The sequence below is a fragment of the Bidens hawaiensis genome, unplaced genomic scaffold, assembly GCF_021521415.1.
Source record: "Bidens hawaiensis isolate Kalapana, Puna unplaced genomic scaffold, B.hawaiensis_p1.1 tig00015384_1, whole genome shotgun sequence".
NCBI classification, from domain to species: Eukaryota; Viridiplantae; Streptophyta; class Magnoliopsida; order Asterales; family Asteraceae; genus Bidens; species Bidens hawaiensis.
In genome coordinates this window covers 234,223-364,678 of record NW_027492372.1, presented here as the reverse complement: position 1 = coordinate 364,678, position 130,456 = coordinate 234,223, and the positions used below count along the sequence as shown (strand labels likewise).

The 130,456-nt window shown below is 37.4% G+C and overlaps 2 protein-coding genes and 1 long non-coding RNA gene across 5 annotated transcripts; all 3 read left to right on the top strand.

The window, feature by feature from the left end:
* Positions 1 to 41,931: 41,931 nt before the first annotated feature.
* On the top strand, positions 41,932 to 43,164 carry LOC143549030 (uncharacterized). Of its 2 annotated transcripts, XM_077040047.1 has the most exons (3): positions 41,932 to 42,113; positions 42,678 to 42,720; positions 42,754 to 43,164. In XM_077040047.1, the coding sequence occupies exons 1-3, from the start codon at positions 42,014 to 42,016 to the stop codon at positions 42,998 to 43,000; spliced, it is 390 nt and encodes a 129-aa protein (XP_076896162.1). In that variant the 5' UTR covers positions 41,932 to 42,013; the 3' UTR covers positions 43,001 to 43,164. The 2 variants fall into 2 exon arrangements, with proteins under 2 accessions (XP_076896162.1, XP_076896160.1); XM_077040045.1 differs by having other exon boundaries at positions 42,678 to 43,164.
* Positions 43,165 to 58,933: 15,769 nt separating this feature from the next.
* Positions 58,934 to 98,786, top strand: LOC143549052 (uncharacterized). The gene is made up of 3 exons (XR_013138068.1): positions 58,934 to 59,723; positions 60,266 to 60,400; positions 98,740 to 98,786. It is a non-coding gene; the product is annotated as an uncharacterized LOC143549052 (long non-coding RNA).
* A 10,672-nt stretch (positions 98,787 to 109,458) lies between these two features.
* Positions 109,459 to 124,618, top strand: LOC143549051 (uncharacterized). 2 transcript variants are annotated; one of them, XM_077040061.1, is made up of 3 exons: positions 109,459 to 109,729; positions 110,268 to 110,459; positions 124,281 to 124,618. In XM_077040061.1, exons 1-3 carry the CDS (start codon positions 109,486 to 109,488, stop codon positions 124,412 to 124,414), a joined length of 570 nt encoding a protein of 189 aa, XP_076896176.1. In that variant the 5' UTR covers positions 109,459 to 109,485; the 3' UTR covers positions 124,415 to 124,618. The 2 variants fall into 2 exon arrangements, with proteins under 2 accessions (XP_076896176.1, XP_076896177.1); XM_077040062.1 differs by lacking the exons at positions 109,459 to 109,729; positions 110,268 to 110,459 and adding an exon at positions 123,224 to 123,384 and having other exon boundaries at positions 124,146 to 124,618.
* Positions 124,619 to 130,456: the final 5,838 nt, after the last annotated feature.

Below are 130,456 nucleotides of genomic sequence, written 5' to 3'. Positions count from 1 at the left end.
ACAGGGTCCGTAACAATAACTTGTCACCCGTTAATTTAAGTTTTGTGGGTTAACTTAGTTAAATAATTTTTAAATTTAAAGAAAAGGTAATAAAATGTAAATAAATGTGTGTGTTTCCACATGATTTTGAGTTTGAAGTGGACCTCACTCATCAAGAAGAGATAGCGCCGCCATAGGAATGACGTGGGGAGGTTATCCACAGGAATGGTGCATGAAAATGTTGTCAAATATATATATATTTTCGAAAATATTCACTTAACTAAATTTTTTTAAACGACTAATTTTATTGATCACTGTAACACTATTCATGAGCTAGAACAGGTACAACACACCCATTACAATTTACATTCATAACCAAGAAAATAGTGTACTGAAAAACACGTACACCAATTCCTGCATTCAAAGTTTCCAAACTCCACTAGATTTTCCCGTTTTTTCACCCAAAGAAAACTATTTCTTTAATTGATTATTGAAGAGGTAGGTTCCAACAGAGCCCAGTTGGACCCGCAAGACTCACCTTGAAGAGGGACGTCTGCGCAGAAACCAACTGGATCTGCAGGACCAACCATGCTCAGAGACGTGACGTCCTTACGCGCAGTACGCAAGCTGGTCCCGCAGGAAATGCCTCCCGATGGTGAAGGACTCCGCCTGTCCCCGCAGCCTCGGATACAAGCCATCAGGGAAGGCCACCCGCGCAGCAAGGCTACACGCACAAGGCACTTAGCTCTCAATCACTGTGTCACCTGAGGGAATGAGCAAAGCCGGGAACAATCTCGCACAAGGGCGGGAGGGGGAATACTCCCGCCCAAATAAGCCAGTCCGTACGATACGGGAAGATCTTCTGTACTGTACCTGACGAGGTATGGGAAAAAGATCTGACTAAAGATACGACAGCTTATTGACACAGTATGGCGAGCAGCATGCTCCTGTACTGTGTCACTATTAGCCGCTGCCTACTCACCAACTACTGCCATACCACGTGCGTAGCCGGCAGTTGGTGGAAAAGGAATAGTACACAGCAGGCCTGGTCACTATCAGCCGCTGCCTACCCACCAACAACCACCAGGGCACGTGCGTAGGCCACTGTTGGTGGAACAGGAACACTGTTGCAGCCGGCCACACCTCCTTGGAAACCTACCTTCGGCTATAAATACCACAAATGGTATGATCATCTCATCTTATCATATCTGAACATATTATCATCATATTATACCTGATATCTGCTCTAGCAATCTCTTAATATACACTTATATTTAAAGAGCAATCTAGTCTGATTCTCACGCCGGAGGGTGGTCACAAGGAGGAACCCCCCCTTCTCAGTGACAAGCTCACGGTGTCTGTTTTGCAGGTTATCAGAAGAACCATCTTCTCAGGGTCTAACCCCTCGTGGGAAACATCTATCTAACCCCCAGGTTACTCGTAATCTGCCCAGGGTTCGGTTAGTGTTTCTTCAATTATGTAAACTATGTGTTAGTTATTTTCAAATTTACAACTGCAAATGTATTAATTAAGCTACAGATGTAGAAATAAATAGACCGTAGACGTATAAATGTAAATAATGCTAGTTGTTGATAATTTTAAAGTCATCGATACACATAATTGTGGACTTGTTTTGATAAGTACACTTATACATATTTACTTAATTGTTTTACTTAACTCACTGGGTTTATAACAGCTTATTTGTATCTTTTTAAACATGTGTGAGGTACATGATTGGTGTAACGTTGGATTATAGTTTATTAGTTTATTTGAGCTCACTAAAGATCAAGGTTGCAAAAATCGTTAGGCGGACCGTAGGCGATCGACTGGGGAGTTAGGAGTACACGGCCTTAGTCGGAGAGTACTCGGGGATGGCTCACCAAGAACTCGGCCTAGGTGGGGATTACTCGTTGAGTACACGACACCTAGGCCTGATTTTTACAACCATGCTCAAGATTCAAGAATAGAAGATCCTTACTAGATAAAAATTTATTTGCCTTATTGCCTAATTGGAAATGTTTTGGACTTGTATTCCCTTTAAAAGTTACATGAAAATTTTATTACAACAATAGCTAAAGGTCATATGCAACTTCTCCGGTAGTAGCAAGCAAGCTCAGTTGTAACTTGTAAGTCACCACTAAAAGATGACACTGGAAACTAACCTGGTCTATGGTAATTATGCTCGGTGGAAACTATTACATAGTAGCAGACTTCCCAGTTCCCATTGATATAGTTAATAATTGCACTTTGATGCACTCTTTCACAAAAGTTTCAATGTTACATTCCAAAAAATAAGGTGGTCTACTGTTATATAAAGCAAGTCATTTAGTTTCTTTAATAATCACAAATCATTTTACATAAAAGAACATTTGTTCATTGTGGAGACTTTCTCTCTTATCGGTTATTGATTTCGTATACCATTAACTAGTTTAATCTGACTGTGATTAAATACACAATTAAGATAGATTTTCAAGTTAAATCAAAATACGGAACCTAAAAAGATTAACGTATTTTGTCATATAAATCCTTTAAACTTGTTCGTGACATGACACAATTCGAAAAATTAGAAAATTCGAAGGGCAAAATTTTGCAGGGCGAGTCACATTTTCTCTTAAGCACCCTAAAGGTGGCATAGGCCGCATAGCACGCCTATGCCCGAACTAATGGACAGATTGTCCATAGGAGTACTCCGGGATATAAGCCAGGGCAATAAAAGTGGAGCATACGACGATGTAGCTCACCATTTCCGGTTAATAAGATGTCAAAGCGTCTTTATCTCTATAAAAATTCTAATAAACCCTAGGAGCCTCTTTTCTGACTGGGAAGTTGAGCTTGAGCTTTCAGACGAGATGCCTTAGTCAAGAAGTATGCTCCTTTCACTCTCCCTCTCCCGCCATGGAACATGCCCGGGTCTACCACAAATGGGGCTTTTAAGTAAATTCCAAAATAAGGTAATATAGAGAAAGGTTAACATAGGAGATAAAGTCGTGAAAAAGATTCTTTCCGGACGTGAGAGATCTTGGCTACACCGTGCTCACACTCTCAGGCTACATCTATGAAGAAAGGGAAAGCACTTTCGAGTTCCATTGTGAAAGACATAATTTTTTATGAAGAATTCATCATGATATATCTGATCCATGCATAATATCATGAACATGATACAAATACATTGCTAACATCAAGAAATGGAATAATCGAGAATCCCGAGTAACAGGCCAGACCGCTAAAGGGAATGAAATTTTGAACATATAAGGAGAAGGTACATGCGGAAGAACGACGACTACATTTGTTGTGGACACATCCTATATGGTATGTCTGATTCCCTCTTTGATATCAGTCAAGATGTTCAATTCCCGAAAGAACTATGAGATTCCCCTTGAATCAACAAATATTTTTACGGAAAAGTACATCTTTGCATAACCTTTTTCTGTCCTGTCTAATTATTGATTTTGAATACCTGCGAAATACTTAATCTAAGGCTATTTGTTATGGATGGTTTAATGTTATGGTGATGTGGCCTCCACTTAATGCTGGCTACACCGCGCGAGCGGTGTTATGTAGGAGGTAGAAATACATTAAAGGCGCAATGACGGTTACATAGTGGCTCCACCCACTAACAAAATCAAAGTTTTTTTATTGGTTCTTTCTTCTTTATTTCTTCCACCATCATAAGTTCATAACTAGCTAGTTAAATTTAGTGAGTTAGTTAAAGCTCAGGTGAGCTAGTTAAAGCCCACTGCTTATGTGATGGTGACGTGACGCTTTAACGTCCTCACTAGTTAAACCAAAACACTTAGCCTAAAAGTGATTAAATACGTGATTATGAGATTTATCAAAATCGGATTAAAATAAGATATGGACTAGGGTCTATTGTTTTTAACACTTATTCCTATACAACTTTCTCGAATTTATTTATGTAAAGGTAAATGTTTTACTTGTAAGTATATCATGGCAATTAAAATCATCTAATTAACCAATATATAACACAATTCAAGTGGGATACAAATTTAGGTTTGCAAAATGTCAAAGAAAATGAAATGTACCCTGACCCATATTCTCACCAGCCAACAACGAAGGGACCACAACAATAATATTAGTTTCCAACCTCATGCATCAAATCCTTCTATAAATACAAACCTCCAACACACTAGTTTCCTCATCTCTTCAAATCTAATTAAAATGGCTTCAAAAACATTCCTTCTTCTTGCCTTGGCTTTTGCAGTCGTTCTTCTCATTACCTCAGAAGTAGTCTCAGCCTCCAACAGTAAGTATAAACTTAATTAACTCCAAACATGTTTTGGGCATGTTCACACACTTAAAGTTTGTAGAACTCTTACGTATGGACGACAAATGTGACGTGACATGAACAAATTAATCGAATAAGCCTTTCATGATGCAACGTTTAGAGAAATTAATTAGCATCTCAAAGTGTTCAATCTATAATACTGTTATACATGCGTATTTATATTGTGAAATTATATAGTACTATCATATAAGGTTTTTTTTCTAATATGTAAAGTTGGTTTTCTCGCATCTCTCTCTTCTATTATATATTTTGTCACGTACATGTATGGTGAAGTATAAAAGTTTATTTCCAATCTCTTTGCTATTAAATAAAGTGATTAATTATATTTAATTTAATAAAAATATGACTACACCATAAGCATATTCTATAACTTATTTTATAAAACGTTTTTGAAAAATATATAATACGTTAGTCAAAATAAATATTTTTGAAAATCATTTAGTTAATCTGTGTAATACACATGTTTCTAACCTAATTATAAATACTATGTAATGATGCAGGTGAGATTGACGGGCGCGGAGGATACAATGAGGGCGGACGTGGAGGATACAATGGTGGACGTGGAGGGTACAATGAGGGTGGACGTGGAGGATACAATGGTGGTGGACGTGGAGGATACAACGGTGGTAGTGGACGTGGAGGGTACAACGGTGGTGGTGGTGGACGTGGAGGGTACAACGAGGGTGGACGTGGAGGATACAATGGTGGTGGTGGTGGACATGGAGGGTACAATGAGGGCGGACGTGGAGGATACAATGCCGGCGGACGTGGAGGACACAAGGGTGGTGGAGGAGGACATGGAAACAAAGAAACTCAAAACTGATGACGTATAAGTGGAGAATAAAATGAAACATATGTAATAATATCAGTCATTAGAAGATGTTTCATCATGCTATAATGTATGTTATTTATGTAATAATAATTGGCATGATTTCTTTGATAAGAAACATCCAATTAATATGTGGGAAATAAAATTGGACTTTCGGATGATCAAATTATGTACAATAATATAATATGGTTATGTATACCTGCATGCATGCTTTGTTATTGACTCATTGTAGGCCAATGATCGGTATGTGAAATTAATCATGCTTGCACAAGGCCAGTCGTGGGCCAACGAAACTAGACGAGAGCTTTAAGCCCACATTTAATTAAGCCCTTAAAATTAAAAATAAAAAAAAAAGTTATATAGATATATTATAATGGGCTAAGTAAATTAAAAATTATGTATTGGTATGATGATACACTTGATTGTTGCTAACTTGTAATAATCATTATTTATTATTTTATTTTAATGAAAGGGTCATAAAATCTTTTAAATTAGGCATTTAAAATCAATGAGTCATCTTACAGAACGAAACTAATACAATACTTATGTAATTGGATAAATAAATACCCATTAACCTACTTAATTAAAAAAATTACAGATATTATTCAAACTATAACTTTGAAATATGTTGAGGATAAATCTAAATTTACACAATATACAATAGTTAACAACTTATTAATTACATATTATTTAATAAGGAAAAAAGATATCCAAGTTTTCTAATTGTTTGAAGCAAGTCATTAAAACATTTTTATAGCAAAAATCAATGCACTTTCAATTTAGGTTTGAATTTGTAAAAGTTTTTATATTATAAAAACTTTTATAACTTTTAAAATTAAATGGCCTAATATTATAAAATAAATATTAAACTCCCTTGCCCCTCTAGTGCCCCTTTTGCGCTACACTCATAGCAACGCTCCTCACCATTGCTACCCACGTAGCCTGGCTAAGCATTCATTTAACATCACTACAACCCATAGTCTTATTTGTTAACTTATTCAGTTTAACAATTAATGAAAAATTTAGAGTACCACATGGATTTTAGATTTAAAACATCATCTTTAAAAGATAAACAAACCGCAAAGTGCTCTTTACTATTCATGATTTATTAGTTTTACTACTTTGTACAATTTGAAGTTCAAACTTCTTTATAGGTAAGTATATTTATTTAATGGGTGATATTATATTGACGTGTTGATATCATATACAACACTGAATGTGGCGGAGGTTATACGACATGGTTGTTGGAGTTGATAGTCTAGATGACAAGTGTCTTGACTTGGTAAACTGAAGATCACATTTGTTGACTCTGGTGTCACAATAAATTCTTTTGTATTTAGTGCTTGACTTTGTGCTCAAACCGGTAAAATGTATTCTATTTCTTTTTAATATTATAGTGTTTATGTGAAGTGTTTTATATTAAAATCAATGTTACATTTGGTTTTTATTTACAAAATTACAGTTTACTAGTTGTGGGTCAAAATCTCTCTAAGGATCCTAAGTCCCGTTATCCTGCTAGAAGGGATCCTAGACAGGTTCGGTATCCTGAACCCTTTATTTAATTCACTAATGAACATATTTTGCAGGTAATTGTTGGTGAGTTAATTAATATTAAGAGCTCTTTATATGTAAAAGTCAAACATCTGGAAAGAGTCATGTAACTGCTAAGAGTGATGATCACATTAAAGACGCAACATTAAACAGGCGGGATCCTCGACGTCGGTTACATTTGTGGAGCATATTTCAAATGAATCACCATGTAAATCACTTTCGGTAGCTAGTAGGTCAAGACTAGATCAACAAGTGCGCGGAAATAAAGCTGTCTAAGTCCAACGACTCTTTTGAAGACTTAGTTAATGACATTGAATGTAAAGATAAATCGACTACTATATTATGAGGCATTAGAAGCAATGAATTAGAAGCATTCGTAGTTTTCAGGTAGTTTGTCATCGCCTTTTCTCCTCATCACTAGCTTGCTTCCAAGAGGTGGAAGAGAAGATCTATCAAGTTGGAGAGCATATGAGATTTATCCATCGCAACATTGCATCTATCGACTAAACAAAGTAACTTTCAAAATGGATTAAGAAGGAATGTGAATAGGTATTTCAGAGTAAACTGCGGTTTTCGTCCCTGTGGTTTGTCCAAATTTGCAATTTTAGTCCAATAGTTTCAAATTTGTAATTTCCGTCCCTGTGGTTTCATTGCACTTGCAATTAAACCCGATCCCATTAACCTCGTTAAGTCTGGTCCTTAAACCCATCAACGTGCCCCTCATGTAAGGGCATGTTTGTCCTTTTTCTCCCCAAATAAACCCAGCCCTAATTCGCAAGCCCTCTTCACGGGAGGGTTGGGGTGTATTTGGGGGAAAAAGGACAAAACTACCCCTTAAGTGAGGGGCACACTGATGAGTTTAATGACCAGACTTAACGGCTTTTGTGTGGTTGGGTTTAATTGCAAGTGAAATGAAACCACATAGACGAAATTTGGAAATTTGAAACTATTGGACTAAAATTGCAGATTTGCAAAAACACATGGACGAAAACTGCAGTTTACTCGTATTTCAGTTTTTGGACTAAATAAATAGGCAAGGAAGCCTAGGCCTTGACTGAAAGGTCCTACCCGACTCATACTTAGGACATACTTAGCTCTTGCAATCTAAAATAAAGAAATTTTAGAAGAGAGCAATCTTATATCACAAAGTAACTTCACAAAACACAAGAAGGGAGAATCGAACCCATGTATCTTCAATTATAAAGCAAAGTCTTAACCACTAGAGTCTTTGCCCTATTTATATATACGTTCAATCTATATTTTATATGTGGATTCACTACAGTTTATTTTTATGGAAGTTCTACTAAAAAATCAAAAACTCGGTGGGTTTTCATAAACCGAGTGAAACCATAGTGGATCCGCCCCTTGGCAGTCACCTCATCATCTTTTTGGTTGTTAAACCAATTTCATCAAGGCGCTAAACAAAAACTTTCCCTACTAGCGCCAATGCGATAACGATGGTGAGAGCTCAATGTGTGGGTCCAACAAAAAAATCCAACAAATTAAATGAACTAATTCATATATTTATATAAAAGTAATAATAATAATTGTTGTTTAAAGCCCCTTCAGTACATATGTTTAACGAGTTAATTAATTACTGTAGTGCTTATATATAGTGATATAACATCAATTTTTCTTTTTAAAATCCATCATTCACAACTAATCTGTTAGTGTAATCTTGCGTAAGTGCGGGGACCTAGTTGTCGCACTTACAAACCTAAAGGGTTTTTGAGTTAGCTGGGCATTTGAATTTCGATGCCATTCGGGGTCTCTCGAAACTCGCGGATGGAGTGCCAAGAATCGAACACCCGATGCAAATTTGTGATGCATGTATGTTAGGCAAACAAACAAGATCGAATATCCCGAAAGAATCTAATTATTGTGCAAAGGTACCGCTCGAGCTCGTTTATGCCGATGTTTGTGGCGTGATTACTCCCGAGACACACGGTGGAAACCGATATTTTTGCTTGTTGTTGACGACTACACCCGCTATATGTGGGTTTTCACGATAAAGACGAAAGACCAAGTTGCGGGCGTACTCATAGATTTCGTGAAAAAGGTGGAAAACGAAACAGGCAAGAAACTCAAAACCATACGCACCGACAATGGGGGTGAGTTTACATCCCATGTGTTGGAAGATTACTTTTCAAGTATAGGTGTGGCACATCAGTTTACGGCCCCGTACAGCCCACATCAAAACGGGGTGGTTGAAAGAAGAAATCGAACCATACTTGGTACGACTCGAAGTTTGTTAAAGGCGATGTCACTACCACAAGATCTATGGGGAGAAGCGGTTCATCACTCGGTTTATTTACTAAACCGGTCACCAAAAAAATCGTTGGAGTATTCGACTCCGTACGAGCGTTTTAAAGGAAGAAAACTGAACCTTTCACACGTTAAAGTGTTCGGATGCACGGGGTATGTAAAAGTCCTTGGTACCGGTCAAAAGAAATTAGACGACCGAAGCATTGTGATGATTCACTTAGGCACTCAACTTGGACCAAAAGCCTACTGTATGTTTGATCTGATCAAAAAGCGAGTACACGTTACGCGGGATGTCAAGTTTGACGAGTGTAAAAGGTACGTGTGGGCTGATCTTGACAAACAAGAGGGCGAAAAGGGTCTGGAATGGACCGAGTTTATTGTTAGGTGCGATATTGAACCCGAATCAGAGCAGGTGGCGACCGGGTTTGACACCGGGTCCGTAGATCGACATGATACCGGTGAGTTGGTTCGTATCAGAAACGAAAGTGATTCATCAAGTTCAGAAGGTGGCAACTCACCTGTAAGCCCGACCAGGCCGAACACTAGCCTAAACGAAGAACCGTTACAAGTTATCTAACCGCGTCGAACTACTCGAAAGACGGTTTTTCCTAAGAAATTTAGCGACTTTCTGGTTGAAGGTATACCGACACCCGCCGAGCAAGACCCGACAACCGACGAGGTAAATCTTCTATTATTATTCGATGATGAGCCGGTTAATTTTCGAGAAGCGAATAATGAAAAACATTGGAGAAAACCAATGGAAGCGGATATCGAGTCGATTGAAAGAAACAAGACATGGCGTTTAGTCGAAGCACCACCCAAAGTAAAACCGATAGGTTTAAAGTGGGTCTATAAAATCAAAAGAGATGAAGTCAGGAAAATAACCAAGTACAAGGCCCGACTCGTAGCTAAGGGGTATGTTCAGAAATATGGGATCGATTTCGAAGAGGTGTTCGCGCCAGTAGCGAGAATCGAAACCGTTCGACTTTTACTCGCTTTAGCAGCAAACGGAGGTTGGGAAGTACATCACTTGGATGTAAAATCCGCGTTTCTTCATGATGATTTGAAAGAAGAGGTGTACGTATTTCAACCGGATGGGTTCATTAAGAAAGGTCAAGAAAGAAAAGTGTACAAGTTGGCTAAAGCGTTATACGGTCTACGCCAAGCTCCAAGGGCGTGGAATACTAAACTAGACGGGTCGTTAAAGGAACTCGGTTTCACTCGATGTAAACAAGAACAAGCGGTTTACAAAAGGTGTTCTGGTCAAAGGCTACTACTCGTTGGAGTTTACGTTGATGATTTGATAGTCACGGGTACAAGTGTGCAAGAAATTGCAAATTTCAAAAGACAAATGGAGTCAAGGTTCGAGATGAGTGACCTCGGGTTGTTGCATTACTATCTCGGGATTGAAGTGAAGCAAAGTGATCGTGGGATAACGTTAAAGCAAAGCGGTTATGCAACGATGATCCTAAAAGAAGAAAGTCTTTGGGAGTGCAACTCGACTCAATTTCCTATGGAACCGGGCTTAAAGTTGTCAAAGGAAGATGAAAATCCGAAGGTAGATCCGACTGGTTATAGAAAGATAATCGGAAGCTTGCGGTATTTAACTCATACGAGACCCGATTTGAGTTACTCAGTTGGTTATGCAAGTTGGTTTATGCAATCACCAACTCAAGCTCATGCTCAAGCGGTTAAATATATTCTCTGATATCTAAGAGGTTCACTAGACTTTGGTATTACTTACTCAAGAGGCGGAAACAGTATGTTGCACGGGTATAGTGATAGTAGTCATGCGGTGGATATGGATGATGGTCGGAGCACCTCAGGTTTGATTTTCTACTATGGTACATCACCAATATCATGGGTTTCTCAGAAACAAGGAACGGTGGCGTTATCATCATGTGAGGCTGAATTTATGGCAGCTACATCGGCTGCATGTCAAGCCTTAAGGCTTCGGGGTTTGTTGTCAGAGATGACCGGAGAAAAGGAGGAGATCGTGACATTGAAGGTGGATAATTCATCGGCTATTGCGTTAATGAAGAACCCTGTTTTTCACGGGAGAAGCAAGCACATCAACACACGGTACCATTTCATTCGGGAGTGCATCGAGAGAGAACAAATCAAGGTGGAGCATGTCAGTGGAGATTTACAAAGAGCAGACATCCTTACAAAAGCGTTGCCACGGTTGAAGTTTAATGAGATGCGAAGCTTCATCGGTGTCACAAGATTAGGGGGGTGATTGTTAGTGTAATCTTGCGTAAGTGCGGGGACCTAGTTGTCACACTTACAAACCTAGGGGTTATTGAGTTAGTTTTCCTTCTATTCTTGTCTAACAAGTAATTGTATGGTTATAAATAGGGGTTATTTGTAATCAAGTAATCACACCAACTTATCAATCAATACAATAAAGGTTTAGACTTGAAATCTTATTGTCTTCATAATCTAATAATAGGTTTGTGCTGTGTTTTTTTTGGTGTAGGATCCCCCGATTGTTTGCCGACATGAATATGTTAATAATACTACACCATTTATTATATGTTAAATATATTATCATCAATATGACAAATCAACTTTGGCTGTATGTACATATGTCAAAATCATCTCACGGGTTGGTACATAAAATTAGTTAACTTAGTAAATACCGTTTTGACTTAAATCCTACATTAAATCTTGTTCATACTCCTTTACATAAAAACAAATTAATATCATTACTATGATCATCATACTCAGTATATCCCACTAATAGTAAAGCTATGGTAAGATTTAAAGAAGTTAAGATGTAGACAGTCTTACCTCTACCATTTAGGAATAGAGAGACTGCTTCCGGTGAGACCCCCAGCTTGATGGTAGTTTTGCATCACGCCTTTGACATAAGGCACATAACACTCAACCATCAGGACACCGCCGATTGGAGCATGTACCCTTGTCAATTGACTATCAACGCCACCACATGATGTCTGATTAACCTTCCGCCACTTTTAACGTTATTTTCACGAGATTAGTAAAATAACGTCAAAATTAGTGCAATTTTACTTTTGCCCACCCGAAGGTTCACACATATATACATTATATGCGCGCACCGCAAGCAGGACGATAGAAACAACAAATTAATATATTTAACTTTAATTGCGTGACATAATTATTTTATATTTAATAACATTATCCTCGCTCCTACGTACTTGTGTACAATTACATTTCTTTTTTCAAATTTTCAATGTTATGAACGAAAAGTTTGTATATTTTTTACTAACATTTTTTTACACAACAGATGAAATAAATATTGTATTGCACTTTTGAGGTGTACACAAATTATACGTCTAGGTTTGATGTAGTTCACTATAAGTCACATGTTTTTCAACGACAAACAAATGTGTCGATAGTTTTGAAATTCGTGAAGGTTATGAACCCAAAGGGTCTTGGACTACGTGCTATGATAGTTAATTGTTATAGAGAAAATGTTTTCACGTAAACTATGTTTTTTCAAACAGATAATTTTATTGATTACTTTAGCACTAGTAATGAGCTAGAATCGGTACGACCATTACAATCACACCCAAGATAATAATGAACTTAAAAAGATTTGAAAACGTTCACTAATTCCCCCATTCCAACTCCATCAGATTTTTCCGGTTTTTCATACAAAGAACACTATTTCTTTTCTTGATCAAATAGACTATGTGTTTTATTTTTAAATTCACAATTAACTGTAAATGTATTAATTAGGCTACAATTTTAGAAATAGATAGTCGTATAAGTGTAAATTACCAAGTTGGTTGTTGATAATTTAAAAGTCATCAATACACACTAGTATTCTTACCCGTGCGTTGCGACGAGACAAGTTAAATGCATTAGATGCATTATCAACAAAAACCAAGTTCAAATTCGACCCAAATCCAGACTCTTTACATCATCAACAAAATGGGAAAAAAGTGTTATCGTCTAGAAAATCTGAAACTTTATATAGAAAATGAAAGCGTACCAAACATACACTCCAATTCAAAATTTACCTCATAAAAAATTTTGACATGACACAAAACGAACCGAATAAAATTATCAACCCGCCTACATTTGCACTTTGTGACCACAAACACTTTCAACCAAAATGCTTGTTTCGTTTAAGAACTTAAACCCGAAATCAAATGTGGTCTTTTCTAATTCTCACCAAACATGCAACCATAAGTTTGATACATTCATATCAGCAAATCAAAACTAAACTGCAAGTTTGACTCAAGGGTAAGCCAAACAGTGAATATGCACTTTTAAATCGGATATAAGTACTCAAATTTTCCAAACTACCCTTAGTTGTAAAGCTGACTCATTACAAATTTGATGTATAGTTGAGTTCCATTCACTAAAAACTCATAATTCTAAACGATAACTAGATTATTGAAGTTCCCTAAATACCCCTGGTCAAACAACGAATGACTTATGGCTTTTAATTTAGTGATTACTTATTGCTAAAAGGTACTTGAAATAGAGAATCAAACACAATTGTGTTTGTCTAATCCATTAAAGTTAGTTCTTAAAAGTACCTTGAATAGAGAAAATGTCAAGGAGATGGAATTAACCTAAAGCTTTGAGCGATTTTTTACATGTAAATCTTGATTATGTATGAGCAACTTTGTCATCGCACACATATCCCTGATAACATAAGAAAATTATACAAAATACACGTTAAACGCCATTTGTAAGTTGAAAATGAATAAAAATGAAGAGCGTTGGGAAAGCTCATCCCTTCTTGCAGCTTGTCTTTCTATTTCTATGATTTGTTTATGAAAAAGTAAATATGAGAAAATACCCGAACCTTTTTTTATCCAAATATAAAAATACATTCCTCATTGTTGCTCTTATGTGCACCAAACTACTCTCTTTTTGCAAACTCAAAGTTGTATATGACTGAAACCAAATAAAAAATCCATACACCTCACAATTTGAAAATATAGAACATGATCAAAATAATGTTGTTAATCATATTATTAAACTTCTTTTGGTGTGTTACCATGGCCTTCATAGGTTACTTCAACCAATAATTTAATACGAAAATGTTACAAAGCGTTCATGTTGTCATGGAAATGAAAGAATTGTAAACGTTAAAAAATACACAAACTGTCCATGCAGTTAAAGTTAGTAAATTTTAGTTTACTTATTTCATTTTTATATATGGGTTGGTAAGTTTAAAAGTATTTTATAAAAAATACTAAAAAGGTTGAACATATGAGCTCTAAATGAGTATGTATAATTCAGCAAACATAGCATCAACATCAATACACAAAACCTAAAGTTGATTAATGATTAAAAATTAGAATTTGGTCTAATTTGTTGCATATCTGTCCATGACTGGATTCAATAATTCTAACTTCCATAGATATGTTTCATACTGATTTCAAAGTTATATCATTTGGTCTCGAATGCAAAACACATACATCATGTTATAAAAGGTTCAAAAGAATTAATCAAATCAATGTTTGAAAGCCAATTCAGCTAACATTAACATCTACAGTTATATTTATCAATTTTTGAAACTTTAAACTACTGTAACCAAAAATAAGCAAACATATGAAATAAATATCGTACCAATTAGACGACGGGCACCACCATGTCAACGCTGCCTAGGTTCCTAAATGGAATCCCGCAACAGTAAATCTTTCCACCTGAGTACTCAACCATCACAGCTAGCAACGATGACGAAGCAAAATTACCAAACAATCCGACCGGTTCCACCACCACGCCAATGACGCCTAGGGTAGTAAATACACCCACCGAACGACTAAACCACCACACCACCGCTACTTAGGGTTTGCCACCGGCCCACGTACAAACAGTATATTCAATTTTTAAAATGCATAAAGTGTTACCCAATTTTTAACGTAGCATAAAAACCTTTCTAGATTCATCTGATTTCTTCCCTAATTTCCTACTCGAAACATCTATATTCTAAAGTGAATTTTGTTATAGACATGGGAAGTTCATGGCATGATATAAAAATCCCAGTCTTTCTACCAGAAGACAAAGAATCCAAGAAACATGATCCACCTTAAAATTGTAATGCCTGGATTAAAAAAAAAAGAAAGTGGGACTTGAAATATAATACTCCCTCCATCCTATTAGAAGTGTCATGGTTTGAAAAACACAAAGTTTTAGGTGGATTGAATGATTACTTTTTTTTCTTATTAAATGATAATAATGCCCTTGGAAAATGGATCAATCAATATTGCTTATTAATGTTAGTTGTGTGTGTTTAAGGGTAAATTTGAAAATTTGCTAATAAATTTTAAAAGTGAACATTTGTGATTAGACAAACAAAAAATGAAATATTGACACTATTAATGAGACAGATGGAGTAATATTTAATTACAATAATATATTCAGACTTGGCTAATAGCAACATAATACAACTTTATTATTTTTTTTGCTGGCTAATAACAAATTTAAATGACTATTTTATGCCAAAGCATACATGACTTGGTTAGAATAATTAAACCTAATAACACTCATCCCATAACATTACAGTAATACGAGTATTGAGAACCTCACCACATAATCATACGGGGTCTAAGATATGAAAATTTATTATAAAAATACTTCTACTATTTCATCATAAAAATATATAAACTGAACAAACCTGAGTCCAATATTTGCAGTTTTCTAGTATTTTACAAAATATGCTTTCGTGGAGCCCGTTGGTAATACCTGTTTATGGTTTGTGTAATGTTAGTAGGTTTTACCCAAATTGTATTGTAGAGCATACATTTACTTTTGGTAGGTGCTTGTTTATGTTCGTGAAATGTTAGGTTAGAATATTAACAAATTAACATTACAACGTTCATTTTCTTATTGAACGAACATGAAGAAAATCTGGTCGTTTAAGCGTTTGTGTTCTTTCTTTTGTTTGGCTCGCTTAATATGAAAAAAATAAATAAATATTAATAAAAGAAACCTCCACGACTCCGTCACCGGTGACCACCTCCGTTCGCCGCTTTCACTGTTCCGTCTACAATGGATTGTTCAAAATTCCCTTGTTTGTTTGTATTTGAACCCGATGTTGTTTGCTTGGATTGTATTTGCTTGTTTGTTATTTGCTTGGATTGAAAATCTTGATGTTATTTTCTTGTTAGGTTGTTGGAACAAAAAAGATTGTGTGTGGTTTCTTTCTCACTTTTGTTTTTTTTATTTCAAGATTTTCTTTCGGATCGATATCCGAATCACTATCCGATCGGATATCTGAAAGTTAGGATTTGGATAATGAAATCTACTTTCGGATATCCGGTTTTGAACACCCATAGTTTTAATAGTATAGTAAAATTTTAAGAAAGTGATAATTGTTTTATTGAGGTAATTAGTATTAAATAATAATAAATGCATTAACTGTTACATCATTTAACATAAAAGTTTATTACATTGAAGGAATGATAATTAAAAAATTAGTTAATTAGGTGGAATATGTATAAATAGAAATCAATTAGTTGGCATCCCATGTGGATGACATAGTTAAAGGTCATGTGGAAACATGTGTTGCTTTAATATAGTAGTTAGATAGGTAGAAGGTAGGGATGGCAATGAAACCCGAACCCGATGGGAAAACCCGAAACCCGACTTAAATGGGACGGGTAATACCCGAACCATTAGGGTTTGGGATTGGTTTTGAAATTTTTCGCGGGTTTGGGACGGGTTTAGGATTTCTAATATACCCGACTACCCAACCCGATTACCCGATAATATAAACCCATTTACCCGATTATATACCCGATGTACCCGATATAGCTTATTATATTATATATATACTATATTCCAAATATATTATTTGTTAAAACTTGTTTATGTCAATTATGGTAATCATCTTTATAATGGATTATTTATATTTTGTCAAAACCCGGTACAAACCTAGCGGGTTTTGAGCCGGGTATACCCAACGGGTATTTATATCAAAACCCGATAAGAGACCCGAAACCCGATGGGAAAACCCGAAACCCGACGGGTAATTACCCGATTAAAACCCGACGGGTTTGGGACGGAATTTCATAACCGGGTATGGGTTTGGGAATACCTAAACCCGACCCAAACCCGACCTATTGCCATCCCTAGTAGAAGGTAGATGTTATAATATAAGTTGTGTGTTATAAAAACTATTTTATTGAAATTATAAAACATACAAGTACATAACATAAAAAATGCTACAAATATGAATATACAATGAGATGTCACGATTATAAATTTTATTAAAACATTTGTTTTATCAAAAGGAACAATAAGATCCAAACCTCGTGACTTAAACCACCATTTCAATACAATTAAACATCTATACATCCAGTCCAACCCAAACATTCATAAATAATTTCCCAAAATCCAAAAAAACTAATATATATATATATATAAAAAACAAAGTCTCATATATAAAAAATAACAATGAAAACATTCATTGCCTTTATTACTCAATAAATGGTGATTATAACCATTTATTTTGAAACTTTCTCCAACTTAGGAGTAAATGTTTAAAATTTAAATGTTTATTGCGTGAATAATTTATTCATAGAAATTTTATTGTCTAACATCCTATGTAGATAACTTAGTTAAAAGACATGTGAAAACATAGTTTGCTTTAATAGTATATATGTAGAAGGTAGATGTTGTTACACAAGTATAACATCATAAGTTGTAGTTATAGATTGCTTTAATAAGTTGTAGTTATAGAAACTATTTTTATTAAAATTATAAACATATAAGTACACAACATAAGAATCCTACAACTATGTATATAACAATAAGATGTCACAATTATAATTTTTATTAAAACATTTAATAAAGCAACAATAAAATCTAAACCTCGTGATTTAAACCACCATTTCAATACAAACATTTATAAATAATTTCCCAAAATCCAAAAAAATAATAAAGTCTTAAAATTTAAAAAAATTAATAATGAAAACAATTAATTGCATTTATTACTCAATTAATCAATAAATGGTGATTATAACCATTTATTTTGAAAACTTCTCTATCTTAGAAGTTAATGCACATGTGAAAATATATTTTTGTTTTAATAGTAAATGTAGATCGGTCCCTACTTATACGTTTTATTATTATTTACTTATTAATAGTTCAATCTCAAACCGACATATCGTCGCGTAAAGACAGTACATGATCTAACTACAGTTAGGTCTAGAAACTAACGCTAATAAATTGAGTTCAGATCAATTATAATTAGATATGATTGTGTTTACAGAGTTGCAGAATCAGAATCACAAGTGAATTTCAATTGTTCTATAAGTTAAATTACTGAGAACCACTAGTAGAAAAACAAGCTTTAGATGCAGTGGAAATGAGCTTTAGACGCGGTTTTTAACCGCGTCAAAAAATAGGGCCTCAAAAGCTATACTTACTTTTAGACGCGGTTTTAGAAACCGCGTCAAATGCTTCAAAAACTGCATCAAATGCTCCACTCTAATTTCCAAAGAATCATTTTTAGCCACCCTTTTAAACCGCATCAAATACCTCCTAAACAACGGCAAATAAACAACTCAACTTTCTAACAAAATATTTTTAGCCATCCGCAAACCGCGTCAAATGAGCATTTATAAATTACTATTATGGCGCCAAATCCAGAATTTAACCTCCCAAATCTATTTAAACCGCTCAATTTTAACAATCAAATTGATCCACCAAAATAACACAATTAACCAAAATGCATTAAATCCAAAATTTACAATATAAACTTCAAAATATAACTAGACCAAAATGCATTAAATCCATAAGTTTACAATAGAGACCGTCAATCTATTACACAAATTATAAATCTAAACTACAAATACTTCTAATCAAGTATACCAAACTTCGTAAGAAAACCCCGGCATCAAGCTCTAAAGTAAGTTGTCGATCTCTGTTTCGGTAATAAACGTCATGTCGTGCACCATCTTAAAAAGAAATAAAATATATTAAGTTAGCGTTTAAGAAAATCAAACAATTATAAAATATAAAAAGAAATACTTACAAGGTTCGAAAATTTATTTTGATAAGTATACACAAAATCAAACATATATTTGAGCACTATGAAACCACATTCCCAATTGGATGGTTGTTGTTGACACTACAATAAATAACAGTTAATTATTTAAAACACATAAATAAATCAAGTAATAAATATAAATCATACCGACACCATTGTCCATGTAAAACTGACTTCCCTAAGAGCAGACCGAATTACTTCTGAAAGAAGATATTTAGATTAATCCTTTTTTCCCGCTATCATTAGAGAATCTAAAATATATACTCGTGCCTTTTTGGGAATAATAACGAATAGAGACCAATAATTCCTACAAATAAAAAAGCTTACAAAATAATTATTTACTAAGAAAATAAGAAAAAACTAATTAAAAAAAGCCATATAACATTTTGATAAACAAATATATTTTTATATCTATAAGCTTTAAACTATATGACTTGTATAATACCTCGATATATAAATACACAATATGTGAGCCACCCAGACCGAAGCCATCAAAAGTCGGTCTTGCGCGCACACTTTGTATCTTCTGGCTCACGTTCACCTCTAGGGTCTTGTCCACCCTTTTCCAACAATCTTTAAAATACCCTCCTTGAACTTGTGTTTTCCCTATAAACTCAACATCAAATATTACATGAATTAATATATACAAATACTTATAAAAAACTTATATTCATATAACGTCAATACCTATACAGTATGAAACCGCCTGTGCTATGAAACCGCCTGTGTTCGGCCCCATTGCTCAGTTCCAAGAGTTTCAATTAATGGATCAGATTGCCCATTACCTTAGTTCCATCACGTTTCATATTATTCTCAACAACAATCTATATATAAAAGTAAGCATATGTAAAATATAAATGTTCAAGCATTCGACAGATTTAATATATAGAAATAAATATATATTTTTACTTACCATTTTCTGACTGTTGCATCCTATTGACCGATGTCATCTTTGTCAGTTTCTGAATCCATATTCCTTCTTGTCGCGACCCACAACTGACAACGAATGTCTCCCATTTCAACAAGTTATGGACAACTTTTCACTAGTGAAAGACAACTAGTCCTTATTCCATCAATAAAGTGATAGAACCTTGCCTGACTTGAATAATTAAACCAACCCGGACGCTTTTATGTCTGGTCCTATGAAATTGGAGTATCTTAAAATAGTGAACCCACTGAAAAAATTCCTCCACTAACAGGACTAGAAACATATGAAAGCAAAGTATAATTACTTCATATCTATTTAAACAAAATCCAAATTGTATATATATATAGATAAAAGTTGGATGTCGGTGCCATAAAGGTTTATTTTGGAATTAGCTATTTTGGCTTTTATCTAAGTATTTTGATGAGTAAACCAATTCTGTCTTGTGGTCTGATGGTTACTTTAGTAGTTGGTAAGGCTTTGTTATTGTGTTTATATGACAGGAATGCATGTTCGAACCCAACTTCTAACAAGATGTTAGATTTTTGCTATTTTTTCTTTCTTTGGTATGTTGGAGATCAGAATTCAATTTTTAAAATCTCGCTTTTTGTTTCTTTTATTTTCATATTATTTATTACTATTATTATTTTCTTTTAATATGTCCATTTTATGAAACTATTATATGAGTTTATAGCGAACCTGTTCAATACCGATCGAATTCGCGTCAACTTGTCGCCACAATGCCCGGTTTTTCTGGTCAAATAAACGTTGTGTTAAATGTTATTTTTGGTATCATAAGCTATACGGGTGCCGTTACTGTAATGAGTATTTACTAATTTATTTTTAGGGTTTATTGTCGATACCATAGTGAACGTAACCAATTCCGATCAAATTCGTGTCGTTTTGATCATAAGTTGTACGCGTGTCAATATTGTATTGGAAGTTTACAGATTTATCCTTTTGATTTAGTGTCGATGTTGTAATGAACTTAAAGATTTAACGAATACCAAACGAATTCGCGTTGCTGCACCGCCGCAACGCGGCCGGTATATACCTAGTTGAATATAAAAGCCAAAAGTGTACCTACACGCTTGATAAAAAAAAGTTATTTATAAATCAACAACAGAGAAATCGTTTCTGAATCGATAAAAAGAAAAACCTCGTCAACAATTTTGAACAAAATTGGAAAACAAAGTAATAATCAGAATGAGCAAAGCAAAAATTGGTACTTTTTTGTAACAGAAAATAATACCAGATGGATGTCCTTCAAAATTGCTACAAAATATAGCTCTAAATGTGATGATTTGGTTGGGGTTTTGTAGGGCTCAAAACAGATCAAGGAAACTGCTTGAATGATAGGGTTTTGGAATTTGGAGTGATAATGTTCAGTGCCACTTTAATTATTCTTTTTTGAAACTTACCGCTTTGTATTTCACGTAGTATTTATTTTATTTTTAGTGCCTTTCCTTTGTTTTCTAAATACAAGGTAAACATACGATGAATACGTCATCAAACAGGGTATATCTTTTATTAATATTAATATCATATTTAATATAGCATAAAGTTTTCAATTTTTAAAATCATTAAACCTCTATCCATAATTATGAATTTTAAACACGAATATCTCAAGGAAGTTTAAATTAGAAAATACGTTAATAGAAACTCGGGTAATTGAGAGTGAGCATAAGTCGGGTAAGATTTGTGAGACCCTAACCGATGAAACACAGTTATTTACAATAAGACCGGTTTTCAAATCCTGAGAATAACACTAAACGGTCTGGCTTGGGCATCACAGGTCTAACATGTTTGCTCACCCCTACATGTAATACAAGATCCATAAAATGCTTATTTGAATAACAATAAAACAAAGTTAGATAAAATTATTAAAGTACAAAGCACGTGAAGAGCACTAAGGAACAATGGAGAGAAAACGACTAGTAAAAAAACCAATGTCGTTAGATAACGGTTATGGAAACCGTGTCCTTGAGTTTATATAGTTAGATAATGCATGTCAAATACCAAAAACGGGTTCGTGTCTTGTAACATTTTTTAGAATTCTCAAATAATTATTTTATAAGAAAAAGAATATGTATATTATTATTATTGTTGTTATTGCTGCTGCTATTATACCAACAATATAAATATCATGTATAAATGTCACCGAAACGTAATGATTACATCGAAACAGTAGGTAAGCTGTCAGCAAGCTGTGGCACTACCCTTTTTTGAATCCCCCCCCCACCACCTAATCGCATGGGGTGGTGTGGTAGCCCAATATCGCCAAAAAAAACCCCAATGTCGCCCACTACACACAGATTTAGGTTGATGGTTATTTTATAGTAGTTAATTCAATTCAGACCCGTTTCGTGTATTCTCATGATTCGAGAATCATTCCTATTGTAAATAACCATTTCTAATCGCTGACATTCCTATGACTCGGGAATCGACCTTATTGTAAGTAACCAGGTCTGAAAACTTTGGTCTATTTACGTGTGAATCGATTGTTTACTGCCCTTTACATTTTTTTCTAACTGTCCACCACCTCTTTATTTCACTTGGTATTTCTATTATCTACTTATTTTATAAAACATATCTTTCTACCAGATGAAGCATCAAATTTTAAGATTTCATTTTTATTGAATTTAGAATGTATAATTCAAAATTTATGTATCTGAAAACATTAAAAGTCTATCCATAATTTTGAATTTTGAAGACGAAAATATAAGTATACAATTTGTTAAACCTTTTAAATTTTTCTTAGTTCCGTCAATTTTATAGTTTTATTTGTTTATTTGGGTATGATTGATATGGGGTATTGGAATGGACGAGATAAAGTAATGGATGAAGGAATGGAATGGACAAAGCAATGGAATGGATCATTACAATTTCATTGTCTTGTTTGTTACCATATAGAAAACTATGAATGGAATGAATAATTAATTAATGTTAGGTAGGCAAAAAAAAAGAAGGAATAAAATAAAATTAGCGGTAAGCGCTGGTAGATGTAGTGGGTGGTGGTGGTGGGCGATGGTGGCGGTGATAGTGGTGAGAGTGGGAGGCGGTCAGTGATGGTGGTTGGCGGTGGTTAGTGACGGTGGTTGGCGGTGGCAGGTGGTGTGGTGACGGCGGCGGTTAGCGGTAATGGCGGGGCGGTGGTGGGTCATAGCGATGTTGGTAGTGGTGGGTGGTGGAGGCGGCGTTGGTGGTGGGTGGCGGTGGTGATCGGTGGTGGATGTTTAATAAATTTAGGGTTTTAGTTATTAGACAATGTAAAACCTTAAACAAAGCAATTTAATAAGTTGTATGCATTTTTGAATACAAGGACGGCTGTGTGGGTGTGGATATGGTTAGTAAATTTAAGGTTTTAATTACTATATAATGTATTTTTTGTTAATTAAAAATGAGAGTTTTAGACGCGGTTTTTGTAAAACCGTGGCTATTATTAATTAAAAAGAAGAGCTTTAGGCGCGGTTCGTATAAAAACCGTGGATAAAAAAAGGCTCAATATTATTTGACGCGGTTATATAGCTTTAGACACGGTTTTTTTACACAACAGATTTTTCTGAATATTAAGAAACCTTTTTAGACGCGGTTTTGGTGGTAAACCGCGTCAAAAAAGAACTATCAACCGCGTCTAATGCTCCTTTTTGTACTAGTGAAAATATCTAATGTTATTAGTGTACTGTTAAAATGAGTAGTCCGCCAGTTGTTATTAATAGACGTTTTTCTAATAATAAATCACACTCTATGTTCTAATATAGACAACTGAACACCTAATATAAATCCGGAGTAAGGAATGTTCCGCCATGTTCAAACTTTTTCTACGTGTGTTGCCATTTACTAGTTAAAAAACAAAGTTAGGTGGAATTTCTCATAGTTAATCATCCCTTAACGGGATTATGCAAAGCAAAGTTAGCGTGACAAGCATACCCACATTGGATATATAGAATGTTTACCTCAATCAGAATCAGATTCTTCCCGTTATCATAGATTCTCTCCTAAATACGAGTATATGTTATATTAACATAAATACGTACACCGCTTTACTAGATTTTCCAATACTTTAAACAAGTACAATGTTAAAAGGATTTTCGAGTTCGAAGTAAATTAAAATCAACTAGATGTTGGTAGTACTATTTAGTTTTCATGTTCACTTGGTAAACCCAAATTGATATGATAACTCATATAATATCTTGTTTTATTATTAAATAATTAAATATATGAAAAGAGAGAGAATTGTAGGGGTTAAAATGAAACTTTTGATGTTTAACCTAGTTTCTTTGCTATATAAAGAGGACGCATCCTCTTGTTATCTTTGTCCATCTCCAAATCATTATATCGCCGCTGTGCCGCAAGTGCCTCTTTAATCTGTTTACTAAGATCAATCGATGAGATATCTGATTCATGTAAGCAACTTTCATCTTTAATCCGTTTTTATATAGTTTTCTTCGAATTTGATAATTGTAATTGTTGTTGTGTTAATTCTGACCATCTTAATTGTTTGTGTTTTGAAGGTTGTTGACAGTCTGTGAGGATATTGAATATAACATGTTGATTGTCCATAGAACTGACTGCAGATTCAGATCCATAACCAGGTACATTCATTTGTTGTTGTAAAATTAATCAAGTAATTGTTGTTAAACTTATTTTTAAGATGATTTATTGATGAATTCATATTTTAATGAAATGTAGGTTTCTTGACCGCACACTTGGGTCGGGTCTGCATGGATGGGTTGGCAAGCTGCTGGGATGAAGATGGGCCTGCCTCACCTACGCGGGTCATACCGGTAGCGTAGCGTGCAGGTTTCTTGATCACTCGCTTGGGTCGGGTCTTGACGGATGGGTTGGCAAGCTGCTGGGACGACGATGGGCCTGCCTCACCTGCAAGGGTCATGTTTCTTTATCACTCGCTTGGGTCGGGTCTGCATGGATGGGTTGGCAAGATAAAAGACCTAATTGTAGGATAGAACACTAGCTACGTATTGTAACAGATTGTTAATTGTTAATCAATTTCTTACTGACTTATTAGTTGTTGATTGGTTGTATCTCATCTCAGAAATTAAATATGTAGTTTGGTTTTATGATGTTTTTACACAAAGCAATGAAGTGTTTTTTTGTTTGGATCTGATAAGTCTATTATAACTCAACTTCTATATTTTTTTTATTTTTCTTTGAACAGCAATTTCTAAAATTTTATTTCATTTGAGTATAAGATTTAAGTAAAGCTTAGTTTTGTTGATTCATGTAACATAAAGCTCACCTTTTGAAAAAGAAAAATGTAACATAAAGCTTGAAATTCAAATGGACACTTGTCAAAGCATTTTTTTCTGGTAGTACTTAACAAATATCCATCATTCATTCAAAAATTATAAAAAGTGCATTGCTTATGTGTTTGTATCTTTTACGATTTGCTTTAGGCCTCTAAAAGTGTTGGGCCGGTATGGGCAAGCTGCTGACGACGATGGGTTGGCAAGCTGCTGGGACAGAAATGTTTTGGGCATGTTCACACACCTAAAGTTTGTAGAACCTTTACAGAAGGACAGAAATGTGACATGAAAATTTAATTGAATATGCCTTACATACTGTAACGTTTAGAGAAATTAATTAACATCTCAAAGTGTTCAATTTAGAATACGATTATGTATGCTTATTTATAGCTTGAAATTATATAGCAATAATGTCATATGCGGTTTTTTCTTACATTTAGAGATTTATGAATTTTTTAACAAGTTTTGATTTTCATATTATGTAATATGCAATTTATTATACCGTATAATATATATTTAAATTTGTTGAACATTGTTTTTTTATTTGACATTATGTTATATATGCATATTTATAGTGTGAAATTATATAATAATGTCATATGCGGTTTTTTCTAATATGTAAAGTTGGTTTTTTCGCATCGCTCTCCTATTCAATATTTTGTCATTTTCTTCATCTCTTTGCTATTAAATAAGAGTGATTAATTTTATTTAAATAATATGACTACGCAATAAGCATATTCTCTAACTTTTTTTATAAAACTTTTCTGAAAAATATATAATACGTTAGTCAAACTAAATATATTTTCAAAACCATTTACAATGAGGGCGGACGTGGAGGATACAATGGCGGTGGACGTGGAGGGTACAACGAGGGCCGACGTGGAGGATACAAAGACGGTGGATGTGGAGGATACAACCAGCGGGGAAGGGTGGACATATGCATCGATGCGGCCGGACTCAGTATGTGTAAAATATCTCATAAGCGAGAGGGGGCCGGACTCAAAATTTCGGCGTAGATTTACACTATGTATAAAAAATGCACTACTGAACAAAAAAACGGAAGGGGTCGGGCCGCTCTAGGACCCAACAAAGCTACTGCAATGGATACTACGGTGGTGGTGGACGTGGATGGTACAAGGAGGGCGGACGCAGTGGCGGAGCCACATAGACGTTACCGGGTTCGGCCGAACCCAGTCCATTTTCGGTTTTATATATAACTTATAGGTACGATTTAACGAACGAACCCATTCTTTTTCGGCGAACGAACCCAGTGTCACGAAATCTCCAAAAACATTTCATCGTTCGCAAGTGAAAATAAACAAAAACTTGAATTTCAAAGAGAGACAACGATGTCATTTTCTTCAGCTAGTCTATCGTTATTTTTGTGACATTTTGAGTATATGTCATTTAATTTTAGGGCAAGGGCACCAATGGAAAAGAAGATGATTTAAGGAGCCTTGTCATTTCTGCGTGCTCACAAAAAAGATGTCCAGACAAATATTGTTTTTGTTATAATAATATGTGTAGCGTCATATTTGTTTAATGGTCATCATCATTCTTCCACATTTATTTTTATTTTTTTGAACGAATTAAATATTAGTAAAAAAACTCATTTATCTAGCAAGAAGCTTGAAATGGGGGAACATACAGCATCAAACTTCAATTTATTTTAGAATGTAAACTTACACAAACTCGACTAATCAAGTTTCTCGTCGCCCCTTTTTTATCCATGAGGATGTACTTCTTTTGATCTCCTCTATCTTCGTTTTAAAAAAGTACTCGAACTAATCAGATGGGTAGTGATTATATAAATACTACTTGCATTTTCTATATTGAAATTAGTTGTTTCTTATAGTCGCGACCGTCAGGGGCGGACCCACATAGTGTGGATCGGGGTCCCGGGACACCAATGTTTTTTAAAAATTTATTAGAAGCGGCATATTAAATTTTTTGAGGACCCCATAAGATTTAATACTTGGAACCCATACTATTAATGTTGATGTGGTCTGGTGGAAAGTCCCTTGTTTTATCTTTGAAAGGTCATGGGTTCAAGTCTTACAAGGCTCAGTTTTTGGTTTTTTGTGTTAATTTTTAGTGTTAATCAATCATTTGATTGCTAATGTTGCAATGATAACTTTGGAAACATTCAAACACCTCTAAAATACATATCAGTGTTTTCAACTTTATGCATGGTTTTCTTTAGAAACATTCAAACACTTTAAAATATCAGTTTTATTTTTCACTAGTTTAAGTTAATGGTTTTCAACACATGCTTATGAAAGGGTGGATCTAGGTTCTATCTCAAAAATGTTTAAGAAAGGGAAAACAAAGTGTTTATGTGTCAACCCGACCCATTTTGACCCGTTCAGGTAGTGATGATTGAAAAGAAAGTTTTATTATGATATTGTTTTTTATTATGTTCTTCGCCTCGACCCGACCTGAACAACGACCGTCCCGAAAAATTTGAACACCGAAAATATGGGACCCCATTGGCAAAAAATCCTGGGTCCGCCACTGGCGACCGTAGATGTTATGATTCTTTTTAAATACATGAAAACGCGTATGGAGAAATTATAATACATAAGCCGTTTTATTTAATATAACTTTATATTTTATTTTAATGTTGATGATATACCTTTGTTATGGTTGTGATATTTTGTTTTATTAATTTGGCTGAATGATGAACCTGACCCGACCCATCCGAACCCGAAAACTTTGACGCCGGAAAAAATCGAACACCAAAAAAATTCGAACTCATAAGAAAAAAAACCTGGCTCCGCCACTGGGCGGGCGTGGAGGAAATAACAGTGATGGAGATGGAGGGCATGGCAAAGGTGGTGGTGGTGGTGGTGGACGTGGAGGGTACAACGAGGGTGGACGTGGAGGACACAATGGCAGCAGACGTGGAGGACACAAGGGTGATGGTGGTGGAGGATACGGAAACAAAGAAACTCAAAACTGATGATGTAGTAGTGAAGAACATGATGAACATGTGTAATTAATATATGAGTCATTAGAAGATGTTTCATCATGCTATCATGTATGTTATGCATGTAATAATAATTGGCATGATTTCTTTGACAAGAAACATCCAATTAATATGTGGGAAATATGAGTGGACTTTCGAACGATCAAATTATTAATAATATAATATGGTTACATATAACTGCATGCATGTTTTGTTATTGACTCATTGTAGGTCAAGGATCGGTATGTGAAATTAATCATGCATGCAAAAGGTTGGACGTGGGCCAACGAAACAAGTTTAAGCTTTAAGCTCATATTTAATTAAGCTCTTTAAATTAAAAATAGAAAAAATGTTATATAGATATATTATAATAGGCTTAGTAAATTAAAAATTATGTATTGTTATGATGAGACACTTGATTGTTGCTAACCTTGTAATAATCATTAATTTATTAATTTTGTTTTTGTTCAAATGAAAGGGTCATAAAATCTTTTAATTTATTTCAATTTTGCCTTTAATCCTCGGTTTTGGGTCTGCCCGTTAGGTGTTCGATAAAATGTCTCAATGAGTTAATCGGTTTTTTTTGGTTTACGGAGGGGAGAGCAACTGGCGGTTGCTCTCCTTTCTCCTCTTAGTTCGGGTTTTTACTCCCAAAACTCAGCTCGAGTTTGTTTGTTGGTCTTTTTGTCGTGAGGGGTCATGACAAGGGCTCGGATTGTCAAAGGAGCCCCATCGGGGGAGGTGGGCACGGGAGGTGGACATGGTTGTCGATTCGACATCATTTCTCGTGGTGGATTAATTGATGAGGGTGCTATGTCTAAGACCCTAGAAAATAGCGTGGGTTCGGTGGGTGTTTGGCCATGTCCTTTTAGGGGGTTCCATTGTTGTCCGGATGGACGGGCGGGGTCAAGGGGGATCTCTCGGTTAATGGCGCATATCAAACGACTTCATTTGTCGTCGGATGAGCGGAAAGGGACCCTACGGGACGCCATTTCCACGGATTGTGATTTATTTATTTCGGTTGGGGAGGATTTTAAGGCCTCGGACCAGTGGCTATGTGGGGTGTGTATGCGTCCAAATGCTCTTAAACGGACGTGTCATCATGCTGATGGAGTCACCAAGTACAACGAGGGTGTGGGAGCTGTGGAGGAGTTTATTGTGGGGATTGATAAATCACATGTTACAAGGGATGTTGCTCCCTTGGGAGGGATAGTGGTGGATGAGGTTCTCCTTGACCGCGTCTTCTCTCTTCCTATCACAACTGTTAAGAGCATCCCTCATAGTTGTCGTATGGCATTTGCTCAAGCGTTAACTGCGGCTCTGGGTAAGGTGGTTGCTATGCCAAACTCTGTTGAGGCATGGGTGAAACTTTTCTTGTTACCGCGGTGCACGCTGCGTGTTTTCAGACCTTCTAAACGTCAGGAGCACAGGTCTGGTAATAGAAAGTCTTTGCAATATCAGAGTATTCAACAAGCACTAGCAAGTTGGGGTGCTAAGGATGGTTTTGATGCGCTTATTTTATCCCTTTTTGTCACACCTATAGGGGTGAACTTGAGTCATGGGGAGCCTCTCGCTAAGCACGATGATGTTGCGGTATGCGCCAATGTGAAACAATGTTTACGAAGTGGCGGATGGGCATTTTACTGCCGCCATTAAAGTATTATGCTCTTCAGGGGTTGCACATTTCGGCAATGACACTTTGAAAGCGTTAGTGGCTAAGCATCCCAATTTGCCCCCGTCGGTTATGCCTGCTTCATTGCTTTCTGAGCCTCCTCTTGTTGTTGATGAAGATTGTGTGCTTGGATGCATTAAATCCTTCCCTAAAGGGACGTCATGCGGACGAGATGGATTAAGGGCACAACATATTTTGGATGCATTTTGTGGAGAGGGGTCGCCGATCGCTGTTGGGTTACTAAATGCTACTACTGCGATGGTTAATTTATGTTTGGGGGGGGGGGGAGATGCCCAAGGGTTTTGGCAGAGTTCATTGCGTCGGCTCCTCTCACACCGTTGCTCAAACCGGACAATGGGATTAGACCCATTCCCGTAGGTTCCATTTGGAGAAGATTGATCTCTAAGGTGGCTATGAGGGGTGTTGGGAAAGACATTACTAAATACCTGTGCGACTTTCAGTTTGGGGTGGGAGTCCCTAGTGGTGCAGAGGGCGTTCTTCATAGCGCGAACATGTTTTTAAGTAAGTTCCATTCTGATGGGTCATTGGCTATGCTTACTATTGATTTTTGTAATGCCTTCAACTTGGTGGATAGGACTGCCCTTCTGAATGAGGTTCGGGCCTGATGTCCATCTATTTCCTTATGGGTGAACTTTTTATATGGGCAACCGGCCAGGCTATATGTTGGGGATGACCACATTTGGTCCACCACTGGGGTTCAGCAGGGGGACCCTTTGGGACCTCTTCTTTTCGCCTTAGTTCTGCACCCACTTATTCATCTAGTCCAGAGTTCCTGTAAGCTTCTCTTTCATGCTTGGTACCTAGATGACGGTACAATTATTGGGGACTCTATAGAGGTTGCCAAAGCTTTAGATATTATCAGGTCGGAGGGTCCCCGCCTGGGCCTTGAACTTAATATTAAGAAAACCGAAGTATTTTGGCCGTCGTGCAATGGGTAACACCCCGACCGATGGCGGATTATACATCGGGGCGCTACGAATTGTTTCATTACTCGTGACACTATTTGGGTGTCAATATTTAATAAATACATTTCATTGCGCATGCGCATAACACGATCATAAAGTAACATAAATCACATATCATAACTCATAATATTCAAATACATAATTTTGTCTTGTTATATTTTAAACTAGATCCAAAGTAAAAGAAAACATCCTACGTGTCCTCGAGTTCCAAAAGCAGCTACAGCAGACCTGAACATGTGTTAAAATAAAACGTCAACACTTGCGTGTCGGTGAGAAATCAAGTTTAATAGATATAAATAGATAATAACAAAGTACTGCGCGCAACATGTGTATAACTGGTGTTCAACATAGTGTGTAAACAGATTGTGATCAAGCCTAAATAGATCATAGCTCATAGTTCATAGCGTGCTCCAAATCGAGCAAAAACAAATAATCATTCGTGTATGTGCAAACAAACCAAGAAAAATGTAAACAATAGGTCTCCCGTGTTCATCTAATGGATCCATGAAAACTTCGGAATAGGCCGATCAAAGCGGTTAATGATCCACACATACAAATATACAACACTAGTAAACGTCCATAACACATGGGTTTTGCGCACATAATTTCATAAACAAGTTTAAGACTCAAGTTGTACGAACACATGAACATCCCAAAACGTTAAAAATAAAAGGGGATTAGGTACGAGATTACTCACCTGTAAAAGGTGCGTTGAAAGATAATGCAAGAACCAACTTTTAAACAAGCAAAAGTTAACCTATAAATAAGAGGTTATTGGTTTAACGATTGGTTTTTATGTCTTGAATATATGCAAGTCACTTAAACAAATTATCTAAAAAAATTATATATTATATATTTACCGAGATTTCTGGGCAGAAAAGAAGAGAAACCGGATTGCAAAGAGGGGAGTGGAGGCGTTGCTGAGGATCTTCGGCTGAGAGTAAGGGAGAAAGATTTTGGGGAGTGTTTAAGTGTAGTGAGTTGTGTTTAATTATCCAAGAAATTAGTTTTATTTATAGGAAAACCCTAGGGAACACATCCCTTGAATTGGGGAAAAAGAGATCTTATCAAATCAAAGCAAAAGATATCAAAAGCAAAAGATATCTCAAGCAAAAGATATGGTGGCAGCTGCAGGGGATGGGGAAGGCTGACAGGTTACTGTTCAAGACCTGGAAAAGAAGATTTTAAAAGATTATGTCAGTTACTTTTTCTGACAACCAAGAGGGTTGGTAAGCAAGCTGCGCCGAAAGTGACTTTTCGGACAGATGTCAGATCTGGCCTACTGTGCCCATACCTTGGCAGGTATAGCACAGAAGATAAGATATTTCAAAAGCATACAGGCTGGCTTAAACTGGAGAAAAGACTTAAGTGTCTAGCGCGAGAAGGCTTGAGTGCGCGAGGGCGAAGGCAGACACAACAATCCTTAGCGCGCCGCGGGAAGAACAACAATCCTTAGCGCGCCGCGGGAAGAACTACAATCCTTAGCGCGCCGCGGGAAGAACTACAATCCTTAGCGCGCCGCGGGAACAGTTCGTCTCGCGTATCGCAGGAACAGCTGGTCTTCACGCAGGCTTCCTTGTAAGGAGTCTGGCGCGTGGAGCTGCGCAGACATCCTTAGGCGGGAAGAACCAAAGGACAAGCAAAGAGTTAAGAGAAAAAAAGGGGTTCAAGGCTTAAGGGTTAAGCAGAGGGGCGGGACAGCGACAAGAGAGAAAGAGGGGCGGGACGGCGACAAGAGAGAAAAAGGGGCGGGACGGCGACAAGAGAGAAAAAGGGGCGGGATGGCGGAAAGGAATTATTATTATTAGTAATATATATATACAGATTATAATCAAATTTTAAATCTTAAAATCGGATCCGAAAACGGGTACCTGGGTCGGGTCGGATTTGGGCAGTTGCCACAGTCTCCCCTACTTTAAGAAATTTCGTCCCGAAATTTATCTCGAAGTAGGATGCGCAGAGAAAAGGTGCGGGTATTTGATCTTCATTTGATCTTCCCTTTCCCAAGTGAACTTGGCTCCGCGCTTGGACTGCCAGCGAACTTTAACAATAGGGATGCGACTGCGCTTGGTTTGCTTCACCTCGCGATCCATAATCTCAACAGGCTTCTCTACGAAATGCATAGACTCATCAACTTGAACTTCATCAAGTGGTATGTGGAGGTTCTCGTCAGCTAAACATTTCTTGAGATTGGATAGATGGAACGTTGGATGCACATTGCTGAGCGCGGGCGGCAGGTCCAGCTTGTAAGCAACTTTTCCCACTCTCGCGAGAATCTTGAACGGACCAACATAACGAGGTGCAAGCTTACCTTTCTTCCCAAAGCGGACAACACCCTTCCAGGGCGACACTTTGAGGAGAACAAGATCACCAACTAGAAATTCGAGAGGCTTCCGCCTGCGATCTGCGTAACTCTTCTGTCGGCTTCTGGCAGTCAGCAGATGATCACGGATCTTGGCGATTTTATCGGTTGTCTCTTGAACTAGTTCGGGTCCTGTGATTTGAACTTCACCCACTTCGTTCCAACAAATCGGTGAGCGGCACTTTCGACCGTAAAGTGCTTCAAATGGGGCCATACCGATGCTAGAATGATAGCTGTTATTATAAGAGAACTCGATCAGAGGTAGGTGTGAATCCCAATTACCTCCAAAATCAAGAACACAAGATCGAAGCATATCCTCAAGGGTTTGGATGGTTCGCTCAGACTGTCCGTCAGTCTGAGGATGATATGCAGTACTCATGTCCAAACGAGTTCCTAACGCAGATTGGAGAGATTTCCAAAAGCGAGATATAAAACGGCCATCGCGATCGGATATGATGCTCAAGGGAGTACCATGACGGCAGACAATTTCCTTGACATAAAGATGCGCAAGTTGTTCAACACGGTAGGTTTCACGAATGGGCAGAAAGTGGGCAGACTTGGTCAATCGATCCACTATTACCCAAATGCTATCATGTTTGCTTGCGGTCGAGGGTAACTTGGTGATAAAGTCCATTGCTATACTTTCCCATTTCCACGTAGGAATTTCTGGTTGTTCGAGCAAACCAGATGGGCGTTGATGTTCAGCTTTTACCTTAGAACAAGTTAGGCATTTAGCCACGAACACAGCAATGTCCTTTTTCATACCGGGCCACCAAAAAGTAAGGCGCAAATCTTTGTACATCTTGTCAGCGCCAGGGTGAATGGAATACCGAGTTTTGTGCGCTTCACTCAGTATGACAGTGCGAAGAATCTCATCATTGGGAATCAAGATGCGATTGAGATAACAGAGAGTTCCATTCAGGTTAGGGACTAGATGCGCTTCCGCACCACACGCTAACTCGGCGCGTAGGTTGCCTTTGCTGATCGATGCGCGCTGCGCGTCGCAAATGCGCGATTCAAGATTGCTTTGGATCGGCGCGAAGTGAAGCTGCGTGCGCGGCAAAATACAGTTGAGTTGACTAGGTTTGCGGCTGAGCGCATCGGCTACCACATTAGCCTTTCCAGGGTGATATCGGATCTCACAATCGTAATCGCTGATGAGTTCGTTCCATCGGCGTTGTCTCATGTTAAGTTCATTTTGATCAAAAATGTGCTGAAGGCTTTTATGGTCGGTGTAAATGATGCACTTAGTACAATAGAGATAGTGTCTCCAGATTTTTAAGGCAAATACAACTGCACCAAGTTCGAGGTCGTGAGTCGTATAATTCTTTTCATGAATTTTGAGTTGCCTTGACGCGTAGGCGATAACCTTGCCTCGTTGCATAAGTACACAACCGAGACCTTGGTTGGAGGCATCACAATAAACGACAAGGTCGTCAGTACCCTCTGGTAACGTTAGAACAGGAGCTTCGCACAACTTTCGCTTGAGCGTTTGAAAGGCTTCTTCTTGCTTCGAGCCCCAAATATACGGTTTGCCTTTGTGCGTTAATGCTGTTAAAGGCAAGGCGATTTTTGAGAAGTTCGAAATGAATCGCCGGTAGTAACCAGCTAAGCCCAAAAAGGAACGGATTTCGGTAGGAGTGGTCGGTGTAATCCAGTGCTTGATTGCTTCAATTTTGGATGGGTCGACATGAATACCCATCTTGTTTACAACATGACCAAGAAACTGTACTTCGTCCGACCAAAACTCACACTTGGAGAGTTTGGCATAGAGTTGTTCGGTTCGAAGCTTTTGCAACACCAACAGAAGATGTTGTTCATGCTCGGCCTTGGTTTTGGAATATACCAGAACGTCATCGATAAACACGATTACGAATTGGTCCAAGAAAGGCCTACACATCCGATTCATTAGATCCACGAATACAGCGGGTGCGTTGGTTAAACCGAAGGGCATGACCAAGAATTCAAAATGACCGTAGCGGGTTCGAAAGGCAGTTTTAGGAATATCTTCTTCGCGGATACGCAACTGGTGATAGCCAGAACGGAGATCGATTTTGGAGAAACAAGAGGCACCTTGGAGTTGGTCAAAGAGGTCGTCAATACGCGGTAAGGGGTACCGGTTCTTAATGGTGAGCTTGTTCAGCTCGCGGTAATCGATACACATGCGAAACGAACCGTCTTTCTTTTTAACGAACAAAACCGGAGCACCCCACGGCGAAGAGCTAGAGCGGATGAATCCTTTATCGGTCAACTCTTGAAGTTTACTTGCTAATTCTTGCATTTCAGCGGGTGCAAGTCGATAAGGAGATTTGGCTACGGGGGATGCACCAGGAACAAGATCAACACGAAACTCGACTTCCCGAGCGGGAGGTAAACCAGAAAGATCTTCGGGAAAGACTTCAGGGAAGTCACGCACGATGGGGATTTCATGAAGTTTCTTCTTTCCTTCATCGGGTTTGACCACATGAGCTAAGAACGCGACACATTTCTTTCGTAAAAGTCTTCGGGCTTCAGTGCATGACATAAGTTTAAGACCGTTAGATGGTTTCTCGCCGTAGATATGAAGATCTTGACCATTTTCCCAAGGAATGCGAATAAATTTCTTGGCGCAGATTACTTCGGCGCGATTTTGCGAGAGCCAGTCCATACCAATAATAACATCAAAACTTCCAAGAGGCATGGGAATGAGGTCGATTAGAAAATCGTGTTCATTAAGGTTAAGCGTGCAATCTTTGATCACGGAGTTTAATATAATTGTTTCACCGTTAGCCATTTCAACTGTAAAGTTTTCGTTTAAGTTTATTCGCGGTCGCGCAAGTTTTTGTTCAAATGCGCGAGAAATAAAACTCCTATCGGCGCCAGTATCAAAAAGTATAGATGCATATTGTCCGTTAAGTAAAAATGTACCATTAACCACGTCATTATTCGCTTGCGCTTGGTGCGCAGTTATATTAAAAGCTCGTCCGCGCGCCACTTGGTTTGAAATTTGGTTAACCGGATTAGCTTGCGTAATTTGTACTTGCAGTCTCGGGCACGCGTTCCGGAAATGACTGGGGTCACCGCAGTTATAGCACGACCTGGGTCGTGGATTATGGTATGTTGATTGTGGGTTTTGCGGGTAGGTTGGTGGTGTTTGCGCGATTGGGTTGGCGGGAAGGACTCTGCAGTACTCATCAGTGTGACCAATACGGCCACATCGGTTGCATTGTCGACACGGGGTTTGAGTTGGGTGATGAAGTTTACAGGTTGGGCAAAAGGGTTGGTTTCCTGTGTAAGGTTTCTTAGTTGACGGGGCAGGGAGCGCAGAATTGGTTAAGGCATAGTTATGGACTACAGGGGGTGTTGGGTAGGTTGACAGTGGGTTAGGAGCGTGTACTGGAGGTTGGTAGGCGGGTTGCTGGACAATGAGCGGGTTGGTAAGCGCGTAGGCTTGATGATTGGGTTTGCGCATGCGTTTGAGGTTGTTACGGTTTGAGGGTTCTGGCTTGGTTTCTGTTGGTTCTGGGACAGTCTTGGTGAGTTTGGTCTTCTCGGCTCCCCGCAGGAACAGGGTTCCTGCCCTGACATGGTTGTCGCTGAGCACAGCGGCCAACTCGATGGCGTCAGAGAGGGTTACTGGGTTCCTGGCCCATACAGAATCTTGAATTTCCATGGGGAGACCCCCAAGAAACTTTTCGATGGCGCGGCGGGAAGGGGTAACTAGGTGCGGGACAAGCAAACTTAGTTCGTGAAAGCGCGTAGCGTACTCACGCGCTTAGCCAATGTACTGTTTCAAGTTCCAAAATTCCTCCTCAAGGCGCTTTACTTCGTTTGGAGGGCAGAATTCTCGAGTCAAAAGATCCTTGAATTCCTCCCAGAGCATGCTAGAAGCAGCCTCTGCGCCACGCGCGCGAGCTACTCCGTTCCACCATGTAAGCGCCCTTGATTCCAGGACACTTGAGGCGTATAAGGTTCGTCGGTCTGGAGGGCAATGGGTATGGAGGAAGGTGTTCTCAATTTTCTCGAGCCATTGGAGCATTACGGTGGCTCCTTCGAGCCCTGTGAATTTCGGAGGGTTACCCGCATTAAAGGACTTAATATTGTATCCAGAGGGGTTGGTATTATTTTGATTTAAGGCTTGGGCTATTGCGGTGGCCATTTCCTGGGAACGACGCTGCATACGTCTGCGCGAGGCTTCTCTCCTCTGATGACGGCGAGCTGATAGCGGAGGCATTCTATAAAAGTTTTAGTTTTTGTTAATATCTTGGTATGGGAAATCGTTTTAGTGCAAGGTATATCATTGTAAAGCTTGTTTCGCGGAGTTAAATGCTATCAAATTTTGAAGTAAAATATGAGTTTAAATGCAAACTTAATACAGGTAATGAATTCGAATTGAAAATCGACAATTCATGTATCACCATGACTTTTCAAATCTTCAATTTAAAATATACGAGTAAATGAGCATTGAAGGTTGACAATTCATGTATCACCATGACTTTTCAAATCTTCAATTTAAAATATACGAGTAAACGAGCATTGAAGGTTGACAATTCATGTATCACCATGACTTTTCAAATCTTCAATTTTAGAACATAAAGTTAATGGGGATTGAAAATCAACTATTCATGTATCACCATGACTTTTCGGATTTTCAATGTTAAGTCCCAACAACAGACGAATATGTAAGTAAAGAAACGAATTGAAATTTAACAATAAAAATCGAAAGATCGCGAATGAAACATGAAATCATGTGCTGCGTATGCGCAAGCATATTTTTATAAATATCGAGTAATTAACAATTAGCGTGCAATCATGAGATTTTTCTCATGCGCGAGAAGGGACTCTTAGGTATTTTAGGTCGTTACGTCTAACCACCTAATCCTAAAGTCACGGAGCTCTGATACCAATCAGTAACACCCCGACCGATGGCGGATTATACATCGGGGCGCTACGAATTGTTTCATTACTCGTGACACTATTTGGGTGTCAATATTTAATAAATACATTTCATTGCGCATGCGCATAACACGATCATAAAGTAACATAAATCACATATCATAACTCATAATATTCAAATACATAAATTTGTCTTGTTATATTTTAAACTAGGTCCAAAGTAAAAGAAAACATCCTACGTGTACTCGAGTTCCAAAAGCAGCTACAGCAGACCTGAACATGTGTTAAAATAAAACGTCAACACTTGCGTGTCGGTGAGAAATCAAGTTTAATAGATATAAATAGATAATAACAAAGTACTGCGCGCAACATGTGTATAACTGGTGTTCAACATAGTGTGTAAACAGATTGTGATCAAGCCTAAATAGATCATAGCTCATAGTTCATAGCGTGCTCCAAATCGAGCAAAAACAAATAATCATTCGTGTATGTGCAAACAAACCAAGAAAAATGTAAACAATAGGTCTCCCGTGTTCATCTAATGGATCAATGAAAACTTCGGAATAGGCCGATCAAAGCGGTTAATGATCCACACATACAAATATACAACACTAGTAAACGTCCATAACACATGGGTTTTGCGCACATAATTTCATAAACAAGTTTAAGACTCAAGTTGTACGAACACATGAACATCCCAAAACGTTAAAAATAAAAGGGGATTAGGTACGAGATTACTCACCTGTAAAAGGTGCGTTGAAAGATAATGCAAGAACCAACTTTTAAACAAGCAAAAGTTAACCTATAAATAAGAGGTTATTGGTTTAACGATTTGTTTTTATGTCTTGAATATATGCAAGTCACTTAAACAAATTATCTAAAAAAATTATATATTATATATTTACCGAGATTTCTGGGCAGAAAAGAAGAGAAACCGGATTGCAAAGAGGGGAGTGGAGGCGTTGCTGAGGATCTTCGGCTGAGAGTAAGGGATAAAGATTTTGGGGAGTGTTTAAGTGTAGTGAGTTGTGTTTAATTATCCAAGAAATTAGTTTTATTTATAGGAAAACCCTAGGGAACACATCCCTTGAATTGGGGAAAAAGAGATCTTATCAACTTTTGACACACTTCTTTTTTTGTGATCCAATTACTCTAATTATCACGATTTCCTATTTTCTGTTATGTTATATGGCAAAACTTAAAAGGACTTTTTAGCATGTGAATATGTGATACTCCTTCCTCATGCATCACAAGAAGGTAAAACTTTGCCAAGTTAAAACCTATATATGACCTCAACCCATATAACTTTGGGTTGGCTCGCGGGTAGATTTTCACCAAGCCAAAACCTGAGGAACTCAACCCGAATAACTTGAAAAAAATTAACCCTAATGACCTCTATCGTGGGGGATTCACACCATGTAGTTTACCTTCTTGCTTATTTTGTATATCTTTTATAGGGAAAATAACCAAAATGGCTATTTTGACACACCGAATTATCTTAATAGCCAATCTAACTAAAAAATAAAAATTCCCAAAATAGTCATTTTATTTTGTTGGCCGACCTTTTTATTCTATAGTACCAACAAATTACAATAACAACCACCAATTTCTTAAAAGCATGCTGATTGAGCTACATTTTTGGCCGACAAAGCTATCATCGTGGCCGATTGAACTATATTTTCATCCCACAAATCTAACATACTCGTAAAATAATTTCCGAGACAAAAAAAAGTTTTCAAAGAAGGTTGGTTGATCGACTGTGGTGTTTAATCTACTATTGTTTTTTTTATATTCGGTCGGTTTTTTAAAAAGTTGTTGGGGCCGATCGAATAGAAGTACACGTGTTAGATGGTGGGTGGTTAACGCAAAAGCGGTCAGCTGTCAGTCAAATATAGGTCGGGTGAGAGTTTTTTTGTCGGATCTAACAAATAGAAAATGACTAGTTTGAGAATAATTGAGTTGGATTGGCTAGTAAGGGAATTTATTGGGTAAAGATGGTCATTTTGATATTTTCTCTCTTTGAAAACTCTTATTGTTGTACGAAGAATGGTTAATTGTCTTGCATAGGTTATGCAATAATGGATCGTTGTGCACTTTCTTTTATGTGATTTGTTCAAAACAATAACAAATATTAAACTTGAAAAATTACAAAACAATATTGTTAACCAATTGCATATTGTAGCGAGTCTTTTCAACCAGTTTCTTTGATTTAATGGAGCATCTAGTAATACATTTGAGGCATGAAGCTATTTTGGAAGGTCTCGTCCAATGTCAATTAATGCATCTTTTCGAGAGTAGCCTTGATTTCTAACTAATTTTGCTAACTGCATATAGAACTAGTGGGGAAGTTAACGTACAAACTAAAAAAACGTGTTAATTGTGCAATCAATTAGTGTAATCATCATATATACAAGTTTGTAATTATATAATTACATCGTAGTGTAATTATAGTATGTTGTAATTACATTACACTATAATTGTACTATGTTATATACATTACATTACTTGATTCGTGCTATTAACACATTTAGAACTAGATAACTCATAATGGATAAGCGTGTTGGAGGTAACTCGTTGGTGAGTGGCTTTCAATAATGCCAACTAAATTTAAAGTCTTTTCCCATTCTACAACTTCAACCTTTTTCTTGTCAGGTTTGGTCATATACTCCCCCGTTGCGACTTATATGGTTGTATATGTAAATAGCAAAACATCTTATTGATAAAAAAAGAAGAAGAAATATCATAATACATACACATGTACACATATATAGTTACGCATGTGTATCTATTATAATATATATAAACGAAAACTTAAAAATTCTATGTGTCGCGATGTGGTCGCTCCCTCTCCTTTTTTGGAAGCCACCAGATTGCTTGATATTTAAATGGAGGCGTCTCATGCATTTAACACGAATTCACGGGTATGGATCTTACCAAACCCAGATATTCCTTAAACGGGTTATAACATCCCATTAAATTAAAAATCAATCTCACCAAATTATTGATGTGAAAATCCTATAAAATAGGGATATACTATAAATTATTATATGTTTTTTTAAAAGATATTATTTATAATTAAGAAACAATTTTATAGTAAAAAAATAAGCGGGTCTTAGATCTCACCAAACCTAGATAACTTTTACACCGGGTTATAACATCTTAGTTATTTGTGAAACCTTTTATCATCAAACTCTAAGTATATTATTAATTTTCTTACAACAAAATAAAATTAAACTTTTAAATAGTATATAAATATCATAAAAGAATAATGTAAAACAGTCCCCGTAATACGGGGGACACAAACTAGTGTTATATATATTAACAAAGAGATTAGTATAGATCATAAGTAAAATCACATTTTTATTACTTTATTTTATTTTGTTTTCTAATATTAGTCTTCCGCAAATTCCTCAGCGTACGCCTAACAGGCTAACACCAATAGGATCTATAAATACATAGATGAAAGAAAAACTGACCTCGCCACATAATTATGCATATGTCTAGAATCGTGTGTGGTTTCAAGTTGTCTTTATTACTTATCTTTTTAGAAACTAAATACAATTAATATTGGTACGTAAAATTGACCTTCTTGTCAAATGACATGAGAGTAATTATTAAGGATTGACATGTTAAGATCTTGAGTTAGAAACATGACTTAAAGAGGTTTTTCCACACTACTAGGTTTTCTCCTTGATGATGTTCGTGGATGAACTAGACATGAAGCGTCAAAATCAGTATAAACGGTTGACATATCGTTCGTCTCATTAAGAATCGTATAGTATTTGGGTAGTTATAAATGCAAAAGATATATAGATACGTAGACCACAATAGGATAAGAATGGCTTTAATGCTTTATTATTTAGAAATGTCAAAGGCAATAAAAGCTTGGCCCCATCTCCTCACCAGCCAACCAAATTGCAATAAAATTGCACCAATGCAAATTTTTGTATAAATACACAAGTGTAGTTCTTCATTCTTCATCCTTCTTCTATCTTCCATATACTTCGTTTCACATAAACAAGTCAAACATGGCTTCAAAGAAATTCCTTCTTGCCGCCCTTGCTTTTGCAACTGTTCTCCTTGTTATATCTGAAATCGCCGCAGCTAAGGAAGTGGCCTCCAACGAGAGTGAGTAAATCGTTGTTTCGCATATTTATGTAATATAGGCTGAGATCTGGTGCAAATGAAATTAATATACTAAACATATAAATAAATAGAGTAATTATTTTTACTCTATAGATTTAAACTAAAGTAATTACACAACAAAAAATAAAATGTATTTCAAACACCGTAGAATGCGAAATAATATGTTTTCAGATGTTAGCATAATTATTCTAGTTATTTATACGTTTCTAATTATCATAAAAACGGTTTATTTGATCTTAAAACTATTAAATATTATATATAACATGCATTAGATTTAAACTATTAAATATAATTAGAGTAATTATTTTTACTCTACAGATGTGAACTAGAGTAATCACACTTTCAAAAATAAAGTGTATTTTAAAACAGTAGAATACGTAATAATATGGTTTCTGATGTTAGCATAATTATTCTAGTTATTTATATGTTTCTAATTATCTTAAAAACGGTTTATTTGATCTTAGCACTATTAAATATTATATATAACATGCATTAGTATTAATAACATATGATCATGCATGATGATGCATGCAATCAATGATGCAGGTGAGGTAAAAGATGCAAAGTATGATCATGATGACCGCGGGTACTACAATGGTGGACGAGGCGGCTACTACAACGGTGGTGGACGTGGAGGCTACAACAACGGTGGTGGACGTGGAGGCTACAACAACGGTGGTGGCCGTGGGGGGTACAACAACGGTGGTGGACGTGGTGGATACAACAACGGTGGAGGCCATGGAGGAGGATATTGTAGGTATGGTTGTTGTGGCGGACGAGGTTACTACAATGGTGGATGTAGGTGTTGCAACACTCTTGCAGAGGCAACTGCGTATAAACAAGCTCATGCGGCACAAACTCACAATTGATCTAAGCATCTTGATGGAGCCATAATTCGTCATGTTAGTTGTTACGTACGTACCGCTTTCGACATATATATACGTGCAATATAATGTCTTAGTAAAATGAATCTTGTACTTAAACGAATACGTTAAATAAATAAAAGTTGATGTGTGTGTTCTCGCTTTTGTATTCATTTTAGTGTATTTACAATTACAAACATTATCATCATCAATATCTCACCAATAGTAAAGCTATAGTAGAGTCTGATAAGGGTAAGATATAGGCAGCCTTATAACCTCTATCATTTAGAAATAGAGAGGCTGTTTCTGGTGAGACCCCCGGTTCGATAGTAGTTTTGCATCAAGCCTTGGACATAAGGCACATAACACTCAACCATCGGGACACCGCCGATTGGTGCATGTACCTTTGTCTTTCGGTTATCAATGTCATCACATGATGTGTGATTAACCTTCCACCATTTTTAACGCTATTTCATGAGAATAGTAGAATAACATCAAAATTAATGCAATTTCACTTTTGCCCACCCGTGGGTTAACACATATTTACAAATACAAACGAATACAATATATTGCTAATCTGTGGATGGTAGAAAGGATTGCTAGACTAGCTTATAGAGCTGATTCGAGAAGGTTAGTCTTCCAAACAATCATACAAGTAAATGATTCACAAAAAAATATTGGTACTCAATTCATAATCTCCTTCTATAGTTCTATAGGCTACAACGCAAAACAACTAAAAAAACCACTATGACACTAACCCACTACTAATGAGCGTGGCTACATGGCATGAATTTTGGTCCTCTACATCATGTGGAACCCGTATATGGATGGTGCAAGAAATAACCAACATAACTTCCTTAATATTAGATATATAGCTAGTGGCCTTTAGTTCTTTTGATGTTTGCATCGTTATGTTACTATGTTGGTATTGTTACTCCAATACATAGTCCGATATTATTCATGACAGACGTCGTTGCCAAGATTCGTTGGATAATATATCTGTACGTTTTACAAGAGTTACTTATTATTGTTCTGGGTCCACCTACACTCCGGTGTGGCAATATCAATGCCAAATATTTAGCTGTCAAATATGTATTTCATTAGTGTATGAAACACCATATTATTCATATGCATTTCATCAAACTTATGGTTATAGCTATTAGTTTCTTCGTGTTCAATATGTACCTACTAATATTTAACTTGCCGATAGTATTTGACAGAAGGTAATTTTTGACTTTCACTTTAATGTCGAATGATTCTTCATGTTTTAAGTCACATGAATAGCTAAAACAGCCTATCCAAACCTTCAAGTAAGGACAAGTCAAATGTTATGGTAAAGTCAAATGTACAGATTTAAGTTCATCAAAATCGAGTGTTGCTTTGGTTCTGGTGTACACAGTTACACACCATGTGTTCGATTCGATGAAATGTTGTTTGTGTTAATGGTGTCATGATGTCTAATCTCCCCCACATGTGCACCGAACCATATGCGTGGCAATTGACCCCCACCCATTTCAAACTCGGCATGTGCGTAAATTCAAACTTATAATACAAAGCAAGGTTGAATTAGAAGCAAAATAGTGACATCTGATCTAGCAGATATTATGTACAAGAAGACTTTAAAGATGGAAACGGACCAGGTGAATGCCTATAGATATTAACTGAATTATATTTGCATTTCAGTTTTCATATTCATGTATCATAATTCAATGCAAATGTGACCCGGAAAAAAAGGAACGTTTCGATGTTTAACAATTAACAGTCTTAGATCCAAGCTTCATGTTGTTGTGCTTGTTTAGATTAAAAGAGTTTATTTAAGCTTAGTTAATGGTGGTTGTTGGTTCTTTTCTATATTTCTGTTATGTTAATTAATTGTGATTTAGACATTGCTCACTTACGTATTGGAGGCGGTCTATTTTTTTTTTTTTTTTTGGATTAGATTATTGAGCATATTACACACAATTGTATTTTTATACTTAATTATTAAATGCATAGGAATTTTTTTTATTGTCATCATTTACGTTGTTTATAAACATCAGACACCTTATGTGACACGTTTGGTTTCACGCCCGCTTGCAAATTTCATGAGAAATCATCCATATGTAACAAATTTCGTACATCAATAGTAACAAAAATAATAAGTTGTATATTTTTTTTTGGTAACAATATATGAGAACTTATCATACTTTTAGCATTACCATTTCTCTTTCCTTTATTTACAACCACTTTCAAAATATAATAAAAAATTAAAGAGAATGAACAGTAACTTTTCAAACATAAAAAAAAATTACTGTATTTCTCTCTCCTTCACTTATAACACCTTAAATCACTCTATATATTAAAAAAATTCCACTCACATATTTTATTGAATTGAATATAAATGCCGTAAGAAGTGATACAAACCCTGTGAGAGCAACATTCAAAATAAAGAAACATAAAAAAATTAATTAATTAGTCATGGCTCCATTGTCATGTGTTTTTGCTAAACATATAATATTCTAGATCCCTTAACACAATGTGTTGTGGACCTTCTGCTATTTTTTTTTCTAGTAAATTAACTAATTGTAGATGCTTTGATATCAGATTACTGGACATAAAAATTTTCTGGTTGGTTTATTTATATAGGTCAGGTAAGGTTAATCACTTAATATAGATACAATACAATAACTAAAATAAAAACGCCTGCATTAAAAAACAAACAGAAGATAATTCACATGCGTTTGCCATTGGTGCAACCAAACAAGTGAGCTGGTGACCTCTTTTTTCCTACCGTTAAAACATTTTTTTAACTGCCAATAAACACTTTAAATGGGCTACTGGCTAAATTCACCACATCGGTATTCACTCGTCTTTCGATCCTGGAAAATCCCCCACCTAAGGCCAACGCCCGTGAACACTCGCATGAAGGCACGACATTGCGGTGAGATAAAACCCATTCAGTTCAAGTATCCAATTTAGTGAAAACCACCTACTCACCTAATCTTCCATCATCACCCTGATGTCTTTGATGGTACATGGCTTAACATTTGCTTGAATCTAGCACTTAACGTATACAGCATAGCTTATGGCTAGAGGGTGGAGGCTGTGATGACTAATGGAGAGTGTGGGCTATAGAGTAAAATGAAGAAAACCATAATTATGTTTTGAATAAAAAAAATTAGAAAACACACAAGAAGGGAGAATAAAACCCGGGTATCTTTAATGATAAAGCAGAGACTTAACCATTTGCACCTTTGGTCATTTTATATGTACGTTCACAGCGTATTTTATATGTTGATTCACTCTGGATTTTTTTATATGGACGTTATACTAAAAATTGGAAACTTAATGAATTCTTGTGAACTAGGCAAACCCATAGTGGAACCGCCCGTGCCAACCACCTCATCATTTTTTTGGTTGTTAAACCAATTTCATTAAGGCGCCAAACAGAAATTTTCCTACTGGCGCCACGCGATAAGAAATGTGAGAGCTCAAAGTGTAGTTCCAACAAAAAGTTCCAACCAATCAAATGAACTAATTCACATATTTACATATAAAAAGGATTAAATAATAATAGCGGTTGGTTAAACCTCTTCACTACACATGTTTAATAAGTTAGTTACTGCTCCACTGTCTATATGATAGTGACGCGACATCATTTTTTTCCCTAACAAACCACGGCCCACGATATATAGTCTAATAATCGGTTTGTGTTGTGTTTATTTTTGCTGAACGATCGACCGATCGTTTGATGACATGTATTTATGTTAATAGGACTACACCAATTTATTATATGAATGTCTGACCAAATCAATTTGGCTGTATGTACATATGTCAAAAACATCTCACGGGTTGGTACATAAAATTAATTAGTAGTAAATACATTTTTGACTTATATCTCCACATTAAATACCGTTCATACTTGATTCTTTACATAAAAAAGCAAATATATCTAACTTGAATTGCGTGACAGAATTATTTTATATTTAATAACATTATCCTCGCTTCTACTTGTGCACAATTACATTTTCTTTTTTTCAATTTTTCACTGTTTAAAGAAAAGTTTATATATTAGTTTACTAATATTGTTTTACACAGCAGATTTAATAAATATTGTATTGCATTTTTAAGGTGTACAAAAAATATATATGTCTGGGTTTGACGTAGTTCACTATAAATCACATGTTTTTAAACTACTAATGTGTCGGTAGTTTTCAAATCCATGAAGGTTATGAAACCAAAGGGGCTTGGACTATGTTATGATAATCGATTGTTAGACTGTGTGTTGTGAAATAATTAGCAAGAACTAGTTATCGCGTCACGTCACTGTCATACAGGGACCGTAACAATAACTTGTCACCCGTTAATTTAAGTTTTGTGGGTTAACTTAGTTAAATAATATTTAAATTTAAAGAAAAGGTAATAAAATGTAAATAAATGTGTGTGTTTCCACATGATTTTGAGTTTGGAGTGGACCTCACTCATCAAGAAGAGATAGCGCCGCCACAGGAATGACGCGGGGAGGTTATCCACAGGAATGGTGCATGAAAATGTTGTCAAATATATATATTTTTTCGAAAATATTCACTTAACTAAATTTTTTTAAACGACTAATTTTATTGATCACTGTAACACTATTCATGAGCTAGAACAGGTACAACACACCCATTACAATTTACATTCATAACCAAGAAAATAGTGTACTAAAAAACACGTACACCAATTCCTGCATTCAAAGTTTCCAAACTCCACTAGATTTTCCCGTTTTTTCACCCAAACAAAACTATTTCTTTAATTGATTATGTAAACTATGTGTTAGTTATTTTCAAATTTACAACTGCAAATGTATTAATTAAGCTACAGATGTAGAAATAAATAGACCGTAGACGTATAAATGTAAATAATGCTAGTTGTTGATAATTTTAAAGTCATCGATACACATAATTGTGGACTTGTTTTGATAAGTACACTTATACATATGAAGAGGTAGGTCCCAGCAGAGCCCAGTTGGACCCGCAAGACTCAACTTGAAGAGGGACGTCTGCGCAGAAACCAACTAGATCCGCAGGACCAACCATGCTCAGAGACGTGACGTCCTTACGCGCAGTACGCAAGCTGTTCCCGCAAGAAATGCCTCCCAATGGTGAAGGACTCCGCCTGTTCCCGCAGCTTCGGATACAAGCCATCAGGGAAGGCCACCCGCGCAGCAAGGCTACACGCACAAGGCACTTAGCTCTCAATCACTCAGTGTCACCTGAGGGAATGAGCAAAGCCGGGACAATCCCGCACAAGGGCGGGAGGGGGAATACTCCCGCCCAAATAAGCCAGTCCGTACGATACGGGAAGATCTTCTGTACTGTACCTGACGAGGTATGGGCAAAAGATCTGACTAAAGATACAACAGCTTATTGACAACGGTATGGCGAGCAGCATGCTCCTGTACTGTATGTCACTATTAGCCGCTGCTTATTCACCAACTACTGCCATACCACGTGCATAGCCGGCAGTTGGTGGAAAAGGAATAGTACACAGCAGGCCTGGTCACTATCAGCCGCTGCCTACCCACCAACTACCAGCAGGGCACGTGCGTAGGCCACAGTTGGTAGAGCAGGAATACTATTCAGCAGGCCACACCTCCTTGGAAACCTACCTTCGTCTATAAATACCACAAATGGTATGACCATCTGAGGATATCTTATCATATCTACACATTATCATCATATTATACCTGATATCTGCTCTAGCAATCTCTTAATATACTTTTATATTTAAAGAGCAATCTAGTCTGATTCTCACGCCGGAGGGTGGTCACAAGGAGGAATCCCCCCTTCTCAGTGACAAGCTCACGGTGTCTGTTTTGCAGGTTATCAGAAGAACCATCCTTTCTGGGTCTAACCCCTCGTGGGAAACATCTATCTAACCCCCAGGTTACTTGTAATCTACCCCGGGGTCCGGTTAGTGTTTCTTCATTGGCGCCATCCGTGCATAAAGCTAGAACTTCATTTTTCTCCAGTTTTTTCAAACTTCTGGAACGATGGTTAAAGAAACTCCGGTAACCACAATCCCAGCTACTGAGGGGAATACCGGCTACACAGTTTTTACAAACACTACCCCGGTTACCCAAGCCGGGGCAAGTGAAGTAAATTTTACGAACACTACCCCAGCTGGGGCAAGTCAGTAAATAATCGCTCACTGAGATTCACCGATACCAAATTTGAGAAACGAACAAGACTCCCCCGCCAAACTCTCGATGAAGTTAAGGCATGGGCGGAGGCACGTCAAAAGGAATTCCAAGCTGAGTTGGACGAACGCTTGCGTTCCGTCCAACAGGCCGACGAATTCGAAGAATACTCGGACGATGACTCGGAGGAATCCGACTCCGACGCGAACCCTCGCCATAGGGCGAAAGGGAAGCGTAAGGAAACGGACTCCCAACCGACAAGGCATTTTGGACAAGCCTTCAAACCAAAAAACACAGGTGGAAGTCCACGTGACTTCTCCAAAACATTCAGACCAAACGTTGCAAATGCGGGAACGTCCAAATTTGCAAGGGACATTGCAGAAGCAATTGCCCCAAAAAGTGCCAAACAAATGTCCAGCATAGGCACATATGATGATATATCTGACCCAGACGATCATTTGAACAGGTTCATAGCGGGGGCAACCGTCAGTAGTTGGACGGAACCTACGTGGTGTTACATGTTCCAAATGACGCTTGTTGGGGCTGCTAGAGCGTGGTTCGATCGTCTACCGGTCAACCACATCTACGACTGGGCAGACTTCCAACAGAAGTTTAGCCAACACTTCAGCCAGCAAAGAAAGTATACCGAGGAGTAATGGACAATCCTCAAATGCATTCGAGAGGAAGATGAATCTTTGCTAGACTTCATCACTCGCTTCAACTCGAAGAAGCTAAGTCTGGGTAACATTAGCGAAGATCTTGTTCGCGCTGCTTTTATTCAGGGCGCGAACGACCCAGAGCTCATCCGCACCTTAACGGGTAAAGATGGCATGCCATCCACATGGGATGCCATCATGACAGCAGCTAAACGCTTTGCGGAAACGGAGAAGCAACTGGGTAGAGATCTCCCACAGAGCACAAACCTCTACACCCAGAAAACAAGGGAAGACAACGTCCTTACCGCCCGATTAAACAAAAAGCGAAAGCTAGGCATTTGGCAGTCAAGGGTAAACTTTGACACCTCATCCGGCTTGCAACATCGGTTAGGCGGAAGGGATAACGTACGGTCGAACCAGAACTCCAGATGGACGCCGCTCACCAAAAGCGTCACCGAGATATTCGCCACTGAGGAGCTCCCATGGCCAAAGCCTCCAATAATCCGACATCGTCACAATGCTGATCGGAGCAAATACTGTGACTTTCACAGAACAAAAGGCCACAACACCGAAGAATGCATAGACGTAAAGGACATGGTCGAAGCATTTGTCAGAGATGGGACGCTCGCGCACCTCGTGGCGCAATAAACGCTGAGCAGGCTGATGCGTGTAGAACCTCAGCTGGGGAAAACACGAATAAAAATTCCAGCTTCAATGTGGAGACTACATGCTGCGTAAAGAACGAGATCCCGAACCAGGTGCGTATCGGCTCGATGGCACTCCCATCCCAACAACATGGAAGGGAGCTCAATTATACAGTTTGCATGTAAATCAATTCCAAATTTGTAAAGAAAAGGCCAAGAGCCACTTCTAATGGAAATGATTCTCCTTAAAACATCGACGCTGATGATTTTACATTTATACTTTTATGAACTATCAACACGGATATGCCGGTTTCCACCGCATAATTACGTGAAAAGTTGTTGCATGGGGAAGGCGGCAAAACCCGCATAAACCCAAAAAACGGCAAACCTTCACGCAGGTCAGTTGAAGGGGAAAAGTTCAGTCATCCCACTAAATGAAAGTGCCGGTCTATCCGCATGAATCATGATAGAGGAAACTGAACACTAACCTATTAACAACCGCGCGTCGAACGGTTAATTTATTTAACACTAATATGCCGGTTTTCACCGCATAATTAAGTGGAAAGTCGTTGCGTGGGGAAGGCGGCAAAACACGCATAAACCCAAAAAACGACAAACCTTCACGCAGGTCAGTTGAAGTGGAAAAGTTCAGTTATCCCATCAAATGAAAGTGCCGGTCTATCCGCATGAATCAGGAGAGGAAACTGAACACTAACCTATTAACAACCGCGCGTCGAACGGTTATTCAAAACAGAGTTTCTAACAAAAGGATGAGGAAAACCTACACGCAGGTTAGATGTACGTAAAGTTTAACCATCCTACTAAGTGCAAGTGACGGTTCTACCCGCACAATCACGAAAGAGGAAGCAAAACTTCAACCTATTATCTACCACGTTCAAAGGTTAACTTATCCTAAACACTTAGAAATTTCAAAAAAGGATGAGGAAAACCTACACGCAGGTTAGATGTACGTAAAGTTTAGCCATCCTACCAAGTGCAAGTGACGGTCCTACCCGCACAATCACGAAAGAGGAAGCAAAACTTCAACCTATTATCTACCACGTTCAAAGGTTAGCTTATTCTAGACACTTGGAAAATTGCTAATTTAAACTAAAGTATGCAAGTCATATAACGTTTATAAAGCAAGGAATCCAAAGAAAATAGCGGTCTTACCCGCACAAAGATTTATATTTCACAATGACTCATTACAAGAATGGCCGGGTAACTACCCGCCTAAAAGAAAATAAATCTATACAAGCTAAATCTATCCTAGCAGTGGGAAGGGATCTTCAGGATCAGGCTTCAGGGCACTTCCACTTGGACCAGCACCATCAGAAGAGCGTGGCAGTTCAAGGAAAGCTTTAAGGATAGCTAGCCCATCATCAGCAGCAGCAACTTCGTTTACCTTCTCCACCACCGGATGCGGGAAGGCGGCATATTGATTTACTGCTTGGTCGTATACAGCTTCAGTATCTACATCGAATAAAGGGAAGTTGGAAGGCGGGATGCCTTTCTCAACGAACCCTAGACCAAGCAGGAAGCCGGCCTTTTCCCCATCCTCGTGAGAAGCGTTGAGGGCTGCGCTCATAGCATCGTCATAAGACGTCTCGGTGAAGACTCGATGCACAACCTACAAAGAAAAATACAAGTATCAGAACCTTTTCTATCTACAAAGAAAAGCGTGAAGACATGAAAACATACCTGAGACAACGCTTCTCGAAGAAGCCATTCCTTGGCAACCAGAGCTTCTTGGAGGGCAGCTTGAGCTTCGTTACGGGCACGTTCGGCTTCACTCTTGTTGAGGTTGGCAAGCAACACTTCTTTAGCCGCAGCCTCTTCGACGCCCTTTAGCTTCCGCTCAGTATGGTCAAGCACCCCCCTCTGGTCCAAGATCTCCTGGAGCTTTTTGGCGTCTTCCATCGCCAAGGCATCATGAGCCTGCTGGAGAGCCTCTAATTTGGCTTTAAGCTCTTCATTCTCCACGCGTAGAGGCTCAGCAACAGCTTCAGCCTTGGTGGCCCTCTCGGTTGCGTTCCTTGCAGTTTCCTTAGCCAGCCGAAGCTGTTCATTAACAGCTTGGGCAGCCTTGGAACGGGCCTCGAGTCGAGCCTGAACTTCAACCTCGAGGGCCTTGAAGGCCTTCTCCTTTTCCGCAGCCACTGTGGAAAGCCTTTGGTTCTCCTCCCGGACAGCCCGCGCCTGAGCCACTTCTTTAAGGCGAGCTGCTTTTAACTTGTCGTTTTCACGACAAAGCAGCTCGACGCGCGGCTGCATCCGGGCCAGGAGAACCCGAAGCTCATTGGTTAGCCTACCCTCCTGGTAGCTAGCCATGGCTTCCCCCAACGCACCACTGGGAGCAGCGTGACGAGCCCATTCCACGCACTCCACAGGGGTGCGAAGGGTTGTTCCTCGGCGAATGTTCCATCGTGGAACATACACTTCATTGGAATCCGACAGTGCAAAAAACATAAAGCAGTTAGGAAAAGATGATAAAAAAATATGAAAGGGGTCAAAAGAACCCTACGCACCTGTAGGGTCAATAACAGACCGATAGCCGCCGAACCCATCACCTGAACCCAAGGGAAATCCATCCAAGAGGTCAGGCAGATGGGAAGGTGGCAGAGATTGGCGAGAAGCCCCATGCGTACCTGATGGATCGGCCGTCGTTGCCGATGACGGGGGCATGGTAGCAGCCGTCGCGGTCGCCGCCGCGGAATCCGCAGCAATAGTAACCGCCGGCTCGGTGAAAGATGCTGTAAAAATCGCACTCACAGCCGGCGGTGACGTCATCTCAGCTGGAACAGTCGGCTCAAAGGAGTGAGCAACTGAACCAGCGGAAGCAGGCGCAGGCGCCTGGGTCGACGCCTCAGGTAGGCTGACCAAGCCTACCGTCATTGGTGGAGAGGTACTCCTCTGCGCTCCACCCTGGAATGCGTCAACATCCACGCCTGCGTAAAGAAGATAAGTGTTAAATGATATTAAGCTATGAAGTTAAAAGACAAGAAGTTTGTACTTACGGGTTTTCTTGAGCCTAAAGGTACGGAGAGGCGGGGACGAACCCGATGGAGCCGGCCTCTTTGCGCCGGTTACCGTCGTCTTCTTGGGCTCTCCGGAGGTGACAGTCGCGGCCTCCGGAGCGGTGGTCTTATCGCCACCGGGATTCCCCGCCACCTCTTCGCTCTCGGTCTCCGAATCAGACCGAGGCGCCGGATCGGCAGTGGAGGCCACCTTCTCCTTTCCCTTCCCGCCGGCAGCCTTCTTCTTCCGCACCAACGGAGGACCATCTGCGGATTCCTCATCAGAACATACGATTAGAGGAATTCCAGCAGAGGTTTCAACATTGAGGGGTCGAGGGTTGAATAGCGCCTTACCTGGCCGCCTGGCGCTCAGGATCTCGTGGCCTAGCGGGTAGACCTCCACGAACCGATCCGCAGTTTGTTCTAGGGTGGGCAACTCGTTCTCGTCTAGAGCGCGAGTACCCTTCCGAGCGGGACCGTCAGCCTCCCGCGGGTTCAGGAGCGACTGCAAGTCGTTCCCCTCTGAAATAAACAGGAAAGAAGTTAGAAGAAATTAAAAATCAAAAAAAAGGAAACAAAGCATACCGTAAGGAACAGAGTTCGAACCGTATTCAAGGACGATTGGGATTTTTTGCGCATCCGCCGCCTTCCACACCCGGCTCATCCCCAACATCACCATCCCGGACTCCGCAAACCGATAAACCAGAGATTGGACCCGGGAAATCCTCGAAAACCATTCCGCCTCCTCGTAGTTGGAGGCGTGAAGGCTGGGAAGAGCTTGCCCGTTCTTAAACTTCATGGCAAGGGGGATGGCGCGAGCGGATATGAAGAAGAACTCCCGCTTCCACGCGCGAAGACTGCGCTCGGTTGCGCAAATCTTCAAACCCTTTATCCGGGTTATCAACGTATACCACCCCTGGATGCACCTCCAGGTGTAGAAGGTCATCAGGCGGTCAACATAGGGCTCAATGCCCAGAATCCGGCACACCCACTCGAAGTGGCGAATCTTGGCGATCGCCATGGGGTGCAACTTGGTCAAATGAACACCGTGCCTCTCAAGGACACGGTAAACAAACTTTGTCAATGAGAACCTAAGATTCCCATAAACAAAGAATGCAGCATATACCCCGATCTTGCCTCTGGGGGCATCGTACACAGTCTGATGGGGTTCAGGAAACTCAGGCTCGAGAGACTCGAGCATGAACTTCCTGACGACGTACTGGTACAGATCGCCAGGCAGAGCACACTGGCACTCGCCAGCAGTACTCTTGTCATCGGCTGTAGATTTAAGATCACAAGACGACATCTTGCAAAAGAAAGAAGAAAACGGTTTCAAGAGAATGCTCGACTGAAAGATGAGTATTCGCCGGAAATCGTTCTAAAGATGAAGAGAAAAGTGAAAGTGTGGATTACAAAGAGCCCTCTCCCCCTTTATATACTAATCGCAATTAATGCGATGAATTTAATGGCGGAGGAGAGAGAAATCGAAGGTGCAATGAAACTATGACACGTGGCAAAAAGCAAGCTGGCAACAGCTGTTGACAGGACGCATACCATTAATTTCGCGGCCACGCGCCCGAAAAATCGCGCCCACGCGCCTGAAAAAGCGTCTGGAATGACCATGTACTGTCACGTCACCATAACTTCCTGCACGTTCTGACACAGTCAGAAGAAACCGTCGCACGACGTTTCAGAGGTTTGGACTGTTCTTATCCTTTCACCAACCTTTCGAATTTCAAAAATTCAAAAAGATTCAAAAGTAAGCGGGAAAATACCCCTTACCTTGGCAACCAAGTAACCGTAAGACGGATGCGGGTACAGTGTTAAGGCAAAACCCTTCACATACCTAGCACCCGCAGGGAATTGAAGCCAAGAAAACCTTGGCAAACAAGTAACCGTAAGACGGATGCGGGTACATTGTTTAGGCAAAACAATTCACATACCTAGCACCGGCAGGGAATTGAAGCCAAGAAAACCTTGGGAAACAAGTAACCGTAAGACGGATGCGGGTACAGTGTTAAGGCAAAACCCTTCACATACCTAGCACCCGCAGGGAATTGAAGCCAAGTATACCTCGGCAAACAAGTAACTATAAAACGGGTGCGGGTACAGTGTTGAGGCAAAACCCTTCACATACCTAGCACCCGCAGGGAATTGACGCCAGGAATACCTTGGAAGTAAAGTAACCGTAAGACGAGCGCGGGTACAGTGTTAAGGCAAAACCCTTCACATACCTAGCACTCCGCTGGGAATTGAAACCAAGAAGGATCTTCTGAGCAATGCTTGCGGAAACGGAAATAACAACCCCGCATAACGGGAACGTCGAGAACTACGTTGTTTGAAGCTCTAGGATGGAATTGGTGGTTTTAACATAATTGATCACTATGTTCAAAACTACCAAAACCTCATGGAGAATCCACACAAGTGGGACTCAACGCTCCTGACTTGCGAGAAGGTTACAGACCTACCCGCATCATACCCAAAGATCAAGCAGGAAAGTCGGGAATTTCTGCAAGTGACAAGGACTTCCGCGGGAAGAATCCCCATGGAAAACCTTAAAAACCCTTTTCAAAACCCTTTGCTTAAGTCCAAAAGTTCACCTCACTTTATTAAACACTCATGAGAAGAACATTGGACTGGGGGGACTTGAAGAGGTAGGTCCCAGCAGAGCCCAGTTGGACCCGCAAGACTCAACTTGAAGAGGGACGTCTGCGCAGAAACCAACTGGATCCGCAGGACCAACCATGCTCAGAGACGTGACGTCCTTACGCGCAGTACGCAAGCTGTTCCCGCAGGAAATGCCTCCCAATGGTGAAGGACTCCGCCTGTTCCCGCAGCTTCGGATACAAGCCATCAGGGAAGGCCACCCGCGCAGCAAGGCTACACGCACAAGGCACTTAGCTCTCAATCACTCAGTGTCACCTGAGGGAATGAGCAAAGCCGGGGACAATCCCGCACAAGGGCGGGAGGGGGAATACTCCCGCCCAAATAAGCCAGTCCGTACGATACGGGAAGATCTTCTGTACTGTACCTGACGAGGTATGGGCAAAAGATCTGACTAAAGATACGACAGCTTATTGACAACGGTATGGCGAGCAGCATGCTCCTGTACTGTATGTCACTATTAGCCACTGCTTACTCACCAACTACTGCCATACCACGTGCATAGCCGGCAGTTGGTGGAAAAGGAATAGTACACAGCAGGCCTGGTCACTATCAGCCGCTGCCTACCCACCAACTACCAGCAGGGCACGTGCGTAGGCCACAGTTGGTAGAACAGGAATACTATTCAGCAGGCCACACCTCCTTGGAAACCTACCTTCGGCTATAAATACCACAAATGGTATGACCATCTGAGGATATCTTATCATATCTACACATTATCATCATATTATACCTGATATCTGCTCTAGCAATCTCTTAATATACTTTTATATTTAAAGAGCAATCTAGTCTGTTTCTCACGCCGGAGGGTGGTCACAAGGAGGAACCCCCCCTTCTCAGTGACAAACTCACGGTGTCTGTTTTGCAGGTTATCAGAAGAACCATCCTTTCTGGGTCTAACCCCTCGTGGGAAACATCTATCTAACCCCCAGGTTACTTGTAATCTACCCCGGGGTCCGGTTAGTGTTTCTTCAACATATTTACTTAATTGTTTTACTTAACTCACTGAGTTTATAACAGCTTATTTGTATCTTTTTAAACATGTGTGAGGTACATGATTGGTGTAACGTTGGATTATAGTTTATTAGTTTATTTGAGCTCACTAAAGATCAAGGTTGCAAAAATCGCTAGGCGGACCGTAGGCGATCGACTGGGGAGTTAGGAGTACACGGCCTTAGTCGGAGAGTACTCGGGGATGGCTCACCAAGAACTCGGCCTAGGCGGGGATTACTCGTTGAGTACACGACACCTAGGCCTGATTTTTACAACCATGCTCAAGATTCAAGAATAGAAGATCCTTACTAGATAAAAATTTATTTGCCTTATTGCCTAATTGGAAATGTTTTGGACTTGTATTCCTTTTAAAAGTTACATGAAAATTTTATTACAACAATAGCTAAAGGTCATATGCAACTTCTCCGGTAGTAGCAAGCAAGCTCAGTTGTAACTTGTAAGTCACTACTAAAAGATGACACTGGAAACTAACCTGGTCTATGGTAATTATGCTCGGTGGAAACTATTACATAGTAGCAGACTTCCCAGTTCCCATTGATATAGTTAATAATTGCACTTTGATGCACTCTTTCACAAAAGTTTCAATGTTACATTCCAAAAAATAAGGTGGTCTACTGTTATATAAAGCAAGTCATTTAGTTTCTTTAATAATCACAAATCATTTTACATAAAAGAACATTTGTTCATTGTGGAGACTTTCTCTCTTATCGGTTATTGATTTCGTATACCATTAACTAGTTTAATCTGACTGTAATTAAATACACAATTAACATAGATTTTCAAGTTAAATCAAAATACGGAACCTAAAAAGATTAACGTATTTTGTCATATAAATCCTTTAAACTTGTTCGTGACATGACACAATTCGAAAAATTAGAAAATTCGAAGGGCAAAATTTTGCAGGGCGAGTCACATTTTCTCTTAAGCACCCTAAAGGTGGCATAGGCCGCATAGCACGCCTATGCCCGAACTAATGGACAGATTGTCCATAGGAGTACTCCGGGATATAAGCCAGGGCAATAAAAGTGGAGCATACGACGATGTAGCTCACCATTTCCGGTTAATAAGATGTCAAAGCGTCTTTATCTCTATAAAAATTCTAATAAACCCTAGGAGCCTCTTTTCTGACTGGGAAGTTGAGCTTGAGCTTTCAGACGAGATGCCTTAGTCAAGAAGTATGCTCCTTTCACTCTCCCTCTCCCGCCATGGAACATGCCCGGGTCTACCACAAATGGGGCTTTTAAGTAAATTCCAAAATAAGGTAATATAGAGAAAGGTTAACATAGGAGATAAAGTCGTGAAAAAGATTCTTTCCGGACGTGAGAGATCTTGGCTACACCGTGCTCACACTCTCAGGCTACATCTATGAAGAAAGGGAAAGCACTTTCGAGTTCCATTGTGAAAGACATAATTTTTTATGAAGAATTCATCATGATATATCTGATCCATGCATAATATCATGAACATGATACAAATACATTGCTAACATCAAGAAATGGAATAATCGAGAATCCCGAGTAACAGGCCAGACCGCTAAAGGGAATGAAATTTTGAACATATAAGGAGAAGGTACATGCGGAAGAACGACGACTACATTTGTTGTGGACACATCCTATATGGTATGTCTGATTCCCTCTTTGATATCAGTCAAGATGTTCAATTCCCGAAAGAACTATGAGATTCCCCTTGAATCAACAAATATTTTTACGGAAAAGTACATCTTTGCATAACCTTTTTCTGTCCTGTCTAATTATTGATTTTGAATACCTGCGAAATACTTAATCTAAGGCTATTTGTTATGGATGGTTTAATGTTATGGTGATGTGGCCTCCACTTAATGCTGGCTACACCGCGCGAGCGGTGTTATGTAGGAGGTAGAAATACATTAAAGGCGCAATGACGGTTACATAGTGGCTCCACCCACTAACAAAATCAAAGTTTTTTTATTGGTTCTTTCTTCTTTATTTCTTCCACCATCATAAGTTCATAACTAGCTAGTTAAATTTAGTGAGTTAGTTAAAGCTCAGGTGAGCTAGTTAAAGCCCACTGCTTATGTGATGGTGACGTGACGCTTTAACGTCCTCACTAGTTAAACCAAAACACTTAGCCTAAAAGTGATTAAATACGTGATTATGAGATTTATCAAAATCGGATTAAAATAAGATATGGACTAGGGTCTATTGTTTTTAACACTTATTCCTATACAACTTTCTCGAATTTATTTATGTAAAGGTAAATGTTTTACTTGTAAGTATATCATGGCAATTAAAATCATCTAATTAACCAATATATAACACAATTCAAGTGGGATACAAATTTAGGTTTGCAAAATGTCAAAGAAAATGAAATGTACCCTGACCCATATTCTCACCAGCCAACAACGAAGGGACCACAACAATAATATTAGTTTCCAACCTCATGCATCAAATCCTTCTATAAATACAAACCTCCAACACACTAGTTTCCTCATCTCTTCAAATCTAATTAAAATGGCTTCAAAAACATTCCTTCTTCTTGCCTTGGCTTTTGCAGTCGTTCTTCTCATTACCTCAGAAGTAGTCTCAGCCTCCAACAGTAAGTATAAACTTAATTAACTCCAAACATGTTTTGGGCATGTTCACACACTTAAAGTTTGTAGAACTCTTACGTATGGACGACAAATGTGACGTGACATGAACAAATTAATCGAATAAGCCTTTCATGATGCAACGTTTAGAGAAATTAATTAGCATCTCAAAGTGTTCAATCTATAATACTGTTATACATGCGTATTTATATTGTGAAATTATATAGTACTATCATATAAGGTTTTTTTTCTAATATGTAAAGTTGGTTTTCTCGCATCTCTCTCTTCTATTATATATTTTGTCACGTACATGTATGGTGAAGTATAAAAGTTTATTTCCAATCTCTTTGCTATTAAATAAAGTGATTAATTATATTTAATTTAATAAAAATATGACTACACCATAAGCATATTCTATAACTTATTTTATAAAACGTTTTTGAAAAATATATAATACGTTAGTCAAAATAAATATTTTTGAAAATCATTTAGTTAATCTGTGTAATACACATGTTTCTAACCTAATTATAAATACTATGTAATGATGCAGGTGAGATTGACGGGCGCGGAGGATACAATGAGGGCGGACGTGGAGGATACAATGGTGGACGTGGAGGGTACAATGAGGGTGGACGTGGAGGATACAATGGTGGTGGACGTGGAGGATACAACGGTGGTAGTGGACGTGGAGGGTACAACGGTGGTGGTGGTGGACGTGGAGGGTACAACGAGGGTGGACGTGGAGGATACAATGGTGGTGGTGGTGGACATGGAGGGTACAATGAGGGCGGACGTGGAGGATACAATGCCGGCGGACGTGGAGGACACAAGGGTGGTGGAGGAGGACATGGAAACAAAGAAACTCAAAACTGATGACGTATAAGTGGAGAATAAAATGAAACATATGTAATAATATCAGTCATTAGAAGATGTTTCATCATGCTATAATGTATGTTATTTATGTAATAATAATTGGCATGATTTCTTTGATAAGAAACATCCAATTAATATGTGGGAAATAAAATTGGACTTTCGGATGATCAAATTATGTACAATAATATAATATGGTTATGTATACCTGCATGCATGCTTTGTTATTGACTCATTGTAGGCCAATGATCGGTATGTGAAATTAATCATGCTTGCACAAGGCCAGTCGTGGGCCAACGAAACTAGACGAGAGCTTTAAGCCCACATTTAATTAAGCCCTTAAAATTAAAAATAAAAAAAAAAGTTATATAGATATATTATAATGGGCTAAGTAAATTAAAAATTATGTATTGGTATGATGATACACTTGATTGTTGCTAACTTGTAATAATCATTATTTATTATTTTATTTTAATGAAAGGGTCATAAAATCTTTTAAATTAGGCATTTAAAATCAATGAGTCATCTTACAGAACGAAACTAATACAATACTTATGTAATTGGATAAATAAATACCCATTAACCTACTTAATTAAAAAAATTACAGATATTATTCAAACTATAACTTTGAAATATGTTGAGGATAAATCTAAATTTACACAATATACAATAGTTAACAACTTATTAATTACATATTATTTAATAAGGAAAAAAGATATCCAAGTTTTCTAATTGTTTGAAGCAAGTCATTAAAACATTTTTATAGCAAAAATCAATGCACTTTCAATTTAGGTTTGAATTTGTAAAAGTTTTTATATTATAAAAACTTTTATAACTTTTAAAATTAAATGGCCTAATATTATAAAATAAATATTAAACTCCCTTGCCCCTCTAGTGCCCCTTTTGCGCTACACTCATAGCAACGCTCCTCACCATTGCTACCCACGTAGCCTGGCTAAGCATTCATTTAACATCACTACAACCCATAGTCTTATTTGTTAACTTATTCAGTTTAACAATTAATGAAAAATTTAGAGTACCACATGGATTTTAGATTTAAAACATCATCTTTAAAAGATAAACAAACCGCAAAGTGCTCTTTACTATTCATGATTTATTAGTTTTACTACTTTGTACAATTTGAAGTTCAAACTTCTTTATAGGTAAGTATATTTATTTAATGGGTGATATTATATTGACGTGTTGATATCATATACAACACTGAATGTGGCGGAGGTTATACGACATGGTTGTTGGAGTTGATAGTCTAGATGACAAGTGTCTTGACTTGGTAAACTGAAGATCACATTTGTTGACTCTGGTGTCACAATAAATTCTTTTGTATTTAGTGCTTGACTTTGTGCTCAAACCGGTAAAATGTATTCTATTTCTTTTTAATATTATAGTGTTTATGTGAAGTGTTTTATATTAAAATCAATGTTACATTTGGTTTTTATTTACAAAATTACAGTTTACTAGTTGTGGGTCAAAATCTCTCTAAGGATCCTAAGTCCCGTTATCCTGCTAGAAGGGATCCTAGACAGGTTCGGTATCCTGAACCCTTTATTTAATTCACTAATGAACATATTTTGCAGGTAATTGTTGGTGAGTTAATTAATATTAAGAGCTCTTTATATGTAAAAGTCAAACATCTGGAAAGAGTCATGTAACTGCTAAGAGTGATGATCACATTAAAGACGCAACATTAAACAGGCGGGATCCTCGACGTCGGTTACATTTGTGGAGCATATTTCAAATGAATCACCATGTAAATCACTTTCGGTAGCTAGTAGGTCAAGACTAGATCAACAAGTGCGCGGAAATAAAGCTGTCTAAGTCCAACGACTCTTTTGAAGACTTAGTTAATGACATTGAATGTAAAGATAAATCGACTACTATATTATGAGGCATTAGAAGCAATGAATTAGAAGCATTCGTAGTTTTCAGGTAGTTTGTCATCGCCTTTTCTCCTCATCACTAGCTTGCTTCCAAGAGGTGGAAGAGAAGATCTATCAAGTTGGAGAGCATATGAGATTTATCCATCGCAACATTGCATCTATCGACTAAACAAAGTAACTTTCAAAATGGATTAAGAAGGAATGTGAATAGGTATTTCAGAGTAAACTGCGGTTTTCGTCCCTATGGTTTGTCCAAATTTGCAATTTTAGTCCAATAGTTTCAAATTTGTAATTTCCGTCCCTGTGGTTTCATTTCACTTGCAATTAAACACGATCCCATTAACCTCGTTAAGTCTGGTCCTTAAACCCATCAACGTGCCCCTCATGTAAGGGCATGTTTGTCCTTTTTCTCCCCAAATAAACCCAGCCCTAATTCGCAAGCCCCCTTCACGGGAGGGTTGGGGTGTATTTGGGGGAAAAAGGACAAAACTACCCCTTAAGTGAGGGGCACACTGATGAGTTTAATGACCAGACTTAACGGCTTTTGTGTGGTTGGGTTTAATTGCAAGTGAAATGAAACCACATAGACGAAATTTGGAAATTTGAAACTATTGGACCAAAATTGCAGATTTGCACAAACACATGGACGAAAACTGCAGTTTACTCGTATTTCAGTTTTTGGACTAAATAAATAGGCAAGGAAGCCTAGGCCTTGACTGAAAGGTCCTACCCGACTCATACTTAGGACATACTTAGCTCTTGCAATCTAAAATAAAGAAATTTTACAAGAGAGCAATCTTATATCACAAAGTAACTTCACAAAACACAAGAAGGGAGAATCGAACCCATGTATCTTCAATTATAAAGCAAAGTCTTAACCACTAGAGTCTTTGCCCTATTTATATATACGTTCAATCTATATTTTATATGTGGATTCACTACAGTTTATTTTTATGGAAGTTCTACTAAAAAATCAAAAACTCGGTGGGTTTTCATAAACCGAGTGAAACCATAGTGGATCCGCCTCTTGGCAGTCACCTCATCATCTTTTTGGTTGTTAAACCAATTTCATCAAGGCGCTAAACAAAAACTTTCCCTACTAACGCCAATGCGATAACGATGGTGAGAGCTCAAAGTGTGGGTCCAACAAAAAAATCCAACAAATTAAATGAACTAATTCATATATTTATATAAAAGTAATAATAATAATTGTTGTTTAAATCCCCTTCAGTACATATGTTTAACGAGTTAATTAATTACTGTAGTGCTTATATATAGTGACATAACATCAATTTTTCTTTTTAAAATCCATCATTCACAACTAATCTGTTAGTGTAATCTTGCGTAAGTGCGGGGACCTAGTTGTCGCACTTACAAACCTAAAGGGTTATTGAGTTAGCTGGGCATTTGAATTTCGATGCCATTCGGGGTCTCTCGAAACTCGCGGATGGAGTGCCAAGAATCGAACACCCGATGCAAATTTGTGATGCATGTATGTTAGGCAAACAAACAAGATCGAATATCCCGAAAGAATCTAATTATTGTGCAAAGGTACCGCTCGAGCTCGTTTATGCCGATGTTTGTGGCGCGATTACTCCCGAGAGACACGGTGGAAACCGATACTTTTTGCTTGTTGTTGACGACTACACCCGCTATATGTGGGTTTTCACGATAAAGACGATAGACCAAGTTGCGGGCTTATTCATAGATTTCGTGAAAAAGGTGGAAAACGAAACAGGCAAGAAACTCAAAACCATACGCACCGACAATGGGGGTGAGTTTACATCCCATGTGTTGGAAGATTACTTTTCAAGTATAGGTGTGGCACATCAGTTTACGGCCCCGTACAGCCCACATCAAAACGGGGTGGTTGAAAGAAGAAATCGAACCATACTTGGTATGACTCGAAGTTTGTTAAAGGCGATGTCACTACCACAAGATCTATGGGGAGAAGCGGTTCATCACTCGGTTTATTTACTAAACCGGTCACCAAAAAAATCGTTGGAGTATTCGACTCCGTACGAGCGTTTTAAAGGAAGAAAACTGAACCTTTCACACGTTAAAGTGTTCGGATGCACGGGGTATGTAAAAGTCCTTGGTACCGGTCAAAAGAAATTAGACGACCGAAGCATTGTGATGATTCACTTAGGCACTCACCTTGGACCAAAAGTCTACCGTATGTTTGATCCGATCAAAAAGCGAGTACACGTTACGCGGGATGTCAAGTTTGACGAGTGTAAAAGGTACGTGTGGGCTGATCTTGACAAACAAGAGGGCGAAAAGGGTCTGGAATGGACCGAGTTTCTTGTTAGGTGCGATATTGAACCCGAATCAGAGCAGGTGGCAACCGGGTTTGACACCGGGTCCGTAGATCGACATGATACCGGTGAGTTGGTTCGTATCAGAAACGAAAGTGATTCATCAAGTTCAGAAGGTGGCAACTCACCTGTAAGCCCGACTAGGCCGAACACTAGCCTAAACGAAGAACCGTTACAAGTTATCTAACCGCGTCGAACTACTCGAAAGACGGTTTTGCCTAAGAAATTTAGCGACTTTCTGGTTGAAGGTATACCGACACCCGCCAAGCAAGACCCGACAACCGACGAGGTAAATCTTCTATTATTATTCTATGATGAGCCGGTTAATTTTCGAGAAGCGAATAATGAAAAACATTGGAGAAAACCAATGGAAGCGGATATCGAGTCGATTGAAAGAAACAAGACATGGCGTTTAGTCGAAGCACCACCCAAAGTAAAACCGATAGGTTTAAAGTGGGTCTATAAAATCAAAAGAGATGAAGCCAGGAAAATAACCAAGTACAAGGCCCGACTCGTAGCTAAGGGGTATGTTCAGAAATATGGGATCGATTTCGAAGAGGTGTTCGCGCCAGTAGCGAGAATCGAAACCGTTCGACTTTTACTCGCTTTAGCAGCAAACCGAGGTTGGGAAGTACATCACTTGGATGTAAAATCCGCGTTTCTTCATGGTGATTTGAAAGAAGAGGTGTACGTATTTCAACCGGATGGGTTCATTAAGAAAGGTCAAGAAAGAAAAGTGTACAAGTTGGCTAAAGCGTTATACGGTCTACGCCAAGCTCCAAGGGCGTGGAATACTAAACTAGACGGGTCGTTAAAGGAACTCGGTTTCACTCGATGTAAACAAGAACAAGCGGTTTACAAAAGGTGTTCTGGTCAAAGGCTACTACTCGTTGGAGTTTACGTTGATGATTTGATAGTCACGGGTACAAGTGTGCAAAAAATTGCAAATTTCAAAAGACAAATGGAGTCAAGGTTCGAGATGAGTGACCTCGGGTTGTTGCATTACTATCTCGGGATTGAAGTGAAGCAAAGTGATCGTGGGATAACGTTAAAGCAAAGCGGTTATGCAACGATGATCCTAAAAGAAGAAAGTCTTTGGGAGTGCAACTCGACTCAATTTCCTATGGAACCGGGCTTAAAGTTGTCAAAGGAAGATGAAAATCCGAAGGTAGATCCGACCGGTTATAGAAAGATAATCGGAAGCTTGCGGTATTTAACTCATACGAGACCCGATTTGAGCTACTCAGTTGGTTATGCAAGTTGGTTCATGCAATCACCAACTCAAGCTCATGCTCAAGCGGTTAAATATATTCTCTGATATCTAAGAGGTTCACTAGACTTTGGTATTACTTACTCAAGAGGCGGAAACAGTATGTTGCACGGGTATAGTGATAGTAGTCATGCGGTGGATATGGATGATGGTCGGAGCACCTCAGGTTTGATTTTCTACTATGGTACATCACCAATATCATGGGTTTCTCAGAAACAAGGAACGGTGGCGTTATCATCATGTGAGGCTGAATTTATGGCAGCTACATCGGCTGCATGTCAAGCCTTAAGGCTTCGGGGTTTGTTGTCAGAGATGACCGGAGAAAATGAGGAGATCGTGACATTGAAGGTGGATAATTCATCGGCTATTGCGTTAATGAAGAACCCTGTTTTTCATGGGAGAAGCAAGCACATCAACACACGGTACCATTTCATTCGGGAGTGCATCGAGAGAGAACAAATCAAGGTGGAGCATGTCAGTGGAGATTTACAAAGAGCAGACATCCTTACAAAAGCGTTGCCACGGTTGAAGTTTAACGAGATGCGAAGCTTCATCGGTGTCACAAGATTAGGGGGGGTGATTGTTAGTGTAATCTTGCGTAAGTGCGGGGACCTAGTTGTCACACTTACAAACCTAGGGGTTATTGAGTTAGTTTTCCTTCTATTCTTGTCTAACAAGTAATTGTATGGTTATAAATAGAGGTTATTTGTAATCAAGTAATCACACCAACTTATCAATCAATACAATAAAGGTTTAGACTTGAAATCTTATTGTCTTCATAATCTAATAATAGGTTTGTGCTGTGTTTTTTTTGGTGTAGGATCCCCCGATTGTTTGCCGACATGAATATGTTAATAATACTACACCATTTATTATATGTTAAATATATTATCATCAATATGACAAATCAACTTTGGCTGTATGTACATATGTCAAAATCATCTCACGGGTTGGTACATAAAATTAGTTAACTTAGTAAATACCGTTTTGACTTAAATCTCTACATTAAATCTTGTTCATACTCCTTTACATAAAAACAAATTAATATCATTACTATGATCATCATACTCAGTATATCTCACTAATAGTAAAGTTATGGTAAGATTTAAAGAAGTTAAGATGTAGACAGTCTTACCTCTACCCTTTAGGAATAGAGAGACTGTTTCCGGTGAGACCCCCAGCTTGATGGTAGTTTTGCATCACGCCTTTGACATAAGGCACATAACACTCAACCATCGGGACACCGCCGATTGGAGCATGTACCCTTGTCAATCGGCTATCAACGCCACCACATGATGTCTGATTAACCTTCCGCCACTTTTAACGTTATTTTCACGAGATTAGTAAAATAACGTCAAAATTAGTGCAATTTTACTGTTGCCCACCCGAAGGTTCACACATATATACATTATATGCGCGCACCGCAAGCAGGACGATAGAAACAACAAATTAATATATTTAACTTTAATTGCGTGACATAATTATTTTATATTTAATAACATTATCCTCGCTCCTACGTACTTGTGTACAATTACATTTCTTTTTTCAAATTTTCAATGTTATGAACGAAAAGTTTGCATATTTTTTACTAACATTTTTTTACACAACAGATGAAATAAATATTGTATTGCACTTTTGAGGTGTACACAAATTATACGTCTAGGTTTGATGTAGTTCACTATAAGTCACATGTTTTTCAACGACAAACAAATGTGTCGATAGTTTTGAAATTCGTGAAGGTTATGAACCCAAAGGGTCTTGGACTACGTGCTATGATAGTTAATTGTTATAGCGAAAATGTTTTCACGTAAACTATGTTTTTTCAAACAGATAATTTTATTGATTACTTTAGCACTAGTAATGAGCTAGAATCGGTACGACCATTACAATCACACCCAAGATAATGAACTTAAAAAGATTTGAAAACGTTCACTAATTCCCCCATTCCAACTCCATCAGATTTTTCCGGTTTTTCATACAAAGAACACTATTTCTTTTCTTGATCAAATAGACTATGTGTTTTATTTTTAAATTCACAATTAACTGTAAATGTATTAATTAGGCTACAATTTTAGAAATAGATAGTCGTATAAGTGTAAATTACCAAGTTGGTTGTTGATAATTTAAAAGTCATCAATACACACTAGTATTCTTACCCGTGCGTTGCGACGAGACAAGTTAAATGCATTAGATGCATTATCAACAAAAACCAAGTTCAAATTCGACCCAAATCCAGACTCTTTACATCATCAACAAAATGGGAAAAAAGTGTTATCGTCTAGAAAATCTGAAACTTTATATAGAAAATGAAAGCGTACCAAACATACACTCCAATTCAAAATTTAGCTCATAAAAAATTTTGACATGACACAAAACGAAACCGAATAAAATTATCAACCCGCCTACATTTGAACTCTGTGACCACAAACACTTTCAACCAAAATGCTTGTTTCGTTTAAGAACTTAAACCCGAAATCAAATGTGGTCTTTTCTAATTCTCACCAAACATGCAACCATAAGTTTGATACATTCATATCAGCAAATCAAAACTAAACTGCAAGTTTGACTCAAGGGTAAGCCAAACAGTGAATATGCACTTTTAAATCGGATATAAGTACTCAAATTTTCCAAACTACCCTTAGTTGTAAAGCTGACTCATTACAAATTTGATGTATAGTTGAGTTCCATTCACTAAAAACTCATAATTCTAAACGATAACTAGATTATTGAAGTTCCCTAAATACCCCTGGTCAAACAACGAATGACTTATGGCTTTTAATTTAGTGATTACTTATTGCTAAAAGGTACTTGAAATAGAGAATCAAACACAATTGTGTTTGTCTAATCCATTAAAGTTAGTTCTTAAAAGTACCTTGAATAGAGAAAATGTCAAGGAGATGGAATTAACCTAAAGCTTTGAGCGATTTTTTACATGTAAATCTTGATTATGTATGAGCAACTTTGTCATCGCACACATATCCCTGATAACATAAGAAAATTATACAAAATACACGTTAAACGCCATTTGTAAGTTGAAAATGAATAAAAATGAAGAGCGTTGGGAAAGCTCATCCCTTCTTGCAGCTTGTCTTTCTATTTCTATGATTTGTTTATGAAAAAGTAAATATGAGAAAATACCCGAACCTTTTTTTATCCAAATATAAAAATACATTCCTCATTGTTGCTCTTATGTGCACCAAACTACTCTCTTTTTGCAAACTCAAAGTTGTATATGACTGAAACCAAATAAAAAATCCATACACCTCACAATTTGAAAATATAGAACATGATCAAAATAATGTTGTTAATCATATTATTAAACTTCTTTTGGTGTGTTACCATGGCCTTCATAGGTTACTTCAACCAATAATTTAATACGAAAATGTTACAAAGCGTTCATGTTGTCATGGAAATGAAAGAATTGTAAACGTTAAAAAATACACAAACTGTCCATGCAGTTAAAGTTAGTAAATTTTAGTTTACTTATTTCATTTTTATATATGGGTTGGTAAGTTTAAAAGTATTTTATAAAAAATACTAAAAAGGTTGAACATATGAGCTCTAAATGAGTATGTATAATTCAGCAAACATAGCATCAACATCAATACACAAAACCTAAAGTTGATTAATGATTAAAAATTAGAATTTGGTCTAATTTGTTGCATATCTGTCCATGACTGGATTCAATAATTCTAACTTCCATAGATATGTTTCATACTGATTTCAAAGTTATATCATTTGGTCTCGAATGCAAAACACATACATCATGTTATAAAAGGTTCAAAAGAATTAATCAAATCAATGTTTGAAAGCCAATTCAGCTAACATTAACATCTACAGTTATATTTATCAATTTTTGAAACTTTAAACTACTGTAACCAAAAATAAGCAAACATATGAAATAAATATCGTACCAATTAGACGACGGGCACCACCATGTCAACGCTGCCTAGGTTCCTAAATGGAATCCCGCAACAGTAAATCTTTCCACCTGAGTACTCAACCATCACAGCTAGCAACGATGACGAAGCAAAATTACCAAACAATCCGACCGGTTCCACCACCACGCCAATGACGCCTAGGGTAGTAAATACACCCACCGAACGACTAAACCACCACACCACCGCTACTTAGGGTTTGCCACCGGCCCACGTACAAACAGTATATTCAATTTTTAAAATGCATAAAGTGTTACCCAATTTTTAACGTAGCATAAAAACCTTTCTAGATTCATCTGATTTCTTCCCTAATTTCCTACTCGAAACATCTATATTCTAAAGTGAATTTTGTTATAGACATGGGAAGTTCATGGCATGATATAAAAATCCCAGTCTTTCTACCAGAAGACAAAGAATCCAAGAAACATGATCCACCTTAAAATTGTAATGCCTGGATTAAAAAAAACAGAAAGTGGGACTTGAAATATAATACTCCCTCCATCCTATTAGAAGTGTCATGGTTTGAAAAACACAAAGTTTTAGGTGGATTGAATGATTACTTTTTTTTCTTATTAAATAATAATAATGCCCTTGGAAAATGGATCAATCAATATTGCTTATTAATGTTAGTTGTGTGTGTTTAAGGGTAAATTTGAAAATTTGCTAATAAATTTTAAAAGAAAAACATTTGTAATTAGACAAACAAAAAATGAAATATTGACACTATTAATGAGACAGATGGAGTAATATTTAATTACAATAATATATTCAGACTTGGCTAATAGCAACATAATACAACTTTATTATTTTTTTTGCTGGCTAATAACAAATTTAAATGACTATTTTATGCCAAAGCATACATGACTTGGTTAGAATAATTAAACCTAATAACACTCATCCCATAACATTACGGTAATACGAGTATTGAGAACCTCACCACATAATCAAACGGGGTCTAAGATATGAAAATTTATTATAAAAATACTTCTACTATTTCATCATAAAAATATATAAACTGAACAAACCTGAGTCCAATATTTGCAGTTTTCTAGTATTTTACAAAATATGCTTTCGTGGAGCCCGTTGGTAATACCTGTTTATGGTTTGTGTAATGTTAGTAGGTTTTACCCAAATTGTATTGTAGAGCATACATTTACTTTTGGTAGGTGCTTGTTTATGTTCGTGAAATGTTAGGTTAGAATATTAACAAATTAACATTACAACGTTCATTTTCTTATTGAACGAACATGAAGAAAATCTGGTCGTTTAAGCGTGTGTGTTCTTTCTTTTGTTTGGCTCGCTTAATATGAAAAAAATAAATAAATATTAATAAAAGAAACCTCCACGACTCCGTCACCGGTGACCACCTCCGTTCGCCGCTTTCACTGTTCCGTCTACAATGGATTGTTCAAAATTCCCTTGTTTGTTTGTATTTGAACCTGATGTTGTTTGCTTGGATTGTATTTGCTTGTTTGTTATTTGCTTGGATTGAAAATCTTGATGTTATTTTCTTGTTAGGTTGTTGGAACAAAAAAGATTGTGTGTGGTTTCTTTCTCACTTTTGTTTTTTTTATTTCAAGATTTTCTTTCGGATCGATATCCGAATCACTATCCGATCGGATATCTGAAAGTTAGGATTTGGATAATGAAATCTACTATCGGATATCCGGTTTTGAACACCCCTAGTTTTAATAGTATAGTAAAATTTTAAGAAAGTGATAATTGTTTTATTGAGGTAATTAGTATTAAATAATAATAAATGCATTAACTGTTACATCATTTAACATAAAAGTTTATTACATTGAAGGAATGATAATTAAAAAATTAGTTAATTAGGTGGAATATGTATAAATAGAAATCAATTAGTTGGCATCCCATGTGGATGACATAGTTAAAAGGTCATGTGGAAACATGTGTTGCTTTAATATAGTAGTTAGATAGGTAGAAGGTAGGGATGGCAATGAAACCCGAACCCGATGGGAAAACCCGAAACCCGACTTAAATGGGACGGGTAATACCCGAACCATTAGGGTTTGGGATTGGTTTTGAAATTTTTCGCGGGTTTGGGACGGGTTTAGGATTTCTAATATACCCGATTACCCAACCCGATTACCCGATAATATAAACCCATTTACCCGATTATATACCCGATGTACCCGATATAGCTTATTATATTATATATACTATATTCCAAATATATTATTTGTTAAAACTTGTTTATGTCAATTATGGTAATCATCTTTATAATCGATTATTTATATTTTGTCAAAACCCGGTACAAACCTAGCGGGTTTTGAGCCGGGTATACCCAACGGGTATTTTTATCAAAACCCGATAAGAGACCCGAAACCCGATGGGAAAACCCGAAACCCGACGGGTAATTACCCGATTAAAACCCGACTGGTTTGGAACGGAATTTCATAACCGGGTATGGGTTTGGGAAACCTAAACCCGACCCAAACCCGACCTATTGCCATCCCTAGTAGAAGGTAGATGTTATAATATAAGTTGTGTGTTATAAAAACTATTTTATTGAAATTATAAAACATACAAGTACATAACATAAAAAATGCTACAAATATGAATATACAATGAGATGTCACGATTATAATTTTTATTAAAACATTTGCTTTATCAAAAGGAACAATAAGATCCAAACCTCGTGGCTTAAACCACCATTTCAATACAATTAAACATCTACACATCCAGTCCAACCCAAACATTCATAAATAATTTCCCAAAATCCAAAAAAACTAATGTATATATATATATATATATATATAAAACAAAGTCTCATATATAAAAAATAACAATGAAAACATTCATTGCCTTTATTACTCAATAAATGGTGATTATAACCATTTATTTTGAAACTTTCTCCAACTTAGGAGTAAATGTTTAAAATTAAAATGTTTATTGCGTGAATAATTTATTCATAGAAATTTTATTGTCTAACATCCTATGTAGATAACTTAGTTAAAAGACATGTGAAAACATAGTTTGCTTTAATAGTATATATGTAGAAGGTAGATGTTGTTACACAAGTATAACATCATAAGTTGTAGTTATAGATTGCTTTAATAAGTTGTAGTTATAGAAACTATTTTTATTAAAATTATAAACATATAAGTACACAATATAAGAATCCTACAACTATGTATATAACAATATGATGTCACAATTATGATTTTTATTAAAACATTTAATAAAGCAACAATAAAATCTAAACCTCGTGATTTAAACCACCATTTCAATACAAACATTTATAAATAATTTCCCAAAATCCAAAAAAATAATAAAGTCTTAAAATTTAAAAAAAATAACAATGAAAACAATTAATTGCATTTATTACTCAATTAATCAATAAGTGATTATAACCATTTATTTTGAAAACTTCTCTATCTTAGAAGTTAATGCACATGTGAAAATATATTTTTGTTTTAATAGTAAATGTAGATCGGTCCCTACTTATACGTTTTATTATTATTTACTTATTAATAGTTCAATCTCAAACTGACATATCGTCGCGTAAAGACAGTACATGATCTAACTACAGTTAGGTCTAGAAACTAACGCTAATAAATTGAGTTCAGATCAATTATAATTAGATATGATTGTGTTTACAGAGTTGCAGAATCAGAATCACAAGTGAATTTCAATTGTTCTATAAGTTAAATTACTGAGAACCACTAGTAGAAAAACAAGCTTTAGATGCAGTGGAAATGAGCTTTAGACGCGGTTTTTAACCGCGTTAAAAAATAGGGCCTCAAAAGCTATACTTACTTTTAGACGCGGTTTTAGAAACCGCGTCAAATGCTTCAAAAACTGCATCAAATGCTCCACTCTAATTTCCAAAGAATCATTTTTAGCCACCCTTTTAAACCGCATCAAATACCTCCTAAACCGCGGCAAATAAACAACTCACCTTTCTAACAAAATATTTTTAGCTATCCGCAAACCGCGTCAAATGAGCATTTATAAATTACTATTATGGCGCCAAATCCAGAATTTAACCTCCCAAATCTATTTAAACCGCTCAATTTTAACAATCAAATTGATCCACCAAAATAACACAATTAACCAAAATGCATTAAATCCAAAATTTACAATATAAACTTCAAAATATAACTAGACCAAAATGCATTAAATCCATAAGTTTACAATAGAGACCGTCAATCTATTACACAAATTATAAATCTAAACTACAAATACTTCTAATCAAGTATACCAAACTTCGTAAGAAAACCCCGGCATCAAGCTCTAAAGTAAGTTGTCGATCTCTGTTTCGGTAATAAACGTCATGTCGTGCACCATCTTAAAAAGAAATAAAATATATTAAGTTAGCGTTTAAGAAAATCAAACAATTATAAAATATAAAAAGAAATACTTACAAGGTTCGAAAATTTATTTTGATTAGTATACACAAAATCAAACATATATTTGAGCACTATGAAACCACATTCCCAATTGGATGGTTGTTGTTGACACTACAATAAATAACAGTTTATTATTTAAAACACATAAATAAATCAAGTAATAAATATAAATCATACCGACACCATTGTCCATGTAAAACTGACTTCCCTAAGAGCAGACCGAATTACTTCTGAAAGAAGATATTTAGATTAATCCTTTTTTCCCGTTATCATTAGAGAATCTAAAATATATACTCGTGCCTTTTTGGGAATAATAACGAATAGAGACCAATAATTCCTACAAATAAAAAGGCTTACAGAATAATTATTTACTAACAAAATAAGAAAAAACTAATTAAAAAAAGCCATATAACATTTTAATAAACAAATATATTTTTATATCTATAAGCTTTAAACTATATGACTTGTATAATACCTCGATATATAAATGCACAATATGTGAGCCACCCAGACCGGAGCCATCAAAAGTCGGTCTTGTGCGCACACTTTGTATCTTCTGGCTCACGTTCACCTCTAGGGTCTTGTCCACCCTTTTCCAACAATCTTTAAAATACCCTCCTTGAACTTGTGTTTTCCCTATAAACTCAACATCAAATATTACATGAATTAATATATACAAATACTTATAAAAAACTTATATTCATATAACGTCAATACCTATACAATATGAAACCGCCTGTGTTCGGCCCCCTTGCTCAGTTCCAAGAGTTTCAATTAATGGATCAGATTGCCCATTACCTTAGTTCCATCACGTTTCATATTATTCTCAACAACAATCTATATATAAAAGTAAGCATATGTAAAATATAAATGTTCAAGCATTCGACAGATTTAATATATAGAAATAAATATATATTTTTACTTACCATTTTCTGACTGTTGCATCCTATTGACCGATGTCATCTTTGTCAGTTTCTGAATCCATATCCCTTCTTGTCGCGACCCACAACTGACAAAGAATGTCTCCCATTTCAACAAGTTATGGACAACTTTTCACTAGTGAAAGACAACTAGTCCTTATTCCATCAATAAAGTGATGAACCTTGCCTGACTTGAATAATTAAACCAACCCGGACGCTTTTATGTCTGGTCCTATGAAATTGGGGTATCTTAAAATAGTGAACCCACTGAAAAAATTCCTCCACTGACAGGACTAGAAACATATGAAAGCAAAGTTTAATTACTTCATATCTATTTAAACAAAATCCAAATTGTATATATATATAGATAAAAGTTGGATGTCGGTGCCATAAAGGTTTATTTTGGAATTAGCTATTTTGGCTTTTATGTAAGTATTTTGATGAGTAAACCAATTCTGTCTTGTGGTCTGATGGTTACTTTAGTAGTTGGTAAGGCTTTGTTATTGTGTTTATATGACAGGAATGCATGTTCGAACCCAACTTCTAACAAGATGTTAGATTTTTGCTATTTTTTCTTTCTTTTGTATGTTGGAGATCAGAATTCAATTTTTAAAAAATCTCGCTTTTTGTTTCTTTTATGTTTCATATTATTTATTACTATTATTATTTTCTTTTAATATGTCCATTTTATGAAACTATTATATGAGTTTATAGCGAACCTATTCAATACCGATCGAATTCGCGTCAACTTGTCGCCACAATGCCCGGTTTTTCTGGTCAAATAAACGTTGTGTTAAATGTTATTTTTGGTATCATAAGCTATACGGGTGGCGTTACTGTAATGAGTATTTACTAATTTATTTTTAGGGTTTATTGTCGATACCATAGTGAACGTAACCAATTCCGATCAAATTCGTGTCGTTTTGATCATAAGTTGTACGCGTGTCAATATTGTATTGAAAGTTTACAGATTTATCCTTTTGATTTAGTGTCGATGTTGTAATGAACTTAAAGATTTAACGAATACCAAACGAATTCGCGTTGCTGCACCGCCGCAACGCGGCCGGTATATACCTAGTTGAATATAAAAGCCAAAAGTGTACCTACACGCTTGATAAAAAAAAGTTATTTATAAATCAACAACAAAGAAATCGTTTCTGAATCGATAAAAAGAAAAACCTCGTCAACAATTTTGAACAAAATTGGAAAACAAATTAATAATCAGAATGAGCAAAGCAAAAATTGGTACTTTTTTGTAACAGAAAATAATACCAGATGGATGTCCTTCAAAATTGCTACAAAATATAGCTCTAAATGTGATGATTTGGTTGGGGTTTTGTAGGGCTCAAAACAGATCAAGGAAACTGCTTGAATGATAGGGTTTTGGAATTTGGAGTGATAATGTTCAGTGCCACTTTAATTATTCTTTTTTGAAACTTACCGCTTTGTATTTCACGTAGTATTTATTTTATTTTTAGTGCCTTTCCTTTGTTTTCTAAATACAAGGTAAACATACGATGAATACGTCATCAAACAGGGTATATCTTTTATTAATATTAATATCATATTTAATATAGCATAAAGTTTTCAATTTTTAAAATCATTAAACCTCTATTCATAATTATGAATTTTAAACACGAATATCTCAAGGAAGTTTAAATTAGAAAATACGTTAATAGAAACTCGGGTAATTGAGAGTGAGCATAAGTCGGGTAAGATTTGTGAGACCCTAACCGATGAAACTCAGTTATTTACAATAAGACCGGTTTTCGAATCCTGATAATAACACTAAACGGTCCGGCTTGGGCATCACAAGTCTAACATGTTTGCTCACCCCTACATGTAATACAAGATCCATAAAATGCTTATTTGAATAACAATAAAAAAAAGTTAGATAAAATTATTAAAGTACAAAGCACGTGAAGAGCACTAAGGAACAATGGAGAGAAAACGACTAGTAAAAAAACCAATGTCGTTAGATAACGGTTATGGAAACCGTGTCCTTGAGTTTATATAGTTAGATAATGCATGTCAAATACCAAAAACGGTGGACCCGCAAGACTCACCTTAAACAGGGACGTCTGCGCAGAGACCAACTGGATCCGCAGGACCAACCATGCTCAGAGACGTGACGTCCTTACGCGCAGTACGCAAGCTGGTCCCGCAGGAAAAGCCTCCCAATGGTGAAGGACTCCGCCTGTCCCCGCAGCCTCGGATACAAGCCATTAGGGAAGGCCACCCGCGCAGCATGGCTGCACGCACAAGGCACTTAGCTCTCGATCATTCAGTGTCACCTGAAGGAATGAGCAAAGCCGGGAGCAATCCCGCACAGAGGCGGGAGGGGGAATACTCCCGCCCAAATAAGCCAGTCTGTATACTGAAGGATCTTTTACTGTACCTGACGAGGTATGGGCGAAAGATCTGATCAGAGATACGACAGCTCACTGATACAGTATGGCGAGCAGCATGCTCCTGTACTGTATCACTATTAGCCGCTGCCTACTCACCAACTACTGTCATACCACGTGCGTAGCCGGCAGTTGGTGGAAAGGGAATAGTATACAGCAGGCCTGGTCACTATCAGCCGCTGCCTACCCACCAACTACCAGCAGGGCACGTGCGTAGGCTACTGTTGATGAACAGGAACACTGTTGCAGCCGGCCATACCTCCTTGGAAACCTACCTTCGGCTATAAATACCCCAAATGGTATGATCATCTGAACACATTACATTATCTTATATCATCATAATATACCTGATATCTGCTCTAGCAATCTCTTAATATACTTTTATATTTAAAGAGCAATCTAGTCTGATTCTCACGCCGGAGGGTGGTCACAAGGAGGAACCCCCCCCTTCTCAGTGACGAGCTCACGGTGTCTGTTTTGCAGGTTATCAGAAGAACCATCTTCCAAGGGTCTAACCCCTCGTGGGAAACAGCTATCCAACCCCCAGGTTACCAGTAATCTGTCTGGGGTCCGGTTAGTGTTTCTTCATTGGCGCCATCCGTGCATAAAGCTAGAACTACATTTTTCTCCAGTTTTTTCAAACTTCTACAAAGATGGTTAGAGAAATTCCGGTAACCACAACCCCAGCTACTGGGGGGAATACCGGTAACACAGTTTTTACAAACACTACCCCGGTTACCCAAGCCGGGGCAAGTGAAGTAAATTTTACGAACACTACCCCAGTTACTCATGCTGGGGCAAGTGCAGTAAATGATCGCCTACTGGGATCCACGGATACCCAGGTTGAGAAACGAAGACTCCCCCGCCAAACCCTCGATGAAGTCAAGGCATGGGCGGAGGCACGACAAAAGGAATTCCAGGCCGAGTTGAACGAACGCTTGCGTTCCGTACAACAGGCCGAAGAATTCGAATACTGGGAGGATGACTCGGAGGAATCCGACTCCGACGCGAACCCTCGCCATAGGGCAAAAGGGAAGCGTAAGGAAATGGAATCCCAACCGAAAAGGCATTTTGGACAAGCCTTCAAACCAAAAAGCACAGGTGGAAGTCCACGAGACTTCTCTAAAACGTTCAGACCAAACGTTGCAAATGCAGGAACGTCCAAGTTTGCAAGGGACATTGCAGAGGCAATCGCCCCAAAGAGTGCCAAACAAATGCCTAACATAGGCACATATGACGGTATATATGATCCAGACGATCATTTGAACAGGTTCATAGCGGGGGCAACCGTCAGCAATTGGACGGAACCCACGTGGTGCTACATGTTCCAAATGACGCTTGTTGGGGCTGCTAGAGCTTGGTTTGATCGTCTACCGGTCAACCACATCTACGACTGGGCAGACTTCCAGCAGAAGTTTAGCCAACACTTCAGCCAGCAACGGAAGTATACCGAGGAGCAATGGACAATCCTCAAATGCATACGAGAAGAAGATGAATCTCTGCCAAACTTCATCACTCGCTTCAACTCAAAGAAGCTAAGTTTGGGCAATATCAGCGAAGATCTTGTCCGCGCGGCCTTCATCCAGGGCGCGCATGACCCAGAGCTCATCCGCACCCTAACGGGTAAATATGGTATGCCATCCACATGGGATGCCATCATGACAGTAGCAAAACGCTATGCGGAAACGGAGAAGCAACTGGGTAGAGATCTCCCACAGAGCACAAACATCTACACTCAGAAGACGAGAGAAGGCAACGTCCTCACCGCCCGACTAAATAAAAAGCGAAAGCTAGGCATCTGGCAGTCAAGGGTAAACTTTGACACCTCATCCGGCTTGCAACATCGGTTGGGCGGAAGGGATAATGTACAGTCGCACCGGAACTCCAGATGGACGCCACTCACCAAAAGCGTCGCTGAGATATTCGCCACTGAAGAGCTCCCGTGGCCAAAGCCTCCAATAATCCGACATCGTCACGATGCTGATCGGAGCAAGTACTGTGACTTTCACAGGACAAAAGGCCACAACACTGAAGAATGCATAGACGTAAAGGACATGGTCGAAGCATTTGTCAGAGATGGGATGCTCGCGCACCTCGTGGCGCAATAAAGGATGAGCAGGCGGGTGCGGGTTCTGTAGAACCCTAGTTAAAAAAAAAAAAAAAAAAAAAAAAATCCAGCTTCAATATCGAGACTACATGCTGCGTAAAGAACGAGATCCCGAACAAGGTGCGTATCGGCTCGATGGCGCTCCCATCCCAACATGGAAGGGAGCTCATTTACACAGTTTGCATGTAAATCAATTCCAATTTGTAAAGGCCAAGAGCCACTTCTAATGGAAATGATTCTCTCTAGAACATCGAAGCTGATGATTTTACATTTATACTTTTCGGAACATTGGTAATGGCATTCACATTATGTGAAGTCGTTGCGTGGGAAGGCGGTTCTACACGCACAAACCCAATAATGTGAAAAAAAAAACCCTTCACGCAGGTCAGTTGAAGGAGAGGTTCAGCACCCAAAATGAAAGCGCAGGTCTATCCGCACGAATTATAATGGGGAAACTGAACAATAACCTATCAACAACCGCGCGTCGAACGGTTAAACTATGCAACACTGGTGACGACATTCACATTACATGAAGTCGTTGCGTGGGAAGGCGGTCCTACCCGCACGAACCCAAAAACGTGACAAACCTTCACGCAGGTCAGTCATTGGTAAATATTGGCTATCCCACTAAATGAAAGTGCTGGTCTTAACCGCACAAATCGTGAAAGGAAACCAAACCTATTGACATCCGTGCGTTGAACGGTTAATCTGAACTTAAAAAAGGATGAGAAAAACCTACACGCAGGTCGGATATGGGTAAAGTTTTGCCATCCTGCTAAGTGCAAGTGACGGTTCTACCCGCACAATCACGAAAGAGGAAGCAAGACTTCCTGTTATCAACCACGTTCAAAGGTTAACTTATCCTCAAAAGATGAGGAAAACCTACACGCAGGTCAGATATAGGTTTAAAGTTAAGCCATCCTACTAAGTGCAAGTGACGGTCCTATCCGCACAATCACGAAAGAGGAAGCGAAACTTTAATCCATTATCAACCACGTTCAAAGGTTAACTTATCCTAATGCCTTAGAAATTTCGAAGAAAGATAAGGAAAACCTACACGCAGGTCAGATGAAGGTTAAAAATTAGCCATGCTACCAAGTGCAAGTGACGGTTCTACCCGCACAATCACGAAGGAGGAAGCGAAACTTTAACCCATTATCAACCACGTTCAAAGGTTAACTTATCCTAATGCCTTAGAAATTTCGAAGAAAGATAAGGAAAACCTACACGCAGGTCAGATGAAGGTTAAAAATTAGCCATCCTACCAAGTGCAAGTGACGGTTCTACCCGCACAATCACGAAGGAGGAAGCGAAACTTTAACCCATTATCAACCACGTTCAAAGGTTAACTTATTCTAAACACTTGGAAAATTGCTAATTTAAACTAAGTATGCAAGTCATAAGTTTATAAAGCAAGGAACCCAAAGAAGGAAATAACAATCTTAGCAAAAAGATTCATATTTCAATAATATATTACAAGAATGGCCGGGTAACTACCCGCCTAAAAGAATAAAACTATACAAGTCTATCTTAGCAATGGGAAGGGATCTTCAGGATCAAGCTTCAGGGCCGCCTCCACTTGGACCCGCTCCGTCAGAAGAACGGGGTGGTTCGAGGAACGCTTTGAGGACAGCTAACCCATCGTCAGCAGCAGCTACTTCGTCCACCTTCTCCATCACTGGATGCGGGAAGGCGGCATACTGGTTCACTGCTTGATCATAAATAGTTTCGGTATCCACATTATACAAAGGGAAGTTGGAAGGCGGGACGCCTTTCTCAGCAAACCCTAGACCAAGCAGGAAGCCGGTCCGTTCCCCATCCTCATGAGAAGCGTTGAGGGCTGCGCTCATAGCATCATCGTAAGAGGTCTCTGAAAAGACCCGACGCACAACCTACAAAGAAAATACAAGTATTAGAACCTTCTCTTACAAAGAAAAGCGTGAAGACAAAGCTAAACATACCTGAGGCAACGCTTCTCGAAGAAGCCATTGGAGGGCAGCTTGAGCTTCGTTACGGGCGCGTTCGGCTTCGCTCTTGTTGAGGTTGGCAAGTAGCACTTCCTTTGCGGCAGCCTCTTCGACACCCCTAAGCTTCCGCTCGGTGTGGTCAAGCACCCCCCTCTGGTCCAAGATTTCCTGGAGTTTCTTGGCATCTTCCATTGCCAAGGCATCATGAGCGCGTTGGAGAGCCTCTAATTTGGCCTTGAGCTCCTCATTCTCCACACGCAAAGGCTCAGCAACGGCTTCAGCCTTGGCAGCCCTCTCGGTTGCGTTTCGCGCAGTCTCCCTGGCCAGCCGAAGCTGTTCATTCACAGCTTGGGCAGCCTTGGAGCGGGCCTCGAGTCGCGCCTGAACTTCAACCTCGAGGGCCTTGAAGGCCTTCTCCTTGTCGGCGGCAGCTGCCGCCAGCTGTTGGTTCTCCTCCCGAAGAGCCCGCGTTTCAGATACCTCCTTTGCGCGAGCTGCTTTTAACTTGTCATTTTCACGACAAAGCAGCTCGACGCGTGGCTGCATCCGGGCCAGGAGAACCCGAAGCTCATTGGTTAGCCTACCCTCCTGGTAGCTAACCATGGCCTCCCCCAACGCACCATGAGGAGCAGCGTGGCGAGCCCAGTCCACGCACTCCACAGGTGTGCGAAGGGTTGTTCCTCGGCGGATGTTCCATCGTGGAACATACACTTCATTGGAATCCGACACTGCAAAAGAAACAAAGGCAGTAAGGAAAAGATGATAAAAAACATAAGGGAAAAAGAAAGGAACCCTACGCACCTGTAGGGTCAATGACAGGCCGATAGCCGCCAAACCCATCACCTGAACCTAAAGGAAATCCATCCAACAGGTCAGGCAGACGGGAAGGTGGCAAAGATCGGCGGGAAGCCCTGCGCGTACCTGATGGTCCGGCCGTCGGTGCCGGTGGCGCGGGCATGGTGGCAGCCGCCGTGGTCGCCGTTGTGGTCGCCGCCGTGGTCGCCGCCTCGTAGTCAGCAGCAGCAGTAACCGCCGGCTCTGTGAAGGATGCAGTAAAAATCGCACTCACGGCCGGCGGTGACGTCATCTCGGCTGGAACAGTCTGCTCAGAGGGAGCAACTGAACCAGCGGAAGCAGGTGCAGGCACCTGGGTCGACGCCTCAGGTAGGCTGACCAAGCCTACCGTCATTGGCGGAAGGGTACTCCTCTGCGCTTCACCCTGGAATGCGTCAACATCCACGCCTGCACAAAGAAAGTGTTAAATTTATAGTGAAATCTACAAAGACAGAAATTATGATTGTACTTACGGGTTTTCTTGAGCCTGAACGTACGGACGGGCGGGGAGGAACCCGATGGAGCCGGCCTCTTGGTACCGGTCACCGTCGTCTTCGTTGGTTCTCCGGAGGTAACGGTCGTAGCCTCCGGAGTAGTGGTCTTCTCACCACCGGGGTTCCCCGCCACCTCTTCACTATCCGAGTCAGATAGAACCACCGGATCAGCTGTGGAGGCCTTCTCCTTCCCGCCGGCAGCAACCTTCTTCTTCCGCACCAACGGAGGAGCATCTGAGGATTCCTCAGAAGACAGGTCAGGAATTCCAGCAGCGGGTACAGCATTGAGGGATTGAGGAAAGAATATCGCCTTACCTGGCCGCCGGTGGCTCAGGATCTCGTGGCCCAGCGGATAGACCTCCACGAACCGATCCGCCGTTTGCTCCAGGATGGGGAACTCGCCCTCGTCCAGAGCACGAGTACCCATCCGCGCGGGACCGTCGGTTTCCCGCGGGTACAGAAGCGACTCCAAATCATTTCCCTCTGAAAGAAAAGAAACAGTTAGAAGACAAACTCGTATCAAAAAGAAAGACAAGACATACCATAGGGAATAGAGTTCAAACCATATTCGAGAAGGATGGGAACCTGAGACGCATCCTTCCACACCCGGCTCATCCCTAACATGACCATCCCGGACTCCGCAAACCGGTAAACCGGAGATTGGACCCGGGATATCTTCGAAAACCATTCCGCCTCCTGGTAGTTGGGGGCGTGAAGGCTCGGTATCGCTTGGCCATTTTTAAACTTCATGGCAAGGGGGATGGCGCGGGCAGAAATGTAGAAGAATTCCTGCTTCCACGCGCGAAGACTGCGCTCGGTGTCGCAAATCTTCAGACCCTTAATACGGGTCGTCAGGGTGTACCACCCCTGGATGCACCTCCAGGTATAGAAGGTCATCAGGCGGTCCACATGGGGCTCGATGCCCAAAATCCGGCACACCCACTCAAAATGGCGAATCTTGGCGATCGCCATGGGGTGCAGCTCGGTCAAATGAACACCGTGCCTCTCAAGGACACGGTAAACAAATTTTGTCAATGGGAAACTAAGATTCCCATAGACAAAAAATGCAGCATAAACCCCGATCTTGCCTCTGGGGGCATCGTACACGGTCTGGTGGGATTCAGGAAACTCAGGCTCGAGATGATCGAGCATGAACTTCCTGACAACATACCGGTACTGATCGCCGGGCAGAGCACACTGGCACTCGCCAGCAGTACCCCTGTCGTCAGCTATAGCTTCAGCATCACGAGAAGACATCTTGCAGAGGAAGAAGAGAACGATTTCGAGAGAATGCTCGATTGAATGAAGGAGTATTCGCCGGAAATCGCCTTAAAGATGAAGAGAAGAGTGAAAAGTGTGGATTACAAAAAACCCTCTTCCCCTTTATATAGTAATCGCAATTAATGCGGTGAATTTAATGCGGAGGAGAGAGAAATCGAATGTGCAATGAAACTATGACACGTGGCAAAAAGCAAGCTGGCAACAGCTGTTGACAGGACGCGTGCCAGTAATTTCGCGGCCACGCGCCCGAAAAATCGCGCCGACGCGCCTGAAAAAGCGACTGGAATGACCATGTTCTGTCACGTCACCATAACTTCCTGCACGTCCTGACACAGTCAGAAGAAACCGTCGCACGACGTTTCAGAGGTTTGGACTGTTCTTATCCTTTCACCAACTCTTCGAATTTCAAAATTCAAAATTCGAAAATATTAAAAAGTAAGCGGGAAAATACCCCTTACCCCTTGGCAAGCAAGTAACCGTAAGACGGATGCGGGTACAGTGTAAAGGCAAAACCCTTCACATACCTAGCACCCGCAGGGAATTGAAGTCGAACCTTGGCAAACAAGTAACCGTAAGACGGATGCGGGTACAGTGTAAAGGCAAAACCCTTCACATACCTAGCACCCGCAGGGAATTGAAGCCAAGTAAACCTTGGCGAACAAGTAACCATAAGACGGATGCGGGTACAGTGTAAAGGCAAAACCCTTCACATACCTAGCACCCACAGGGAATTGAAGCCAAATATTCCTCGGCTACCAAGTAACTATAAGACAGGTGCGGGTACAGTGTAAAGGCAAAACCCTTCACATACCTAGCACCCGCAGGGAATTGACGCCAGGAATACCTTGGAAGTAAAGTAACCGTAAGACGAGCGCTGGTACAGTGTTAAGGCAAAACCCTTCACATACCTAGCGCTCCGCTGGGAATTGAAACCAGGAAGGATCTTCTGGGCAATGCTTGCGGAAACGGAAATAACATCCCCGCATAGCAGGAACGTCGAGAACTACGTTGTTTGAAACACCAGAATGGAATTAGTGGTTTTAACATAATTGATCACTATGTTCAAAACTACCAAAACCTCATGGAAAATCCATACAACTGGGACTCAATGCTCCTGACTTGCGAGGAGGTTACAGACCTACCCGCATCATACCCAAAGACCAAGCAGGAAACTCGGGCATTTCTGCAAGTGACAAGGACTTCCGCGGAAAGAATCCCCATGGAAAACCTTACAAAACCCTTTTCAAAACCCTTTGCTTAAGTCCAAAAGTTCACCTCACTTTATTAAACACGCATGAGAAGAACATTGGACTGGGGGGACTTGAAGAGGTAGGTCCCAGCAGAGCCCAGTTGGACCCGCAAGACTCACCTTAAACAGGGACGTCTGCGCAGAGACCAACTGGATCCGCAGGACCAACCATGCTCAGAGACGTGACGTCCTTACGCGCAGTACGCAAGCTGGTCCCGCAGGAAAAGCCTCCCAATGGTGAAGAACTCCGCCTGTCCCCGCAGCCTCAGATACAAGCCATTAGGGAAGGCCACCCGCGCAGCATGGCTGCACGCACAAGGCACTTAGCTCTCGATCATTCAGTGTCACCTGAAGGAATGAGCAAAGCCGGGAGCAATCCCGCACAGAGGCGGGAGGGGGAATACTCCCGCCCAAATAAGCCAGTCTGTATACTGAAGGATCTTTTACTGTACCTGACGAGGTATGGGCGAAAGATCTGATCAGAGATACGACAGCTCACTGATACAGTATGGCGAGAAGCATGCTCCTGTACTGTATCACTATTAGCCGCTGCCTACTCACCAACTACTGTCATACCACGTGCGTAGCCGGCAGTTGGTGGAAAGGGAATAGTATACAGCAGGCCTGGTCACTATCAGCCGCTGCCTACCCACCAACTACCAGCAGGGCACGTGCGTAGGCTACTGTTGATGAACAGGAACACTGTTGCAGCCGGCCATACCTCCTTGGAAACCTACCTTCGGCTATAAATACCCCAAATGGTATGATCATCTGAACACATTACATTATCTTATATCATAATAATATACCTGATATCTGCTCTAGCAATCTCTTAATATACTTTTATATTTAAAGAGCAATCTAGTCTGATTCTCACGCCGGAGGGTGGTCACAAGGAGGAACCCCCCCCCCCCCCCTTCTCAGTGACGAGCTCACGGTGTCTGTTTTGCAGGTTATCAGAAGAACCATCTTCCAAGGGTCTAACCCCTCGTGGGAAACAGCTATCCAACCCCCAGGTTACCAGTAATCTGTCTGGGGTCCGGTTAGTGTTTCTTCACCTAATAACACTCATCCCATAACATTACGGTAATACGAGTATTGAGAACCTCACCACATAATCAAACGGGGTCTAAGATATGAAAATTTATTATAAAAATACTTCTACTATTTCATCATAAAAATATATAAACTGAACAAACCTGAGTCCAATATTTGCAGTTTTCTAGTATTTTACAAAATATGCTTTCGTGGAGCCCGTTGGTAATACCTGTTTATGGTTTGTGTAATGTTAGTAGGTTTTACCCAAATTGTATTGTAGAGCATACATTTACTTTTGGTAGGTGCTTGTTTATGTTCGTGAAATGTTAGGTTAGAATATTAACAAATTAACATTACAACGTTCATTTTCTTATTGAACGAACATGAAGAAAATCTGGTCGTTTAAGCGTGTGTGTTCTTTCTTTTGTTTGGCTCGCTTAATATGAAAAAAATAAATAAATATTAATAAAAGAAACCTCCACGACTCCGTCACCGGTGACCACCTCCGTTCGCCGCTTTCACTGTTCCGTCTACAATGGATTGTTCAAAATTCCCTTGTTTGTTTGTATTTGAACCTGATGTTGTTTGCTTGGATTGTATTTGCTTGTTTGTTATTTGCTTGGATTGAAAATCTTGATGTTATTTTCTTGTTAGGTTGTTGGAACAAAAAAGATTGTGTGTGGTTTCTTTCTCACTTTTGTTTTTTTTATTTCAAGATTTTCTTTCTGATCGATATCCGAATCACTATCCGATCGGATATCTGAAAGTTAGGATTTGGATAATGAAATCTACTTTCGGATATCCGGTTTTGAACACCCCTAGTTTTAATAGTATAGTAAAATTTTAAGAAAGTGATAATTGTTTTATTGAGGTAATTAGTATTAAATAATAATAAATGCATTAACTGTTACATCATTTAACATAAAAGTTTATTACATTGAAGGAATGATAATTAAAAAATTAGTTAATTAGATGGAATATGTATAAATAGAAATCAATTAGTTGGCATCCCATGTGGATGACATAGTTAAAAGGTCATGTGGAAACATGTGTTGCTTTAATATAGTAGTTAGATAGGTAGAAGGTAGGGATGGCAATGAAACCCGAACCCGATGGGAAAACCCGAAACCCGACTTAAATGGGACGGGTAATACCCGAACCATTAGGGTTTGGGATTGGTTTTGAAATTTTTCGCGGGTTTGGGACGGGTTTAGGATTTCTAATATACCCGATTACCCAACCCGATTACCCGATAATATAAACCCATTTACCCGATTATATACCCGATGTACCCGATATAGCTTATTATATTATATATACTATATTCCAAATATATTATTTGTTAAAACTTGTTTATGTCAATTATGGTAATCATCTTTATAATCGATTATTTATATTTTGTCAAAACCCGGTACAAACCTAGCGGGTTTTGAGCCGGGTATACCCAACGGGTATTTTTATCAAAACCCGATAAGAGACCCGAAACCCGATGGGAAAACCCGAAACCCGACGGGTAATTACCCGATTAAAACCCGACTGGTTTGGAACGGAATTTCATAACCGGGTATGGGTTTGGGAAACCTAAACCCGACCCAAACCCGACCTATTGCCATCCCTAGTAGAAGGTAGATGTTATAATATAAGTTGTGTGTTATAAAAACTATTTTATTGAAATTATAAAACATACAAGTACATAACATAAAAAATGCTACAAATATGAATATACAATGAGATGTCACGATTATAATTTTTATTAAAACATTTGCTTTATCAAAAGGAACAATAAGATCCAAACCTCGTGGCTTAAACCACCATTTCAATACAATTAAACATCTACACATCCAGTCCAACCCAAACATTCATAAATAATTTCCCAAAATCCAAAAAAACTAATGTATATATATATATATATATATATATAAAACAAAGTCTCATATATAAAAAATAACAATGAAAACATTCATTGCCTTTATTACTCAATAAATGGTGATTATAACCATTTATTTTGAAACTTTCTCCAACTTAGGAGTAAATGTTTAAAATTAAAATGTTTATTGCGTGAATAATTTATTCATAGAAATTTTATTGTCTAACATCCTATGTAGATAACTTAGTTAAAAGACATGTGAAAACATAGTTTGCTTTAATAGTATATATGTAGAAGGTAGATGTTGTTACACAAGTATAACATCATAAGTTGTAGTTATAGATTGCTTTAATAAGTTGTAGTTATAGAAACTATTTTTATTAAAATTATAAACATATAAGTACACAACATAAGAATCCTACAACTATGTATATAACAATATGATGTCACAATTATGATTTTTATTAAAACATTCAATAAAATCTAAACCTCGTGATTTAAACCACCATTTCAATACAAACATTTATAAATAATTTCCCAAAATCCAAAAAAATAATAAAGTCTTAAAATTTAAAAAAAATAACAATGAAAACAATTAATTGCATTTATTACTCAATTAATCAGTAAGTGATTGTAACCATTTATTTTGAAAACTTCTCTATCTTAGAAGTTAATGCACATGTGAAAATATATTTTTGTTTTAATAGTAAATGTAGATCGGTCCCTACTTATACGTTTTATTATTATTTACTTATTAATAGTTCAATCTCAAACTGACATATCGTCGCGTAAAGACAGTACATGATCTAACTACAGTTAGGTCTAGAAACTAACGCTAATAAATTGAGTTCAGATCAATTATAATTAGATATGATTGTGTTTACAGAGTTGCAGAATCAGAATCACAAGTGAATTTCAATTGTTCTATAAGTTAAATTACTGAGAACCACTAGTAGAAAAACAAGCTTTAGATGCAGTGGAAATGAGCTTTAGACGCGGTTTTTAACCGCGTTAAAAAATAGGGCCTCAAAAGCTATACTTACTTTTAGACGCGGTTTTAGAAACCGCGTCAAATGCTTCAAAAACTGCATCAAATGCTCCACTCTAATTTCCAAAGAATCATTTTTAGCCACCCTTTTAAACCGCATCAAATACCTCCTAAACCGCGGCAAATAAACAACTCACCTTTCTAACAAAATATTTTTAGCTATCCGCAAACCGCGTCAAATGAGCATTTATAAATTACTATTATGGCGCCAAATCCAGAATTTAACCTCCCAAATCTATTTAAACCGCTCAATTTTAACAATCAAATTGATCCACCAAAATAACACAATTAACCAAAATGCATTAAATCCAAAATTTACAATATAAACTTCAAAATATAACTAGACCAAAATGCATTAAATCCATAAGTTTACAATAGAGACCGTCAATCTATTACACAAATTATAAATCTAAACTACAAATACTTCTAATCAAGTATACCAAACTTCGTAAGAAAACCCCGGCATCAAGCTCTAAAGTAAGTTGTCGATCTCTGTTTCGGTAATAAACGTCATGTCGTGCACCATCTTAAAAAGAAATAAAATATATTAAGTTAGCGTTTAAGAAAATCAAACAATTATAAAATATAAAAAGAAATACTTACAAGGTTCGAAAATTTATTTTGATTAGTATACACAAAATCAAACATATATTTGAGCACTATGAAACCACATTCCCAATTGGATGGTTGTTGTTGACACTACAATAAATAACAGTTTATTATTTAAAACACATAAATAAATCAAGTAATAAATATAAATCATACCGACACCATTGTCCATGTAAAACTGACTTCCCTAAGAGCAGACCGAATTACTTCTGAAAGAAGATATTTAGATTAATCCTTTTTTCCCGTTATCATTAGAGAATCTAAAATATATACTCGTGCCTTTTTGGGAATAATAACGAATAGAGACCAATAATTCCTACAAATAAAAAGGCTTACAGAATAATTATTTACTAACAAAATAAGAAAAAACTAATTAAAAAAAGCCATATAACATTTTGATAAACAAATATATTTTTATATCTATAAGCTTTAAACTATATGACTTGTATAATACCTCGATATATAAATGCACAATATGTGAGCCACCCAGACCGGAGCCATCAAAAGTCGGTCTTGTGCGCACACTTTGTATCTTCTGGCTCACGTTCACCTCTAGGGTCTTGTCCACCCTTTTCCAACAATCTTTAAAATACCCTCCTTGAACTTGTGTTTTCCCTATAAACTCAACATCAAATATTACATGAATTAATATATACAAATACTTATAAAAAACTTATATTCATATAACGTCAATACCTATACAATATGAAACCGCCTGTGTTCGGCCCCCTTGCTCAGTTCCAAGAGTTTCAATTAATGGATCAGATTGCCCATTACCTTAGTTCCATCACGTTTCATATTATTCTCAACAACAATCTATATATAAAAGTAAGCATATGTAAAATATAAATGTTCAAGCATTCGACAGATTTAATATATAGAAATAAATATATATTTTTACTTACCATTTTCTGACTGTTGCATCCTATTGACCGATGTCATCTTTGTCAGTTTCTGAATCCATATCCCTTCTTGTCGCGACCCACAACTGACAAAGAATGTCTCCCATTTCAACAAGTTATGGACAACTTTTCACTAGTGAAAGACAACTAGTCCTTATTCCATCAATAAAGTGATGAACCTTGCCTGACTTGAATAATTAAACCAACCCGGACGCTTTTATGTCTGGTCCTATGAAATTGGGGTATCTTAAAATAGTAAACCCACTGAAAAAATTCCTCCACTGACAGGACTAGAAACATATGAAAGCAAAGTTTAATTACTTCATATCTATTTAAACAAAATCCAAATTGTATATATATATAGATAAAAGTTGGATGTCGGTGCCATAAAGGTTTATTTTGGAATTAGCTATTTTGGCTTTTATGTAAGTATTTTGATGAGTAAACCAATTCTGTCTTGTGGTCTGATGGTTACTTTAGTAGTTGGTAAGGCTTTGTTATTGTGTTTATATGACAGGAATGCATGTTCGAACCCAACTTCTAACAAGATGTTAGATTTTTGCTATTTTTTCTTTCTTTTGTATGTTGGAGATCAGAATTCAATTTTTAAAAAATCTCGCTTTTTGTTTCTTTTATGTTTCATATTATTTATTACTATTATTATTTTCTTTTAATATGTCCATTTTATGAAACTATTATATGAGTTTATAGCGAACCTATTCAATACCGATCGAATTCGCGTCAACTTGTCGCCACAATGCCCGGTTTTTCTGGTCAAATAAACGTTGTGTTAAATGTTATTTTTGGTATCATAAGCTATACGGGTGGCGTTACTGTAATGAGTATTTACTAATTTATTTTTAGGGTTTATTGTCGATACCATAGTGAACGTAACCAATTCCGATCAAATTCGTGTCGTTTTGATCATAAGTTGTACGCGTGTCAATATTGTATTGAAAGTTTACAGATTTATCCTTTTGATTTAGTGTCGATGTTGTAATGAACTTAAAGATTTAACGAATACCAAACGAATTCGCGTTGCTGCACCGCCGCAACGCGGCCGGTATATACCTAGTTGAATATAAAAGCCAAAAGTGTACCTACACGCTTGATAAAAAAAAGTTATTTATAAATCAACAACAGAGAAATCGTTTCTGAATCGATAAAAAGAAAAACCTCGTCAACAATTTTGAACAAAATTGGAAAACAAATTAATAATCAGAATGAGCAAAGCAAAAATTGGTACTTTTTTGTAACAGAAAATAATACCAGATGGATGTCCTTCAAAATTGCTACAAAATATAGCTCTAAATATGATGATTTGGTAGGGGTTTTGTAGGGCTCAAAACAGATCAAGGAAACTGCTTGAATGATAGGGTTTTGGAATTTGGAGTGATAATGTTCAGTGCCACTTTAATTATTCTTTTTTGAAACTTACCGCTTTGTATTTCACGTAGTATTTATTTTATTTTTAGTGCCTTTCCTTTGTTTTCTAAATACAAGGTAAACATACGATGAATACGTCATCAAACAGGGTATATCTTTTATTAATATTAATATCATATTTAATATAGCATAAAGTTTTCAATTTTTAAAATCATTAAACCTCTATTCATAATTATGAATTTTAAACACGAATATCTCAAGGAAGTTTAAATTAGAAAATACGTTAATAGAAACTCGGGTAATTGAGAGTGAGCATAAGTCGGGTAAGATTTGTGAGACCCTAACCGATGAAACTCAGTTATTTACAATAAGACCGGTTTCGAATCCTGAGAATAACACTAAACGGTCCGGCTTGGGCATTACAGGTCTAACATGTTTGCTCACCCCTACATGTAATACAAGATCCATAAAATGCTTATTTGAATAACAATAAAAAAAAGTTAGATAAAATTATTAAAGTACAAAGCACGTGAAGAGCACTAAGGAACAATGGAGAGAAAACGACTAGTAAAAAAACCAATGTCGTTAGATAACGGTTATGGAAACCGTGTCCTTGAATTTATATAGTTAGATAATGCATGTCAAATACCAAAAACGGGTTCGTGTCTTGTAACATTTTTTTAGAATTCTCAAATAATTATTTTATAAAAAAAAAGAATATGTATATTATTATTAGTGTTGTTATTGCTGCTGCTATTATACCAACAATATAAATATCATGTATAAATGTCACCGAAACGTAATGATTACATCGAAACAGTAGGTAAGCTGTCAGCAAGCTGTGGCACTACCCTTTTTTGAACCCCCCCCCCACCACCACCTAATCGCATGGGGTGGTGTGGTAGCCCAATATCGCCAAAAAAAACCCCAATGTCGCCCACTACACACAGATTTAGGTTGATGGTTATTTTATAGTAGTTAATTCAATTCAGACCCGTTTCGTGTATTCTCATGATTCGAGAATCATTCCTATTGTAAATAACCATTTCTAATCGCTGGCATTCCTATGACTTGGGAATCGACCTTATTGTAAGTAACCAGGTTTGAAAACTTTGATCTATTTACGTGTGAATCGATTGTTTACTGCCCTTTACATTTTTTTCTAACTGTCCACCACCTCTTTATTTCACTTAGTATTTCTATTATCTACTTATTTTATAAAACATATCTTTCTACCAGATGAAGCATCAAATTTTAAGATTTCATTTTTATTGAATTTGGAATGTATAATTCAAAATTTATGTATCTGAAAGCATTAAAAGTCTATCCATAATTTTGAATTTTGAAGACGAAAATATAAGTATACAATTTGTTAAACCCTTTAAATTTTTCTTAGTTCCGTCAATTTTATAGTTTTATTTGTTTATTTGGGTATGATTGATATGGGGTATTGGAATGGACGAGATAATGGAATGGATGAAGGAATGGAATGGACAAAGCAATGGAATGGATCATTACAATTTCATTGTCTTGTTTGTTACTGTATAAAAAACTATGAATGGAATGAATAATTAATTAATGTTAGGTAGGCAAAAAAAAAGAAGGAATAAAATAAAATTAGCGGTAAGCGCTGGTAGATGTAGTGGGTGGTGGTGGTGGGCGATGGTGGCGGTGATAGTTGTGAGAGTGGGAGGCGGTCAGTGATGGTGGTTGGCGGTGGTTAGTGACGGTGGTTGGCGGTTGCAGGTTGTGTGGTGACGGCGGCGGTTAGCGGTGATGGCGGGGCGGTGGTGGGTCGTAGCGATGTTGGTAGTGGTGGGTGGTGGAGGCGGCGTTGGTGGTGGGTGGCGGTGGTGATCGGTGGTGGATGTTTAATAAATTTAGGGTTTTAGTTATTAGACAATGTAAAACCTTAAACAAAGCAATTTAATAAGTTTTATGCATTTTTGAATACAAGGACGGTTGTGTGGGTGTGGGTGTGGGTGTGGGTGTGGGTGTGGGGTGGGGGTGGGGGTGTGGGTGTGGGTGTGGGTGTGGGTGTGGGGCTCGGGTCACCTATTCAACCCGACATCCCAACATGATTGACACCTCAAAACAAAGGTTAAGCCATGCATGAAATTACTTACAATTGTTTCTTCACTTCTTGTTGGGTTTTTCATCTTCTAAGTTTGCACTCTCCCTAATAACGATATGGTTAGTAAATTTAAGGTTTTAATTACTATATAATGTATTTTTTGTTAATTAAAAATGAGAGTTTTAGACGCGGTTTTTGTAAAACCGTGGCTATTATTAATTAAAAAGAAGAGCTTTAGGCGCGGTTCGTATAAAAACCGTGGCTAAAAAAAGGCTCAATATTATTTGACACGGTTATATAGCTTTAGACGCGGTTTTTTTACACAACAGATTTCTCTGAATATTAAGAAACCTTTTTAGACGCGGTTTTGGGGGTAAACCGCGTCAAAAAAGAACTATCAACCGCGTCTAATGCTCTTTTTTGTACTAGTGAAAATATCTAATGTTATTAGTGTACTGTTAAAATGAGTTGTCCGCCAGTTGTTATTAATAGACGTTTTTCTAATAATAAATCACACTCTATGTTCTAATATAGACAACTGAACACCTAATATAAATCCGGAGTAAGGAATGTTCCGCCATGTTCAAACTTTTCTACGTGTGTTGCCATTTACTAGTTAAAAAACAAAGTTTGGTGGAATTTCTCATAGTTAATCATCCCTTAACGGGATTATGCAAAGCAAAGTTAGCGTGACAAGCATACCCACATTGGACATATAGAATGTTTACCTCAATCAGAATCAGATTCTTCCCGTTATCATAGATTCTCTCCTAAATACGAGTATATGTTATATTAACATAAATACGTACACCGCTTTACTAGATTTTCCAATACTTTAAACAAGTACAATGTTAAAAGGATTTTCGAGTTCGAAGTAAATTAAAATCAACTAGATGTTGGTAGTACTATTTAGTTTTCATGTTCACTTGGTAAACCCAAATTGATATGATAACTCATATAATATCTTGTTTTATTATTAAATAATTAAATATATGAAAAGAGAGAGAATTGTAGGGGTTAAAATGAAACTTTTGATGTTTAACCTAGTTTCTTTGCTATATAAAGAGGACGCATCCTCTTGTTATCTTTGTCCATCTCCAAATCATTATATCGCCGCTGTGCCGCAAGTGCCTCTTTAATCTGTTTACTAAGATCAATCGATGAGATATCTGATTCATGTAAGCAACTTTCATCTTTAATCCGTTTTTATATAGTTTTCTTCGAATTTGATAATTGTAATTGTTGTTGTGTTAATTCTGACCATCTTAATTGTTTGTGTTTTGAAGGTTGTTGAGAGTCTGTGAGGATATTGAATATAACATGTTGATTGTTCATAGAACTGACTGCAGATTCAGATCCATAACCAGGTACATTCATTTGTTGTTGTAAAATTAATCAAGTAATTGTTGTTAAACTTATTTTTAAGATGATTTATTGATGAATTCATATTTTAATGAAATGTAGGTTTCTTGATCGCACACTTGGGTCGGGTCTGCATGGATGGGTTGGCAAGCTGCTGGGATGAAGATGGGCCTGCCTCACCTACGCTGGTCATACCGGTAGCGTAGCGTGCAGGTTTCTTGATCACTCGCTTGGGTCGGGTCTTGACGGATGGGTTGGCAAGCTGCTGGGACGACGATGGGCCTGCCTCACCTGCAAGGGTCATGTTTCTTTATCACGCGCTTGGGTCGGGTCTGCATGGATGGGTTGGCAAGATAAAAGACCTAATTGTAGGATAGAACACTAGCTAGGTATTGTAACAGATTGTTAATTGTTAATCAATTTCTTACTGACTTATTAGTTGTTGATTGGTTGTATCTCATCTCAGAAATTAAATATGTAGTTTGGTTTTATGATGTTTTTACACAAAGCAATGAATTGTTTTTTGTTTGGATCTGATAAGTCTATTATAACTCAACTTCTATATTTTTTTTATTTTTCTTTGGACAGCAATTTCTAAAATTTTATTTCATTTGAGTATAAGATTTAAGTAAAGCTTAGTTTTGTTGATTCATGTAACATAAAGCTCACCTTTTGAAAAAGAAAAATGTAACATAAAGCTTGAAATTCAAATGGACACTTGTCAAAGCATTTTTTTCTGGTAGTACTTAACAAATATCCATCATTCATTCAAAAATTATAAAAAGTGCATTGCTTATGTGTTTGTATCTTTTACGATTTGCTTTAGGCCTCTAAAAGTGTTGGGCCGGTATGGGCAAGCTGCTGACGACGATGGGTTGGCAAGCTGCTGGGACAGAAATGTTTTGGGCATGTTCACACACCTAAAGTTTGTAGAACCTTTACAGAAGGACAGAAATGTGAAATGAAAATTTAATTGAATATGCCTTACATACTGTAACGTTTAGAGAAATTAATTAACATCTCAAAGTGTTCAATTTAGAATACGATTATGTATGCTTATTTATAGCTTGAAATTATATAGCAATAATGTCATATGCGGTTTTTTCTTATATTTAGAGATTTATAAATTTTTTAACAAGTTTTGATTTTCATATTATGTAATATGCAATTTATTATACCGTATAATATATATTTAAATTTGTTGAACATTGTTTTTTTATTTGACATTATGTTATATATGCATATTTATAGTGTGAAATTATATAATAATGTCATATGCGGTTTTTTCTAATATGTAAAGTTGGTTTTTTCGCATCGCTCTCCTATTCAATATTTTGTCATTTTCTTCATCTCTTTGCTATTAAATAAGAGTGATTAATTTTATTTAAATAATATGACTACGCAATAAGCATATTCTCTAACTTTTTTTATAAAACTTTTCTGAAAAATATATAATACGTTAGTCAAACTAAATATATTTTCAAAACCATTTACAATGAGGGCGGACGTGGAGGATACAATGGCGGTGGACGTGGAGGGTACAACGAGGGCCGACGTGGAGGATACAAAGACGGTGGATGTGGAGGATACAACCAGCGGGGAAGGGTGGACATATGCATCGATGCGGCCGGACTCAGTATGTGTAAAATATCTCATAAGCGAGAGGGGGCCGGACTCAAAATTTCGGCGTAGATTTACACTATGTATAAAAAATGCACTACTGAACAAAAAAACGGAAGGGGTCGGGCCGCTCTAGGACCCAACAAAGCTACTGCAATGGATACTACGGTGGTGGTGGACGTGGATGGTACAAGGAGGGCGGACGCAGTGGCGGAGCCACATAGACGTTACCGGGTTCGGCCGAACCCAGTCCATTTTCGGTTTTATATATAACTTATAGGTACGATTTAACGAGCGAACCCATTCTTTTTCGGCGAACGAACCCAGTGTCACGAAATCTCCAAAAACATTTCATCGTTCGCAAGTGAAAATAAACAAAAACTTGAATTTCAAAGATAGACAACGATGTCATTTTCTTCAGCTAGTCTATCGTTATTTTTGTGACATTTTGAGTATATGTCATTTAATTTTAGGGCACCAATGGAAAAGAAGATGATTTAAGGAGCCTTGTCATTTCTGCGTGCTCACAAAAAAGATGTCCAGACAAATATTGTTTTTGTTATAATAATATGTGTAGCGTCATATTTGTTTAATGGTCATCATCATTCTTCCACATTTATTTTTATTTTTTTGAACGAATTAAATATTAGTAAAAAAACTCATTTATCTAGCAAGAAGCTTGAAATGGGGGAACATACAGCATCAAACTTCAATTTATTTTAGAATGTAAACTTACACAAACTCGACTAATCAAGTTTCTCGTCGCCCCTTTTTTATCCATGAGGATGTACTTCTTTTGATCTCCTCTATCATCGTTTTAAAAAAGTACTCGAACTAATCAGATGGGTAGTGATTATATAAATACTGCTTGCATTTTCTATATTGAAATTAGTTGTTTCTTATAGTCACGACCGTAGATGTTATGATTCTTTTTAAATACATGAAAACGCGTATGGAGAAATTATAATACATAAGCCGTTTTATTTAATATAACTTTATATTTTATTTTAATGTTGATGATATACCTTTGTTATGGTTGTGATATTTTGTTTTATTAATTTGGCTGAATGATGAACCTGACCCGACCCATCCGAACCCGAAAACTTTGACGCCTGAAAAAATCGAACACCAAAAAAATTCGAACTCATAAGAAAAAAATCCTGGCTCCGCCACTGGGCGGGCGTGGAGGAAATAACAGTGGTGGAGATGGAGGGCATGGCAAAGGTGGTGGTGGTGGACGTGGAGGGTACAACGAGGGTGGACGTGGAGGACACAATGGCAGCAGACGTGGAGGACACAAGGGTGATGGTGGTGGAGGATACGGAAACAAAGAAACTCAAAACTGATGATGTAGTAGTGAAGAACATGATGAACATGTGTAATTAATATATGAGTCATTAGAAGATGTTTCATCATGCTATCATGTAATTTGAAATGAAGGAACTAGGAGATGCAAAGAAAATACTAGGAATGGAGATCAAAAGAGATAGGAGAATAATGTCCTAAAGTTGTCACGAGCATCTTATTTAAAGAAGATACTTGCAACGTTTTCAATTAATCAAAGCAAGGCGGTGACTACTCCTATGGGTGCACATTTTAAATTGTCAAAGGGTGATTCTCCTAACACAGATGAATTAAGAAAGGGTAAAAATGGAAAAACCGCCATGCAAATGTAGTAGGAAGTTTGGCGTACCTTATGGTTTGTACCAGGCCTGATCTTGGTTATTCTGTGAGTTTGGTCAATAGGTTCTTGTCATGTCCTGGTTTAATACATTGGGAAGCAGTCAAATGGATAATGAGGTATTTGAATGGAAGTCGATGTTGGTTTTTGGGAATAATCCAAGATCGGAAGCAATGATAAAAAGGTTATGTAGATGCTGATTTTGCTAAAGATTTTGATAGGGGCATATATGTGACTAGTTATGCTTTCTTGGTTTATGGTAATTTGGTAAGTTGGAAGTCCAACTTACAACACATAGTTGCTTTATCTACTAGTGAATCATAGTATATTACTCTAACTGAGGCAATTAAGAAAGCATTTTGGCTAAAAGGCTTTGTTGCAGAATTGAAGCTCAAAGTGGACAAGACTATAGTGTTTTGTGATAGCCAAGGAGCTTTGCAATTGTCTACAAATCTTGTGTTTCGTGAAAGAACCAAACACATTAGTGTTAGGTTGCATTTTATTAGATAAGTCATTAGCTCTAAAGAGGTAGAAGTGAAAAAGGTGGATTCTGATAAAAATGCTATTGATATGCTAACTAAAGTGGTTCCTGGATCTAAGTTTGATCTTTTTTCTTGGAGCTGTGTTACAGGTTGTGTGATTAATAGTTTTGTGTGTCCAAGCCATAAAGGGGGAGATTGTTGATGTTACGAGCTTGGTTAGACAAAGTCAACAGGTGATTAATAAGTTCAAGAAATGACATTTGATAATAGTTCATTAGCCTGTTACAGAAGTTATGGCTAAAGTTGAACATCTCATACAATCTGAAGGACTAAATATGTACAAAGTAACTAAAGTTTTTAATGGCTTGTTTGTGTTTGTTTAAAGGAGAGATTAGGGCTAGTAACCGGTTAATACTACTACACCAATTATTATATGTTAATATATTATCATCAATATGACAAATCAATTGGTTTGTGCTGTTCTTCTTTTTTTTTTTTTTTTTTTTTTTTTTGGTGTAGGATTGCCCGATCGTTTGCCGACATGAATTTGTTAATAATACTGCACCTTTTATTATATGTTAATATATTATCATCAATATGACCAATCAACTTTGGCTGTATGTACATATGTCAAAATCATCTCACGGGTTGGTACATAAAATTAGTTAACTAGTAAATATCATTTTGACTTATATCTCCGCATTAAATACTGTTCATACTCCTTTACATAATACCAAATTAATATATTTAACTTTAGCTGGGTGACAGAATTATTTTATATTTAATAACATTATCCTTGCTTCTACTTGTGTACAATTACATAATTTTCTTTTTTTAAATTTTCATTGTTTTGAAAGTTTATATACTTGTTTATTAACATTTTATTTACATAGCAGATTTTATAAATATTGTATTGCATTTTTAAGGTGTACAAAAAATATATATGTCTAGGTTTGATGTAGTTCACTATAAATCACATGTTTCTCAACGACTGACAAATGTGTCGGTAGTTTTCAAATACGTGAAGGTTATGAAACCAAAGGGGCTTGGACTATGTGTTAGGATAATCGATTGTTATATAATAGGTACAACACACCCATTACTATTACACACAAGACGATAGTGGACTAAAAAAGAAAGCGGACACCAATTACTTCATTCCAACTTCATTAGATTTCCTCAGTTTTTCACCCAAAGAAAGTTATTTCTTTTATTGATCATGTAGACTGTGTGTTAATAATTTTTAGATTCACAACTAACTGTAAAGGTATTAATACACATAATTCTAGTTGTTGATAATTTTTAAGTCATCAATACACATAATTCTGGACTTGTTTTGATAAGCACATTTATACATAGTTAATTATTTTTAATTAGCTTAATTGCTTTATAATAGCTTATTTGTATCTTTTTGAGCATGTGTGAGGTACATGATTGGTGTAATGTTGGATTATAGTTTATTAGTTTATTCGAGCTTACTTACTCAAGAATAGATGATCCTTACTAGAATATATAACGGTCCACTTAGAAAATATGTGCAAGACTGCCTTAATGGATAGCATTCCCATTCATCTAGGCCTTCCTGTTATGGGGTAATCTTATAAATGTGCTTTGACCTTGTTAATTTTTGCCATTGTGTAGAATCTATGACATAGATATGTAGAATTTTACTTCCTGCTGCAATAAGTTTGGTATCAATGTGTTAAGTGAAGCCTCGATTTCGTTGTCAGATAAGTTATTATTTCATGTCACACCATCTTTGCTAAATTTCATTAAGCTCATATATATGTCACAGCAGGTAATTGTGTTAGATAAATCTATACATGTGTGACATTAGTTCATGTTACCCCCTAACACCACCCACACCCACACCCACACCCACACCCACACATATATAAATGGGTGGCATCACGTACAATAAGTTTTGTGTAAAGTGTCGTAAGTAAAGGAAAAAAGGATACAGTGAAATTTTGGTAAGTAAGATATACACTATTTAGCAAATAATAAATGTTTTATAACAAAATTTAACTAGAGTAATTATTAATATGTTTTACTCTACAACTAAAATAGTGTAATAATGTTACACTAATGAAAAATTGAAGTAATGCAGGTAATAGTTATTGTCTGCTTTAATTGATTTAGTGTAAGTAAAATTACTCTATTTTAGTTGTTGTCTACTATTGGTAATAATACTTCAATTACGTTGTAAACGAATTATTTGTTGAATAGTATAATTTGTTAGGATTAAACACATACATAAACTGAATACAAACACGAAAGTAATAAATGAACACGGGGATTTAACGTGGTTCTGTCTAAATTGACCTACGTCTACGGGTAACAACTAGGTATTCTTTATTGAGTGACAATGATTACAAGTGCAAAACATCAAATATATAGAGATACAATTAGGGTTTGTATCTTGTTAAACAAGAAATCTAAACCAAACCGGGTCGGGTTCGGTCTAGCCACCCTACACATGTCTGCCATTTGGACTTCAAATAATAAATCGCGCCACACAAGGCTTACGAACCCAACAATCTCTCACTTGGAGGCCCCCGAGCACTCTCGTCTGGCCTTTTACTTCTGTAATCTAAACATTAAACATCTTTTAGTTGTGATCGTCTTCTCATCAATTAACCTGAAGGCCCGTTGAAGCTCCCAGAAGCTCCAACAAGTCAGTCACGGCTAAAACTGCCGCTGACCCATTCTCTGTCCCTACCGGCTCCTATTGTAATGAACTACCGGATCCTGAGATATCCTAATAACTAACACTCTCCATATTGAGAAAGTAATCCACTGTTGAGACTTTTACAGGTGGAATACTAGTTTTTTTAATCCGCTGTCGACCTGGATTATGACTGAAACACGACCTGTGCTCCCACTGTCATGATGTCCTCCGACTGATTTAACATTTCAAGCTCGTTCATCATGAATCTTCACTGTGAGGCCTCGTTACCGGTATCCCTACTTTGGTGTTGGATTTACTCATAAACACAGTTCTAAATATCAGAGTTAATTAAAACTTTACGCGGAATATAACTTCAACCATAACATATTACAAAATTGTCAAATCTTGTCTTAACAACATTCAAATTTATTTAAACATAAAACATAGTCTTTGAAAACATCATAACATTTTCTTGAGATGCCAGTATCATCGATTCTATGCCATGTGTATTCAATCACGCGAGCTGCCTCAACCTATTTGCCTGCGTGCATACTAAAAGTCAGTTACGCTGAGTGAGTTCTAGTTAATCAGATAACTTACTTTACAACACATACACGTGCCCGTAGGTACGCATTACACACTTAACCTGTCCATCAATCTTTCATACACATACATATCTAACCTTACGTTATAAAGAGCATTCGCCCTACATACCTCGGATATTATTAGGGTCTGGTACCCTCCATCCTCGGATATTATTAGGGTCCGGTGCCCTCCATCCTCGGATATTATTAGGGTCCGGTATCCTTCATCCTCGGATATTATTAGGGTCTGGTACCCTTTCTTCCATACCTTTTTAACATACTTTTCTATATACATAATCGTAAGTTTCATACATACATCATTCATTCTTCATCTTACAACATACATATAACATCAACCATTTCCTGGCAATACATGCAATTCCGAAGATTGTTCATGTATCGACAAGAAACCATTCATACATTTCACATAATACATATATGGCATACACTTATCACTTAGGATAAGTGTATTAACTAATCACATCGAGTATACACACAGTCCCGAAAACATAACAAGGAATGGGGCTAGAAACTCACCTGAAGTCGGTTACATTCACCGTTAATTGTTATTCCTTTCTTCAATTGGGCACGGCTAACTGTATAATAATTACATGCATCAATTACTATCACTACTCATCTCGCGTTTCTAGTCTAATTATAACCCTCAACGAACGGGGTCCGGGGGCAGCGACCCTGGCAGCGGGGTCTAGGGGCGGCAGCCCCTAGCAGGGTCCAAGGGGCAGAGCCCCTGGCTGGGGTCGAGCCATTTTATTTCCATTAACTGTCTTAACACATTTTCCATTAGAATTTTGAATCATTATTAATTTACTAACTTAAAAAGTTCAAGGGCTCAATTGTAATTAATTCATTCTTTTCTAAGTCCAGGGACTGTTCTTGTCATTCCGCTAAACTTCTAATTCGTTACTGGTTCATAACGAATTAACTTATCTTAGCGAACTAGTTCATATAACGAATTGGAACCTTTAGCGAACTGGACTCCTTAACGAATCAGTTCCATAACGAATCAGCCCATATAACGAATCAGTCCATCTAATTCGTTATCTCTCTTAACGAACTGGTCATAACGAATCAAGGGTAATTCGTTAACCTTTTCCCCTAACGAATCAGAGACGAACCAGAGCTAGTTCGTTGTGCTCCCTTATGCGAATCAACTAACAAATCACCTTCCAATTCGTTAAGTTTCCATAGCGAACTAGGGTTAGGTCATAATGTCAGGGAACATTCCCTGACATATTCATTATCCTCGTACACTTTTCCGGCGCCGTCATTGCCGGAAAGCCGTCGGAAAAACGCGAACTCACCGGAAGGGTGATCCCTAAGCTCATCATAGGTTCGGTTTGTACCCGATTCCACCCGGATCTCGTGATTTAAACGGTTAAACGGTGTCGGCTCGTCGTTTCGCAACTATATCTAACTGTTTAGCTCATACAATATTAAACTATCATTACCTCAGGTCGGTGCTCGGTTTCCTTCTTGATTTCGGCTAGGGATAAGGAAGAACTAGAGAGAAATCTTAAGTGTGTGTTTTGGTGGTGTATGGAATATGTGTAAAAATGAATGATTAAATGGGTATTAATGGTTTATATAATTATGGATCATGGGCTTAAGCCCATGGTCTTTTCCTTCTTTCTTTCACAACCCAAGTCCATAACCCATATCCATTTACCCAACACTAGCCCAACTCATATTCTATTTATCTAAACCGATAATGACCCACTATAAAATAGACGAAATTTATTTTATTATGATAACCAAAAGTAGGATGTTACATTCACTTTGGCTCTGGGTTTGTTTCTTGCAAAACGAACCTTCTTCTGACCACGAGATTTTGTGAATCGGACTTTGTATTTCATCGAAACTGGATCAACACCTTCCGGTGATGTTCGACCATATATAACAACCCCCTTTTCTTGCCACGAGAAACCACGAGATTCCCTTTAACTACTCTCCATTTCCCATTCCCAAATTTAACATCGTAACCTTGATAATCCAACTGTTCAACTGATATCAAATGTTTCTTCAATCTTGTAATAACCCTCACGTCTTTCAAAGTCCAAGAAGTATCGGCTGAAATTATCAAATCAATATCTTCCATACCCGTAAACTCTAAAATATCATCGTTCGCTAGTCGAACCGTTCCAAAATCCCCAAACTTTTAGATTCTTCATTGTTTCACTACAGTGAGTGGCATGAAACGATGCACCTGAATCCATCACCCAAACATCAACGTTACTCTCAAAACTGCAAACCAAAGCCTCATCACTAGTGACCCCGTCATCTGTGTCGTCTTCTAGTAACGTTCACATCTTTCTTATCATTCAGACACTAATTCCTGAAGTGTCCTCTTTACAACCCCAACATTCTATATCTTTACGAGTCTTAGACTGACTTCCCTTCCTGCTCCCACTGCCTCGTTGTTTTCCCCTACCTCTACCTTCTATGACTAATATATTACTTGATGGTGCACCTGAACTTCTGCGTCTGGAAATTTCTCCAAGAATCAGGTCCCGAATCCCAGCAAAGGTAATTTTTGTAGACGAACTACAAATCGCAGTCACTGTTTGCAATCAGCTGTCGGGTAAAAAGGATCATAACAATAGACCCTGAATTTCATTATCAAACTTAATGTTGACCGACAGCAAGCGGGACATGATCGAATTAAGAATACTAATATACGTTGTAATTGACCCATTCTCTTTCATTCTGGTTGTCACTAGCTCTCGGATAAGATAAACCTTATTCGTTATCGAAGGCTTCTCATACATGTTGGATAGTGCCTCCATCGATCATACCACGTGATGTGGTTTCTTTCATGATGTTAAACGCCACATCTTCCGACAACGAAAATGTAATACAAGCCCTAGCTTTCATGTCTGACTTCTTCCATTCTTCATCTGACATCTTTTTTGGTTTTTCATTCTCAAGCACTACATCCATGTCTTTCTGACGAAGTAGCGCCTCAATCTGCATCTTCCACTAACCAAACTTTTGTTCGTCAAACTTCTGTATCAAAACCTTTCCGTCTTCGGCCATGACAATGAATAAAACGAAAACCTGGATAAAAACAGAGATAGGCACAACAATGGCATGGCATGAACTTAACGACTGCCTACTGAACTCCGTTAAAACAATCAGCCTATATAAAACGCAACGGAATTACGAACTGATAATCAGAAACTGAAACCTTAAATACTAATCGATAAAATCTGACAAGCGTGGTTGGCAATGGTTCACTATTTCTTTAACGAATCTTCTGATAAATGATGGTTCTTTTAAAAAATAGGATCTTGATTCAACCGTTCTTGACACGTACTTTATTTAAATGGATCTATGATCAAAATTTGGTGAAAGAACTCCCCCTTTGTAAAATCATCAAACAAATAATAAAAAAAATTATTTTTGATGCATGACTAGACTTCTTTTCCTTTTCCTTGTGTGAACTCCAAGAGAAATAATAATAATAATAATAATAATAATAATAATAATAATAATTATATATCTACTTTCTGTCTCTCCGGTAAAAAAACAAATACCAGCAAGAAAAGGAAAATTTCCATTCGTTCTTCTTTGACAAACCCTACTCAACCCTGCCTTCTTCAACAATCCAACAACTGCAACTAATTTGGAGACTACATAAAAAACAACAACGATGAACTAATCAAGAAACAATAAAATACCTGCGGTACTGTTGATATTTTACTCGATCGGAGGTACACGGTGGTAATGCGTAAACGACTTTCGGAATTGAACCTGCAACTCAGACAGGCGACGGTCGGTCCAGCTGCGCTACTGCACCAACAAAAATAGAACGATGGTGAAGGTGAAACCCTAGCAACTGCTAACGGTGACGCGACGGCCTAAGAGACGGATCAGCGTGTTCTCGTGTGATCCCGAACCTAAGCTCTAGATACCACTTGTTAGGATTAAACACACACACGAACTGAAGCAAACACAAAAGCAATAAACGAACACGAGGATTTAACGTGGTTCGGTCTAAACTGACATACGTCCATTGGTGGCAACTATGTATTTTTTATTGAGTGACAATGATTAAAAGTACAAAAGCATTACATATATAGAGATATAATTAAGGTTTGTATCTTATTAATTAAACAAGAAATCTAAAGTTCTAAACTAGGTCAGACTTCGGTCTGGCCAACGTACTTCGCCCGTCTGCACTTTGAACTTCAAATAATAAACCGTGCCACACAAGACCTACGAACCCAACATAATTATCATGTGTATTTATTAAATGTCACCACATCCTTGATATTAACTTCGTATGTTTTTCATTTTAAAACAACTTTTATTAACCCCAACACCGATTTTTAAAAGGAGGTTTGGCGTAACTTGTTGCACGTTCACATACATTTTTATTGTACTTGAGTCCTTTTTAAATGAGCTAAATTGATAATTTGAAAAAGAAAATACTATGCTCGTTCAGTAGCTAAATTAGTTACCTTTAACTTAGCTAACTCATCAAATCATAAGACCTGTAAAAACTAGGTGTTGCAAACGGATTGCGGTCCAAGGGGCCGTTAAAATGTTAAATTTTTAATTTGATTTATAGCTTAATCGGAAATGCTTAGAATTCATATAATTCCGTTTAAAAATTCTATGGAAATTTGATTACAACGATAGCTGAAGATTATATGCAACTTGTCCAACAGTAGCAAGCAAGCAAAATTGTAAGTCACTACTGAAAAATGATAACTTATGTACGTCTTCAGTGGAAACTAATCTGGTCTAAATACACAATTAAGATAGATTTTCAAGTGAAATACAAATACGAAACTGAAAAAGATTTATGTATTTTGTCATATTACATCCTTTGAACTTGTTCGTGACATAACCAAATTCGGAAATTTAGAGAAATTCAAAGGGAAAAATTTTGCAGCAACAAAAGAGGACACATTTCCTCTTAACTTCTTAAGCACCCTAATAAAGGTGGCATATGTTATGAGCATGCCTATGCAGAACTAATGGGATGGAACTTTGAATATATAAGAAGAAGGTATACACGGGAGAGCGATTACTACATCTGTTTTGGATACATCCTATATGGTATGTCTAATTCCTGATATCAGTCAAGATCAGTGATGGACCCAGGATTTTTTTTGACAATGAGGTCCCATTTTTTTCGGTGTTCAAATTTTTTTGGTCGAGTTGGGTTAGGTCGAGTCGAGGCGAGAAACATAATTTTGAAACAATATCATAATAAAACACACAAAATAAGGAAGGTTTTTCAAATCAATTTTCATAGGAGTGTTACTTGAAGAAAATGATGGCTCTAACTTTCTTTTCAATTATTCTTGCATAATTAGCCCTTAAATTAAAGTTTTTAACAAAACTAAATACCAATCTAACAACAATATACAACATACAATTACCAATATAAGTATATAATTAGATAAAATCAATCAACTAAATAGCCCTAAAATAACCTGAGACAAAATCAGAGAGCCAAGAGTGATAAGAGCCGAAAGAGGTGAAGGGTAGCTGAAGAGTCGAGAACGGGGGGGGGGGGGGGACGACGACGTGATTGTCGGGGGATGTTGCCTGAAAGTTGAGATGTGTGTACTGGGATGTGCCAATGTCTACTTTTTTAGTGTTATGACATATGCTTTTAAAACCCTTAAGTAAATGTTGTGTAAATTAAAAAAACTAGGAAAACATTAGAAATCGGAGAATGGTTAAGCTCAAACCCGGCCGGAACCCTTCAAGAGTTAAACAAGGAACTTGTCACTAAATCAGATAAGTAATGATATTATGGGTCCAAGTATTATTTCTTATGGGATAAGAATCCACTAACCATTATTTATCTTTTTTTTTTCAAAAATATATCGCTTCTACTAAATTTTTAAAAAATATTGATGTCTCGAGACCCCGATCGTGACTATGTGGTCCGCCCTGATCAATGTGTTCAGTTCTCAAATGAATTGTGAGATTCCCCTTGAATCATCAAATCATTTTTTACGGAAAAGTTTAATTTTTAATTGCATACCTGCGAAGTACTTTAATCTAAGTCTATTTGTCGTGAAGGGTTTAATGTTATGGTGATGTGGCCTTCTCTTAACACCGACTACATCGCGCGAGAGTGTTATGTAGGAGGCAGTAATACATTAAAGAGCATGATAACGGGTAACGGTGGCTCCACCCACTAACAAAATCAAACATTATTTCTTCCACCATCATAACTAGCTAGCTAAAGCTAACTAACCCACAACGCCCTCGTTGACAGGTAAGCTAGTTAAACGACAACTCATAACCTAACAGTGATTAGATACATGCATTGATTCAGAGAGTTATCAAAATCGGATTAAAATACGAAGAGACTAGTTTCTATTGTTTTTCTAACACTTGTTCCTATACCACTTTCTCGAATTTATTTATGTGTTAAAGGTAAATTTTTTACTTGTAAGTATATCATGACAATAAAAATCATATCGTCAACCAATAACAAATTCAAGTAGGATACAAATTTAGGTTTGCAAAATGTCAAAGAAAATGAAATGTATCCTGGCCCAGATTCTCACCAGCCAACAACAAAGGGGCCACAACAATAATATTAGTTTCCAACCTCATGCATCAAATCCTTCTATAAATACAAACCTCCAACACACTAGTTTCCTCATCTCTTCAAATCTAATTAAAATGGCTTCAAAAACATTCCTTCTTCTTGCCTTGGCTTTTGCAGTCGTTCTTCTCATTACCTCAGAAGTAGTCTCTGCCTCCAACAGTAAGTATAATTGTTAATTTTAGGTTCTATGTCGTTAGATCGAACATATAAACTTAATTAACTCCAAACATGTTTTGGGCATGTTCACACACAAAGTTTGTAGAACTCTTACAGGTGGACAAATTAATTGAATATGCCTTTCATACTGTAACGTTTAGAGAAATTAATTAACATCACAAAGTGTTCAATCTACAATACTATTATATATGCGTATTTATAGTGTGAAATTATATAGTAGTGTCATACGTAAAGTTCGCTTTTTCGCTCTCTCTCTTCTATTAAGTATTTTGTCATGTGCCGATGATGTACGGTAAAGCGTAAAATTTGATTTCCCATCTCTTTGCTATTAAATAAGAGTGATTAATTTTATTTAATTTAGCAAATAATTTGACTACACCATAAGCATATTCTATAATATTTTTTATAAAAGAAATATATAATATGTTATTCAAAATAAATACTTTATAATAACTATATATTAATTTGTATAATACACATGTTTCTAACCTAATTATAAATAATATGTAAAATGATGCAGGTGAGATTGACGGGCGTGGAGGATACAACGAAGGCGGACGTGGAGGATACAATGGCGGTGGACGTGGAGGGTACAACGAGGGCGGACGTGGAGGATACAATGGTGGCGGACGTGGAGGTGGAGGATACAACGGTGGCGGACGTGGAGGATACAACGGTGGTGGAGGTGGAGGGCATGGCAAAGGTGGTGGTGGTGGACGTGGAGGGTACGAGGGTGGACGTGGAGGACACAATGGCGGCGGGCGTGGTGGACACAAGGGTGGTGGTGGAGGAGGACATGGAAACACAGAAACTCAAAACTAATGATGTATAAGTGGAGAATATGATGAAACATAAGTAATAATATTGGTCACGTGTTAAAAGATGTTTCATCATGCTATCATGTATGTTATGTATGTAATAATAATTGCATGATTTCTTTGACAAGAAACATGCAATTAATACGTGGAAAATAAGAGTGGGCTTACGAATCAAATTATGTATAACTAGTGGTTTACAGGTTGGTAAAACTCGGGCGTATTGTAGGTCCTGGCTTTGAGGCGGCAAGTCGCACGAATTCGGTCAGTTTTGGTTATGTGCGTTATGACATCAAAACTAAAAACAAAAACAATTTAAAAACTAAGGTGGACCAATAGGTAGGCGTTGGTTAGTAAAGCTCTGGCTTTGGTAAATCCAAGAGTTGTCGATCTCGGGCGTTAAGGCTATGAGTCTATACAATTTGGTCGGTCTCTGTCACGTTCTTTACAAATTTGGTGAGTCTATACAAATTTGGTCGATACCGATACTAAAATAAAATGTGATGATTGTACCCAAATTTGATCGGTTTCACTTAACAACGCAATTATCTTGTCCACACAAAAATAATGTTGAAAGACTAATAGCAAGAAATCCTTTATTTATTTGTTCCATCAAATATGTTTTAGAAAGCCTAACACAATTGAAAAAAAGAAACCAATATACCATATACATAAAACATAAATAAGACAATTAAATTAAAAAACCATCATTTGGCATCATGAGGGATTCGAACTCTGCTTCCAAACTGGTACATACACTTACCCAAACCAACAAAATCATCCCACCAACACCAATGCACATGCTAACTTTCAAAACCATTACTATATATACAAAAACAAAAATAGCTCACTTTGTGACACCAAAGTTCTCTTTTATACTAATTATTAATTAGTGTGTACCTCAGTGTGTACCCACGCACGTTGCACGTGGAACTTGGCAACAAACCCAAATATTAATATATACATATGTATATACAAACACATCATGACGACTATCACTTTCACACAACAAAAAAGGTTTATCTAAGTATCAAATGAACTTGGCCGGTATCGATTCGGCTCATTTCGATATTGATTTACAATAATAAAAAAAATACTTTATGGCGAATACGACTTCGTTTTTAATGAATCTTATATACTTTATTGCGAATAAAAATCTTGTTTTAACGGTGTGACATAGATATATATAAACATGTTGTGTCATCCTAATTTATAAATATATGTTCAATGTTATAAAATAATTAATAAATTAAATATATAAATAATGACAAAAAATAATTGTGGGAAGAAAAACAAATATCACACAAATTAAAACCATGAAAATTTGAGAGGCTAAAATACAAAATAAACAAAGTAGCAAAACTAGATATTGAAGATTCAATTAAAATATTTTGAAACTTGGATGGGCTAAGTTAACACAATTTAAATCTCAAGGACTAATGTTGTCAAAGCTTTAAGGTTATTGTAGCTTTAGATTTGCCTTTATATATAATATATAATAATATAATATGATTACGTATACCTGCATGCATGCTTTGTTATTGACTCATTGTTGGCAAAGAATCGGTATATGAAACTAATCATGCTTGGACAAGGCCAGTCGTGGGCCAACGAAACCAGGTTCGTCATTAAGCCCACACTTAATTAAGCCTTCTAAATTAAAAACAAAAAGAAACTTATATAGAGGTGTTACTATAATGGGCTAAGTAAAGTAAAATATGTAACGATATGATGATAAACTTGATTGTTGCTAACTTGTAGGTCGTAAAGTGGTGCTCAAGACTTGTAATAATCATTTTTTTATATTAATGAAATGGTCATAAATTCTAATTTTGATTTAGGTCTCCAAAATCGTTTAGCCATCTTATAGAATGGAACTCATACAATACTTCGGTTATTCGATAAATAAATACACATTAACCTACCTAATTCCTATATTAACAAATATTATTCAAACTTTAACTTTGAAGTATGATCAGGATAAATCCAAAATTACTTAAGTAATAAAAAATACGATCCGCTAATTGAAAAAAAATGAACAAAATTAAAGGTAAAAAGAAAATAAAATATATAATACATATAATGAGAAGTCTAGAATCTTAAATTTAAAAATTCAAAAAATCTCTTTATATACAACATTTGTCATAATTGTTTTGACTTATTATGGATGCTACGATTAATGAGATGAGAGATTAGAGAATTAAAAATGAATTATAACCATTTTTTAAAATTATTATAACCCGTAACCCGTGGATATGTAAGATAAATAAGATGAGAAATTAAAAAATTAGAAAGAAAATTATAACCCATTTGTTAAAAATTATATTGGCTCATGACTCATGGATAGATAGGATAAATAAGATGATGGATTAGATAATTATAAAGAAAATTATTACCCATTTGTCAAAATGGTTTTGCCCCATAAACCATGGATATATAGGATGAATGAGAAGAGAAATTAGACCAATAATGAATGTGAGATTGTCACATCATCCTCATTATTTTCTTTTATTAGTATAGTTAGAGTTGGATAAGGAAAAAAGATATCCAAGCTTTTTAATTGTTTGAAGCAACTCATTAAAACATTAATTTCTTTATAGCAAAAATCAACGCACTTTCATTTTAGGTTTAAAATTCGTATAAGTGTTTATAACTTTTAAAATTAAATGGCCTAATTATATTAAACAAATATAAAACTCCCTTGCCCCTCTAGTGCCCCTTTTGCGCCACACCGGTCGCAACATTCCATGCCCTTGCTAGCCACATGGCCAGGCTAAGCATCCATTTATCACCACCGCAACACATAATCTTATTTATTAAATTTTTCAGTTTAACAATTAATGAAAAATAATAATACCACACGGATTTAAATTTAAAACATCATCCTTAAAAGGTAAAGAAACCGCAAAGTGCTATTTACTATTCATGATTCATTAGTTTTATTACTTTGCAGAATTTAAAATTCAAACTAGTTTATAGGTAAGTATATTAGATAAATGGGTGATATTATATTTATCGTATTGACGTGTCGATATCATATACAACGTTGGATGTGGCGGAGGTTATACGGCATGGTTGCTGGAATTGATAGTCTAGATCACAATGAACTCTCATGCTTTGTCTATATGTTTTCGTATTTGCAGTTACACAGTGTAATTCAGAAATTGCTTCGTATATATGTTTCCAATGGCGTCAGCGTGATATGTCTCCATTCACATTGACACCGATCAATTACACATAGTCTAATTGCTTTGTCTATATATATGTTTTTATATTTGCTTTTCAAGAAATAAAAAAAAAAGTAAATAAAACTCAATGTTGCCACGATCTTTAGACAGATAATCGTTTAGATCCTGGCATCCTGCATAAATCAGGCTATTTTGTTTTCTTCAGTCTGATCGATGAGTCAACAAGTATAGATTATTAATGATCGTAGACCATTTAGTATTATTATCCATAAGAATGCTTGACCATACCATGAATAGAGGCTGTGGCCAAATCCACTTTTGCCATGTATGTGTCTATAAGTCAAAAACTTGTCACGGGTTGGGACATAAAATTAATTAATTTGTAACTACCTTTTTGACTTAAATCTCCAATTTTAAATTACAATTCATACTCCTTTAGTTTAAAAGTTAAAACAAATATTTGTATTTTGAATTGTGTAACATCTTAACATGGTGTTTATTACAATAACATCTTACTGTATTAAGCATGTGTCACTGCTAAGAAGACCATGCTCCACAACATGGTGTAAGAATTGAGGTCCGAATTTAGCAAAAACGGATGAGGTTATGTTGTGGGGGAAGTTTGTGCTTGCAAACTTTGAAGCGGACGGGGGATGGTGCCCAGCTCTATCACTCTCTCACATCACAAATATACGTACATATAATTTTAATAGAAAGATTATATAGTTTTATTAAAGTACATCCTGAAAATAGAAATGTATATATGAACAATTAAAGGAGAACTTGGATTTCATGTGTTGTACTGCAAGCTATTTCAGTGGTATATTTAAGGAGTGTTTGAAATTGTTTATTTTCACTAACTTATAATAACTTTTTAAAAAGTAATAAGGTGTTTGTGATTGCTTTTGATGTGAGAGGAAAAAGTTAATAAGTTACATTTTTATAATTATTAACTTATTGAAAATTATAAGGAAAATAAGAAATCCCAAACACCACGAGTAGGTTTTGGCATTGAGGGGATTATGGTGTTGGGAGACATGTGTGTTGTAGCCGTGAAAGTTTCTACCAACTCAAGGTTTTTATTTGTAAACGTGTCTTGCTCTCCATTACTTCAAGTCTTCATTAATTGTTTCACTGGGAGGATTTTTTTCGCCATTCCATCCCGGGTGCCATAATTGGTTGTCGATGATTCTCTCTCTCTTTAGCCTATTCTGCCAACCATAGTAAACGCAGGTCGCTGCCGGCTTTCTTCCTCAACGATTGCAGTGGCGGATCCAGGAAATTTTTTCGTAGGAGTCGGAAATTTTTTGGGTTATTACACACACACATATATATATATATATATTATCGGTCCGGATTGACTGTTCCGATCGGGTCAAATAAGTTCGGGTCATAAAAATAAAGGGAATTAAATGAAATACCATTACAAATGCAAAATTAAAATTAAAATACAATATATTTAAAGTTGTTCTTTACTGGTGACATTTTTTGAAATCTACTTAAAATATCATTTACATTGACATTCCTAAACAAGAATTTATCAATGACACAAATTTAGTTATCGTTTAAATTTTGATCACCAATCGATTTCGTTAACATTACTTTAGTTGATTTTAAATTCTTTATACAACAAAAAATATTATTTATTAGAACAAAAACAATGGTTAACGTATTAAAATAACGGACAAAAAAATCATCATCATCATCATCGTACTCAGTATATCCCACCAATAGCAAAGCTATGATAGGGTCTGAGGAGTGTAAGATGTAGACAGCCTTACCTCTACCCTTTAGGAATAGAGATGCTGCTTCCGGTGAGAACATCGGCTCGATAGTAGTTTTGCATCAAGCCTTGGATATAAGGCACATAACACTCAACCATCGGGACACCGCTGATAGTGCATGTACCCTTGTCTTTCGGCTATCAACGCTACCACATGATGCCTGATTAACCTTCCGTCACTTTTAGCGTTATTTTCATGAGATTAGTAAAATAACGTCAAAACTAGTGCAATTTCACTTTTGTCCACCCGAGGGTTCACACATATATACATTATACGAGCGCACCGCAAGTATGGCGTAAACGGACAAAAAAATAATTTAAAATTGTAATAAAAGAAAAAAAAGGCTCCGGTCAAAATATATATAACCCAAAAAGGCTAATTTGTTTATATTTAACTAAATGTTTGTGGGCCTTGAAACAAACGTTTATGGCCCAATACATAACTAATATTAGGGTTTCTTGACTTCTTCTTCCTCACTTCCTCTTTTCTGCAAGTTGTATTGTTCTGAAGATACGATGACCGGATAAATGTGGCAAAGTTTCACTGAGGCTTTCGCGTATGCTCATTAGTCATCACCCATCTAATTTCATAGGGGTTGGTTGAGATTTTAACACTCTAATAGCACTATAAAAGAAAATTTCACAGGGGTCAGCTGACCCCCTCCCATAAGGGTAGGTCCATCCCGCTTACCTTTTAATCGAGCAAAACCATCACTTAATCCAAGTTTTTATGGCTGAAATCGATCAAAGCTATATGTTGTTTTAGTTACCACATGATTATCATCTTCTTTGTTCGATTTTCAACCCTTAACCCTTAGATTGATGATAAACCTGATTGTTGCTAACTTGTAGATCATAAGTGGTGCTCAAGACTTGAATTTTAACCATTAGGTTTCCACACACCTTAGACGAGGTTACATCAATTTAGGTATTATCAATGGAAAAACTTACAATATTGTTTTTTTTAATTTAAATTACTTGTTAACACAATGACGGTGGTTCATCAACGTAACCAATAACCTAATACAGAAATTACAACCAACCATTTTAAACTACCACCTCTACATATAGTGTTAATAATTAGTAAGTGCATGAATTAACGTATTTTTCTAAATGCTAAATTATATAGCAAACAAGCTAGTTTGTGACGAGTTTTTTTCCCTCCCCGCAATGCGGGGTTTAAAAACTAGTTTATATAATTACAATTTCGGGTGAGTTACAGATTTGGTTGTTGTACCTTCTTCATCATCTAATATACTATCTTGAGTTTACTGCCTTTGGACTGCACATGCTACCTGTCCTTCAACGCATTCTCCTCGTTTGCCATCCCAAATCTCCTACACCTCTTCACAAGCGGGAGCTAATTGTAGGAACAAAGCAGGAAGATGTTGTGCCTTAATCTATCAACTTGGATAGTTCGACGCTTCTTCTGTTATTTCAGAAGCCCCCCCCCCCCTTTTCCAAACACATCGGAAAAAAGAAGCCGTATGTATAATCAGTTCATTTAAACCTTGTTTTCCGTAATTTTGCTACTTCATGTTACTGCGTGGGATACGAATTGTGTTATGGATTTTTGTATCTCAAGTAAAGAAATCATCCCCTATTTTGTGTTTTATTTTTCAAAAACTAAAATAGGGAAATTGTGTGTGGGTTTTCTTTACCGTTGGGTTTTACAATTTGGTCTTGGGTTCATCAATATGTTTTATCTATGGGCACAACCTCTAATGTTAAACTTTAGGCAAGTGAATCAAGAACCCAAACGTAATATTTGTAAAACTCTCTACGACTCTTTTTATTAAGAAGACAACAAACGAGAGAAACATTATAATACTGGTAAATTGAACGTAGGGTATATGTAAACCCATGATTCCTTTTCTATACTAATTAAATACAGAATTTGAATCCAAAACAAATATGTTTAAATAAAGTAAGACTAACTTATCTCATAATAATAATAATAAACTAATTATTATATTAAATATCCTACAAGATACAAGGAGCTTTCAATCTGATTTGGTATTGGACACGTTTAACATACGCTAGGTGACGCGATTTCCTTGAGCTTTTGTTTTTTACTTCAAATATTTACTTGGTAGTGATGCTAACCAGAAGTAGTTTTTTGCGGAGGAATCTTGCTCAAATATCATGTTATGGATTCTCATATCATTTTGTAGAATATTGAGGTTATTGATTCTTGGTTTTAATTATTGTAGTATTTAAAGTCCTTAAATTTTACTTTTGATATTAGCAAATTGTCTTATTACTCATTACATGTTCACCAGTGTGATCGTTAGCATGGATCAAAATCATAGTTTGGTGCAACAAATGATTAAAAAGAAACACTAGAATTTGTAGTGAGTTCATTCTAGTGAGTGGTTGTTCGATCAGAAGTTGCTCATTCTAGGTGAGTTCATAAATCATAATTACAACTTTCATATTTTCACAAGATACACTAGAATTTGTAGACAAATTATTTACTGTGTTATATTCAAACGGGTCAATGGGTGGTTGTTTCTTGATGTCACAGTAGCAACAAAATATACCACATTTGCTGTTGCTTATATATACTGCATTTAAAAAATGATTGCAACATTTGACAAGGGTTTAATTGATTGGATTTTGTTACTACTTTTCATTTAACTAAAATAAAGGATCCAGTTACAACGGAGAGACAGGTAAGCGGGCAACAAGTTGCGCCGCCACCACCTTTTGAATGATGAATCTCTTCATGGATTTATTGAGAGCAGATTCAGGATTTCATGGAAGATTTGAGTGTTAGAGGTGGAAGAATTTTATTGTGGTTGCAGTTTTTCAAGGAGTGTTCATATATGTAGTTGCAAAACATGTTTAATGTGCCGCAACACGTAAATGTTTACTTTGATTTAAATTCGATCTTCTGAATGTCAACCAAGTTATGTTTCCCAATATATGAATGTAAATCAAGTCATCTTTACTAAACTCAAATACTTGAGTATTTTTTATATAGTTGCGGCGGGTAGGTTAGAGATAAAAGAACCGCAAGTCTCAACCGCAATGCGCAGGTAGGCTAATTAGTAGAACGAATAATTCCACCCGGGTCATAATACTAGTTAACAAACAATACAAATCAGTATCAGTAAACAAATATTAATATTTGGGGTCCCAAAAACTTAAATAAGGATGTGACGCAGTACAGGATAAGAATGTATTGCAAAATGTTAAAAGAAAATGAAATATATCATGGCCCAGATCTTCACCGGCCAACGATAGATGGACCATATCAATGATTTAAAATTTCATTCTCATGCATAAAATTTTTCTATAACATTTTGTTGCTTAAAAAAGTTCAAAATTAATTTGTTAAAAAATTTAAATATAAAAATAAAACAAAGTGTTAAAGTTAATCTTACAAACGAACGGAAGGTTTTGTTACTTTTGTAACTGTCAATTGGATTCTATGAAAATTGAAAAGCCATGCACATGTAAATTACTTACATAGGTAGTCATCAAATTGTGATGGCGTTTTTGAGGCCAAAACGTCGGATTACACTGCTCAACCCCAATCCACCCCCCCCCCCCCCCACCCACCCACCCCCGGATTTTGGACACATTTTGGGGATGAACTTTGTGGATACAACGTTGATGGAAACACCATTTGGTCAAACTATCCGTTTACCAGCGGCTATTTTATTAAAAAAAAATTATATACTTCATCCACATTCCACAACACAAAAACCTTGTTATCCTCTTAACCTGTGTTTCATTATTTTAAAACCACAACACAAAAACCTTCTCATCCTTTTAACACTATCTTTATTATTATTCAAAATACTCACCAAATGAAGCAACCAAATCCTCAACCGATAGACTCATGAAGAGGGACTCACGAAGAAGAGGTAATGCTTGGGTCTATTTTTCTGAAGACTTGGACCTGTGAAACAACGAAAGTCGGGATTTCGGCCATGAGTTTGTAACTACTTTGTTTCAGATGGGGATCAAGCGATCTTACAAAGCACCAAGTGTGTTCTAAGGACCCTATCTACTATGCAAATCAATGGAATCATGTAATTATACTCAAATTGTAGAATGATCTGACCTTACTACTATATATAATTAGAACTTTGATGTCGCAAATGTCCTATTGGGTCACTTGGTGACACCGTGTAAGTCTATGATTTTTTTTTCGTTCTGTTTAGTTCAGTTACCATAACCAACATAACGGAAATCGACCAAAAGCCATTTTTTTTGTTTTAGTCCGGTACCATAATGCCCGACCGGATTTGTGTCGACCTGCCGCCTGAAGACCCGTGACGACAATGCTTGGGTTTTACCAACGCATAAGTTTAACGACGCCCCCCCCCCCAAATTGGTCACTGGTTCACTTTAATTTTTATATATATATATATATATATATATATATATATTGTTGTTTAGCTCCGATAATGTAGCGAGTGTAATTGAAACCGACCGAATTCGTGTCGAGTTACCGTCTCAGGATCGACAACGCTTCGACACGTGGCGTCACATTAACAGAGAGACTATTTTCATTTTAGGGGTATAGCGGTTTATAGCCCAAAATCCCCCCCCCACCCACCCCAACCCCCAACACACTTATCGCCCGAATATCGTCCGGGGGCTGTGTTTTCGCCCTTTGTCGCCCAAAATCCAACCCATTTGTCGTCCACTACGCATAGTCTAATTGGTTTATGTTTTTTTTTGTTGTAGGATCGACCGATCATTTGCCGACATGTATAACTTAATATTACTACACTAATTATTATGTATTATCATCAATATGATTGTTTGGTCGCGTAGGCTGTGACCAAATCAACTTTGGCTGGATGTACATATGTCAAAAACATTTCACGGGTTGGTACATAAAATTAATTAAATAGGAAATACCATTTTGACTTATATATATATCTCCGGCTCTCCGCATTAAATACCGTTCATACTCCTTTACATAAAAACAGATATATTTAACTTTAATAATTGCGTGACAAAATTACTTTATATTTAAGTCGTATTTATCCTCTGTATTACGAGGTTTAAGTTATTCGTTTTCAATATATACTTTTATTTAATTTTATTTATTGTAAAAAGTAAATAATATACTTAGAGTTAATTGATGAAATAGTTTCACAAATAAATAAGATATTATAATCCGGTTTAAAGGTTATCTAGATATGGTGAAACTCATGTCTCGTTTATTATTTTTTTTTCTATAAAACTATTTCCTAATTATAAATAATATCTTTTTTAAATTAAATATTAAAATTTATTATATTTCTGTTTTATAAGATTTTCATATCAAATATTTGATAAGATTAATTTTTAATATTGTTAGATGTTATAACTCGTTAAGGTCTATCTAGAAAATGCGAACGGCAAAATTTTTCAGCAACAACAGAAGACGCATTTTCTCTTAAGCAGCCTAAAGGTGGCATGTCTGATTCTCTTAGAAGGTATACACGGGGGAGCAATGACTGCGTACATCTGTTTTGGATACATCTGTATGGTATGTCTGATTCCCTCTTTGCTATCAATCAAGATGTTCAATTCTTAGAAGGAATTGTGAAATTTCCCTTGAATCACAAATCATTTTTAAAGAAAAGTATATATTTAATTGCATAATCTTTTCATGTCGTATCTGACCACAGATACGTGTGAAATACTTTAATCAAAGGCTATTTGTCATTGACTGATTGAATATTATGGTGATGTGGCCTTCACTTAACATCGGCCACATCGAATGTTATGCAGGAGGCAATAATACATTAAAGAGCATGATAACGGATACATAATGGCTCAACCCAGTAACAAAATCAAACTTTTTTTTTTGTTTTCTTTTATTTCCTTCACCATCATAATTAGCTAGCTAAAGCTAAATAACCCACAACGCCCTGGGTTAACAGGTCCAGATAGTTAAAGCCCCTACCTATGTGGCAATAATGTGACTCTTTAACTAGTCCTTACTAGTTAAACCACAACACAAGTAGGGCGAAGCTTGGATATATACATCAAGGGGCCGGACTCAATATGTGTTAAAATTTTCATAAACAAGAGGGGGCCTGACTCAAAATTTATGTAAAAATCGGGTAAATTTACACTATGTATTAAATTTTTGACTGTAAAAGAATAAATTTACACTAGCGAGAAAAAACTATGGAGGTGTCGGGGCCACCCTGGCCCCCACTAAGGTACACCTTTGCACAACACATAACCTAATAGCTAGTGATTAAATAAATGCATGAATTAGAGAATTATTGAAATCGGATTAAAATTTGTAGAGACTAGTGTATATTGTTTTTTAACACTTGTTGTGTGTGGAGGACCACATTTTGGGACCTCCAGTGGAGGTTGGATTTCTTCCCTATGCGTTGCGGAGGCTTAGGAATTTTCTCGGCTGGGGATGTCTCCGCATATGCATTTGTGGCTTCCAGGTCTCAGTCGTGGAAATTGCAGGACCACGTCTTGCGAAATGCTGGTGTTACGGGGGTAGATCCTGACTACTCTTTTGCACTTGGTAATATTGGAACAACTCTCCCGAACCTTGATATAGGTGGTTTTACTGATAAGGAGACCGCCCCCAAGAAACCTCAACAAACCTTGGCGAGTGCTCTTTATGGTAAACACGTACATGATTTGGAGGAGCTATTCGATAGACCCCGAGACAAAAGGCAGTTTTAGCTTGTCTCAAGGGGGCTCATGCCCAGGATTTTTTGACTGTTGTGCCCATTGAAGGTCTTGGGCAACGGATGTCGGCAGTTGAATACAGCGCCATCCTTAAATACCGGCTTATGATTCCCCTTTTCCCTCCAGATGAATTATGCCCCATTTGTTAAAAAGCTTGTTTGGATAGATTCGGTGAGCAAGCCCTCCACTGTAAGGAATTGTCGGGATTCAAGTATCGTCATGACTGGGTTAGAGATGTGTTATGGGATGTGCTTAGACGTGTCGGGATCTCAGCCAAGAAAGAGGCACCTGTTAACTTTTTGACTAATCCGCGTGAGGGAAGATCTACCATGTGTCCTGCGGATGTTCTTGTGTTTGGCTGGGCAGGGGGTAAGCATGCGTGTGTTGACCTCACTGGGGTATCCCCGTTGGTGGGGCTGAGAGACAGTGGCTTCGTACCGGGACAGACGGTTTTGAGAGCGGAGTCTAGGAAGGTTGCTAAGCATGAGACATCGTGTTTGGAGAATCAGCACGTGTTCATTCCATTTACCTTCGACACTTTTGGATCCCTAGCTCCCGAGGCGGTTCGCTTCTTGGAGCGGGTGCAGAAGGTGGTCCACAGTGACTCGCAGAGCCCGAGGAACCAAGGATTTATATTTAGTAGAATAGGCTTTGCGATTCAAAAGGGGATAGCGGCGCAGCTTGTTGCCCGCTTACCCATTATCCAGATGTAGTTCGGTTTGTGTTATATATAAAAGGATCAATATTTTCTCTTAAAATTTGTAAGGAATCCTACGTGATAAAAGTACAACACTTGTTCCCATACCACTTACTCGAATTCATTTATGTGTAAAGGTAAGTTTTTTACTTGTAAGTATATTATGACAACAAAAATCATCTAATGATCAACCAATAACACAATTCAACAATTCAAGTAGGATACAAATGTATGTTTGCAAAATGAGAAAATAAAATGTATCCTGGCCCAGATTCTCACAAGCCAACAACAAAGGGACCACAGCAATAATATTAGTTTCCATCCTCATGCATCAAATCCTTCTATAAATACAAACCTCCAACACACTAGTTTCCTCATCTCTTCAAATCTAATTAAAATGGCTTCAAAAACATTCCTTCTTCTTGCCTTGGCTTTTGCAGTCATTTTCATTACCTCAGAAGTAGTCTCTGCCTCCAACAGTAAGTATAATTAGTAATTTTAGGTTTTATGTCGTTAGAGCATATAAACTTAAAGTTGGTAGAAAGTAGAACTCTTACAGATGGACGAGAAATGTGACATGAACAAATTAACTGCATCTCAAAGTGTTCAATTTATAATACTATTATATATGCATATTTATAGTGTGAAATTGTATTGTCAGGCCATATGCGGTTTTTTCTAATATGTAGAGTTGGTATTCTCACATCTTTCTCTTCTGTTAAATATTTTGTCATGTGCCGATGTACGGTGAAGTATAAAATTTTATTTTCCTCATCTATTTGCTACTCTCTCCGTCCATCTTTAAATGTTATTGTTTAAAAAACACAAAGTTTAAGATAGATTGAATGATTCCTTTTTTTGTTTACCAAATAACAGTAATGCCCTTGTAAATTGTGTCCATCAATATTGTTTATTAATGCTAGCTAGTTGTGTGTGTTTAAGGGTAAACTTGAAAATTGAGTAATAAAATTTTAAAGTAGATATTCGTAATATGACAGATAAAAAAGAAAACATGGACACTTTTAATGAGACGAATGAAGTATTAAATAAGAGTGATTAATTTTATTTTATTTGGTAAATAATTTAACTACACCATAAGCATATTCAAAAAACTTTTTTATAAAACGTCTTTGAAAAATTTTAATATGTTAGTCAAAATAAATATGTTTAAAAGTCATTTAATTAATCTGTGTAATACACATGTTTCTAACTTAGTTATAAATAATATGTAATGATGCAGGTGAGATTGACGGGCGTGGAGGATACAACAAGGGCGGACATGGAGGATACAACGGTGGTGGACGTGGAGGGTACCACGAGGGCGGACGTGGAGGATACAACAGTGGTGGACGTGGAGGATACAACGGTGGTGGAGGTGGAGGGCATGGCAAAGGTGGTGGTGGTGGACGTGGAGGGTACGAGGGTGGACGTGGAGGACACAAAGGCGGCAAGCGTGGAGGACACAAGGGTGGTGGTGGAGGACATGGAAACAAAGAAACTCAAAACTGATGATGTATAAGCGGAGAATATGATAAAACATATGTAATCATATCAGTCACGTATTAGAAGATGTTTCATTATGCTATCTTGTATATTATGTATGTAATAATAATTGCATGATTTCTTTGACAAGAAACATGTAATTAATATGTGGGAAATAAGAGTGGACTTTCGAATCAAATTATGTATAATAATAGAATATGGTTACATATACCTACATGCATTCTTTGTTATTGACTCATTGTAGGCCAATGATCAGTAAATATATGAAATTAATTATGCTTGCACAAGGCCGGCCTTAGCCGAACAAAACGCTTTAAGTCCATACTTAATTAAGTATTCCAAATTTAAAATAAAAAAAATTACATATAAATATATTATGGGGTTGGATCAAATACAAATGAAATTAACGTAATAATTGTGAGAATCAAATACAGTAATTATATATACAAGTAAAGTAATTTTGTAATAACATCATAGAGTAATTACATAATTACTTTATGATGTAATTACATAATTACTCTACTTGTATATATAACTACTCTACTTGATTCTAATAATTAGCACATTAATTCCATTTGTACGTTAATTTTCCCCAATATATTACAATGGGCTAAGTAAATTAAGTAAAAGCTGTTATGAATACATTTTAATATGGTGACTCTCCACATGCATAACCTCCTTCCATTCATTTCCTTTGTATTAATGCAATATCCTTATAAATAGATGTATCTTGTATTTGGTTATGTACATCAATAAGAATCAATCTTCTTTCTCTTTATCATCTCCATATGTGTATAAACTTAGCTAATAGGTTGTTGTTTCACAACAAAAGCTATGTATTGATATGATGATAAAATTGATTATTGCTAACTTGTAGGTCATAAGTGGTGCTCAAGACTTGTAATAATCATTTTTTTATTTTGTATTAATGAAAAGGCCATAAAAACTTATTTTGATTTAGACCTCTAAAATCGTTAAGCCGTTTTGCATAATGGAACTGATACAATACTTTGGTAACTCGACAAAATAAATAAATATTAACCTACTTAATTCAAATATTTACAAATATTATTCAAACTTTAACTTTGAAGTATGATCATGATAGATCTAAATTTACTCAAGATACATTAGTTAACTAATTTTTCTTTAAAGCAACAACAAAATTTTATTAAAACTAGCAAGATGCTAGAACCGTCAAATATAACGTCAAAAACGGAGGCAAAGAGAGAAAATACAACAAAGCCTCACCACCAAAAACAAAATCATTCAACACTAACATTGAATTACAACCGAAACCTACACCAATTCTCCCAAGTTAACCCTCTTTTTTAATCTATGCTTGATCCAAAGGTAACTTAGTGATTTAATCTCTTCGTATAGACTTTGAATATGAACCAGGGCCCAATGTGGACTAGCTTATTTCGTTTCTTTCAAAGACACCATTTTGTAACTAGGCAAATCGCATGAAAGGCTTTAGCTTTATCCTTTGGAGCCGACATATACATGTGAAACTCCAGCAAATCTTGAACACTGAATCCATAAATCGGAGGTACCTTGCACCATTGGGAAATCAAGCACCGCACCGCTTGAATTTCTTCACACAAAAAGAGAATATGATCAGCCGATTCCTCCTCCATACCACAAACCGGACACTCGGTTGAATAAGGAAAAAATATATTCAAGTTTCCTAATTATTAATTACATATTGTTGAATAAGGGAAAAATAGATTCAAGTTTCCTAATTGTTTGAAGCAAGTCATTAAAACATTTTTTTAATAGTAAAAATCAATGCACTTTTTTCATTTAGATTTAAATTTTGTAAATGGTTTTACAACTTTTAAAATTAAATGGCCTAATAATATCAAAACAAATATAAAACTACCTCGCCCCTCGCCCCTCGCCCCTTTTGCATCACACCCGTAGCAACATTCTGCACCCTTGCTACCCATGTTGTCAGGCTAAGCATCCATTTAGCACCACCACAACACATAGTCTTATCTGTTAAATTTTTCAATTTAATAAGTAATAAAAATTAAGAATATCACACAAATTTAAATTTAAATATCATCCTTAAAAGGTAAAGAAACCGTAAAGTGCTCTTTACGATTCATGATTGGTTTCTTTACTATTCATGATTCATTACTTTTACAACTTAAACACAATTTAAGGTTCAAACTAATTTATAGGTAAGTATATTTGATTAATGGGTGATATAAAATTGTTGTATTGACGTGTCAATATCATATACAACGCTGGATGTGGCGGAGGTTATATGGCATGGTCGTTGTAGTTAATAATCTAGATAACAAGTGGTTTGACTTGGTAAACGATAACATGTGGTGACTTTGGCCTCATAATAAATTCTTTTGTCTAAATGCTTGAATATGTACCCTAACCAGAAGAAGCATAGGTCCACGACGTCTATGTGACAATCTCTACATCGCTTACGGTTTATTACATTGAAAAAGTCCAAAGATATTTTCTCGAAGCGATCTATTATTTTTATTAAGGATTTGTATTAACACTAAAATCAGCATCACAAAATATAATCATTTATAAAACCTTCTGAACGACAAGGTCCTAAGGCATTAACCTTGGTATTGGAGTCCTAGGAGGAACCCCTAGGTTCAGGATGCGGTTAAATTGTAAAAAGTTGATTGAACTTTAGCTTTGGTATTCAGTATCAAAGTTGTTGATCAGAATCAACTTTGTATTTCAGTACCAAAAGTGGTCTTTGGAAACAGAATAAACTTTGGTATTCGGTATGAAACTGGTCTTCAGAACCAGATCTTTGATTGAAACTAATTTTGGTCTCAATTAAGAACCAATGTTGTTGATCATGATTAGAACCAACTTTGTTCTCTATAACAAAAAGCATGGGTCATAATGCAACAATTATGGTTGTTATAATTGTTAACTGTAATGATGTTTCATAAAAGGTTACAAGGATTCGGTACACCAAATAAACCCCTATACAAAAGGAATCATTTGGTCATTATACAATCATAAAATTTCACACATTAAAAATTCACACAAAAAAACTCTTTATTTGATAAATTTTCTATCTCATTTGATTATTGAATTCGTGTTAGGAGAAATACTTTAACCTCAAAACAAACTATATGATTCACAAAGATACCTAGTTTAGTTAGGCGAAATTCATAAAACACTACTAACATTATGACTAAAACTTTTTACATGTTTTGTTTATAAAAATACATTCCAACTCCGCGGTCTAAAAACAAAAAAAGATCACAAAGGATGAAACCATGAAACCACGAGAACATGTTGCAGGTATATTGCAATTTGGTAGAATGAGACGATTGCCAAAGACTAGTAGAGCGATTTGGCATAACTAGACGATTGTCGAAAGTTCTTATTTGTCAAACCCCATAATGGTTGTGTAACAGCTTATGGGTCCGTTTGAATATTGGACTATATACAGCTTAACTCGAAGTCCATGCATGGTGTTATGAACCCATCCCATGTCAATGCGCACACTTTATATTTTCGAATTCAGGTAATTAAGTCTGGGTTAGCAGTGGTTAGTTTGTTTCCTTGATTTATGCTTTACGCGTGTTGGAGCCTGTATTGGCTACTCAATCTTTTCCAAGTTATCGAAGAGTATCATCGATTATTTCTCAATACCCTTGAATACTTTCATGTTAACCCAGGATTGTTATTTTTCCAACTTGGCAGAAGTACTCAAAACCTCTATGCTACTGTTAACTTCAGTGTTCTTTTTCTATGTTATTTATTAGCCATTTAGGAGTATATATTATCCATGGCCGGAAAGCTAAAATAATCTTGACTGATTCAGTTATTTGTTGGTTAAGTGTTTTGTATTTATCATCTCATTCCCTTAAAGATGTTTAATGGTCATGTAAATATGAGCTAGTAGTGTAATTAAATTTTGCAAAAAAAAATAATAAATATTTAATGTTAGTTAGTTTTAAATTGTTACTTATTATTTATCCAAAATGCCCATCTAAGTACGTGACAAAACCGTTTATGAGACCATTTATACCTTTTTAAAAACAAAAACAACTATGTTTTTTTTTATAAAAACAATGTTTTGGAGAGCTCAGGAAAATAAAAAAGAAGTGTGTATTTAGTTATTTTTAAAATCTTACAGAGCATATGTTACTTGAGAATAATCAAATAAATTCTTATATAATTTCTTATAATAAAACTTTTAAAAAGGTGAGGTGTTTATTAATGATAATTCTTACCACTGAATTTATAAAAAAGAAATCAAATGTCGATTGTTTACACAAGCGTTTTCATGTTCACGAAAACCTATCATGCCTCGCTCACCTAACAATGACGTTGTGTTCTACGTACGAATGTGACTCACTTGATGACACTTCAATTATATACAATCTAATTGTTTTGGCTATAGGTTTTCGTATTTACATGTCAAGAAATAAAAAGGGTAAATGAAACTCATTGTTGCGACAATCTTTAGACACATAATCGTTTTGATACTGCATAAATCAGGTTCTTTTGTGCTCTTTAGTCTGATCGATGAGTCGATATGCATACATTAATTTATGATAGTAGACCCACTGAAGAAACACTAATCGACCCCGGCTGATTACGGATAATCTGGGGGTTAAATAGATGTTTCCCACGAGGGTTAGGTCCGGCAAGATGGTTATTCTTCTGATGACCTGCAAAACAGACACCGTGAGCTCGTCACTGAGAATGGGGGGGGGGGGGTACCTCCTTGTGACCACCCTCCGGCGTGAGAATCAGACTAGATTGCTCTTGAATATAAGTGTATATTAAGAGAAATAGCTAGAGAGAAGATGATGATACCGTTCCAAGGTGTTGGAGTATTTATAGCCGAAGGTAGGTGTCCAAGAAGGTACAGCCGGCTGTATTATATTCCTTTTCTACCAACTGTGGGCTACGCACGTGCCGTGCTGGTGGTTGGTGGGTAGGCAGCGGCTGATAGTGACATGGCCGACTGTGTACTATTCCTTTTCCACCAACTGCAGGCTATGCACGTGCCACGACAAGGGTTGGTGAGTAGGCAGCGGCTGATAGGTGACATTAAGTACTAGAGCGTGCTACTCGTCGTACTGTTGTCAGTGAGCTGTCGCAGCTTTGGTCAGATCTTTTGTCCATACCTTGGCAGGTATAGTACAAAAGGTCCTCCAGTAGCGTACGGACTGGCTCGAGAATTCCCGGCTTTGGGCGGAAGTATTCCCGGCTTGCTCATTCCCTCTTCAGGTGACATTACTGAATTATTTGAGAGTTAGTGCCTTGTGCGTGTAGCCTTGCTGTGCGGGTAGCCTTCCCTGATGGCTAGTATCCGTAGCTGCGGGAACAGGCGGAGTACGTCACCATTGGGAGGCTTTTCCTGCGGGAACAGCTTGCGTACTGCGCGTAAGGACGTCGCGTCTCTGAGCATGGTTGGTCCTGCGGATCCAGTTGGTCTTTGCGCAGACGTCCCTCTAAGGTGAGTCTTGCGAGTTCAACTGCGCAGACGTCTCTCTTCGAGGTGAGTCTTGCGGGTCCAACTGCGCAGACGTCCCTGTTTAAAGTGAGTCTTGCGGGTCCAACCGCGCAGACGTCCCTGTTTAAGGTGAGTCTTGCGGGTCCAACCGCGCAGACGTCCCTGTTTAAGGTGAGTCTTGCGGGTCCAACCGCGCATACGTCCCTGTTTAAGGTGAGTCTTGCGGGTCCAACCGCGCAGGCGTCCCTGTTTAAGGTGAGTCTTGCGGGTCCAACCGCGCAGACGTCCCTGTTCAAGGTGAGTCTTGCGGGTCCAACTGGGCTCTGCTGGGACCTACCTCTTCAAGTCCCCCCAGTCCAATGTTCTTCTCATGAATTGTTAATAAGTGAGGAGAACTTTTGGACTTAAGCAAGGGGTTTTGAAAAGGGTTTAGTTTTAAGGTTTTCCATGGGGATTCTTCCCGCGGAAGTCCTAATGTCACGTGCAGAAATTCCCGACTTTTCTGCTTGATCTTTGGGTATGATGCGGGTAGGTCTGTAACCTCCTCGCAAGTCAGGAGCGTTGAGTTCCACTTGTGTAGATTC

Bases quoted from the DNA above. Each gene is read 5' to 3' on its own strand.
- LOC143549030 (XM_077040045.1), top strand. From the start codon at position 42,014: ATGGCTTCAAAGAAATTCCTTCTTGCCGCCCTTGCTTTTGCAACTGTT. The intron at 42,114-42,677 runs GTGAGTAAATCG...TCAATGATGCAG, and splicing joins GGAAGTGGCCTCCAACGAGA to GTGAGGTAAAAGATGCAAAG.
- LOC143549051 (XM_077040061.1), top strand. From the start codon at position 109,486: ATGTCAAAGAAAATGAAATGTATCCTGGCCCAGATTCTCACCAGCCAA. The intron at 109,730-110,267 runs GTAAGTATAATT...AAAATGATGCAG, and splicing joins AGTAGTCTCTGCCTCCAACA to GTGAGATTGACGGGCGTGGA. The intron at 110,460-124,280 runs GTGGACGTGGAG...ACGGTGGTGGAG, and splicing joins GCATGGCAAAGGTGGTGGTG to GTGGAGGGCATGGCAAAGGT.